This window comes from Pongo pygmaeus, chromosome 19 (assembly GCF_028885625.2).
Source record: "Pongo pygmaeus isolate AG05252 chromosome 19, NHGRI_mPonPyg2-v2.0_pri, whole genome shotgun sequence".
NCBI lineage: Eukaryota > Metazoa > Chordata > Mammalia > Primates > Hominidae > Pongo > Pongo pygmaeus.
This window is the reverse complement of record NC_072392.2, coordinates 7,025,944-7,158,527: the sequence shown is the minus strand read 5'-3', so window position 1 is coordinate 7,158,527 and position 132,584 is coordinate 7,025,944. Positions and strand designations below refer to the sequence as shown.

The 132,584-nt window shown below is 52.7% G+C and overlaps 11 protein-coding genes across 39 annotated transcripts in view; 8 read left to right on the top strand and 3 right to left on the bottom strand.

The window, feature by feature from the left end:
* YBX2 (Y-box binding protein 2) overlaps positions 1–1,537 on the top strand; it is a 6,691-nt gene extending 5,154 nt beyond the window's left edge. For all 3 annotated transcript variants that reach the window (XM_054458525.1, XM_054458524.2, XM_054458526.1), the window contains 3 exons: positions 97–274; positions 968–1,052; positions 1,158–1,537. In XM_054458525.1, the coding sequence (XP_054314500.1) occupies positions 97–274; positions 968–1,018 (229 nt within the window). In that variant the 3' untranslated portion in view covers positions 1,019–1,052; positions 1,158–1,537. The remainder of the gene's footprint in view (positions 1–96; positions 275–967; positions 1,053–1,157) is intronic.
* Positions 1,538–1,541: 4 nt separating this feature from the next.
* SLC2A4 (solute carrier family 2 member 4) lies at positions 1,542–8,097 on the bottom strand. The gene is made up of 11 exons (XM_054458523.2): positions 7,854–8,097; positions 6,461–6,577; positions 6,177–6,349; positions 5,964–6,088; positions 5,737–5,852; positions 5,448–5,610; positions 5,149–5,336; positions 4,882–4,986; positions 4,632–4,733; positions 3,888–4,091; positions 1,542–3,370 (listed from the first exon to the last, which is right to left on the bottom strand). The coding sequence occupies exons 1-11, from the start codon at positions 7,884–7,886 to the stop codon at positions 3,167–3,169; spliced, it is 1,530 nt and encodes a 509-aa protein (XP_054314498.1). The 5' UTR covers positions 7,887–8,097; the 3' UTR covers positions 1,542–3,166.
* A 19,968-nt stretch (positions 8,098–28,065) lies between these two features.
* CLDN7 (claudin 7) lies at positions 28,066–31,695 on the top strand. 2 transcript variants are annotated; one of them, XM_054458105.2, is made up of 5 exons: positions 28,066–28,119; positions 28,935–29,453; positions 30,295–30,459; positions 30,554–30,638; positions 30,744–31,695. In XM_054458105.2, exons 2-5 carry the CDS (start codon positions 29,231–29,233, stop codon positions 30,904–30,906), a joined length of 636 nt encoding a protein of 211 aa, XP_054314080.1. In that variant the 5' UTR covers positions 28,066–28,119; positions 28,935–29,230; the 3' UTR covers positions 30,907–31,695. The 2 variants fall into 2 exon arrangements, with proteins under 2 accessions (XP_054314080.1, XP_054314081.1); XM_054458106.2 differs by lacking the exon at positions 28,066–28,119 and adding an exon at positions 28,149–28,667.
* ELP5 (elongator acetyltransferase complex subunit 5) lies at positions 31,332–39,439 on the bottom strand. Its single transcript, XM_054458102.2, has 8 exons — positions 38,938–39,439; positions 38,712–38,772; positions 38,544–38,624; positions 36,719–36,939; positions 34,469–34,650; positions 32,538–32,633; positions 32,349–32,449; positions 31,332–31,701 (listed from the first exon to the last, which is right to left on the bottom strand). Exons 1-8 carry the CDS (start codon positions 39,029–39,031, stop codon positions 31,587–31,589), a joined length of 951 nt encoding a protein of 316 aa, XP_054314077.1. The 5' UTR covers positions 39,032–39,439; the 3' UTR covers positions 31,332–31,586.
* Positions 39,440–39,900: 461 nt separating this feature from the next.
* On the top strand, positions 39,901–47,922 carry CTDNEP1 (CTD nuclear envelope phosphatase 1). Of its 2 annotated transcripts, XM_054458103.1 has the most exons (8): positions 39,901–40,350; positions 44,174–44,240; positions 44,335–44,453; positions 44,655–44,726; positions 45,147–45,263; positions 45,380–45,491; positions 46,879–46,963; positions 47,269–47,922. In XM_054458103.1, the coding sequence occupies exons 1-8, from the start codon at positions 40,249–40,251 to the stop codon at positions 47,327–47,329; spliced, it is 735 nt and encodes a 244-aa protein (XP_054314078.1). In that variant the 5' UTR covers positions 39,901–40,248; the 3' UTR covers positions 47,330–47,922. The 2 variants fall into 2 exon arrangements, with proteins under 2 accessions (XP_054314078.1, XP_054314079.1); XM_054458104.1 differs by lacking the exon at positions 45,380–45,491.
* A 78-nt stretch (positions 47,923–48,000) lies between these two features.
* Positions 48,001–51,044, top strand: GABARAP (GABA type A receptor-associated protein). Its single transcript, XM_054458107.2, has 4 exons — positions 48,001–49,212; positions 49,784–49,862; positions 50,003–50,121; positions 50,544–51,044. The coding sequence occupies exons 1-4, from the start codon at positions 49,123–49,125 to the stop codon at positions 50,607–50,609; spliced, it is 354 nt and encodes a 117-aa protein (XP_054314082.1). The 5' UTR covers positions 48,001–49,122; the 3' UTR covers positions 50,610–51,044.
* A 481-nt stretch (positions 51,045–51,525) lies between these two features.
* Positions 51,526–56,406, top strand: PHF23 (PHD finger protein 23). 2 transcript variants are annotated; one of them, XM_063656941.1, is made up of 5 exons: positions 51,526–51,872; positions 53,779–53,810; positions 53,964–54,056; positions 54,673–55,510; positions 55,599–56,406. In XM_063656941.1, exons 1-5 carry the CDS (start codon positions 51,827–51,829, stop codon positions 55,811–55,813), a joined length of 1,224 nt encoding a protein of 407 aa, XP_063513011.1. In that variant the 5' UTR covers positions 51,526–51,826; the 3' UTR covers positions 55,814–56,406. The 2 variants fall into 2 exon arrangements, with proteins under 2 accessions (XP_063513011.1, XP_054314076.1); XM_054458101.2 differs by lacking the exon at positions 51,526–51,872 and adding an exon at positions 51,944–52,206.
* A 489-nt stretch (positions 56,407–56,895) lies between these two features.
* On the top strand, positions 56,896–66,120 carry DVL2 (dishevelled segment polarity protein 2). 8 transcript variants are annotated; one of them, XM_054458094.2, is made up of 15 exons: positions 56,896–57,379; positions 60,649–60,718; positions 61,016–61,161; positions 61,291–61,400; positions 61,503–61,638; positions 61,770–61,860; positions 62,004–62,073; positions 62,177–62,316; positions 62,406–62,482; positions 63,403–63,470; positions 63,664–63,792; positions 63,912–64,043; positions 64,177–64,356; positions 64,823–65,041; positions 65,149–66,120. In XM_054458094.2, exons 1-15 carry the CDS (start codon positions 57,186–57,188, stop codon positions 65,595–65,597), a joined length of 2,211 nt encoding a protein of 736 aa, XP_054314069.2. In that variant the 5' UTR covers positions 56,896–57,185; the 3' UTR covers positions 65,598–66,120. The 8 variants fall into 8 exon arrangements, with proteins under 8 accessions (XP_054314069.2, XP_054314071.2, XP_063513005.1 ...); XM_054458096.2 differs by having other exon boundaries at positions 56,902–57,379; positions 63,945–64,043; XM_063656935.1 differs by having other exon boundaries at positions 56,907–57,379; positions 61,309–61,400.
* Positions 66,121–66,195: 75 nt separating this feature from the next.
* Positions 66,196–71,606, bottom strand: ACADVL (acyl-CoA dehydrogenase very long chain). Of its 4 annotated transcripts, XM_054458098.2 has the most exons (20): positions 71,381–71,606; positions 71,230–71,305; positions 70,891–70,956; positions 70,744–70,816; positions 70,590–70,654; positions 70,362–70,496; positions 69,772–69,916; positions 69,373–69,502; positions 69,149–69,274; positions 68,586–68,784; positions 68,212–68,316; positions 67,724–67,810; positions 67,579–67,641; positions 67,385–67,486; positions 67,211–67,308; positions 67,061–67,133; positions 66,903–66,975; positions 66,747–66,819; positions 66,577–66,652; positions 66,196–66,504 (listed from the first exon to the last, which is right to left on the bottom strand). In XM_054458098.2, exons 1-20 carry the CDS (start codon positions 71,440–71,442, stop codon positions 66,364–66,366), a joined length of 1,968 nt encoding a protein of 655 aa, XP_054314073.1. In that variant the 5' UTR covers positions 71,443–71,606; the 3' UTR covers positions 66,196–66,363. The 4 variants fall into 4 exon arrangements, 3 of the variants coding, with proteins under 3 accessions (XP_054314073.1, XP_054314074.1, XP_063513010.1); XM_054458099.2 differs by lacking the exon at positions 70,891–70,956 and having other exon boundaries at positions 71,381–71,516; XR_008495076.2 differs by lacking the exons at positions 66,196–66,504; positions 67,211–67,308 and having other exon boundaries at positions 66,585–66,652; positions 71,381–71,516.
* Positions 71,607–72,143: 537 nt separating this feature from the next.
* On the top strand, positions 72,144–101,180 carry DLG4 (discs large MAGUK scaffold protein 4). Of its 11 annotated transcripts, none has more exons than XM_054458093.2 (22): positions 72,144–72,621; positions 72,813–72,911; positions 73,171–73,211; positions 83,203–83,268; positions 87,075–87,128; positions 87,269–87,319; positions 87,512–87,636; positions 87,735–87,904; positions 88,007–88,143; positions 88,288–88,432; positions 93,890–94,185; positions 94,367–94,469; positions 94,608–94,722; positions 96,441–96,617; positions 96,972–97,008; positions 97,101–97,128; positions 97,258–97,305; positions 97,388–97,489; positions 97,855–98,027; positions 98,965–99,074; positions 99,599–99,690; positions 100,257–101,180. In XM_054458093.2, the coding sequence occupies exons 1-22, from the start codon at positions 72,603–72,605 to the stop codon at positions 100,361–100,363; spliced, it is 2,295 nt and encodes a 764-aa protein (XP_054314068.1). In that variant the 5' UTR covers positions 72,144–72,602; the 3' UTR covers positions 100,364–101,180. The 11 variants fall into 11 exon arrangements, 10 of the variants coding, with proteins under 10 accessions (XP_054314068.1, XP_063513003.1, XP_063513002.1 ...); XM_063656933.1 differs by having other exon boundaries at positions 72,588–72,621; positions 87,075–87,129; positions 87,261–87,319; XM_063656932.1 differs by having other exon boundaries at positions 72,588–72,621; positions 83,203–83,367.
* A 10,255-nt stretch (positions 101,181–111,435) lies between these two features.
* On the top strand, positions 111,436–117,918 carry ASGR1 (asialoglycoprotein receptor 1). Of its 4 annotated transcripts, none has more exons than XM_063656929.1 (9): positions 111,436–111,961; positions 112,560–112,654; positions 113,822–113,938; positions 114,076–114,171; positions 114,275–114,346; positions 116,884–116,970; positions 117,055–117,206; positions 117,277–117,383; positions 117,510–117,918. In XM_063656929.1, the coding sequence occupies exons 2-9, from the start codon at positions 112,585–112,587 to the stop codon at positions 117,682–117,684; spliced, it is 876 nt and encodes a 291-aa protein (XP_063512999.1). In that variant the 5' UTR covers positions 111,436–111,961; positions 112,560–112,584; the 3' UTR covers positions 117,685–117,918. The 4 variants fall into 4 exon arrangements, with proteins under 4 accessions (XP_063512999.1, XP_054314058.2, XP_063512998.1 ...); XM_054458083.2 differs by having other exon boundaries at positions 111,437–111,961; positions 112,515–112,654; positions 117,510–117,909; XM_063656928.1 differs by lacking the exon at positions 111,436–111,961 and having other exon boundaries at positions 111,978–112,654; positions 117,510–117,909.
* Positions 117,919–132,584: the final 14,666 nt, after the last annotated feature.

Here is a 132,584-nt window from a genome sequence, read left to right as displayed (position 1 = left end):
TGGAAGCCTGGCTCCTGGAGGTGAGGTGGGGCAGCTGGGTGAGCCCTGGGGAGGGAGTGTTCCCTGGTCCCCTCAGAGCCCTGCTCCTTTCCGTAGGCCTTTCCGCCCCAGGCCACCCCAGCAGCCTACCACAGAAGGTGGGGACGGTGAGACCAAGCCCAGCCAAGGTCCCGCTGATGGTTCCCGGCCTGAGCCCCAGCGCCCACGAAACCGCCCCTACTTCCAGCGGAGACGGCAGCAGGCCCCTGGCCCCCGGCAGCCCGCAGCCCCTGAGGTGAGGACCTCAGACGTGGGATGAAAGAAAAGGCTGAGACCAGCTCCCTCCCCCACCTGCTCGTTTTCTTTTTCTTTCCTACTCTATCCTTTGGCTCTTCCCCTCCCCTGCCCTGGCCCTGCCACCACCCTCTTCCATGCAGCCTGCTGGGTCCACCCCTCGCAGGTGCCCCCTCCCACCAGGAAGCCCCCACAGAGGCAATCAAGCCCATGATTGCCCATGATGGCCGTGCCCCCCCCAACCCGTCCCCCACTTGCTACCTGGAGCCATCCTACCAGCTTGTAGATGTGAACTGAGGGGTGTGATTGAGGTTTTAATGGGAAGGGAAAAAGTGAAAGAAGGTTGAAGTTCGGGGCTCTGAAGAACAAGTCTCAGCCCTGCTCGATGGCTCATGCCTGTAATCCCAGCACTTTGGGAGGCAGAGGCAGGCTGATCACTTGGGGTCAGGAGTTCGAGACCAGCCTGACCAACATGGAGAAACCCCGTCTCTACTAGAGATACAAAAATTAGCCAGGCATGGTAGCACATGCCTGTAATCCCAGCTACTTGGGAGGCTGAGGCAGGAGAATCGCTTGAACCAGGAGGGGGAGTTTGCAGTGAGCCAAGATCATGCCACTGTACTCCATCCAACCTGGAGTGAGACTCTGTCTCAAAAACAAAAACAAGTCTCAATTGGCCACTGCTGTTCTTTAGACCTCAGCCCCTGTCAACAGTGGGGACCCCACCACCACCATCCTGGAGTGATTCCAACTCAAAGGACACCCAGAGCTGCCATCTGGTGAGTGGCTGGTGCAGTTGGGTGGGTGGCCAGGAAGGCGGGGTACTGGGTGGCGATGACAAGTTGCTGTTGTTCACAATCTGTGCATTTCCTTTTCTCTCTCAGGTACCTGCCAGTTTTTCCAACTGACCTGTACCCTACCCAGTACCCTGCTCCCCCTTTCCCATAATTCATGGCATCAAAACACCAGCTTTTCACCTTTTCCTTGAGACTCAGGAGGGCCAAAGCAACAGCTTTTTGCTTTTTCTTTTTTCTTCCCTCCCCTTATCAAGGGTTGAAGGAAGGGAGCCATCCTTACTGTTCAGAAACAGCAACTCCCTCCCGTAACTCAGGCTGAGAAGGAACCAGCCAGCTCTTACCTCCTCCTGGTTGTTTTTCTTCCCCCACCCCAAGTTTATTTTTGTTTTCCTCTGGCCCCCTACCTCTGAAGCCATTTTATGATCTGTCATGTGCCACCTGAGCCTCCAGTAAAAACAAAAACAGGCTTTCCTGTGGTCTTGGTCTCTGTCTCTTCTGTTTTGGAGAATCGCTAGTAACTCACTGTTGAAGGTGGGGAGGAGGGGATGTGGGGCTGTGGGCAGGGCCTGGCATCCTTGCTGCCATGTCTCCAGCCGTGTCCCTGGTGAAGAGTGCCCCTATCAGGGATTTCACTGCCCATCTGTGACATGGGCTGACACCTCCCTTGCAGAGTGAGTATTCTGCAGATGCCAAGAGCAGTGCCCGGCACTGGCAGCTACAATTTATTGAGCATTTACTATTAATAAAGCAATGAGTAGAAATGTGAGTAGGGGCATGAGCAATGGCATCCAGAAGATTCTGAGGCCTTGAGCTGAGGCAGGACAGAGGGAGGAAGAGGGGTGAAGAGTTATGGTCCCTGTCTCAGCCCGTCCTCAAGTGCCTCCACAATAGGATGCTTGTCTTCAGCAGTGACTTTATAGAAGTATCTATATATATACATTTAGTGCAACCGACCTTTGGTTTCTTCTCTCAATCCCCTTTTCAAACGTATATAAAAATATCCAAAGGCTCCTCCCAGCCCAGTGTTTCCAGGCAGCCTTTCAAATCCCCTCTTTACCTTAGTTGGTCAAAAGCCTGTGGGTGCAGCACCCTTCCAGGAAGGGAGAGGAAGAAAGCTAGGGCTCCTCCTTGGCAGCCTTGGGGAACAATCGGGGTAGAGCCCCAAGCCTAGATAGAGGCGGGAGCCTGCCGTCCTTCCGTCTTGCCACACATGGGCACATACTTTCCTGTTCCCTCCTGCCCTGGAAGGCTGAGCCTGCAGTGAGGGAGGTGAGTCCTTTTCCCTGCAGGGGTCAAGAGAGAACCCCCTTTGCCAGGCGCGGTGGCTCACGCCTGTAATCCCAGCACTTTGGGAGGCTGAGGCAGGCAGATCACGAGGTGAGGAGATCGAGACCATCCTGGCTAACATGGTGAAACCCCGTATCTACTAAAAATACAAAATAAATTAGCCGGGTGTGGTGGCAAGCGCCTGTAGTCCCAGCTACTCCGGAGGCTGAGGCAGGAGAATGGTATGAACCCGGGAGACAGAGCTTGCAGTGAACCGAGATCGTGCCACTGCACTCGAGCCTGGGCGACAGAGCGAGACTCTGTCTCAAAAAAAAAAAAGAACCCCCTTCGCCCAGAGTCTGTGTGGCAAGAATTCAGTGAAAGTCCCAGATTGTGGGAGGAGTCCAAGGTGGTGAGAAACTGGATTTCTTGTCTCCTGTCCTGCTCTCTGCTCTGGTTTGTCCCACTGAGAAAGTCTAGACCTGTCTTCCCTCCAATCCCCCTTCTCTAGCAGGGAAGAAGGTATTCTGGAGCTGAGTCTGGGGGGAGGTGGGGAGAAAAGGGGATGGGGGAAGGAAGAGGGAGGGGAGAGTGGCCCACCCTGATGGCCACGGCCAAGCCACAACACATAAATAATCCAAGAGAGTCACACGAGGGGAATGAGGGGGTGCTCAGACCACCCTTCCCCCAGCTTCCCAATTCTACCAGGCTGCAGGGATTCTTTTCCACCCGGAAGTAATAGGGAAGAGAGGGTTAAAGTGCTGCAGAGGAAAGGAAGGGGTCTCTGGGGCAGGTAGAGAGAGCTGGCTCTCCCACCCCTGCTTGGCCCCTCAGTCGTTCTCATCTGGCCCTAAATACTCAAGTTCTGTGCTGGGTTTCACCTCCTGCTCTAAAAGAGAGGGTGTTCGGTGGAAGGCAGCTGAGATCTGGTCAAACGTCCGGCCTCGAGTTTCAGGTACTCTTAAGAAGGTGAAGATGAAGAAGCCCAGCAGGAGGACCGCAAATAGAAGGAAGACGTAGGGCCCCATAGCCTCCTGGGACAGGTGGAGAAAGAGGTGTTGACGGAGTGAGGTGGGGAGGGAAGGGGTAGTTTCAGGCAACCAGGAGCTAAAGGCCTTCATAGGGAGCCGGGGGGACGGCAGACAGCAGCTGCCTCCTCCAGGGACAAGGGAAATGAGCAGGAATGAGAATTTACACTGAAAAGAGGATTCTCTGAACCCCAAACACTCTTAGTTTTCGCCCTCTTCACCATCCTCAGTTACTGCACTCAGAGGAGAGTCCCAGCTGTTTGTAGTATTAATGGAAAGTGTATTATTTTCTTCTCGGACTAAGGTAAGTTATGCCACTGGTGCGTTTCAGACACCTCAGTTACTATCCAATCTAGGTCAGCTCCCTTCCTTGCTTTGATTCAGTGGAGCAGGTGGTCCACCAAAGTGACCCAAAGACCCATGTTCTGTGGCTGGAGGAGTCCCTGATGGGGAAGCAGGTGGGCTAGCTGTGTGATGCCCACCTCTGGCCTACAGTGTGGGAGGCTGGGCTGGAGGGACCTACCGCAACATACTGGAAACCCATGCCAATGATGAAGTTGCTCGTCCAGTTGGAGAAACCAGCCACAGCCATGGCTGCCGGGCGGGGTCCCTGGCTGAAGAGCTCGGCCACGATGAACCAAGGAATGGGGCCAGGGCCAATCTCAAAAAATGCCACAAAGCCAAAGATGGCCACAATGGAGACGTAGCTCATGGCTGGAACTCGCTCCTAGGGGCCAGACAGGGAGGGTGGAGAATCCAGTTGAGGCCTTTCTGGATCTTCCTTTGCCCTCAACTCAGAGAAGTGAAATCTAACCCCCTCCCCAGCAGCTTGCGGGGGGCCTGCTGTCCCGGGTTAGAGCAGGCCCTTGAGCCTTTCTGAGCACCGGCATTCTGCTGGCTATCCCAAGTGGGTTCAAGGAGGAAATGTTCAGGAGGAAATGTTACGGCCTCTCAGTTCTTATGACGGTCAGCTCTCCCTGGGCTCTAAAGCTGGGTCCTTAGGAATGATTGTTCCTGAGGCTTGACAGGGGCTCTCCCTCCTGGCTCTCAGAGTTGTGCCACAGCTGCCTCCCAGTGCAGCCCAAATCCCTCAGGAGCAGACCACAGTCCCAGCAGATTCTGGAGCCAGTCACCCCCAGTCCCAGTCCAGAGCTGGCGCCAGGATTGAAAGCATGTGTGTTAAGAAGGGGCCCTGGCTGGTCACAGAGACTCTCAGGACCATTCCCATGGGCTGGGCTGCTAGCCCCTCCTAGCTTCCAGGCCTTACCAGCAGGAGCAGAGCCACAGTCATCAGGATGGCACAGCCACACATGCCCGCCAGGCCCAGGAGATGGAGCGTCCGGCGCCCCGCCCGCTCCACCAACAACACCTGTGGGGAGAGTCAGAGCTTGGCCCGAGCTTTTCAGGCACAGGAAGTAGGAGGGGCTGCGTGGGTGAGGGCAACCGAGAGCAGGACCTCCGGGACACCCAGGGATGTGAAGCCAGTGGCTCGGGCCATTCCAGAGGTGAGCAGTTACCGAGAGCAAGGTGAAGACTGTGTTGACCACACCCGCTCCTATGGTGGCATAGGCAGGCTGGCCTACCCCTGCTGTCTCGAAGATGCTGGTCGAATAATAGAAAACCTAGAGGTGGGGGAGAAGAAGAAGTGATGGCAGGAGTGTCCTTTCCTCTACTCCAGCCACAACAGGCTGGCCCTACCCTGAATGTTGGTGGAGGGGGTTTGCTCCCCACTCTCATCTACCCTCCCGGGGCTGTGCCCTGCCTGGAGGCTGCTCCACACATACAGCATTGATGCCAGAGAGCTGCTGGCTCAGCTGCAGCACGACCGCAATGATCAGGGGCTGCCGGTGGGTACGGCTGCCCAGGAGCTGGAGCAGGGACAGTGGCCGCTCACGCTCCAGCTTCCGCTTCTCATCCTTCAGCTCAGCCAGCACTCCAGAAACATCGGCCCAGCCTGTCAGGCGCTTCAGACCTGGAGAAGGGAAGGTCAGGCCTGAGGGGACCTGAGAGGAAGCCAGGTGCTAGCAAGACGAGGTGGAGGCATAGGCATGGGCCTGGGCCAGGCTGCAGCGGGAGAGCTTACTCTTTCTGGCAGGCCCCTCGAGATTCCGGATGATGTAGAGGTAGCGGGGGCTCTCGGGACAGAAGGGCAGCAGGACCAGCTGCAGGAGGGCAGGTAGCACTGTGAGGCCCAGGAGCAGTGGCCACAGGCTGGCAGTGCCCAGCAGGGACTCCAAGCCCAGCACCTGTGGGAGAAGTTTGGGAAAGAAGGCAGGTCACTCAGCCCTCCTGCCTTACCTCGGAAGCCCACCATATTCCCAGAGCCCCACTCTAACCACTGCCCAGGCACCCATGAGGCTTGCCCCGGTCACCTGGGCAATCAGAATGCCGATAACGATGGCCAGTTGGTTTAGCGTCCCCAGGGCGCCCCGCAGGTGAGTGGGAGCAATCTCTCCCACGTACATGGGCACCAGCCCTGATGTCAGCCCTGGGCGAGGGAAGAAGAGAGGGCTGACGGCAGGTGTCCGTTCCCATCTGAAAGCCCAGGCATGGTGAAAGAGAACAGGGCTCTAGGCAGGGCTGTGGTGCCCGTGGGTACCTGAGTAGGCGCCAATGAGGAATCGTCCAAGGATGAGCATTTCATAGGAGGCAGCAGCGTTGGCCAGGCCCATGAGGCTGCCCCCCAGCACCGCCAGGACATTGTTGACCAGCATGGCCCTTTTCCTGGCAGGCAGAGTGAGGCTGTGAGGGTGAGGGCACCCAGCAGTGGCTCCCTTCCTGTTTCCCCCACCCCTGCCCTCCAGCTGCGAACCTTCCAAGCCACTGAGAGATGATACCAATGAGGAAGGAGGAAATCATGCCGCCCACAGAAAAGATGGCCACGGAGAGGGCCCAGAGGGTGGTAAGGGTGCCTGGAGGGATGGAGCTGGGACCCTCAGGCCCCTGCCTCGCCAGCCACGTCTCATTGTAGCTCTGTTCAATCACCTGGGGGACAGCAGAGGACAGATTTCCTGCAGACCCCCCGCTTTCCACCATCCCTGAGACACCTGTCCTCCTCGTTTGGGTACCCCCACCCTGCCAGCTGCAGGCCCTCACCTTCTGAGGGGCATTGATGACCCCAATGTTGTACCCAAACTGCAGGGAGCCAAGCACCGCAGAGAACACAGCAAGGACCAGGGTCCAAGTCACTCGCTGCTGAGGGGGTTCCCCATCCTGGACAGGCAGACGCAAAGACACAGCATGTCACATGGAACCATGATTTTTTTCCTTCCGCTAGGGGCCCAGGCCCAGCTGGAGCCTGAAGATACTGGGCTCCATCCAACATGCTGGGTGAGGGAAACTGTGCCATATTAGGAATTGCACAAAGATCTCAATGTAAACAGGAGCTGAACTGCAACCTGGGCATAAAGGAGAAATGGATGTTTGAGTCCATAAGGCAGAGAAGTGTTTGAGAACTTGTCTCAAAATTCTTCTGTGACCTTGAGACAGGCTTGGCCTTAAGAGCTCAGATTTGTGTGACCTTGGCCAAGTCACTTCCCCGCCCCGAACCTGAGCGTCCTCTGTGAGATGGGGGTGATGTTGCCTGCCTTGCCCACCTATCTGTGAGGGTGTTGTGAAAATCAACATCACATGTTAACAGTATCCCTGCCAGTGCTGGTTTCATAAATTAACAAGTGCATTGTTATCATCAGACACTGTCCTCTTCCCTCCCCTCTGGGGGTTCTGTCAGCCAGCTCCAGGAGGCCCCCAACAGGACCAAGAAATGCTGTTCCAGAAAGGACATCCCGGTCATCTAGGGGTGGCCTTCTCTATCTATGTCGCGGCCTGCCCTCCCCCTCTAACCTCCGTGCAGGGAGGGCCGTCCAGGGGTTCTGCCTGGGAGAGCCATGCCCAGGGGAGGAGGGCAGGAAGGTGGTGTGAGGGGCGGTGGCAGTGGTGGCCGCTCGCTGGCGGCACAGACTGTCTCCAAGCGGAAACCTGAGCTGGGGGAGGGGGGGCTGACAGTCCCCTCTGCCCCTCCACCAACCATGGGGCCAAGGGAAAGTTCAGCGTCCTGGAGGGCGGCCAGGAGTGGGGGTGGGGGCCCACGGAGAGCCTCCGGTCCTCGAAACACTGCCCGCGAGCGAAGACGGACGGACAGCTCCCGGAGGGCAAGACCCGCCTGGATCTGCTTTCCCGAGTCGGATCGAGGGCAGGCTGTCTCCGATTCCGGAGTGCCGCGCCGCCTACTAGGCAAGGGGGTGAACCCTGGCTCGCAGAATCCACTTGCTGCCTGTGCCCCGAAAGGCCCTCCAGACCCACTCTGCCTTTTGGTAGGATTGGAATCTCACAGTCACGGGTTGTCCAGGCCGGGTATAAATAGCCAGCCCCCCACCTTCACCCCCTGCGCCTGCGCAGGAACCACCCCCAGCTGATCCCAGCCGCGACCCCAGCCCAAGAAAAGCGGGACCTGTGCCCCCCCGCCCCGCCCCCTCATGATGAATCCTACTTCAGAGCCTATCTGTTGGAAGCCCGACGGCATCTCGTCTTAGAAGAGCTGGACGCGCAGGGGCGGCGAAGATGAAAGAACCGATCCGGGAGTCTCTCGCCCCGGCCTGGCGCGCAGAAACTGCGGAGGCCGCGGGGGTCCCGGAGTGACGTGCAAGGGCGGGCCCGATGGGACCCACAGCCACAAGCCAAGGAGCCAGAGAGCAGTGGGGCTTCCGCGGATCTGGCGGAGAAAGACGCGAGGAGCCCCCGCCACCTCGCTCCTGCCCCCGCGGGCCACGCCCTTCACAGCACCCATTGGCCAGGAGCCCGCACACCCCAGAAGGCCACGCCCCCTCCGCCCGGGGTTTAGAGTTTGGCTGGAGTTGGTGGGGCCGGCCAGTGAGGCCACGCCCCTCCGCGTGGCTGGCGAGACACGCCTCTCGGGTTCCCGCCAGCCTCCAACTGGGAAGTTTTGAGAAAAGAGTCCCTGGAACAAAAGGCCCCGCCCACCCACGTGTTAGGACTCCGCCCACCAGCTAGGGTCCTGGGCTGCAGAAGCATCTTAAACTCTGCGGGTCTGGACAGTGGGGTCTGAGAGGAGAGGACGGGCCAGGTGTACTTGCCCCGGGGAAACTCCAGCGGCCTGAGACGGCTCGCGAGCCGGCGCGCAGGTTGGGAGAGGAGCAATGCCCCAAAGTAACCCGGGGCTGCTATTTTTAGCTCCCACGTTGGGAGCTTCCAAATGTCAGGTCCCGGGAGTCCCGGCCTGTCCCAGGCGGGGGCGGAGAGATAGGGAGATGAAGCCTTAAAGGGTCCGCGACATGCTTCCCACGCGAGTGTAGCCCTGGGGGCCAGGAAATTCCGTTCCCAGAACGGGTGTGGTGGTCGGGCTGCTTGGTCCTGTCTTTCAGTGCCTCCCCGCTCCGGGCACTGTCTATCCCGCCCTTCCCCTACACACATTCCCCAGGTTGGTTCCTGGAGCCGGTCCGAGGGACAAGTGGTCACACCGACCACACCACCAGCCCTGAGGTCTCTGAGCCTCTGAGGTCTCTGAGCATATGCTGGCCGCGTGAACGACACGCTCTCTGGAGGCTGCTCCGGGTTTGGATCCTCGGCCAAATTCTGCCAGGCAGAAAGTGCGCGACCTAGGGTCGGCGCGTGGGGAGAGAGAAGCGAAATACCCAGAGCGTGGAGAGCGTCTGGCTCAGAAAACGGGCTTCGGAAGCGCAGGGTTGTGGTGCCACCTGGAGGGCAAGCGAGGAGCCGCAGTGGATTGCACTTGGAATCTCAACCCACTATCTCTCGGCTTTCCGCCACCCTAAGGCTTCAGTGACATCTAACCCAGGCCCTTCTCTGGAGCTGCAGATCCAGGTGTTCGTTACCGCCCGGATGTGGCAGCTCTAGTGATCAGCATGTCCAAACCTGCTCCTCCTCCTAACTTCCTTATTTCAATGAATTACCCGCCCAGTCACCCCTATGGTAGAAGTCATGCTCGATTCCTCCTGTCCTGCGCCGCTCTCCCCGTTTATCCAGTTAGTGTCCAACATTGGTACTTTGACCTCCAAAACTCTCTCACATTCATCCGATATTCTCCGTGGCGGCTGCCACTTCAGTCCAGATCACCATCACCGTCACTGGTCTTCCTGCTCCTCTTATTTCCTTTATGATGAGGGCAGAGAACAATTTTCGAAGGTCCAATCTCATCTCTCAAGCAAGAAGTCACTGTCTCTGTTGCCCCAATTGTCAAGTTCAAATCCCTTTTCAGAGTGAAGAAAACCTCCTGCCTCTCTTATCCGATCTCTGGCCTTACCTATCTCTCCTGCCTCTCCTTCTATCTCCTTCGCCTCCTGTTCTGGGCAATTCCTAAGTCCTTATTGTACCCAGAACACGCTGTGCCTTTACACCCTTCTTGATCCCTTTGCTGCACTAATCCCCTGCAAAATCTGGAATGCCGGCCAGGCGTGGTGGCTCATGCCTGTAATCCCAGCACTTTAGGAGGCCAAGGCAGGTGGATCGACTGAGGTCAGGAGTTTGAAACCAGCCTGGCCAACATAGAGAAACCCCATGTCTGCTAAAGATACAAAAATTAGCCAGGCGTGGTTATGCACACCTGTAATCCCAGCTACTCGGGAGGCTGAGGCAGGAGAATGGCTTGAACCCGGGAGGTGGAGGTTGCAGTGAGATCATGCCCTTGCACTCCAGCCAGGCGACAGAGTGACTCCGTCTCAAGAAGAAAAAAAAAAATCCGGAATGCCAAAGGACTCCTCTTCATCCTTCAAAGAAAGCTTCCTCACCCAGCTCCTGCTGCACAGGTTCACTTTGCTTCCGGCTTCTGGGGACCTTGATCCCTGAGTTCCAGCACAGAAGATTGAACGAATGACACAGTTTTTAGCACACTGTCTTCACTGATCTATGTCTCATTTTTATTTTTGTTTTTGTTTGTTTTGAGACAGAGTTTCGCTCTTGTTACCCACGCTGGAGTGCAATGGCACAACCTTGGCTCACTGTAATCTCCACCTTCCAGGTTTAAGCCATTCTCCCGCCTCAGCCTCCCGAGTAGCTGAGATTATAGGCATGCGCCACCAGGCCCGGCTAATTTTGTATTTTTAGTAGAGATGGGGGATTTCACCATGTTGGTCAGGTTTGTCTCCAATTCTTGGCCTCAGGTGATCCACCTGCCTCGGCCTCCCAAAGTGCTGGGATTACTGGCGTGAGCCACCGTGCCCAGCGATTTTATTGGTTTTGAGTTGAGGCCTCTGTTGCTCAGGCTCGAGTGAGAGGCACAGTCACCGATCACTGCAGCCTAGCCTTCCTGGGCTCAAGCGGTCCTCTCACCTCAGCCTCCCAAGTAGCTAAGACTACAGGTTTGAGTCACCACACCCAAATGCTTACTTTTATTTTTAAAATTATCTATTTCCATACCTATTTCTCATTTTTCCTCCTTCAAAAGTCAATTATTCCAGGCTGGGTATGGTGGCTTACGGCTGTAATCCCACTGTAATCCTAGCAATTTGGGAGGCTGAGACAGGAGGATCACTTGCGTGAGACCCTGTCTCACAAGAAAAAAAAAGTCAATTATTCCAATGCATTAAATGTTCATTTTTTTCTTTGTGCTCTTACAAAATGTAAATCATTTTGTGTGCAAAGTTTTTTTTTCTTTTTATGAGACAGTGTCTCACTCTGTCACCCAGGCTGGAGTGCAGTGGGGCGATCTCCACTCATTGCAGCCTCTGCTTCCCAGGTTCAAGTGATTCTCCTGCCTCAGCCTCCGGAGTAGCTGGGATTACAGTCTTGCGCCACTGAGCCTGGCTAATTTTTGTATTTTAAGTAGAGACAGGGTTTCACCATGTTGGCCACGCTGGTCTTCAACACCTGACCTCAAGTGATCTGCCCACCTCAGCCTCCCAAAGTGCTAGGATTACAGGTGTGAGTCACCACGCCCGGCCCAAACATTTTAAATTTCCATAAATAGCATCTTGTTATATATTTCACTCTGATCTTATTTTCCGTAACCACGATGTTTTTAAAATCCACTCGTGGCCAGGCGCAGTGGCTCACGCCTGTAATCCCAGCACTTTGGGAGGCCAAGGCGGACGGATCACGAGGTTAGGAGATCGAGACCATCCTGGCTAACACGGTGAAACCCCGTCTCTACTAAAAATACAAAAAATTAGCCAGACGTGGTGGCGGGCGCCTGTAGTCCCAGCTACTCAGGAGGCTGAGGCAGTAGAATGGCGTGAACCCGGGAGGCGGAGCTTGCAGTGAGCCGAGATCGCGCCACTGCACTCTAGCCTGGGTGACAGAGCAAGACTCCGTCTCAAAAAAAAAACAAAAAAACAAAAAAAAATCCACTTGTGTTGTATGATGATCAAAGCTACTGCTGCACAATACTTGACAGTATGAGTTGCATCACACTTTAGCTGCTCACAATCCCGCTGCTCACAATCCCACTGAGGAGCACCGATTACACCTCCAGTTCTCAACCGCAACAAATAATATGGCATTGGTCGGGCGCGGTGGCTCATGCCTGTAATCCCAGCATTTTGGGAGGCTGAGGCTGGCAGATCACCTGAAGTCAGGGGTTCAAGACCAGCCTGGCCAACATAGTGAAACCCCATCTCTACTAAGAATACAAAAATTAGCTGGGCACAGTGGCGAGTGTCTGTAATTCCAGCTACTCGGGAGGCTGATGCAAGAGAACCACTTGAACCTGGGTGGCGGAGGTTGCGGTGAGCCGATATCATGCCACTGCACTCCAGCCTGGGTGACTGAGCGAGGGTCCATCTCAAACAAGCAAACAAAAAAAATGAGATCAGTCTGGGTGGCTCACGCCTATAATCCCAGCACTTTGGGAGGCCGAGGCTGGCAGATCACCTGAGGTCAGGGGTTTGAGACCAGCCTGGCCGACATAGTGAAACCCCATCTCTACTAAAATACAAAAATTAGCTGGGCGCAATGGTGGGTGCCTGTAATTCCAGCTACTAGGGAGGCTGAGGCAAGAGAACCACTTGAACCTGGGTGGTGGAGGTTGAGGTGAGCCGATATCATGCCACTGCACTCCAGCCTAGGTGACAGAGCGAGGGTCCATCTCAAACAAACAAACAAAATGAGAGCAGGCTGGGTGCGGTGGCTCATGCCTGTAATCCCAGCATTTTGGGAGGCCAAGGCCAGCCAAACACCTGAGGTCAGGAGTTTGAGACCAGCCTGACCAACGTGGAGAAACCCCGTCTCTACTAAAAATACAAAGTTAACCGGGCGTGGCGGTGCATGCCTGTAATCCCAGCTACTCAGGAGGCTGAGGCAGGAGAATCACTTGAACCCGGGAGGCAGAAGTTGTGGTGAGTTGAGATTGCGCTATTGCACTCCAGCCTGGGCAACAAGAGTGAAACTTCATCTCAAAAAAAAAAAAAAAGAGATATCAGTTACTTTGTCAGATTTAGGCATTGCAAATACCTTCTCCCATTCTATCATCTCTATATTAATTTTTCCCTCGTGAACTTCATGAAATAGATTTTTTTTCTTTTTTTCATATGGAGTCTGGCTCTGTCACCCAGGCTGGAGTACAGTGGTGCAATCTTGGCTCACTGCAAACTCTGCCCACCGGGTTCAAGTGATTTTCTTGCCTTAGCCTCCTGAGTAGCTGGGATTACAGGTGTGAGCTACCACACGCAGCTAATTTTTGTATTTTTAGTAGAGACGGTGTTTCACCATGTTGGTGAGGCTGGCCTGGAGCTCCTGACCTCAGGTGACCCACCCACCTCGGCCTCCCAAAGTGCTAGGATTATAGGTGTGAGCCACTACTCCTGGTCAGAATAGAAATTCTTAATTTAAGTGTAATGAAAATGACCATTTTTTCCCCTTATGGTTTGCAATTTTTGATAATTTGTATATATTCTTTCCCAACTCTGCACCACAAATGTATTCTTCTACATTTTCTTCCAGTAACTTTATAGTTTTACTTTTCACATTTAAGTCTTCTTGATTCCTCTAGAATTCATCCTTGTTTTAGGTGTCAGGGATCCAGTTTATTTTTCTCTTTAGTGAACCACTTTTATCATATATCAAATTCTAATGTATGATGTAAGGGTCTGTCTCTGAATTTGTATTCTGTTCCATTGATGTATTTGTCTGTTCTTGCACAAGTTGATTTTTATGATACTTTGTAGCAAGTTTAAATTTCCTGGAAGGGCAAGAGACTTCTTGTTACTCTTTCTTTTTTTTTTTTTTTTTGAGACAGAGTTTTGCCCTTGTTGCCCAGGCTGGATTGCAATGGCCCGATCTCGACTCACTGCAACCTCTGTCTCCTGGGTTTGAGCGATTCTCCTGCCTCAGCCTCCTGAGTAGGTGGGATTACAGGCACCCACCACCATGCCGGGCTAATTGTTTTGTATTTTTAGTAGAGACGGGGTTTCACCATGTTGGCCAGGCTGGTCTTGAACTCCTGTCCTCAAGTGATCCACCCGCCTCAGCCTCCCAAAGTGCTGGATTACAAGTGTGAGCCACCGTGCCCGGCCGTTACTCTTTCTTTTCACTGTAGACTTAATATTTGTTGTTTTTTATTGCTCTATACAAATTTGGGGATACACTTAACAAGATCCGTTTTTTAAAAAAACTTGCTTACATAAATTTAACATTTAAAGAAAAGCCTAAAACAACAGTTGGATTTTTTTTGTTTTTTGAGACGGAATTTCGATCTTGTCACCCAGGCTGGAGCGCAATGGCACGATCTCAGCTCACTGCAACCTCTGCCTCCTGGGTTCAAAATATTCTCCTGCCTTGGCCTCCCAAGTAGCTGGGATTACAGGCGTGAGACACCACTATGGGCTAATTTTTGTATTTTTAGTAGAGATGGGGGTTTCACCATGTTGGTCAGGCTGGTCTCGAACTCCTGACCTCAGGTGATCCACCTGCTTCGGCCTCCCAAAGTGCTGGAATTACCGGCATGAGCCACCACACCTAGCTGCCAGTTGGATTTTTATTGGTAACACTGAATTATAAATTATTCTAGGGACAATTGATATCATTATAATATTAAGCCATCCCGTTTGAGAGCATGGACTATTGATTTATATATTCAGGCTGTCATCTATGTATTTTATGAGAATTAAAAAACATTTTTCCACTAAAGTTTTAGGAATTCTTGGTTAATTCCTAGATGCCTTATAACTTTGTCACTGATGTAAATTGCATGTTATTTATTTATTTATTTTTGAGACATAGTCTCACCCTGTTGCCCAGGCTGGAGTGCAATGGTGAGATCTCAGCTCACTGCAACCTCCGCCTCCCGGGTTCAAGTGATTCTTCTGCCTCACTGTCCTGAGTATCTGGGACTACAGGCATGTGCCACCACACCCGGCTAATTTTTTGTATTTTTAGCAGAAATGGGCTTTCACCATGTTGGACAGGCTTGTCTCTGACTCCTGACCTCGTGATCCACCCGCCTCGGCCTCCCAAAGTGCTGGGATTACAAGCCTGAGCCATCGCGCTCGGCCATTGAATGTTATTTTTATTATTCTTTTTCTTTTTTCTTCTTCTTCTTTTTTTTTTGAGACAGAGTGCCACTCTGTTGTCCTGGCTGGAGTAGAGTGGTGCAATCATGGCTCACTGCAGCCTTGATTTCCTGGGCTCAAGAAATCCTCCCACTTCAGCCTCTCAAGTAGCTGGGACTACAGGCGCACACCACCATGCCCAGCAAATTTTTGTATTTTTTTTGTAGAGACAGGGCTTCCCTATGTTGCCCAGGCTGGCATGAAACTCTTGGGCTCAAGTGCCCACCTACCTTGGCCTCCCAGATTGCTGAGATTACAGGCGTGAGCCACTGTCCCTGGCCTTTTTTTTTCTTTTTCTTTTTTCTTTTTTTTTTTTTTACATTTTCTGATTGGTTATTTCTGGTACAGTAAAATACTAGTAGTTTCTGTTTGTTTGTTTGTTTTATAGGTTAATTTTGTACACAACAACCTTTATGAATACCCTTGCTGGTTCTACTAGTCTTTCTGCTGATTTTATTTTATTTATTTGTTTATTTTAAGACGGAGTTTCGATCGTTACCCAGGCTGGAGTGCAATGGCGCGATCTCAGCTCACTGCAACCTCCGCCTCCGGGCTTCATGCAATTCTCCTGTCTCAGCCTCCCGAGTAGCTGGGATTACAGGCATGCACCACCATTCCTGGCTAATTTTGTATTTTTAGTAGAGGCGGGGTTTCTCTATGTTGGTTAGGCTGGTCTCGAACTCCTCACCTGTTGATCCACCCACCTCGGCCTCCCAAAGTGCTGGGATTACAGCCGTGAGCTACTGCGCCCGGCAAATAATCAGTTTTATTTTTTCCTTTCCTATCTTTGCACTACTTGTTTCTTTTATTTCCTTGTAGTATTGCTCAAGACCTCTAGGATTTTGTAAAATAAGTGTGGTAACAGTGGACATCTTTGTTTTTTTCCCCAATAATAAAAGAGATGAGTCCAACATTATTCATTAAGTATAAGAATTTCCTATCTAACCTTTGTTTGCTAAAGGTTTTTATGATAAGCAGGTATTGAACCTCATCAAATGCCCTTTAAAATTCTCATTTGAGATAGCCATATGATTGTTTTTCTTTTTTTTTTTTTTTTTTTTTCTTTTGAGACGGAATTTTGCTCTTGTTGCCCAGGCTGGAGTGCAATGGCACAATCTCGGCTCACCACAACCTCCGCCTCCCAGGTTCAAGCGATTCTCCTGCCTCAGCCTTGCGAGTAGCTGGGATTACAGGTGCCCGCCACCACGCCCGGCTAATTTTGTATTTTAAGTAGAGACGGGGTTTCTCCATGTTGGTCAGGGTAGTCTCGAACTCACGACCTCAGGTGATCCACCCGCCTCAGCCTCCCAAAGTGCTGGGATTACAGTCTTGAGCCACTGCGCCCGGCCTCTATTTATTTATTTATTTATTTTTTTTTTTTGAGATGAAGTCTCGCTCTGTCACCCAGGCTGGAGTGCATTGGTGCCATCTCGACTCACTGCAACCTCCACCTCCTGGGTTCAAGTGATTCTCCTGCCTCAGCCTCCCAAGTAGCTGGAACTACTGGTGCGTGCCAACATGCCTGGCTAATTTTTTGTATTTTTAGTAGAGACGGGGTTTCACTGTGTTAGCCAGGATGGTCTTGATCTCCTGACCTCGTGATTCACCCACCTCGGCCTCCTAAAGTGCTGGGATTACAGGCAAGAGCCACCGCATCCTGCTGATTTTTTTCCTTTAGTCTATTATTGTGATAAACCACATTGATGGATTTTGTAATTTTTTTTTTTTTGGAGACAGAATCTTGCTGTGTCACCCAGGCTGGAGTGCAGTGGCATGATCTAGCCTCACTGCAACCTCTGCCTCCCAGGTTCAAGCAATTCTCCCGCCTCAGCCTCCCAAGTAGCTGGGACTACAGGTGCCTGCCACCGTGCCCGGCTAATTTTTTGTATTTTTAGTAGAGACGGGTTTTCACCGTGTTAGCCAGGATGGTCTCGATCTCCTGACCTCGTGATCCACCCGCCTCAGCCTCTCAAAGATTTTTTTGTAATTTTAGTAGAGATGGGGTTTCACCATGTTGGTCAGGCTGGTTTTGAACTCCTGGCCTCATGTGTTCTGCCCATCTCAGCTTCCCAAAGTGCTGGGATTACAGGCGTAAGCCACCGCTTCCAGCCTAGTTAAGTAATATTTTATTAAAGATTTTGTGTCTATATTCATAGATTAAATGGGCCTAAAATTCTTTTCTTATATTATTACTAACTGATTTCAGAGGCAAGATTACCCTAGCCTCATAAATGAGTTGGTCACTTTTTCATTTCTTTTCCAAATCTGTATCTCAAATATTTACTCCAGAATGAACCACAGTAGACCACTTAGCCCAGCCTCTTGTTTCCCAAGTAGGCAAAAACATTATCACTCCTATTTTAAAGATGAGGTAGTCGAAGCCCAAGAATGAAGTCCTGAAGGAAGCAGAATTAGAACCTGGAATATCATTTGCCTTAAAATAATCAGTGACCAATTACTTTATAAATAATGCTGCAAGTTTCCAAAGTTAATTTATGTATCAGTTTTCAGAACTGAGAACATTTTCCTGTAGAAACAAACAAGTTGGTTGGGTTTTCATACGAGGTTGTTTAACTCGTAATGTCATCATCCACCACCCCATACTGTAGTGTATATCCCCTAATATCACCCAATCTTCCAACCAGGCTTGACCTTTCAAATTTTTCCACTGTTACCTCTGGACTCAATGTCTGTCATCATCCTTGTAAGCCCATCCTCTTCTCTGAACCTCCCTTTCCTAGACCTTACTGAAACTTGGCGTCTGGAGGGCACACTTCCCTGGCAGCCCTCTTTACAGAGGCTTGTTCATCGGTCTTTGCATACTGCAGAGTAGAGCTGGGTGTATTGCTCCCTAGCGCTGCGTCTAGACTCTTTTTTTTTTTTTTTTGAGACGGAGTGTTGCTCTGTCGCCCAGGCTGGAGTGCAGTGGTGCGATCTCCGCTCACTGCAACCTCCGCCTCCCGGGCTCACGCCATTCTCCTGCCTCAGCCTTCTGAGTAGCTGGGACTATAGGCGCCTGCCACTACGCCCGGCTAATTTTTTTTGTATTTTAGTAGAGACGGGGTTTCACCATGTTAGCCAGGATGGTCTCGATCTCCTGACCTCGTGATCCACCCGCCTCGGCCTCTCAAAATGCTGGGAGGGATTACAGGCGTGAGCCACCGCGCCCGGCCTTTTTTTTTTTTTTCTTTTTTTAGATGGAGTCTCACTCTGTCACCCTGGCTGGAGTGCAGTGGCGCGATCTTGGCTCACTGCAACCTCCGCCTCCCGGGTTCAAACGATTCTCCTGCCTCACCTTCCTGAGTAGCTGGGATTACAGGCGTGCACGACCACGACCGCCTAATTTTTGTATTTTTAGTAGAGAAGTGGTTTCACCATGTAGGTCAGGCTGCTCTTGAACTCCTGAACTCGTGATCTGCCCCCCCTTGGCCTCCCAAAGTGCTGGGATTATAGGCGTGAGCCACCGCACCCGGCCTTAGACCCTTATTCTTTCTTCATCTTTCAAAATCCTCTGCTCTTTGAAATTAATGTCTCAAACTATATGATCTGCTGCCTCTACTTGTTGCGAGGGTCTTCAAACCTGGTTGTTCACCCACATTCACTGATAATGTTAGCACCTGGCTCATCTTCTTCCTCTTTTCACCTATTTTTTCCTAATATCATCGTTGATAACTTCATAATCCATCAGGGCAATCCATTGTGGGCTCTCCGCTCCTCAGTCTCTTCTGCAGTGATCCTCCTCTTCAGCCCATCCTCAGACCTCTACCCTAGGCTTTGTCATCTCCAAAAACAAACTCTTCCAACTTCTTTTTTTTTTTTGAAACGGAGTCTCGCTCTGTTGCCCAGGCTGGAGTGCAATGGCGCCGTCTTGGCTCACTGCAACCTCTGCCTCCCGGGTTCAAGCGATTCTCAGCCTCCTGAGTAGTGGAGATTACAGGCACCCACCACCATGCCTGGCTAATTTTTGTATTTTTGGCAGAGATGGGGTTTCACCATGTTGCCCAGGCTGTTCTCGAATTCCTGACCTCAAGCTATCTGTCGGCCTTGGCCTCCAAAAAGGCTGGGATTACAGGCATGAGCTGCCATACCTAGCAACAATTTTTTTTTTTTTTTGAGACAGAGTCTTGCTGTGTTGCCCAGGCAGGAGTGCAGTGGTGTGACCTCGGCTCATTGCAATTTCTGCTTCCTGGGTTCAAGCAGTTCTCATGACTCAACCTCCCAAGAAGCTGGGATTATGCCTGGCTATTTTTCTTTTTCTTTTTTTTTTTTTTTTGAGACTGAATCTTGCTCTGTCTCCCAAGCTGGAGTGCAGTGGCGTGATCTCGGCTCTCTGCAGGCCTCCGAGGCCTGGCCAATTTTTGTATTTTTAGTAGAGACGGGGTTTTGCCTTGTTAACCGGTCAGGCTGGTCTCAAGCCTCAAGCAATCTGCTTGGCCTCAAGTGATCTGCTTGCTTCAGCCTCCCAATGTGCTAAGATTATAGATGTGAGCCTCTGTGCCTGGCCTTCTTCCAATTTTTTGAATTCAAGCCAGGAATGTTTCATAATCACCTCTAGCCTTCTAGTTCATTTACTCACATATCCTCACTTCTTTTTTTAAATTTTATTTATTTATTTTTTGAGACAGAGTTTCACTCTGTTGCCCAGTGGCACAATCTCGGCTCATTGCAAGCTCCGCCTCCCGGGTTCACCCCATTCTCCTACCTCAGCCTCCTGAGTAGCTGGGACTACAGGAGTGTGTCACCACGCCTGGCTAATTTTTGTATTTTTAGTAGAGACGGGGTTTCACCATGTTACCCAGGATGGACCTTCCAGGCTTAAGTAATCCTCCCACCGCAGCCTCTCGAGCGAGTAGCTAGGACTACAGGTGCCAACCACCATGACTGCCTAACTTTTTGCTGTTGTATTTTTTTTGTAGAGATGAGGTTTTGCCATGTTGCCCAGGCTGGTCTCCAACTCCTGAGCTCAAGTGATCCACTTACCTCAGCCTCCCAAAGTTTTGGGATTACAGACATGAGCCACCATGTCCAGCCTCATGTATCCTCACTTCTTTCACCTCATGGGGACCTCTAAACCATTGACCCTACCAGTTTTTCACTATCCACCAACTCTTTTGTGTTTGCTCTCCCTCTTACCCAATTTATATCTATAATCTAACAGAATCACTCTCGTGAAAATATTATAAAATTCCTTCTTCCTCTTTTCAGTAACACCCAACCCTAGTTAATTTCAACTATTTTCAACTATTCATGTACTTGGATCCCTTTTTTTTTTTTTTGAAGGAGTTTCAGTCTTGTTGCCCAGGCTGGAATGCAATGGTGCGACCTCGGCTCACTGCAACCTCTGCCTCTTAGGTTCAAGCGATTCTCCTGCTTCAGCCTCCCGAGTAGCTGGGATTACAGGCACAAGCCACCACACCCGGTTAGTTTTGTATTTTTAGTACAGACAGGGTTTCTCCATGTTGGTCAGGCTGGTCTCGAATTCCTGACCTCAGGTGATCCACCCGCCCCTGTAGGGACCAGCCCCACAGGGTCAGTGGTTCTCTCCCTGTGTGCGGCGACGAGAGAGTGTAGAAATAAAGACACAAGACAAAGAGATAAAAGAAAAGACAGCTGCGCCTGGGGGACCACTACCACCAATGCGCGGAGACCGGTAGTGGCCCCGAATGTCTGGCTGTGCTGTTATTTATTGGATACAAAGCAAAAGGGGCAGGGTAAAGAGTGTGAGTCATTTCCAATGATAGGTAAGGTCACGTGGGTCACGTGTCCACTGGACAGGGAAGGGGCCCTTCCCTGCCTGGCAGCCCAGGCAGAGAGGGAGAGGAGACAGAGAGAAAGACAGCTTTCACCATTATTTCTGCATATCAGAGACTTTTAGTACTTTCACTAATTGACTACTGCTATCTAGAAGGCAGAGTCAGGCGTACAGGATGGAACACGAAGGCGGACTAGGAGCGTGACCACTGAAGCACAGCATCACAGGGAGACGGTTAGGCCTCCAGATAACTGCAGGCGAGCCTGACTGATGTCAGGCCCTCCACAAGAGGTGGAGGAGCAGAGTCTTCTCTAAACTCCCCTGGGGAAAGGGAGCCTCCCTTTCCCGGTCTGCTAAGTAGCAGGTGTTGTTCCTTGACACTTTTCGCTACCGCTAGACCACCGTCCGCTCGGCAACGGGCATCTTCCCAGATGCTGGCGTTACCGCTAGACCAAGGAGCCCTTCTGGTGGCCCTGTCTGGGCATAACAAAAGGCTCGCACTCTTGTCTTCTGGTCACACCTCACTATGTCCCCTCAGCTCCTATCTCTGTATGGCCTGGCTTTTCCTAGGTTATGATTGTAGAGCGAGGATTATTATAATATTGGAATAAAGAGTAATTACTGTAAACTAATGATTAATGATATTCATATATCTCTAAGATCTATATCTGGTATAACTATTCTTGTTTTATATTTTATTATGCTGGAACATCTCGTGTCCTCGGTCTCTTGCCTCGGCGCCTGGGTGGCTTGCCACCCACACCCCTCAGCCTCCCAAAGTGCTGGGATTACAGGCATGAACCACCACGCCTGGCCCCTACTTGGATCCTTTTATCCAACTAGTTACTTCAAGGCTATTAGAGGAAAAAAATCCATGATGATGCTCACCAGTCACGCTTTACTGGGACCCATTTTACTCCTGTCCTCCCTGGGACATTTGGCAATGTCTGGAGACATTTTTGTCACACTTAGGTGCAGGGGAGGGTGCATCTAATTGATAGAAGTCAGAGATGCTCCTAAATATCCTATAATGCATGGGACAACAAAAAATTATCTAGCCCAAAATGGCAATAGAGATAGCAGGAGAAAAAATGTCAACAGCGTCAAGGTTGAGAAATTCTGCTTTAGCCGGGCGCGGTGGCTCACGCCTGTAATCCCAGAACTTTGGGAGGCCGAGGCGGGCGGATCACCTGAAGTCGGGAGTTCGAGACCAGCCTGACCAACATGGAGAAACCCCGTCTCTACTAAAAATACAAAAAAATTAGCTGGGCATGGTGGCGCATGCCTGTAATCTCAGCTACTCGGGAGGCTGAGGCAGGAGAATCGCTTGAATGCGGGAGGCGGAGGTTGCGGTGAGCCAAGGTCGCACCATTGCACTCCAGCCTGGGCAACAAGAGCAAAACTCTGTCTAAAAAAAAAAAGAGAAATTCTGCTTTAAATTAATTACTAGAAGTCTCAAAGGGGCAATCAACACAAGGCCTTTGCCCTTGCTGTTCCTTCTGCCTATAATATAGTTCCCTTGTGGCTTACTATTATTATTTTTTGTTTGTTTGAGATGGAGTTTTGCTCTTGTCGCCCAGGCTGGAGTGCAGTGGCACGATCTTGGCACACTGCAATCTCTGCCTCCCAGTTTCAAGCAATTATCCTGTCTCAGCCTCCTGAGTAGCTGGGATTACAGGCACATACCATCAAGCTCGGCTAATTTTTAAAAATATTTTTAGTAGAGATGGGTTTTCACCATGTTAGCCAGGCTGGTTTTGAACTCCTGACCTCAGGTGACCCACCTGCCTCGGCCTCCCAAAGTGCTGGGATTACAGGCATGAGCCATTGTGCGGGGCCACTGGCATATTATTTAACAGTCATTTCCTCAAAAAGTTCTCCCTGACCTCATCCTAGAGTAGATTCGACCTCATCAGATTACACTGCTTTATTGCTTTCAAAACATGTACCATTTTCTTTATGTCTTTATTGTCTGCTGCTTCCTTCTAGAAAATAAGTTGCATGAGTTCAGTATCCTTATCTGTTTTGTTTCCTGCTGTATCTCCAGGGTCAACTATAGTGCCTGGTCCTTTTTTTTTTTTTCAGACGAAGACTCGCTCTTATCCCTCAGGCTGGAGCGCAATAGCACGATCTCGGCTCGCTGCAACCTCCGCCTCCCGGGTTCAAGCAATTCTCCTGCCTCAGCCTCCCGAGTAGCTGGGATTACAGGCACCTGCCACCACACCCAGCTAATTTTTGTATTTTAAGTAGAGATGGGGTTTCACCATGTTGGCCAGGCTGGTCTCGAAATCCTGACCTCAGGCGATCCGCCCACCTCGGCCTCCCAAAGTGCTGGAATTACAGGCGTGAGCCACTGCGCCCAGCCTTTTTTTTTTTTTTTTTTTTAATTATTATTGAGACAGCCTGTTGCCCAGGCTGGAGTGCAATGGCGCGGTCTTGGCTCACTGCAACCGCACAACCTCCGCCTCCCGGGTTCAAGGGATTCTCTTGCCTCAGTCTCCGGAGTTGCTGGGACTACAGGCGCGTGCCACCACGCCCAGCTAATTTTTTGTGTCTTTAGTAGAGACGGGGTTTCACCATGTTGGCCAGGCTGGTCTCAAACTCCTGACCTCGTGATCCCCCCGCCTCAGCCTCCCAAAGTGCTGGGATTACAGGCATGAGCCAACATGCTTGGTCTCCCCCTTTTTTTTTTTTGAGACGGAGTCTTGCTCTGTTGCCCAGGCTGAAGTACAGTGATGCGGTCTCGGCTCACTGCAACCTCTGCCTCCCAGCTTAAAGCGATTCTCCTGCTTCAGCCTCCCGAGTAGCTGGGATTACAGGCCCCTGCCACCACACCCAGCTAATTTTTTGTATTTCTAGTAGAGATGGGGTTTCACCATGTTGGCCAGGCTGGTCTCGAACTCCTGACCTCGTGATCCTCCTGCCTCTGCCTCCCAAAGCGCTGCAATTACAGGCATGAGCCACCACACCTGGCCACACCATTTTTTTTTTAAGAGACAGGATCTCCCTCTGTTGCCCAGGCTGGAGTGCAGTGGCATGATCATAGCTCACTGCAGCCTTGAACTTATGGGCTTAAGTGATCTTCTCACCTCAGCTTCCTGAGTAGCTGGGACTACAGACATAACCACTGTGCCTGGCCATGTCTGGCACATTATAGACACTTAGAAAATATTTGTTGAGGGCTGGGTACGGTGGCTCGCACCTGTAATCCTAGAATTTTGGGAGGCCAAGGTGGGTGGATCACCTGAGATCAGGAGTTCAAGACCAGTGTGGCCAACATGGTGAAACCCCGTCTCTACTAAAAATATTTTAAAAATTAGCTGGGCATGGTGGTCTGTGCCTGTAACCCCAGCTACCTGGGAAGCTGAGGCACAAGAATCGCTTGAACCTGAGAGGCAGAGGTTGTGATGAGCCAAAATCGCGCCACTGCCTTCCAGCCTGGGTGACAGAGCAAGACTCCGTCTCAAAAAAAAGAAAAAAGAAAATATTCGTTGAACGGTGAATGAAAATATTGTTTATTTGCAATTTATTCATTCATTCCTCAAATATTTATTGATGATAAAATCCAGACACATCTCTACCCTCTTGGAGCATACAGTACAGTGGGGATACTGACATTGAATAAATAAGTACATAAAGTAAATACAGTATTTTCAAACTGTGATAAGAGCTTTGAAAGCAAAGTACTGGTAGCCACGAGGGTACTATGCAGATGATCTGACTCAGTTTGGGGTGGGGTGGTCAGGCCAGGCTTTCTAAAAGAAGTGCTATTTGAGGGATAGCTGAAGGATTAGTTGGTTAGCTGGATAGAGGAAGGTGGGTGGGAGTGGATGGAGAAGAGCTTCCAGACCCAGAGAACAGACTGTACAAAGGCAATTCAGTGGGCGAACAGAGGGAAGGCCAGTGTGGCTGAGGCAGTCAGGTCAGCCGTGGTGTGGCACTTACTGGCAAGAACACGAGTGTCACTGAAAGATTTTATTTTATTTTATTTTATTTATTTTCTTTTTTCTTTTTTTTTTTTTTGAGACGGAGGTTTGCTCTGTCGCCCAGGCTGCAGTGCAGTGGCGCGATCTCGGCTCACTGCAAGCTCCACCTCCCGGGTTCACGCCATTCTCCTGCCTCAGCCTCCCAAGTAGCTGGGACTACAGGCGCCCGCCACCTCGCCCGGCTAATTTTTTTTTTTTTTTTTTTGTATTTTTAGTAGAGACGGGGTTTCACCATGGTCTTGATCTCCTGACCTCGTGATCCGCCCACCTTGGCCTCCCAAAGTGCTGGGATTACAGGTGTGAGCCACCGCGCCCGGCCGACTGAAAGATTTCAAACAGGAAATGACAAAGTTCAGAGTGGGTAAGAAGTGGTCACTCCAGAGAATAGAGTTTAAAAGGACCAGTGTGGAAGGGAGATTGGTTTGGAGGCAGTTGTTGTGTCCAGCCTTGGGCTGGTGTGGGGTGGCGGCAGTGAGTTTGGAGAGAAGCTGGATATAGTTAAGTGATGACAAACATTTTCCTTTAGAGCTAAAGGAAAGTTTTCAAGAAAATCTCAGCTGGTCTGAAGGCAGTGAATTATTTCAATTGATTGTTCACAGTCAGTTACAGACGGAACTTCTTTTTCTACTCTCGCCCCCTTCTCACTACTGCATCTGACTAGTCTTTTAACATAAAAAAAAAAGGTCGGGGGTGGTGGCTCATGCCTGTAATCCCAGCACTTTGGGAGGCCGAGGCAGGCGGATCACGATGTCAGGAGTTTGAGACCAGTCTGACCAACATGGTGAAACCCCGTCTCTACTAAAAATACAAAAATTAGCTGGGCGTGGTGGTGTGTGCCTGTAATCCCAGCTATTTAAGAGACTGAGGCAGGAGAATTGCTTGAACCCAGGAGGTGGAGGTTGCAGTGAGCTGAGATCGCACCACTGCACTCCAGCCTGGGCAATAGAGCAAGATTACGTCTCAAAATAAAATAAAATTAAAAAAAAAAAAAAGGTCGGGGCCGGGCGCCGTGGCTCACACCTGTAATCCCAGCACTTTGGGAGGCCGAAGCAGGTGGATCACCTGAGGTCGAGTTCGAGACTGACCTGACCAACATGGTGAAACCCCATCTCTACTAAATACAAAAAGTTAGCCGGGTGTGGTGGTGCATGCCTGTAATCCCAGCTACTTGGGAGGTTGAGGTAGAATTGCTTGAACCTGGGAGGCAGAGGTTGCAGTGAGCCGAGATTGTGCCACTGCTCTCCAGCCTGGGCACAGTGGCTCATGCCTGTAATCCCAGCACTTTGGAAGGCCGAGGCAGGCGGATCACAAGGTCAGGAGATTGAGACCATCCTGGCTAACACAGTGAAAACCCGTCTCTACTAAAAAAATACAAAAAAATTTAGCCAGGCGTGGTGGCGGGTGCCTGTAGTCTCTACTCAGGAGGCTGAGGCAGGAGAATGGCCTGAACCTGGGAGGCAGAGGTTGCAGTGAGCTGAGATCATGCCATTGCACTCCAGCCTGGGTGACAGAGCAAGACTCCGTCTCAAAAAAAAAAAAAAAGGAAAGTCAGTTGCGGTAGCTCACTCCTGTAATCCCAGCACTTTGGGAGGCTGAGGCAGGGAGATCACTTGAGGTCAGGAATTCGAGCCCAGACTGGCCAACATGGTGAAACTTCGTTTCTACTAAAAATACAAAAAATTAGCTGGGCGTGGTGGTGCGCGCTTGTAATCCCAGCTACTTGGGAGGGTGAGGCAGGAGAATTGCTTGAACCCAGGAGGCAGAGGTTGCAGTGAGCCGAGATCGTGCCACTGCACTCCAGCTTGGGTGACAGAACGAGACTCTGTTTCAAAAAACAAACAAAGCCAGAACAATGATGACACATGGCTGTAATTGCAGCTATTTGTTGGGGGGGTGGGGGGCATCCTTTGAGCCCAGAAGTTCAAGGCTGCAGTGAGCTATAATTGCACCACTGCACTCTAGCCTGGGCAACAGAGTGAGACCCTGCCTCTAAGAGTACATTAATCCAGAAAAGTACCATTAATCCAAAACTACAACAATAAAAATGAATAACAAAGAGTTCATGGCTGGGAGCGGTGGCTCATGCCTGTAATCCCAGCACTTTGGGAGGTCGAGGTGGGTTGGGATCACCTGAGGTCAGGAATTCGAGATCGGCCTGGCCAACATGGTGAAACCCCATCTCTACTAAAAATACAAAAATTAGCTGGGCGTGGTGGTGGGCACCTACACTCCCAGCTACTTGGGAGGCTGAGGCAGGAGAATCACTTGAATCCAGGAGGTGGAGGTTGCCGTAAGCCGAGATCATGCCATTGCACTCCAGTCTGGGCAACGAGAGCAAAAACTCTGTCTCAAAAAAAAAAAAAAAAAAAAGAGTTCATGAAAGTCTTCATTTTATACAAAAGCAGGTCAATTAGCTTAGCATAAGGGGGCCTTTAATACGTTTAGCGAATAAACGAAGGAAAGACAGAGAAATGTTTGAGAGGGCAAAACAAAGATAAAAAACGTGAGAGAGTTGAGGTAAAAAATGGAGAGAGGAAAATGAAACGAGAGAGAGCCAGAATAAGCAGGGTATGTGAGAATCTGAGAAGTATGAGGAGGTTGGAGGGTAGTAAGAAGATTGGGAGGAAACTGGGCAGGGTGGGTGGGGAAAGTGCAGTGTGCACCTAAGAAGAGGAAAGAAAGATTAATTGCTGATGCTGGGTTCCAAGGAGACTGGAGACAAGGCGCAAAGGTAAACAAAAAGACAAGGAGTGTGCTGGGTGCGGTGGCTCACGCCTGTAATCCTGCACTTTAAGAGGTGGGGGCGGGGGGATTGCTTGAGTTCAAGTGTTCAAGACCAGCCTGAGCAATATGGTGAAAACCCTTCTCTACCAAAAATACAAAAACTTTAGCTGGGCGTGGTGGTGTGCACCCGCGGTCCCAGCTACTGGGGACGCTGAGGCCGGGTGATCGCTTGAGCCCGGGAGGCGAGGCTGCAGTGAGCCGAGATTGCACCTCTGCACTCCAGCCTGGGTAACACAGACCCCCGCTCTCGAACAACAAAAAAAAGACAAGGAGTGAAATAGGAAGCTCCAAAGCAGGAAAGGCAGGAAGGGGAGATGACCAAAGATGAAGGAGGAAGGAGCAAAAGGCTGGAAGGGGTGCCGGGAGGAAGGAGGGAGCAATGCTTTGGGGAGAGACAGCAGGACTGCAGGGTGAGGGACCATGGACGACCACCTTAGAGAGCCAGATTATAGGGAGGACGCAACAGTGAGGGCTTGAGAGCGTGCACAGCAATTGGCAGTCCAAGCCCAGGCCCGGGAGAGAAAGAGAAAAGGGCGAGTGTGGGGGAGGGGTGGGAAAGGTGGAGGATAGGTCTGAAAAGACTCTAAGGGAGGGGAACGATGGGTGTGGCCAAGACTCTGACCTAGCCCTCACCCTGCTCCCCACCCTCGGCCGGCTTTCGGTCCCAGTGGTTTCTTCCTCCAGTTAGGAGCCTTGATGCCGGAGGGGATAGTGGTAGGTGGGGAGGTTGAGTGCAAAGGGTTCAGGCTGTAAGTCATGTTGGGTTGGAATGGGGGCAGAGGAAGGTGGGGCTGTTGGGGAGCCACGCTAAGCCGGGTGTCTGTAGCAGAGCCAGAGAACCGGGACAGTGAAGCGGGTGCTGAAGGGGGCGACTCTCAGGGATCGGGCCAGGGCCCCCGAAGGTGGGATCGACCAGGGTAGGAGCCAGAAAAAAAAAGGAGAGCAGCGGGTGGGGGCGAAAGCAGGGCCAGCGAGAGAGCACTTTGGATAAAACCCGGCGGGGAAAGGGCGGCGCCGAGGCTGGTCAGGGGCGCCCCGCAGCGTCCCAGGCGCACCTGTTGGGAAGAAAGGAAGGGGCTTCCCGGTGTTCGAGGGAAATCCAGTCCGGAGGGGCTGACTCGGAGCTTGGGACTCCCGGGGAGCCACCGCCTCCTCCCCAGCGGCGGTCAAAACCGGGCAAGCGAAGGGGCGTGACCCTGGTGCTCAGGTTTCTTCCTCCTCACCTGGGCAAGGAGGGGTGGGGGCCACGACTTCCGGTTCAGGTGAGTGTCCCTTCGGTGACGTCAGGTCACCCTCGGCCGCCCCTCCGGTCCCGCCTCCCCCTCCCGCGCTCCTGGGGCCCGCGGGCCGCGCCCCCGACGCCCTACATATACTCAGGTGCGCCCCACCTGTCCGCCCGCACCTGCTGGCTCACCTCCGAGCCACCTCTGCTGCGCACCGCAGCCTCGGACCTACAGCCCAGGATACTTTGGGACTTGACGGCGCCCAGAACCGCGCCCAGACGTCCCCTCCACCTTTTGTTTGGCTAGGGTCGCCGAGAGCGCCCGGAGAGAACCGCCTGGCCTTCGGGGACCGCTTTTGTCTGGAACCACCCTCCCGGCGTATCCTATTCCCTCTGCCGCGAGGCCATCGCTTCACTGGAGGGGTCGATTTGTGTGTAGTTTGGTGACAAGATTTGCATTCACCTGGCCTAAACCCTTTTTGTCTCTTTGGGTGACCGGAAAACTCCACCTCAAGTTTTCTTTTGTGGGGCTGCCCCCCAAGTGTCGTTTGTTTTACTGTAGGGTCTCCCGCCCGGCGCCCCCAGTGTTTTCTGAGGGCGGAAATGGCCAACTCGGGCCTGCAGTTGCTGGGCTTCTCCATGGCCCTGTTGGGCTGGGTGGGTCTGGTGGCCTGCACCGCCATCCCGCAGTGGCAGATGAGCTCCTATGCGGGTGACAACATCATCACGGCCCAGGCCATGTACAAGGGGCTGTGGATGGACTGCGTCACGCAGAGCACGGGGATGATGAGCTGCAAAATGTACGACTCGGTGCTCGCCCTGTCCGGTAAGGCCGCAGGACCGACGGGGCGCACGCGCCCTGGACCGAGGTGGCGGGGTGGTGCGCGTGGGAGAGCCGAGGCCCCACGGCTGGGGGTCCTGGGTTGCCAGGGAGCTGCAGGGCGAGGAAGTGGTCGGCTGGGGGCGGCGGGGCTGGGCAGGAGCGGGCCGGGGTTCCGGCGGCTGCACGTGGGCGCTCACCTCGGTCGCCCACGATCCTCTTCCGCCCCCAACCCAGCCTCGTCCCCGACTCGGAGCAGCGGTGCTTAGGCCGGGGCCGTCCCCTCCCCCATCCCCGGGCAGGCCATGGCCTCCGTCATCTCCCGCCCTTTTCTCAGACACAAACGGTCCTGGGGCGCCGGGCGCGGGGCGCGGGGCGCGCCGAGGGCCGAAGGGCGGTGCGGCTGGTCAGAGTGGGCCGCCGCCTGCGGCCTCTAATCTTATCGGCCGATTAGCCGAAGCCACAAACCCGGTGGCCTCGATAGCGGGCTCAGAGCAGGGACGCCGGCTGGCATGTGCGCCGCGCGGGGCTCGGGCCACCGTCTCGGCTTCTCTTCGCTGCCCCCTTTCACCCTTCCCCCTATTCAGGGCAGTTTCACCGAAACCCCGGCGCCCCGGGCGGATCCTTGAGCGGAGAGGGCGGGGCGGGAGCAGGAAGGCCGCGCTGTCGGGAGGGGCGGGGACCTGCCCGCTTGGCCCAGGCCTTGGACACCTGGGCGCCCCTGGCCCGCGGCAGAACACGGCGCCGGACAGACGAGGTCCAGGGGTTAGTGGGCGCGGCCGGCGGCACGAAGGCTGGAGCCGCCTGCATTTCCAGCAATGACGGCGCCCTTTCCCCTCGCCCGCAGCGGCCTTGCAGGCCACTCGAGCCCTAATGGTGGTCTCCCTGGTGCTGGGCTTCCTGGCCATGTTTGTGGCCACGATGGGCATGAAGTGCACGCGCTGTGGAGGAGACGACAAAGTGAAGAAGGCCCGTATAGCCATGGGTGGAGGCATAATTTTCATCGTGGCAGGTGAGCCCCCGGGTTCTCCCGTCTGGGAGGAGCAAGGCTGGGCAAGGCGCCCGTTTGGGGCATCACTATACTGAAACCCTCGTTCTCTCTCCAGGTCTTGCCGCCTTGGTAGCTTGCTCCTGGTATGGCCATCAGATTGTCACAGACTTTTATAACCCTTTGATCCCTACCAACATTAAGTAAGTCTGGGAACCCTGCCTCCTAAGGGGACAGGTCTGGGGTCCTGGAATAGGGAGGAGGGCAGAGGCAGGCCAGGGTTTCTAACCACCCCCTTCTCTTCACAGGTATGAGTTTGGCCCTGCCATCTTTATTGGCTGGGCAGGGTCTGCCCTAGTCATCCTGGGAGGTGCACTGCTCTCCTGTTCCTGTCCTGGGAATGAGAGCAAGGCTGGGTACCGTGCACCCCGCTCTTACCCTAAGTCCAACTCTTCCAAGGAGTATGTGTGACCTGGGATCTCCTCGCCCCAGCCTGACAGGCTATGGGAGTGTCTAGATGCCTGAAAGGGCCTGGGGCTGAGCTCAGCCTGTGGGCAGGGTGCCAGACAAAGGCCTCCTGGTCACTGTCCCTGCACTCCATGTATAGTCTTCTTGGGTTGGAGTGGGGCTGTTGATGGGAGAGACAAAAAGAGGGAGAGTGTGCTTTTTGTACAGTAATAAAAAATAAGTTTTGGGAAGCAGGCTTTTTTCCCTTCAGGGCCTCTGCTTTCCTCCCGTCCGGATCCTTGCAGGGAGCTTGGAACCTTAGTGCACCTACTTCAGTTCAGAACACTTAGCACCCCACTGACTCCACTAACAATTGACTAAAAGATGCAGGTGCTAGTATCTCGACATCCATTCCCACCCCCCTCTTATTTAAATAGCTACCAAAGTACTTCTTTTTTAATAAAAAAATAAAGATTTTTATTAGGTATGGGGGTGTTCTACTCTCTCACATTACCCCATGTCTTCATCCTACCTTCTGTCCTAATGAGACGCTGCTTCCTGGCTCACAAGGCGGGGTTCCACAGACAAGGGGAACCAAGGTGGGGCAGAGACAGGGTAAGGCTAACACAAACAACAGAAAGATGGTTCAGGGCCCAAAGTCTTCCCACGCCCCCTCCAATTACAATCTAATCAAATCTGGCCAGTCAAATATCCAGGTCGTCATCTGGGTCTTCTTGGTCCAGGTCATCATAAGCATCTGGCTCATAAAAGATGTGGCTGGTAGCCTGGTCTGGCCTAGGCCGAAGGAGAGCCTGCTGTCTGAGAAGGAAAGATTTGGTGCTGGTGAGGGTAGCTAACAGGTTGGGTCTGGATACTTTCTTCCAGGTGACTGTGACTCTCATTCAGGCAACCTGTTAGGCCTCCATGTCATCTTATTGGTCCAAGTCCCTTTCTCTGACTTCCATGTTAGAGCTGAAGCACCATTTGGTACTGGGATAGATACCCTTGTACTGCTCTCCTAATAAAACTAAGTTCCTAGCAGCTTGAGGGCAAGGATCTTGTAGTCTTGCTTCATCCACCCACATACTGGGCACAGAACTGCAGGCATGTACTAAGCCTTTGTTAACCAGCCTTTGCCACGCCCGTATAGACTTCTGTCCTGCTAGCACCACTGCCTAGGGATAGGGCCACCTCCCAAGGGTCTGGTCTGGCTCAGCCCAGGCCCAGGCCCAGGGTGCTCTGGGGACAACTGGAGCTGTGACCCAAGGGTCTAAGGGAGAGAAAAGAGACATAAAGGCCCTCTGCCATTATAGGGGGAATGGGTGGATCAAGAACTTGGACTTGTCTCTGGAGGTGGACTTCAGCCCCTATAAAGTCAGGTTAATCAATAACCTGTTGCCCCACCTCTCCACGGCCCAGATGCTGGGCTCTACTCGGGGATCCACATACCCAGGTCCCAACCTTACTTTTCAGAGCTGAACTGGAAGGGCAGGGTCAGGCTATCTCTGGCTTCTCTCTCTTTCTTGGACAGGTGAAGGTTAAAGGTCAAATGAGTTGTGGGATCCACCTGTAGGTACAAAGGATGCTGCCACTCTGCCCCATCCCTAGAATCCCTGACCCCACCCCCAACCTCTGCAGCTTTTATTCTCTCTCACCGGGGGTATATGAGGATCAGAGTAGGGCTGGGACTCTACAGAGGGCCCCTGTTGGAGATCCAGGCTGAAGTCCGGAAGGATGGAGAACCACTGAGTCTGGAGAGAAAAAAGAAAAGAGTTTTTTTCATCTTACTGAAGAAACTAGACAGACTCCAGGACCTCACATCCTCAGCCCCCAATCACCTATTTAACTGACTGCTTTCAGCTCCTGCCCTCAACGTTTTTTTTTTTTTGAGACAGGGTCTAGCTTTGTCGCCCAGGCTGGAGTACAGTGGCGTGATCTTGGCTCACTGCAACCTCCGCCTCCCAGGTTCAAGTGATTCTCCTGCCTCAGCCTCCCGAGTAGCTGGGATTACAGGCACATGCTACCACGCCCAGCTAACTGTTGTATTTTTAGTAGGGATGGGGTTTCGCTATGTTGTCCAGGCTGGTCTCAAACCACTAACCTCAGGTGATCTGCCCACTTTGGCCTCCCAAAATGCTGGGATTACAGGTGTAAGCCACTGCGCCCAGCCTCTATTTTATTTTCAAAAGTGAAAGCAAGTTGATTAAGGAAGTAAAGGAATAAAAGGATGGCTATTCCTTAGGCAGAGCCATCTTTTTTTGAGACGGAGTCTCGCTCTGTTGCCCAGGCTGGAGTGTAGTGGCATGATCTCAGCTCACCTCAACCTCCGCCTCCCAGGTTCAAGTGATTCTCCCACCTCAGCCTCCCGAATAGCTGGGACTACAGGCACCCACCACTATGCCCAGCTAATTTTTGTGTTTTTAGTAGAGACGGGGTTTCATCATGTTGGCTAGGTTGGTCTTGAACTCCTGACCTCAGGTGATCTGCCCACCTCTGCTTCCCAAAGTGCTGGGATGACAGGCGTGGGCCACTTTGCCCAGCCCCACTTACTTTTTTTTTTTTTTCTGAGATGGAGTTTCACTCTGTTGCCCAGGCTGGAGTGCAGCAGCATGATGTCAGTTCACTGCAACCTCTGCCTCCCGGGTTCAAGCGATTCTCCTGCCTCAGCCTCCGGAGTAGCTGGGACTACAGGTGTGCGCCACGATGCCTGGCTAATTTTTGTATTTTTAGTAGAGATGAGATTTCACCATGTTAGCCAGGCTGGTCTCGAACTCCTGACCTCACACAATCTGCCCACCTTGGCCCCCCAAAGTGCTGGGATTATGGGCCTGAGCCACCTCGCCTGGGCCCCACTTACACTTTATAACCTTGGTAAGTGACTTAAATTTAAATCTCCTTGGGCCGGGTGCAGTGGATCACACCTGTAATCCCAGCACTTTGGGAGACCAAGGCCAGAGGATGGCTTGGGCCTAGTTATTCAAGACCAGCCTGGGCAACAGGGTGAGATCCCACCTGTATAAAAAACTAAAAAGCTGGCTGGATGTGGTGCTACATGCCTGTGTTCCCACCTCCAGCTACACCAGAGGCTGAGGCAGGAGGATCACTTGAGCATGGGAGGTCAAAGCTGCCGTGAGTTATGATTGCACCACAGCACTCCAGCCTGGGCAACAGTGAGACCTTGTCCAAAAAAAAAAAACAAAAAAAAACCCTCCCTGGACTGGCTTTCCAGCCTGAAAAATGGTGATAATAAAACAATCTACCTTAACCATAGCTGAGAGGATTAAATGAAGTGAGTGATAGAAAACAGAGAAATACCTAAATCAGCTTTTTTTTTTAAAAAAAGGTCTCCCTGAGGGCTGGGCACAGTGGCTCAGTCTGTAATCCTAGCACTTTGGGAGGCTGAGGTGGAAGGATCACTTGAGCCCAGGAGTTTGAGACCACCCTGACCAACACAGTGAAACCCCATCTCTAAAAAAAGTTTGTTTTTAAAGTCTCCTTGAAACATCAGCATTTTCATTGTTCTTCCCATCGTGCCACCCCTTTCTCTGCCCGCCGCTTCCAGTCCTTCCCTGTTGGTTCTTCTGACCTGGTCAGTTGGGCGCTGTCGGGGCCTCCGACACAGGATGTGGGCCAAGGCATGGCCCATGGTACCGCCCAGGGTCACCTCAGTCTGAGCAAGGCTGCTGAGAGCTCCCACAGGGCCTGGTCCATGAAGCTCTTCATGTAGCAAGCCCAGCACACTCACTTTCCCCACCGGGGAGCTGTCACCTAGAGGAGGACAAGAAATGCAGGACAGTAGGGTGCATTCAGGTTGGTGGCCTGGGAGCAAACAGTGAAGAGGAGAGGAGAGAGCCTCACAATTCCATCACAGTGCTGCCAAAATCCTGACGTCCCTTGGCCAATCTCACTACCGTGCTGAGCCTCCTCCAGCCCACACCTTAATCTCCTCTATCATCCCAATGTAAAGCTGATCAAGGCACCGCTCTAACTTCTATCCTTCAGCAGCGCCTCCGCCTTCAGGATGGAATGAACGCTTCCAGCAGGTGGTGTCCACTTACTTTCCAGCCTCATCTCTTACACACGGAAGTACTTATAGTTTCTGGAACTTCCCAAGATCTCAGTCAGTGCCTTCAATTCTCTGCCTCCCTTTTTGGGAGCATTTAGAGAGTGTCAGGCACTATGCTAAACGCTTTAACACAATGTTTGAATCCTTACAAAGGTCAGCGTTTTTAGGTCAAACCATATGAAATCACTGACATTTAACAATTTTTTTTCTTTTCTTTTTTGAGACGGAGTCTTGCTCTGTCACCCAGGCTGGAGTGCAGTGGCGCAATCTTGGCTCACTGCAACCCCTGCCACGGGTTCAACAATACTGCCTCAGTCTCCTGAGTAGCTGGGACTACAGGCACATGCCACCACGCCTGGCTAATTTTTGTATCTTTAGTAGAGACGGAGTTTCAACATCTTGGCCAGGCTGGTCTTGAACTCCTGACCTCGTGATCTACCTGTCTTGGCCTCCCAAAGTGCTGGGATTACAGGCGTGAGCCACTGCGCCCGGACTGTTTTTATTTTTTTATTTTTTTGAAATGAAGTCTTTCTCTGTCACCCAGGCTGCAGTGCAGTGGCGTGATCTCAGCTCACTGCAACCTCTGCCTCCTGGGTTCAAGTGATTCTCTTGCCTCAGCCTCCTGAGTAGCTGGGATTACAGGCGTGCACCACCACACTCAGCTAATTTTTTGTAGTTTTAGTAGAGACAGGGTTTCACCATGTTGGCCAGGCTGGTCTCCAACTCCTGACCTCAGGTGATCCGCCCGCCTTGGCCTCCCCAAGTGCTGGGATTACAGGCGTGAGCCATTGCGCCCAGCCAATATTTAACAACTTTTGATCTAAGAAATGGCAATATAGTGGTTCATCCTAATGTTTCCCTTGTACCTTCCCCCGTATACAGGGGAAAGTGAAGCAATGAGAGATCAAGCACCTTAATACATAGCTGGGCGTCTGACTCCTAAGTCCATTCGAGTACCCACAGTGCACTTCAAGGCTAGTCCCAGTGCCCCTGCCTGGCCAAATTTTCCTGGCTGACCTCTTGCTCTTCAAGAGAGTGCCTTTTTTTTTGAGATGGAGTCTTGCTCTGTCCCCCAGGCTGGAGTGCAGTGGCCCCATCTCGGCTCACTGCAAGCTCCACCTCCCGGGTTCACGCCATTCTCCTGTCTCAGCCTCCCGAGTAGCTGGGACTACAGGTGCCCGCCACCAAGCCTGGCTAATTTTTTTTTGTATTTTTAGTAGAGATGGGGTTTCACCATGTTAGCCAGGATGGTCTCGATCTCCTGTCCTTGTGATCCGCCCACCTCGACCTCCCAAAGTGCTGGGATTACAGGTGTGAGCCACTGCGCCTGGCCGAGAGTGCCCTTCTGTAAGGTACCCTGTGCATGTCCTATATCATCATGGCCTTTATCAGACCATCTCGTAGCTGCCTGTTTACTTATCTCCATCTTTTATGGGACTTCGAGCTCCTGGAAGGCAAGGACCCCGCTACAGTCAGTCTGTATTTTGCCATTATCTAGACTTGTACCTGACACATTGTATGTATTTACTATTGATTTGTTAAATGAATGAATGAGTGAAACAAATGAGTAAAAAAATATCTTGGAGGAAAAAAAAGCAAATGGTAGATGGCATTAAGGAGAAGTTAAAAAAAAACAGACAAAAAGGTCAAAAAAATGAAAAAAGGTCTGACTGGAGAACCCAGATGTTTCTTCTAGGGTAGAAAGGAAAAGGGGCACACTCCTTGGCAGAGGCAGAGGTATGAGGGGAAACAATGAAGGAGGGGTCTCACCAGGACAAGAGTCCTGATGGCTCACAGCATGCAGGGCCTGGCAGAGTGTGGTGCAGGGAAGGCGAAGTAGCAGCCAGCTGAGTGAATCGAGAGCAATGGTGACAGGAGCAGGATCTGTCCTCTTGCACATGGCTCTCAAGGCTCCCAGCGGCCCCCCAGGAAAAGCCTCCTCAGTTTTTGACCAGTTGAGAGGGTCTCTGAAGAAGTCATGGTAAACCAGCCTGCAAAGGGAAAATAAGACACAATATAATATTGCCCCTTCCCCCCAGAGGATCACAAAGTTCATCCTCTGATCTTTTTGGCTCTGTTTTCTCGATTTTCATGAATATCCTAAACATTAGTGAAAGATAATTACTGAGAGATAGCATACAGTGTTTGAGAGCACAGACTTTGGTGTCTGACAGCCTGACCTCCAAGCTTGGCTTTGCTACTTGCCCAAGGTCAGCTAACTGATACATTATCTCTAAGACTCAGTTGCTTCATTGGTGAAATGAGATGCCAACCTCTAAGCATTCAGCACAGTGCTTGACACACAGTATATGCCTGATAAATGTTAGTTATCACCATTATCAAATACTTCCTGTGTGTGGCACCTAAAGTTTATCACCCAGGATGAAAAAAGAGAAAGCAGAGGACGTGAGACTTGGTCCTGCCTGTAGAACAGCTTAAAGAAAGTTAAGAATTAAGTCAAGGAGTAACAACTACAGAAAAAACAGCTCAGGAAAGGGAGACTGGCATAGGTAGCAGAACTTTTTTTTCCCAGATATCTCTTTTCTATCTTCTGGTTCTCTTGTGGAATGCCTTTTTTTTTTTTTTTTTTTGAGACAGAGTTTCACTCTTGTTGCCCAGGCTGGAGTGCAATGGCGCGATCTCCGCTCACTGCAACCTCTGCCTCCTGGGTTCAAGCGATTCTCCTGCCTCAGCCTCCTGAGTAGCTGGAATTACAGGCATGTGCCACCATGCCCAGCTAATTTTTTTGTATTTTTAGTAGAGATGGGATTTCTCCATGTTGGTCAGGCTGGTCTCGAACTCCCGACCTTAGGTGATCCACCCGCCTCAGCCTCCCAAAGTGCTGGGATTACAGGCGTGAGCCACGGCGCCCAGCCATGGAATGGCATCTTAACATACACCACTACCTCTATCACAACAATGGCTGATGCAAAATTAGAGGCTCAACAGATAAGAGGTAAACTACTATTATCATCCACTGAGTTGCCCGGACTAGGAAGTAGAAAGCATCCTACTAATGGTTCTTAATGTCTCCTGATCAGGCACGCAGCTGGGTTTAGGGACTTCCTTATCTCAATACTTTTTTCTCCCCTACATTAGTCAATAAATCCTGGAAATTCTACCCACTAAAGTTCTTTATATGTATTCTAAACTTTCCATCTCTACTGCTACTGCCTTAAACCAGGCCTCTATCACTTCCTACCATTATTCCCTAAAATTCATTAGGCCAGGAACAGGTCTGTCTCACTCACTGCCGTCTCCAGTATCTTGCACAGCACCTGGTTTATAGTTGGTGCTCGGTACATATGCACCTTAAAGAGTGAACCCGGATTAACGGATTACTGCAATACCCTTCCCACATGTTCTCCCTATCTCCAGGCTATTTCTCTCTCAACGTCTATGATCTTTGCTTTGGACTCCCCAAATACTCATCACTCCTCTTACTAATTCTTGCCTCCTGAAAGACCCATATCCAATTCTTCAATGAATATTTAAGGAACTGCTACTACATACCAGGTTCTGCGCTTGTTGTAAACAAATTTCCTTAGCAATATAGGTCTCAAATTTAATCAAATCTCTTCTAACTGGTACTTACCGATTGTTGATATCAGAGTCAAAACCTTCACGAAACTCTTCCTCGCTCACTTCACAGCCCAGGATATGCACTTGCTCCCCACTAAGGCAGAGATGAGAAGGGATTGTCAAAGAATGGGCACAGGCGCCCTATCCAGGATAGGCCGGGGAGACACTGTGGGATACTCACCACAGCGCAGATTTCTTGACAAGCGCCTTCAAGAGACTGCGCCCCTCCCACTCCACGGAATCTGCAAAGCGAGGGACGGATAAAGAGTGTGAGAGCGCTGGGATTACCGCCTTCGCGAACCCGTCGCGATCTCCACACCTAGCCTGTGACCCATGGCCCTTCCTGCCCACTTCCGTCCCCTCAGTCAGGCCCGAACCGCCCCCCACCCCGTGCCTCTGGCTCTCACCCCGAAGCAGCACCAGGCCGCCCAAGGCTAACAGCGAGTCCAACATCTCCAACTCGCGTCCGGTCCCTGCTCTGGCGCCCTCTGATGGCGTCATGACCCAGTGTCCCGCCCCCTCGGGGTGAAACGGGCGGGGCACTCGGGCAACCTCCCACCATTAAGATCTAACATAGTCTGGAATGAGAGGTGATTATGTTCAATATTCCCAGGGGGGCGCTCACGCGGAGGGCATCCCTCCCCGAGCCCTGGCGCACAGTCGTACGGACAACCACCCCGTCTACATTTTCACTGTGACCGGGGCGGGAAGAGCAGTTGGGGCAGTTGTCTGTGGGAGCGGGAGGAGGACCCACGAGCCCCCCGCGAGGGCCCTAAGCCTGGGGCCAAGTGACGTCACTCGCCCCGCCCACGCAGCTTGAGGCGGGGCCTGCTTCGCCTCAGGCCCGGCCCCGCGGCCACCTTCTGCGCGTGCGCAATACTGCAGCCTCGTTTGGAGTGCTTCTGGCTTTCCTTATATCTACCCCCATAGACCGCGCAGGAGAAACTTAGTCCCGGTGAAACGAATAGACGTCACCACCGGAAGTAGTGTCAAAGGGGAAGAGGAGGGGGAAAGACAGGAGGAGGGAGTCCTTTGGGCGGTAAAATGGCGCCTGTCAGAGTGGGAAACCCAGCTGCAGAGGCTGCAGCCCCGCTCCCCAGCGGCTAAAGGACCCCCGAGCTCGGGGAGGGGGAGGCCGCTCCGGCCCAGCACTCCGCGCCCTTCGGCTCCCCCTCCCCCTCCTTCCCTGCGCCTTCGCTCTGCAGGCCCGTTCTCCGCTGCCGCGGCCCTTTGCGCGCCGCTGCCCCCGCCCTCCCCGTTCCTGCGGGTAGCCCCCTAGCGCGCCTGCGCAGCGGGCAACTCTCCGCTTCCCCCCCTTCCCCTTCCCCTCCCCCTCCCTTTTCCCTTCCTCCCTTTTCCCTAGCCCCCTCCCCCACTGCCCCCTCCCCCAATTATCCTTCCCCTTCCCTCCTGGTCTCGGAGGACCCCATCCTAGCCCGACTTGTCTCGGCCCGCAACCTCCCCGAAGCCGTCGGTGCCACTCCCAGCCCATGTGGGCCCCCGCGGGCTGCCCACGCCTGTCCCCCAGCTCCCCGTTCCGCTGGGCTTTCCCCTCGCCAGGGGTGGCTTTCTGAGCCGCCCGCTCCGTGCCCCTCTCTGCAGCCTCTCCTGCCACTCGGGGCCCCCGTTCCCCCTCCCGGCAGCGGGGGGCTGCCCCCGGGGGGCTGGCGGAGCTGGGCCGCGGGGGCCCCGGGGCCGGCGGTGCCGGGGTCATCGGGATGATGCGGACGCAGTGTCTGCTGGGGCTGCGCACGTTCGTGGCCTTCGCCGCCAAGCTCTGGAGCTTCTTCATTTACCTTTTGCGGAGGCAGATCCGCACGGTGAGCCAGGGTGGGCGCTGGCGGTGTTGGGGACGTCTGTCCGTGGTGCTCAGGGGTTTTCGGAGTGTCGGGCCTCTGTTTGGGCCTAGGAAAGGAATCCTGGCTGGGGCTTTTCTCGCCAGAGAATTGGGCATCCTAAGCGGGGCGAGGTGGGAGACCCTTGTAATAGAACCTTGCCCTTGGGGGTTTTGATGGGGCTAGATGGGACAGGATTTGGCAACTCTTGGGGGCTAAGGTGGTGGGTGGGGCGCTCTTTAAGAAAGCTGGAGTTGTTGCTAAAGAAACCGAGAGGCGGGGAACACCTGTTTGATGACAGCCAGATCTGTGGATGTGGGCTTGTGAAAGACCCTATTTGGAACCTCGGTGTGTGTTTGGTCCCATAACAAGGGAGAGACAGACTTGTGTGTCAAGGGTGGTGGTGGGTGGGAGAGCATACGTTACAAACAAGGACTGGAACTTGGGAAAGCCCTGGGTGTGAAGGAGAAACTCCTGCGGTTCCCATTAAGAAAATTCCTCCAAAAAGGCTGTGAAAATTTATTTCATAGTGTGAGTGTAGGTATCTGGATTTATTGAAGACTAAAGCAGATGCTTTTATGATAGGCCTTTTTAATTGTGGGAGGGAGTTCAAGGTGGGTGCTGTGCCCACCATTGAAGTTTGGGTGCCCCTGTCAGAGGACAGCGCTGGGCAGTTGTAGGGCTTGAAAATGAGGACGTTTGCTTCTCCAGGAGAGCCTAGCATTCTGAGGGATAGTGTCTGGATGGACCCAAGCATCTCTGGGTCCCCTCCCCCTTAGCTTTTCTCCAAGGTCAGAGGTCCTTCAGCTAACAGCACTTTAAATGAATGTGCTCTTGTGGTCTCACCACCACTCCTCGGAAGGAGTCTGGGGAGAATTTAGTAAGCGGAGACAGGTTCTGGGTCTGTACTGTGGTCTGTACCCCTTAGCATACCTCAATACAATTTGAAAGAATAAACCCAGGTTGGGGCGACCTGGGGTCCAGGGAATTTCCAGAAAGCCCTCAGTGGTAGCGGTGGTTGATTTAACTGATTTGGGAGAATGGGTCTGGCCTTGGGTTCATTCTGTCCTTTACCAGTCTGCTTCCACTTCCTGATTTAGGGTGTGAACAGTACAGGATGGTTGTGGCTGTAGGCAGCAGCGCTATTCCTCCAAGACGAGCTAGGAGCCAAGAAAAATTTAGGGTCAGAGATGCTGGGATATGTGTGGGGCTATCTCCTGGGGTTTTCTTTTCTTTTCTGAGAGAGTCTCACTTTGTCGCCCAGGCTGGAGTGCAGTGGTGCCATCTCCGCTCAGTGCAACCTCCGCCTCCTGGGTTCAAGCGATTCTCCTGCTTCGGCCTCTTGAATAGCTGGGATTACAGGCACCCGCCACCACACCTGGCTAATTTTTGTAATTTTAGTAGAGACGGGTTTTCACCATGTTGGCCAGGATGGTCTCAAACTCCTGACCTCAAGTGATCTGCCCACCTTGGCCTCCAAAAAGTACTGGGATTGAGCCACTGCACCCGGCCTCCTGGGGTTTTCTTTATGGGTTGACTGCTGTCTTCTCTGATGTTCTCGCTCTAACACATCAGTTTTCTGGGCATAAGGAGTGGTGCTTCAGCTCATCCACAGGTTACTTCCAAAATTGCTCTCCTTTGGGCGGCACTGACACCATAGCCTTTTGTCCTCCCTTCCCTTCCAATCTGGTTTCTTTCCCCACCCCGCTTCTGGCAGATGCTTGGAGCATTCCCTACATGCCCAGCATATGCAACCCGAGATAGCAAGGCTGGACACCGGAGCTGTTTCGGACCTCATCATGGCCCATGGAGAAAAGAAGGGCAGATCTTGACTAGGGGGAGAGAGCCCTGTGGGTTTACAAGGGAGAACCTGGTTCTGGTGTGGCTTGGGGCCTAGGTAAGCACTGAAGAGGGTTTATGCCTTTGAAGAAAAGTGTGGAGGAGGGAATTGCCAGGCTTTGTATGGGGAGATGTGCGTACTAGGAAATAGGAGCCCCTAGAGAAGGCCTGGAGAAGCAGAGCTGGAAGGATGAGGTGGTGACGTCCTTGTCCCTTATTCACCTCTCACTTACGGCCCTGACTTCACTCTGGCCTCCTCCAAACCCCACCAGTCAGCCTGGCAGGGGCTTTCCAGTGTTCTTTGCCTCACCCTGGGTACCAGGATAAGGAGACTGTTCAGAGGGCTGAGGTTTTCTGAACTTGTGACTTGGCTAGAAGGGACAGAAGTGGACAGGTGGCTGGTTAAAATAGGCCTGGTGGCTTCTAGCCAGAGGAACTTAGCTGACCTGACAACCTCTGGATTCCCTCATTCTATATTCCCGTTAAGGACCCAGGGATCTCCTCCCGATTCCTACTCCATGTGCACGAGGGAGTCTGAGGCTCTTAGTTCCCAATGTGAGATGATGGTAGTTGCTACAAATAATTCTTGGGTGAAGGTTGCGTTGTGGGGGTCATTTCTTTGTTCAGTTTAGCAGGATAATATCACAGTTAAGAGGGCAGGTTCGGCCGGGGGTGGTGGCTGACGCCTGTAATCCCAGCACTTTGGGAGGCTGAGGCAGGTGGATCATGAGGTCAGGAGCTCAAGACCAGCCTGGCCAATATGGTGAAACCCCGTCTCTACTAAAAATACAAAAATTAGCTGGGCGTGGTGCGCGCGCCTGTAGTCCCAGCTGCTTAGGAGGCTGAGGCAGGAGAATTGCTTGAACCTGGGAGGTGGAGGTTGCAGTGAGCTGAGATCATGCCACTGCACTCCAGCCTGGGCAATGGAGTGAGACTCTCTTCTCAAAAAAAAAAAAAAGAAAAAGAAAAAAAAAGAGGGCACGTTCTTGGGTTGAACTGCATTGGTACAATCCTGGCTCTATCACTTCATTGATTCTACTTTTTTTTTTTTTTTTTTGAGACGGAGTCTTGCTCTGTCACCAGGCTGGAGTACAGTGGCGTGATCTTGGCTCACTGCAACCTCTGCCTCCTGGGTTCAAGCCACTCTGCTGCCTCAGCCTCCCGAGTAGCTGGGGCTACGGGCACGCACCACCAGGCCCAGCTAATTTTTGTATTTTTAGTAGAGACGGGGTTTCATCATGTTGGCCAGGATGGTCTCCATCTCTTGACCTTGTGATCCGCCTGCCTTGGCCTCCCAAAGTGCTGGGATTACAAGCGTGAGCCACTGTGCCTGGCTGATTCTACTAATATTAACTGACCACCTTTGCTACTGTGTTCTAGGCACTGGGAATACAGCCATGATCTAGACAAAATCACATTCTCATGGAGTTTTCATTTTAATTAGGGAGAGAAACAACTTAAGATAATTCCTAGCTGTGTGGCCTCAGTTTCTTTAACCTTAAAACAGGGATAACAGTAATATTAGGGTTGTTTTGAGGATTAAATGAAAAAGGCCAGCGTGGTGGCTCATTCCTGTAATCCCAGCACTTTGGGAGGCAAAGGCAGGAGGATCACAAGGTCAGGAGTTTGAGACCAGCCAGGCCAATATGATTAAACCCTGCCTCTACTAGAAATACAAAAATGAGCCAAGCGTGGTGGCGCACGCCTGTAGTTCCAGCTACTAGGGAGGCTGAGGCAGGAGAATTGCTTGAACCCAGGAGGCGGAGGTTGCAGTGAGCCGAGATCATGCCACTGCACTCCAGCCTGGGCAACAGAGCAAGACTCCATCTCAAAAAAAAGAAAAAAAAAGAAATAATCCTAAATTACATACACAGTACCTGTGGTAAATGTTCATTATGTGCTCCCTGTTACTGTTACTGGGGAAGGCTTCCTTATCAAGGGTTTCAATCCTCTTTTGTGCTATTTGTAGGTAATTCAGTACCAAACTGTTCGATATGATATCCTCCCCTTATCTCCTGTGTCCCGGAATCGGCTAGGTAAGTATGTGGTGGGAAGCCTCCTTTAGGGTGAAGTAGGGGCCAGCTCTGGGCCAGAGGTTGGTCAATATTATTCCTCCCCACTCTGGTTCAGCCCAGGTGAAGAGGAAGATCCTGGTGCTGGATCTGGATGAGACACTTATTCACTCCCACCATGATGGGGTCCTGAGGCCCACAGTCCGGCCTGGTACGCCTCCTGACTTCATCCTCAAGGTGTGTGGCGGTGGGGAGTGATGAAATGGTTCCATCTGTTCCTCTGCCCAAACCTGGACTCCCTTTCCCAGTCCCAGAGCATCTGTCTCCATCCACTGGCACCAGTGTCAGCCTGGAGGAGGGAAGCAGATGGGTGGGGCATTTTCTAGGCCTGGGTTGTGGTGGTCATGACATCCCCCAGCCCATCTTGTTTCTCTGTAGGTGGTAATAGACAAACATCCTGTCCGGTTTTTTGTACATAAGAGGCCCCATGTGGATTTCTTCCTGGAAGTGGTGAGTTTTGGAAAGCTAAAGGGAGCTCTGTAATGAAGGAATGGTTTTAGGGCTCTGGGAATTGGGAGGATTTGGAGGAAGGGGTGAGGAGAAATGGGTAAGAGCAGTTTTCTAGAGGGGCGGCTGTGGAATGGTAGGGGAGTAGCTTTCAGTACTTGGGGTTCATTTGTTGTGCTGATGTAATTCTTTTCCGCTGGCATCTTTCTCTTTTGTTCTTGCATTTCTGAATCTTAAGAGTGTAGGATGCCTAACACTGAGTTTGGAGGTTTGGGCTGGGGGTTCAGAATTTCGTGTCCTCAGAGACATTTCATGTTGACGGAAGGCCTGAAGGACTATGCTGTTGCCCTTCTGAAAGATAACTGTATGTCTAAAGGAATCATCACCTCGTATGGCATCGCCCTCTCCCCCAATCTATTTCAGGTGAGCCAGTGGTACGAGCTGGTGGTGTTTACAGCAAGCATGGAGATCTATGGCTCTGCTGTGGCAGATAAACTGGACAACAGCAGAAGCATTCTTAAGAGGAGATATTACAGACAGGTAAGCTAGAATCCCAGTCTAAGAGTGTGGCTTGGGAGGGAGGCCACCAGGGAGGGATCTGGGTTTGAGGAGAGTATCCTGGAGAGAGGCCTGCTACATGATCCCCTGCCTTCCAGCACTGCACTTTGGAGTTGGGCAGCTACATCAAGGACCTCTCTGTGGTCCACAGTGATCTCTCCAGCATTGTGATCCTGGATAACTCCCCAGGGGCTTACAGGAGCCATCCAGGTACGGGGGAAGATGTTGAGTCTGGCAGGATCAGAACATGGTTCTGAGAAGGTATTTTTGCAGGAGACCTGGGCTTTGGTCCTTGAGAGCTGGGATTCCCTAGATTATCCCTAGTTTGCTGTAAGTCGAAATGCAAGTTATTTTTGTGTTTCAAATGAGATACCATATATGTCCATTTCATAAGTCATATTTCTTGTATCATTTTTTTCGTTTTTAATATTTATTTTTGGCCGGGCACGGTGACTTATGCTTGTAATCCCAGCACTTTGGGAGGCCAAGGCAGGCAGATCACGAGGTCAGAAGTTCGAGACCAGCCTAACAAACATGGTGAAACCCCATCTCTACTAAAAATAGAAAAAACTAGCCAGGCGTGGTGGCGCACACCTGTAATCCCAGCAACTTGGGAGGCTGAGGCAGGAGAATCACTTGAACCCGGGAGGCGGAGGTTGCAGTGAGCTGAGATTGCACCATTGCACTCCAGCCTGGGTGACAGAGGGGGACGCTGTCTCAAAAAAAATAAATAAATAAAAATAAAATTTATTTTTATTTATTTTTTTGAGATAGGGTCTCACTCTGTTCCCAGGCTGGAGTGCAGTGTCATGATCATAGCTCTCTGCAGCCTCGATCTCCCAGGCTCAAGTGATCCTTCTGCCTCAGCCTCTCAGTAGTTGGGACTACAGACGTGCACCACCATGCCCAGCTAATTTATGTATTTATTTATTTATTTTTGAGACAGATTCTCGCACTGTCACCTGGGCTGGAATGCAGTGGCGTGATCTCGGCTTACTGCAACCTCTGACTTCCAGGTTCAAGCGATTCTCCTGCCTCAGCCTTCCAAGTAGCTGGGATCACAGGCGCCTGCCACCACGCACAACTAATTTTTTGTATTTTTAGTAGCGACAGAGTTTCACCACGTTGGCCAGGCTGGTCTTGAATTCCTGACCTCGTGATTCGCCCGCCTCGGCCTCCCAAAGTGCTGGGATTACAGGTGTAAGCCACTGCCCTTGGCCAATTTTTTGATTTTTAGTAGAGAATGGATCTCGTTATGTTGCCCAGGCTGGACTCAAATTCCTGAGCTCAAGTGATCCTCCCACTTCGGCCTCTCAAAGTGTTGGAATAACAGGTGTGAGCCACTGTGCCTGGCCAAGTGTGTTTCAAGTGAGGCACAATGGCAGTAAGCTTGACTAGAAGCATCAATAGGTATGAGATTTGGTGATTACAACTTAGTTTCGGAGCATACATCAGGAAAGTTTTACTTAGGTTGTTGACTTCCGGTAGTGGGAGGCATATATTTTTAATAATAATTCCTCCTTCCCTCCCAGAAGAGAAAAACACCCAGTCTCTCTTGAATTCTGTTTCTTCTCATCTGCATTTTCACCCACCCTAGACAATGCCATCCCCATCAAATCCTGGTTCAGTGACCCCAGCGACACAGCCCTTCTCAACCTGCTCCCGATGCTGGATGCCCTCAGGTAAGGGAAGTGGGCTCTGGACACTTGGATATCTCAAGAAAGGAAGAGATGGGGGATCCTCAGAGGGAATAAAAAACGTTTGTCCTGTTTTAACTCTGTTCCGTTAAGAATTTAACATTTGGACCCAGGTCTTCTGACTTCAAAGCTCACCACTTTAGCTAGCAGGCTGTGAGCAAATTGAACCTATCTAATCATGAATATGGTGATAATTTAGGCCCCACATCTCCGGTGATGCCGCCTTACGTAAGTGTTGTGAGGGTATCAACTATAAGGTACTCTACCAATGCAAGTTATTGTCACCCCAGGTTCACCGCTGACGTTCGTTCCGTGCTGAGCCGAAACCTTCACCAACATCGGCTCTGGTGACAGCTGCTCCCCCTCCACCTGAGTTGGGGTGGGGGGGAAAGGGAGGGCGAGCCCTTGGGATGCCGTCTGATGCCCTGTCCAATGTGAGGACTGCCTGGGCAGGGTCTGCCTCTCCCACCCCTCTCTGCCCTGGGAGCCCTACACTCCACTTGGAGTCTGGATGGACGCATGGGCCGGGGGCTCTGAAGCAGCCTCACTCTTAACTTGGTGTTCACACTCCATGGAAACCCCAGACTGGAACACAGGCGGAAGCCTAGGAGAGCCGAATCAGTGTTTGTGAAGAGGCAGGACTGGCCAGAGTGACAGACATACGGTGATCCAGGAGGCTCAAAGAGAAGCCAACTCAGCTTTGTTGTGATTTGATTTTTTAAAAAAACTCTTGTACAAAACTGATCTAATTCTTCACTCCTGCTCCAAGGGCTGGGCTGTGGGTGGGATACTGGGATTTTGGGCCACTGGATTTTCCCTAAATTTGTCCCCCCTTTACTCTCCCTCTATTTTTCTCTCCTTAGACTCCCTCAGACCTGTAACCAGCTTTGTGTCTTTTTTCCTTTCCTCTCTTTTAAACCATGCATTATAACTTTGAAACCAAAGCAGCCTTAGTTCCTTCTTTGGGGTTTTGGGAAATGAAGGGAGGGGACTTTGTTCACATTCACCCTGTCCCCCGCGCAGAGGCGGAAGAGACTGCTGTTGGACTCAAGGGGCAGCGGGAAAGGTGGTGTTGAGTATAGGGATACAATAATGCGGACACCAGATGCTTTGGCGGGAAGGGCCGAGTGACAGGATGGGCGCGCTGGTGGGGAGTGGAAGGATACCTTCGGAGCAGCAGACTACAGAAGCACGAAAGAAGAAACCTGGACGACCAAAGGGCGTAGAGCTGGAAAAACTTCGGGCTTCGTCCGGGGCACTGACATGGACAGGTTAAGCGGGCGCTGCCCCCAGGCGGTTGGCGCCCCGACCTCCGCTGTCCGGGAAGGCGTCGGTCCCCCTCCCAGCTGTCGCCCAGCCTCCCCGGCGCCCTCCCAAGCCGGCCCTACTTCGCGCACCCGCCACGTGACGCTCCGCCCTCTTTGAGATCACATGATCTAACTCAGAAGCCCTGCAGTGTTCCTCCGCGCTGGCGTAGTCCCTACCTCTCCAACCTCCTCTCCAGTCCCTATTGGTCTACTCATTCTTGGCACTTAAGCGTTCTGTACATCTCTCCAAACATCTGTTTTCTTTTTGACCTCTTATTTCTGAAGATCATCTCCGCCACTTGGGTACTACTTTGTTTTGGTGTCAACGGCCGCCTTCAGCGTAGCAACACGGTTCGTGAATAGCTAACCTTGTAATTGTCTCTGATGTTCTTCTACGTTGTTAACGAAAGGAACTTGGAGAACCAAGTCTCGTATGATGATTACCATCTTTTACTCCTCTTCACCCCCAGCTTCCTTGAGGGGAAGGTTGGGGAACAGGTTTAGAGCTATTTTCGATGAGCAAAAGCCAACCGTTTTTGCTACGTCGCCTGCGTAGCCCACAAATTGATTCCAAAGCGATTACGCTAATGGCGTGAGGGGCCGGTCAGTGGGTGGTGCTACGCTAGCAGCGTTAGCGCCGCTGAGGTAGTGGCGTAGCTTAGCGGGGGGGGGGCAGTCCCCGATAGTCGGGGGCGGGGTTGGTGAATAGGGAAGTGGCGCAAATTCGTGGATCGCTCCGCTGAATCCGCCCGCGCGTCGCCGCCGTCGCCGCCGCCCCCCGTCCCGGCCCCCCCGGGTTCCCTCAGCCCAGCCCGGTCCAGCCCGGTTCCCGGGAGGATGAAGTTCGTGTACAAAGAAGAGCATCCGTTCGAGAAGCGCCGCTCTGAGGGCGAGAAGATCCGAAAGAAATACCCGGACCGGGTGCCGGTGAGGACAGTAGCCAGGGCCGAGGGCGCGGGACGCTTACGCTGACGCCACAGCCTGGCCTTGGATCTGGGACAGGCAGCGTAGGGATCAGGCTGCTGGCTGTGGTGGGGTTGGGAGCGAGCCTGAAACTGCTGTCCTTGGGACCCAGGATGAAAGGAGTGGGGTAGTGGTGGATGTGGGGTTGAGAGGGATGTGGACAGGAGAGAGAAACCTTAGCATTTGCGTGAGTGGAGGCCTTAGAGAGTTTGACAGCCTGAGCTTCAAATGGTCATCCCCCCAGCTAGCTAAGGTTGCGAGATTGAATCACCAGTCGACCCAGACAAGTCATCTCCGTCTGATTAAGATAGTTGTTTATGGTGACGCCCTATTGGGGGATGGATTCTGGATATTTAAATGAGCTCCAGTCAGTGAGGTCAGGATATCTGGGACCCAGTGCTGCACCGCGTGTACAAAGACAAAGAGATGAGTCTGGGGTAGATTTAGGTACTAGGAATATTGTTTCTTGAGTTCTTGACAGGTGCAGCTTCGGGGCTGCATTCCTTCTGTCTCCTAATTTTCATCTCTTTATCAGGTGATAGTAGAAAAGGCTCCCAAAGCTCGGATAGGAGACCTGGACAAAAAGAAATACCTGGTGCCTTCTGATCTCACAGGTGGGAACCTGACCCAAGACTCAGGCTTGCTTCCTGTGGGTGGGAGTGCAGTCTCTGCGGGAGGAGGCCTCACCTAGCAGCTGTTCTTTTGAGGGCATTTTTGACCTCTGTGACTTTCTTGCACCTTGTATCTTTTGCAGTTGGTCAGTTCTACTTCTTGATCCGGAAGCGAATTCATCTCCGAGCTGAGGATGCCTTGTTTTTCTTTGTCAACAATGTCATTCCACCCACCAGTGCCACAATGGGTCAGCTCTACCAGGTATGGTGACTGGGAAGTGGTGGAGGCTTTGGAGAGGAATCTGGGAAGAGCGTGAGGGGAAGAAAGTGTTGTTACATCAGTAGTTTTGGACTAGCTTCCTGGCTTGCCTTAAAGTTTCATAATAGCCGTGGGTTGGGGGTTTGGACAGAACAGTAGGAGTAGAGAGAAGGAAAGAGAACAGTGAGCTAGAGAAACCGTCTGTTCGGGACTCTTCGCAGTCCCCCTCCCCATTCCAAAGCAGCAGAAAACAGTTTGAGGCCTTTTTGCCCAGGACTGCAGAGATTATACTGCTCGTGTGGTAGGCCTTGGAGTCAGTGAAGGAGTCGGGCAATGGTTTGTGGTTCTAGAAGAACGTGTCTGGGTCATGGTTGGTTTAAGTAACTGGAGCCCAGTTGCTGAACAGTTTTCTGCTTTCATCCCAGGAACACCATGAAGAAGACTTCTTTCTCTACATTGCCTACAGTGACGAAAGTGTCTACGGTCTGTGAAGCTGCTGCCCCTGAGCTGGAGGGGGGTCTCATTCTACAAAGAGAGAGGTGGCCCCCCTTTCTTGACCTCCTCCTCCTTCAAGCTCAAACACCACCTCCCTTATTCAGGACCGGCACTTCTTAATGTTTGAGGCTTTCTCTCCAGCCTCTCTTAGGAGGGGTAATGGTGGAGTTGGCATCTTGTAACTCTCCTTTCTCCTTTCTTCCCCTTTCTCTGCCCGCCTTTCCCATCCTGCTTTAGACTTCTTGATTGTCAGTCTCTGTCACATCCAGTGATTGTTTTGGTTTCTGTTCCCTTTCTGACTGCTCAAGGGGCTCAGAACCCCAGCAATCCCTTCCTTTCACTACCTTCTTTTTTGGGGGTAGTTGGAAGGGACTGAAATTGTGGGGGGAAGGTAGGAGGCACATCAATAAAGAGGAAACCACCAAGCTGAACTGAATTTTGCCTTGTGTTGCTCCCCTCGTCCCGCTGATTTTAAGTCTTTCCAAGGTGTCAGTGGGTTTCTGTGGTGGGGAAAGAAGAGTATTGGGTACAAGCTGGAGGAATAGAAGTATATTTTGGTTTATTCTGTTCATGTTGGGCTTTTCCCTGTCTGCAAAAAGAGGGTGCTTTTGTTGTGATGGAATGGAATACTGAGGATCATTTCTTGAAACTTTAGTTTTATGACACGCATGTGAAACTAAATGTTAAAAATGCTCATGTAAAAAAATTTTTTTTACTGTGGGTTCCTGTGGAGAAAGTTCCGATGTACCTGCTTTAGGTGAACATCCACATTTGCTAGAACATTCTAATTAAGATATTTTCATGTGTGCAAGCTAGTAAAACGGCTGTTCTCAGTTGCATGTCACTTGGCTAGACTTTTGCCGGTGTGTGGGATCCGGCAGAGTGGAATCAGGGAGGGAGAAGACTGGGAGGGGGAGCCATTATCGCCAAATACTTCAACTCCCAGCAATCATTTCTCCGGCAGGCCGGAAGTGGGGCGGTCCCCCGGGGGAGAAAGAAGCTGCAGAACGAGGCAGTATGGTGGCCGAGAGTTCTAATCCCTTCTTCCTCTTCTTTCTTGGTCCCGCCCAGCCTACATCTCCCAGGGGCCTGCGCGCGCACTTCCGCTCTCTCCTCCGACTCCTGGTCTCCCCGCCGCTCCCCGGGGGAGGGGAGCGGCTTGGTGCGCCTGCGCCAGTCTGTGGCTTTCTGGGAATCAAAGTTCCGGAGGTTCATGCGGTCCCTTTTCCGCTGTTCCCGGACGGACTACAAAACCCTTGGTGCACTGCGCCTCGGCGCCGGCGGGGGGAGGAGGGAGAGAAGAGGAGGGAGGGAGGAGAGAGGAGGAGGAGGAGGAGGGAGCAGGCGGCCGGCGGCGCGGGGGGAGGGGGCCCGGTCCGGGAGTGCGGGAGGCAGTGGTAGAGGGAGGTGGCGGCAGCGGCTAGCGGACTCGAGTCTCAACCGGGCTGAGGCGGACACTTCTGTGGAGCGAAGCAGTGGGAGCATCGAGCACTAGAGGCGGCACCGGGATCCCCGGCTCCGGGGAGGGGGGCGCCGGACCGGGAGGAGGGGAGGGGGCGATGCTGGAAGCCATGGCGGAGCCCAGTCCCGAAGGTGAGCTCTCGACCGGCGCGGAGCGCTGAGCCGGCGGGGGGCGGGCGAGGAATCAATTGGCAAACTTGGAGGTCGAGCCCCGGAGCCCAGCGGGGGAGTTTGGGGAGGGGGTCGGGAGGCTGGCACTGGAGGTGGGAGAGCGACGAGTTGAGAGACCTTGGAGAAAGAGGAGTGGGAGACTGGGCTGGGGTAGTTGGAGATCAGACGGTGTGGGGGTGCGGGGGATAGGAGCTTGAAACCCGGAGCCTCGGGGGTTAGGGCCCGAAAGGGCCACCGGCAGATTGGGGCCCTGGAACTGGAAGGTTGGGGGAATCCGGTGGCCGGAGAGTTGCTCAGGAGGGAGGACGTAGAAGAGGCTGAGTGAGGGGCCCGGTAGTTCGCCGAGGTGGGGTAGTTTGTAGCGGTGGTACTGGAGCTCCGAGTAGTTGCCGCCGGAGAATGCCCGGTGATTGTCGGAGGGGTGGGCAGATAGTTGTGGGGAGAAGAGGGGGTCTGGGTATTGTCTACGGCAGACGGACCTGTACCGGGGGGTAGTTGTGGAGAGCGCGAGCCAGGAAGCGAGGCGAGCTGGGTAGTTGTAGGGGGTGGTGGGGCGGGGTGGGGGGGGGTTAAGACCGGCGACTTGGGGGGGGGGTAGGGTTGGTCCGCGAGGGTTAAGAGCCTGGGAGTTGCTGAGGGTGAGGGGGGCATCGGCGGCAGCAGCGGTGGCTGCTGTGGAGAGAGAGAGTGGCTGGTTGGGGGGGAAGGGGCCAGAGTTGAGGGGTCCATAGCCTAGTAACTGGGTGGTGAGTACGGGGGCGGAGGGGGGGCGGCGGCCGGAGAGGGCTCGGAACAGGGCCGGGGGGCCCGGTGGGGAGCCCGAGAAGCTCGAGACGGGGAGGGGCCAAAGCCCCGGATGGGGGCGGAGGGACGGCGAAATTGTGGGGAGCGCGGTATGGGCGGGGGGGCAGGTGGGGCCGCGTCCGGGTTAGAGCTCCCGGGTCTGTCCCGGCCGTGAAGTAGCGTTGGATGCGTGTGCCTGTGTGTGTTTGGGGTGGGGGTGAGGGGCGCGCCGGGCCGCGTGCTCGAGTAGAAGGGGCCGGAGGGCGGGGAGCGGTTCGGCGTGGTCATCCTGGACCCTGGGGGCCGGCGGGCGGCGTGTGCGGTCTCGGAGGGCCCGAGGCGGTGGAGCGCGGCCGGGTAAGAACTCGGGGCTCCGGGCGCGTGTGAAGGACGGGGGCGGCGGGCGGCGGCCCGGACGCGGCCCCGGGAGCGGTACGGTGGGGTGGGGCGCTGAGGGATCCAAGTAGACTGGAGTCGAGAGAGACCGTGAGTTGGGGGGGCGGGGCGCCGGGCCTCCGGTTGGGGGAAGGGGAGCGCTATAGCGAGGCCTCAGAGGGCGCCGCGCCCAGGCTCCGCCCCTCGCGGGGCGGAAGGGGGAGCCGGGGCGGATCCAACACAGCTGGGGGCCTGCTGGCCTGGCAGAGGGACCTGGGAGAGCAGGGGGTTCACTTAGGAACAACGGGATTTAGAGGGGGAGTTTTACACAGACTGTTTCCTAGTGTCTTGACTCAGCTTTTATTGCTTTTCCAGATCCACCTCCGACTCTTAAGCCAGAGACTCAGGTGAGGTTTGCCTTACCTTTGCAGCCTAGTAGCCCTGCCTGACAACGCCCCCCGCCCCCCTTTCCTAGACGCCTGACTTAGGGACTGGGTCTCTGGGAATGCCCTTCTTAAACTGTGTGGCTTTCCATGTGATCCATATCTTCTTCCTTTCAGCCACCGGAGAAACGGCGGAGAACAATTGAGGATTTCAACAAATTCTGCAGTTTTGTTTTGGCATATGCTGGTTACATTCCCCCTAGCAAAGAGGTAGGGGCAAGAGAATTACTGACTTGAGGCTGGTGTCGTGGGACTATAGAGTGGCTGTTGTTCAAACAGAACTGTATTGCTTTATAGAAGGAGGCCTCTAGAAATTATATGTAAGACCAGGGAAGTTGGAGACTCCTAGGGCTGTGGTAGGAAAGCTGGTATGCGGGGAGTGGATGGCCGGGATAGCTAGCTTGAACAGCAGTGAAAAGGAAGGGGGATTTGGAGTCGCTGGTCGAGATTTTGGCATAGTCTTGAGGTGCTGTGAATGGAAGGTGTTTATGGATAAGTTTTAGGGAGATGAAAATGGTAACAAATGAGGCTATACAGAAAAAGAGCTAAGGACATACGGCTCTGGTCTGGGCGATACAGTGTTCCACAGGCCCTGGGCAGGGGCAGCGGTGAGGTATCAGACTTGAGGGTAGAGGTAACACGGACTGGTCAAGAGGACATGCTGATGGGAATTGGGGTGGGGAGAAGTTTTTGGAGTACAGTGGGATTTAGTGGTTGAGGTAGGACATTTTGGGGTAAATCCAGTCACTCCTTCTCAAGCTGGGTTTGTGGAGGGGCTGAGATGACACTGGGGTTCTGCTGATCCTGGTCTCTTCCCCCTTTTAAGGAAAGTGACTGGCCAGCCTCTGGCTCCAGCTCTCCATTGCGAGGAGAGAGTGCGGCCGACAGTGATGGCTGGGACTCGGCCCCCTCAGATCTTCGAACCATCCAGACTTTTGTTAAGAAAGCAAAGTCATCCAAGAGAAGGGCAGCTCAAGCAGGTCCCACCCAGCCAGGACCCCCAAGGTCCACTTTCTCTCGTCTGCAGGCCCCCGACAGTGCTACCTTGCTTGAGAAGATGAAGCTCAAGGACTCTCTCTTTGATCTGGATGGGCCCAAAGTGGCATCTCCTTTGTCCCCCACATCCCTGACACATACCTCCCGGCCCCCTGCTGCTCTTACCCCCGTGCCCCTTTCCCAGGGGGACGTCTCCCATCCTCCTCGAAAGAAGGACCGAAAGAACCGAAAGTTGGGGCCAGGAGCTGGGGCTGGCTTTGGGGTGCTTCGGAGGCCTCGGCCAACTCCTGGGGATGGGGAAAAGAGATCTCGAATCAAGAAGAGCAAGAAGCGGAAGTTAAAAAAGGCAGAACGGGGGGATAGACTCCCACCTCCTGGGCCTCCCCAGGCACCCCCCAGTGATACAGACTCTGAAGAGGAGGAGGAAGAAGAGGAAGAGGAAGAAGAGGAAGAGATGGCAACAGTGGTAGGGGGTGAAGCCCCAGCCCCTGTGCTGCCAACACCCCCCGAGGCTCTTAGGCCCCCTGCCACAGTGCACCCTGAAGGAGTCCCTCCTGCTGACAGTGAAAGCAAGGAGGTGGGCAGCACTGAAACAAGTCAAGATGGAGATGCCAGCTCCAGTGAAGGCGAGATGCGGGTCATGGACGAGGACATCATGGTAGAATCAGGTGAGAGGTTTGGGCTGGGGCGAGGGGTTTGAGGGTGTTGTGGATCCAACAGCTCAGGCAGAATACCAAACAAACCTTCTTTTCCCAGGTGATGACTCATGGGATCTGATCACATGTTACTGTCGAAAGCCCTTTGCAGGGCGGCCCATGATTGAGTGCAGCCTGTGTGGGACGTGGATCCACCTCTCCTGTGCTAAGATTAAGAAGACCAACGTCCCTGACTTCTTTTATTGCCAGAAATGCAAGGAACTGAGGCCAGAGGCCCGGCGGTTAGGGGGGCCTCCCAAATCTGGAGAGCCCTGATGGCACCAACTTTAGCCTGGAACTTCCAAATGACAACATGATTTGGGAACTGAGCCTCAGGGTCCTCAGCCTATCCCCTGGAGCTTGGATACTGTCTGCACTTCAAGGCAGGAATTCCCAAGGGAGACTTGTTTGAAAATGAGTGTCTCACTTTCCTACCCTATCCTTCCTCCCCACTCTGTGGACTTGAATTGAACCCATCACGGTTGGGGACGGGAGGCTGGCTGTGTCTCCACACATAATCTGTCTCTTGGACCTGCCACCATCTCTTTCTGGGTCAGGATTGGAATTGGGATGGAATGGGACAGTTGTCTATAAAACTCTAGTGTAAATATTAGCAATCCCCTCCCTCATCTTTTCTTCTATTTCACTCCCCATTTATTTTCTTCTACACCGGTTGTATTTTTAATTTTGGACTTCCCCTATTGGGCATGGCAGCTCAAAGGTGGAGTACTAGAGCCTGGCCAAGCGAGGAAGGAAAGCAGAAAGGTGACGATTCTCACTCACCTCTTTTGTTTTTAATAATATTGGCCGCTGTTTGTACAGACAGCCTGCGTGTTGTAAATAAAGCAGAGTGGGCTCTTTTGTGTTTATAGCCCTCACTGTCCTGCTCGGGAGGGAGGCTTTGGTGGCTGAAGACTAGCTGGAGGTGGGGCTGAAACTCACCTCTCAAAGTCCAATCTGAAGATAGCACAGCACTGGGCCTTTCCCACCCCAAGACACTCGAGTAAGCCACCTTAGAGCTTTCATTGTATTTGGCCCTCCCCACTCGAGTCTAGGAACCCCCACAATCCCCACACCTTCACTCCCTGCACGCACACTCCTGCGGGTCAGAGTTGCTTCGTGCTCCATCCTGGGTGGGGTAAAGCGGGGTGGGAGCCGATGGTCCGCTTCCTGAGGGCACAGGCCAGCTTAGCCTGGGTGCTCCGAGGACCTCGGCTGGGGTACACGTTTGGGGGCTGGGAGACCGTTGCTGAAGGCAGCGATCATGTGGCGGGGGCACTAGGCGGAGTCAGGCGGTCACGTGATTGGGAGGGGATCACGTGACGGAGGGCGGCTGAAGAGCGCGGGGTGGGCGCCTTTAAGTCACGTGACATGAGGAGAGGTGGGCGGGGACCTGGAGGACGCTCGCGGCGTCGGCCTCGGTGGCGGTGGCGCGCGGCGGCCGCTGAGACCTGGGCTTTGAGTCGCAGCCCGCGGCCCGCCCCCCGCCGCCACCCTCGCAGATCCCTGCTTTTTTCCCTTTGCTTCTCTCCCGTACTGGGTCAGTCCTGTCCGCGCTCGCGCGTCGGTTTGCGGGTGTGCGCAGGCGCGGCAGGGGCCATTAGCCCCTTGGGTGGGCGGTGGAGCCCGGGAGCGCGCGGGCGAGACCATGGCGGGCAGCAGCACTGGGGGCGGTGGGATTGGGGAGACGAAGGTGATTTACCACCTGGATGAGGAAGAGACTCCCTACCTGGTGAAGATCCCTGTCCCCGCCGAGCGCATCACCCTCGGCGATTTCAAGAGCGTCCTGCAGCGGCCCGCGGGCGCCAAGTACTTTTTCAAGTCTATGGATCAGGATTTCGGGTGAGCGCAAGGCCTATATAGGACTGACGGGGGCTTTGCTAGAGTGGATTGGGCGACGTGGAGGGGCACACATCTACTTTGGGCCACACTGGGATTTTCTGGCCTATGGTGGAGCAGATTGTACTATGCTGAGGTAGGTTGACTATCCCAGGATGGACAAGGTTATGCTTGGATAGATTGAGGCGCACGGACAGACTAGGATATCCTAAACCAGATTAGACAAGATTAGGCTCTACTGCAATAGGTGGGGGCATACTGGTTTATTTTGGAGTATTCTAGTCTGTACTGAGTAAATTGATCCATTGTCTGGTTGTTTAGTACGTTCTCAGGAGTCCTGTAACGCCTGTAATCCCAGCACTTTGGGAGGCTGAGGCGGGCGGATTACGAGGTCAGGAGATCGAGACCATCCTGGCTAACACGGTGAAACCCCATCTCTACTAACTAAAAATACAAAAAATTAGCCGGGCGTGGTGGCGCGCGCCTGTAGTCCCAGCTACTTGGGAGGCTGAAGCAGGGAGAATCTCTTGAACCTGGGAGGCGGAGGTTGCAGTGAGCCGAGATCGCACCACTGCACTCCAGCCTGGGTGACAGTGCGAGACTCTGTCTCAAAAAAAAAAAAAAAACTTGGGCCATTATGGACTTGTATTGGTTAATCCTGGTTTCTCTTGGGGCAAGACTTGGTTTCACTGGACCACTCGGTATAGGGGCAGACAAGACTGTTGGGGCCTGTGCTAGCACAGGCAGCCGTATTGGGATGTTCTAGTCTAGATTGGTGCAGACAGCTGCGTGTGGGGGCATTGTAGTCTGTGCTAGAATAGATTGGGCTATCCTAGGGTAATTTGGGACATTCAGGGCTATCTTGGACTAGATTGGCGTGTAAATAATGCAGAGAAAGCCGTTTTGTGTTTATGGTCTTTGGGGCTGAGCTCTCTGGGTCCTCAACCTCTGCTTTTTTTTTGGAGACAGAGTCTCGCTCTGTCGCCCAGGCTGGAGTGCAGTGGCGCATTCTCGGCTCACTGCAAGCTCTGCCTCCCGGGTCCACGCCATTCTCCTGCCTCAGCCTCCCAAGTAGCTGGGCCTACAGGCGCCCGCCACCACACCCGGCTAATTTTTTGTATTTTTTAGTAGAGACGGGGTTTCACCGTGTTAGCCAGGCTGGTCTCTGACTTCTGACCTCGTGATCCGCCCGCCTCAGCTTCCCAAAGTGCTGGGATTACAGGCGTGAGCCACCGCGCCCGGCCCAACCGGGCGCTTTTTTGAAGGCAGGCTGGATTAAGTTGGGATAGCATGGGTTTTAGAAGAACTGAACAAACTGGACTCTAGCTAGAAAGATGTTTGACATGGGGATGCTGATACTATCTTGGGAGTTATCTTGGCTTTAAGTCAAGGTTTTTCTAGTTGTCAGCAATGTAATCTTGGACAATTTATTTAAATTTTGTGTCTTGATCTCATCTGTGACATGGAGAAAATCACAGAATGAAATGGTTAGTGCACGTGTGTGTGTGGCACATGGGAAATTCTTGGTGAATGGTAATTGTCATTAGCATGGAGGCTGACTACTCTATAAAGTAGGTTATGGTGATACAGAATAATTTGCCTCAGAGTGGACCAAGCTGTGCTGAGATTGTGTTATGTTGGGAAGAATCCTACATTATGCTGAGACGGGTTGGTAGTGACTGGGCTGTGTTGTCTCATTGACAGCAAATGGATTATGTTGATATATATCCTGGCTCCCATGACCATATTAGGCTAACGGGTTAATTAGACAAGGTGTCCTAATTTGGGGCTAAGGTTGTGTGTGGAAAGAGAGAGAGGAACAACTAGGGCAGAGAGCCTGATGCTTTATACGTTTATTCGTTTAGTCGACAGTATTTGTTAGTGCTTAAGTGTCAGTGTGTGGTGTGTGGCTAGGACATGGTGTTGACCAGAGTAAGTGTTCATGATTTGATGTCGTGGTAAAGAAGAAGGGGCAAGTCCAGTCCACCACAGGGAACCCATTGGAGAGATGACCCCAAGGCTGGGCTTTGGGATTTGTCAGGTTGAGCAGATTGCTTCGTGCAGAATTTTGTGCCCAATGAGGCACAGGGGAATGGGAACCCCAGCTTGCCCTCTCCTTGGGAGCTTTCAGTCTAATGAGGAACTTCCATTGTTTGTTTGATCTAATGGGTGTTTTTTTTGTTTGTTTGTTTTTTGTTTTTTTTTTGAGGTGGAGTCTCACTCTGCCCAGGCTGGAGTGCAGCGGCGCAGTCTCAGCTCACTGCAACCTCCGCCTACTGGGTTCAAGCGATTCTCCTGCTTTGGCCTCCAGAGTAGTTGGGATTATAGGTGTGCACCACCATGCCTGGCTAATTTTTGTATTTTTAGTAGAGACAGGGTTTCACCATGTTGGCCAGGCTGGTCTTGAACTCCTGACCTCAGGTAATCTGCCCACTTCGGCCTCTCAAAGTGCTGGGATTACAGGTGTGAGCCATTACGCCTGGCCTCTAATGGGTGTTTTTACTCAAGAAAGGACAGTCTTCTAGAAATGAATTAGAGAAAACTAAAGGAAAGTATAAGAGTAGAGGCTTTGATAAGGACCAAAGCCTTTTTCGGAAGGTTTTTTTTTTTTTTTTTGAGCCGCCCAGGCTGGAGTACAGTGGCGCGATCTCGACTTACTGCAACCACTGTCTCCTGGGTTCAAGCGACTCTCCCATCTCAGCCTCCTGAGTAGCTGGGATTATAGACACCCACCATCATGCCCGGCTAATTTTTGTATTTTAGTAGAGATGGGGTTTCACCATATTGGCCAGGCTGGTCTTGAACTCCTGACCTCAGGTGATCCGCCCACCTCAGCCTCCCAAAGTGCTAGGATTAGAGGCGTGAGCCACCGTGCCTGACCTTTTTGGAAGGTTTGTAAGGAACAGGGGTGGGGTTGAGAGGAGGCTACCAGCCAGTCTCGTTAGATAGGTATCTTAGGCAGCTGCATCAGCGTAGGGGATTGCCTTTGAAATTGGACTAAGAGGTTTGAGTCAGACTCAAGGAAGTCTTTGGAGCAGCACTGTGCCCCTGAGGGTGCGTTAGGGAGAGGAGAAATAAGGAAAGGGGATTGAGTTTGGAGATTTCTTAGGTGTCAGAGTGCGTTCTTTCAATGTAAGAGAAGACCTGAACAGGGCAGGAGAAAGTCAACATCCTGCAGCCAGGTGAAGACTGGGGGAAAGTTTGGTGGGGGTGGGGGTGGGGGTGGGGGTGGGGATGCTCCAACTCACTGACTCTACCTCGTCTCTTGGCAGAGTGGTGAAGGAAGAAATTTCAGATGACAACGCCCGCCTCCCCTGCTTCAACGGAAGGGTGGTATCCTGGGTAAGAGGTTCTGACACCGAGGGCCAGGTCCCCTCAGCATTGCCAAGCTCCCCCAAGCCTCAGTCTGTTTCTGTAGCCTCCCCAGGCCAGGCGTTAGCAGCCCTGGCTCTTTACCTCCTGTCTGTTCGGAGAGCCGGCGAGAGGCCCTCAGCCTTCTCCTTCTGGAGTCTCTAATACTTGCTAGGTTTTTTTGCTCTTCTCCAGCTCTCTGAGACCCTTTCTCATTCTTTCACTTACTGCCACCTGTCACACTTTGATTCCCAGGTGAACCAGTGTTTATCATTTGCACCCTTCTAGCTGGTGTCCTCAGATAATCCCCAACCCGAGATGGCCCCTCCAGTCCATGAGCCTCGGGCAGAACTGGCGCCTCCAGCCCCACCTTTACCCCCTTTGCCACCCGAGAGGACCAGCGGCATTGGGGACTCAAGGCCTCCATCCTTCCAGTAAGTCCTTCAGATTCCTGACTGCGGGGGTGGGAGGTGAGGAGGGAACCCAGGCCTTTGGTAGGGGACGCCTAGGATCCGGAGCCCTGTTCTCCTGATGTGGGTTGGAAACCATCTCTGCCTGTTCAGCCCTAATGTGTCCAGCAGCCATGAGAATCTGGAGCCTGAGACAGAAACCGAGTCAGTAGTGTCACTGAGGCGGGAGCGGCCTCGCAGGAGAGACAGCAGTGAGCATGGCGGTGAGGGGCAGGCCTGGGGGCCGGGAAGGGCTGGGCCAGACCCCAGCCTTGGTGGGGTGAGCAGGGGGAAGCTTGGCTCCTGAGCTTCCTGTCCATATGCAGCTGGGGGCCACAGGACTGGTGGCCCCTCAAGGCTGGAGCGCCACCTGGCCGAATACGAGAGCTCCTCTACCCTCATGACCAGCGAGCTGGAGAGTACCAGCCTGGGGGACTCGGACGAGGAGGACACCATGAGCAGGTGTGGCTCCGCACAGCTCTCCCCAGCTCACCCAGCCCCGTCTCTCGTTCTCCAGTCCATCCTCTTGTTCTTTCTCTTGGCCCCATGACCACTTTGGCCTACGTTTGTTCTCCTTCCCAACCTCCTGGCAGGTTCAGCAGCTCCACGGAGCAGAGCAGTGCCTCCCGCCTCCTTAAGCGCCACCGGCGGCGAAGGAAGCAGCGGCCACCCCGCCTGGAGAGGGTGAGGGCTTCCTACAGGAAGGCTGGTGCTGGGAGAAGGTGGGGCATGGGCTTTGGTTTGGGCGGTGCCAGGACACCGGCAGCACCCCAGGGTTGACCCTGGGTTATTGAAGGGCACTCTAGCTCCTTCTTTTCCCACCACAGACGTCGTCCTTCAGCAGCGTCACAGATTCCACAATGTCTCTCAATATCATCACAGTCACGCTAAACATGGGTATGGGGAGAGCCTGTGGCTAGGGCGTGGGGAGGGCCTGGTCTCTAGGGTTCCGGGCGTCCTGTGGCTGGGGCTCCTGTCCTCACATGGCCTCTCTCCACAGAGAAGTACAACTTCCTGGGTATCTCCATTGTGGGCCAAAGCAATGAGCGGGGAGACGGAGGCATCTACATTGGCTCCATCATGAAGGGTGGGGCTGTGGCGGCCGACGGGCGCATTGAGCCAGGGGACATGCTTTTGCAGGTGTGCTGGGGTAGGGCCGCAGAGCTGCCCTGCATGGGGGCCCTCAGCCTCTCCCACCGTGTCTCTGACCCACTTGCCCTCGCTTCCAGGTGAATGACATGAACTTTGAGAACATGAGCAATGATGACGCCGTGCGGGTGCTGAGGGACATTGTGCATAAGCCTGGGTGAGTTGCGGAGCGGGTTGCAGGTCCTCAGTCCTCTTTTTTTTTCTCTTTCATGTTTTGTTTTGGAATTTTAATAAGTACTAAGACAGCCGGGCGTGGTGGCTCGCGCCTGTAAACCCAGCACTTTGGGAGGCCGAGATGGGTGGATCACCTGAGGTGAGGAGTTCGAGACCAGCCTGACCAATGTGGTGAAACCGTGTCTCTACTAAAAATAGGAAAATTAAGTGGGCATGGTGGCGCACGCCTGTAGTCCCAGCTAGTCAGGTGGCTGAGACAGGATAATCACTTGAACCCCGGGGGGTGGAGGTTGCAGTGAAACGAGATCACGCCACTGCACTCCAGCCTGGGCGACAGAGCAAGACTCCATCTCAACCAAAAAAAAGTGCTAAGACATAACGTTCAAAGTACGTGAAACAAATGCACGACGTAGCAAATAATACTAGAGTGAATATCCATGTCACTGCCACCTAGACCATCAAATAGGAGATAGCTGATGCCCTGGAACTTCCTTCTCAGATGTCCCTTCCTGCTCCCAAATGCCTCACCGCCCCAGGGGTAGTCACTCTCCTGACTTCTTCGGCCATCACCATAACAAAGAAAAGCTTTGCCTCACTGGATAGTTACCACCCTTGCATGTATCCTTGAACACCGCGGTTTCGTTTTACCTGTTTTTGGACTTTCTGTGAATGGAATTGTACAGCGTGTACTCTCTCGTCTCACTTGGCAGTATGTTTTTAAGAGTTTTCCATGTTGATGAGTCATCCACATTGTGGTGCTTTCCACCCTCACCTTCTCTAGCCCAGCCGTGATGTGCTTGCTTCTCCCTCTTTGTGTCTCTTAATCCATCCTTGCTTCAGACCCCCGCCCTCCTGAGGCCTCCTCTTCCCCTGCACCCTTGACTGGACTTCTCTTCCCCATAGCCCCATTGTGCTGACTGTGGCCAAGTGCTGGGATCCCTCTCCTCAGGCCTATTTCACTCTCCCCCGAAGTGAGTGACACTCAGGGAGGGGCCTGAAGTTGGGGGTGGGGGCTGGCTAGGAGACTGGGGCCGGGCCTGTGGTCATGGGGAATGGGTGGGAGGAGGGTCCAGGCAGAGGTGGAGCAGGAGGCTGAGTCAGGGAGGGACTGGGCTGGCTTTTGGGGACTGAGAATGGGTCATTTTGGTGCCATCTTTGTCCCAGATGAGCCCATCCAGCCAATTGACCCTGCTGCCTGGGTGTCCCATTCCGCGGCTCTGACTGGCACCTTCCCAGCCTATCCAGGCTCCTCCTCCATGAGCACCATTACATCTGGATCGTCTTTGCCTGATGGTGAGCCGCCAGCCCACCTCATCCCACCCTCCCAGCAGAAGGCTGTCCCGCAGTGGTCTGACCCATTGCCCTTGTGGGAGTGATCCCTGACCCTGGTTCCCCGTTGTCTCCTCTGCCAGGCTGTGAAGGCCGGGGTCTCTCCATCCATACAGATATGGCATCGGTGACCAAGGCCATGGCAGCTCCAGAGTCTGGACTGGAAGTCCGGGACCGCATGTGGCTCAAGATCACCATCCCTAATGCCTTTCTGGGTATGGCTGGGTCCTGGGCAGGTGGCTGAGAAGGGGAGGAGGAGGTGACCAAAGCCAGGAATGGCACAGGCAGAGGCGAGAGCAGGAGTTGGAAGGAGAACCTGAGGCCTTTTTCCACTGTGGGTGCTCCCAGGCTCGGATGTGGTTGACTGGCTCTACCATCACGTGGAGGGCTTTCCTGAGCGGCGGGAGGCCCGCAAGTATGCCAGCGGGCTGCTCAAAGCAGGCCTGATCCGACACACCGTCAACAAGATCACCTTCTCTGAGCAGTGCTATTACGTCTTCGGAGACCTCAGTGGTGGCTGTGAGAGCTGTAAGTCCCCCTGCCCCAACTCAGGGAGTGTGGCTTTGCCTGCCTTGTTCTGCCTCTCCAACCCTAGACCTAGCCCAGAAACCGCAGCCAGGGCCACCATGGATGGTCGAGCAGCGTGTGTCCCGCACTAGGTCCTGCACTGGCCGAGGATGGGGGCTGACGTCCACCCATGTGCGGCTGGACAAGCCATGTGCCGCCGGACAAGCCATGTGCCAGGTGCAGGACTGTGTCCACCGGGGGAAGGTGCACCTCTTACCTGAGTCCCGCAAAGACGTGGGTAGTGGCTGTGCTCCTGCTCTCATGGCAGAAGTAGGTGGGAGTTTCCTGTCAGAGACCCTTGTGAACCCGTTTTGAGCTCCATCGTGGGTGGGTCTGGGAGAACTGTTGCCAGTTCCTCTCCATTCGGTGTCTTGGGGCCCTAGCCTCTTGAAGCAGTGATTTCTCCGTCTCTTCCGTCGCTTTCCAGACCTAGTCAACCTGTCTGTCAATGACAACGATGGCTCCAGTGGGGCTTCAGACCAGGACACGCTGGCCCCTCTGCCTGGGGCCACCCCCTGGCCCCTGCTGCCCGCTTTCTCCTACCAGTACCCTGCGCCACACCCCTACAGCCCGCAGCCTCCGCCCTACCATGAGCTTTCATCTTACACCTGTGGTGGGGGCAGTGCCAGCAGCCAGCACAGTGAGGGTGAGTCATCCCCACATACCTGTGCGGCCAGCATCTGAGGGTGGGTGAGAGGGGAGCCAGGGAGGAGCCCGGGTGAGGACTCAGTTGCCCCTCCCCTCCCTCCACAGGCAGCCGGAGCAGTGGGTCGACACGGAGCGATGGGGGGGCAGGGCGCACGGGGAGGCCCGAGGAGCGGGCCCCCGAGTCCAAGTCCGGCAGTGGCAGTGAGTCCGAGCCCTCCAGCCGAGGGGGCAGCCTTCGGCGGGGTGGGGAACCAAGTGGGACTAGCGATGGGGGCCCTCCTCCATCCAGAGGCTCAACGGGGGGTGCCCCTAATCTCCGAGCCCACCCAGGGCTCCATCCCTATGGACCGCCCCCTGGCATGGCCCTCCCCTACAACCCCATGATGGTGGTTGTGATGCCCCCACCTCCACCTCCAGTCCCTCCAGCAGTGCAGCCTCCGGGGGCCCCTCCAGTCAGAGACCTGGGCTCTGTGCCCCCAGAACTGACAGCCAGCCGCCAAAGCTTCCACATGGCCATGGGCAATCCCAGCGAGTTCTTTGTGGATGTTATGTAGCCCACTGTGGGGCCAGGCTGGGCCTGGCGCTCCTGGTGTGTGACTGGGTGTCCTGGCCATCACGTGCTTGCTCTTACAGTGCCTGGGCTCAGCCTACCAGCTGCTGCCTTACAGGAGATTGTGGCCACTGTGACTCTCACCAGCAGTGCCTGGTTCCTCCCCCTTCCCTCAGGGGTACACAAGGGACCTTTGATTATTTTTAGCTTTGTTTTTTTATAAGCCTTTTTGGGGGTTAAAATAGAGTTTCTTACATTTTTGGGACTTTTTAAATAGGTGTTTCCTCTTTTATATGAAGAATTCCTGTCCGTTGGGCCCCTTCTAACCCCAGAATGTGACCTCCTCCTCCAGTTACCCACAGCCCTGCCCTGTGCAGGGTTGGGGGTGGTCAGCGGTACCCTGGGGTTAGGCATCCTAGACAGCAGCCTGAGGAAGCTGGGAGATGTGGGCCATGTAGCTGCCTTTGTTACTCTATTTATTTTAGTCACTTGTATAAAACACCAAATAAAGCAATAGAGGCAAACTCCCCACGCCTCTGGCTCCTTTCTTTGGGAGGGAGGCAGGCAGCAGAGGGAAAGAACCGTCACACAGGAGCAAAGCATGACTGGTTAGAAATTTTATTATTTGCGAGGCAGTAAGTGCTCTTGAGAGCAGGCACAGTGCTGGGAACACTAGGCCCCTTCCGGACAAACCAGGGCCCTAAGGAAACGGGCTTCGGCTTTGGCTTGAGGGAAGGCACATAACCGGGCCAGGCCCTGGACGGGAGTATTCAGAAGCCAAGTGGGTTGCTGGTGACTACACCACCCCGCTCCACCAAGGCCTTGGAGATGCTTTTGAAGTTGCGGTAGAGCTCTTGCTGCCCGGGGTCAGACTGCAGGGCGGCCATGCCCTCTCGGATCCGAGCTGCAGCCTGGGGAGAGGGAAGGAGGGGTTGGGCCTGTACCTCTAGCCCTCACCTGAGCTTGGCAGTCCCGAGTCTCACCTCGATACACCAGGTGTCACAGAGCATTTTCTCATGCTGGGCCGTGGGGTGGCCCTCACTTAGGGATCTTGAGGCCCTGGCAGGAAGCAGGAGATGAAAATAAATCTGGGCCGGCTGGGATCCAGGCCCAGGCCCCCTGCGGCTCAGGCATTCCCTGCCTGCCTCCTCACCTCGAGAGAACCACCACCATGGCATAGAGGTCGATGGCCCCGTCTGCCAGCCGCTGCAGCAGAAACTGTTCATCTGTTGGGTAGGTGGGGTGGGGGTGGGGGCGTTAGTTTCAAGGAGAGGAAAGGGAGGGGCGGAAGGGTGTAGGGCTCACTCACTGACAATCCCCTTCTTGTGTTTTATCAGCTTGGCCTCCACCACAGTGGCAAACTGCTCCAGAGCCTGTACTGCCTGAAGAGATGGGGACAGTGCGGGGCTCAGAGGGCCGTCGGCTGCAGTCCCTGATGCAGGCTCTCCCGGACCCCTGGCCACTTACCAGCTCGCCGCTCCGACTCAACTCCGGGTGGACAAGTCCACTGAGACTCAGGCCGCTGCCCAGCCCTGCCCGCCTGAGAGGAAGAGGGAGAATGACTGGTTAGTTGCCATACACCACCCTGCCCTCCCCTGGCTCTGGCCCTAAGCCTACCGCCTCAGCTGTTTGCCTGCCTCTCCTAGCAGGAGGCCAGCATTCCCAAAGGGATTCTTTAGAGCACTGCCAAGCCCAGAGAGCTCTTTTCCTTTGTCCTATGGGGGAAGAGGGTCCAGCAGTCAGGACTCGCTGTCCTCCCCACCTCTACCCCCACCCAATTCTCCTTCTTACCATACAGCCCTGCAGAGCCACAAACAGCCGAAGAATGTCATTTGTCCCCTCAAAGATCCGGAAGATGCGAAGATCTCGGAGCACACGCTCTACTCCAGGTTCCTAGCACAGGGCCACACAAATTATATGCCCATGCTGAGATGTGCCTACCCACCCCTGGCCCAGCCGAGGCTCTGCAGAAGATCATCCTGTACCTTCATGAAGCCCATACCCCCCATGATTTGGATGCATTCATCTGTCACCTTCCAGGCTGCCTCCTAGGGACAAAGAACAGATGAGACTGGTTTTGGGAGCTGAGCACCCAAGCTGGACTCCCTCCCAGCATGCCTGGGACCTCACCGAGCCAAAGATTTTGCTGATGGCGGCCTCTATCTGGAAGTCCGTGGATCCTTGGTCCATGTTAGCACTCACCATGTAAGCCATGGACTGAGGTTGCATGGTTGGGACATGGGAAGGAAAATTGCAAAGGGCTTTGTCAGACTTGGCCTCATCACCCAGATCTCCAAGATAAGGGCTGACCTAGCTTGTCAGGTCAGGCAGATACTTGTTCTGGGTCAGTTCATCAGGTGCTTCCAGGTATTTTCTTAAAAGGGGTGGATGTAAGGGATGAGGTAGAATTAACTTCTGGTACTGCTGGCAGGCACCTGAGCAGAACATCATTGCTGTCTCCCTTCCAGAAGCTGAGCTGACTATGCCTCCCCGCATCCCCTAGGGCATTGGTGTAAAGCTGGAGACCCACTGCCCCAGGTGCTGCTGGGGGTTGTAGTCTGACCCGACTGGGAAGAAAGCCCCAGGGCTCCAGGGAGAGGGGCTTGGGAGGCCCTCACCTCAGTTACATACTGCAGCATAACCATCCGTGCCAGCTTCTCCTGGATCAGCCCAAAGTTGTGAATTTTCTCCCCAAACTGGGTACGATTAGTGGCATGATCTACCTGGAAGAGGGTCCACGCATCCTGCTGTGGTTCAGTGTGGTTTTGCAGTCTCCCCAGGAGAGGGGCTGGGCTTGTGCCAGAGGGATGAGTTTTGCATACAACCAGAGTTCAGTCTACGCTGGATGGAGACCTAAGCTAGCAAGTCTGGGGCTGCTGGTAGGGGAGGAGTTTCTAGTGTAGGGAGTGCCTGCAAGTGATCAGGGACACATGGCAAGGGGGACAGTGAGACTTCTGTTCGGGTTACCCAGGGACTCGGGCAGGGTACTCACCGCCTTAGCAATGATGCCTCTCATGGTACCTGCCAGGGCCGCAGCCATGCCAAACCTTCCATTGTTGAGGATGTGCATGGCGACCTTGAAGCCACTCCCAACCTCACCCAGCACGTTCTCCGATGGCACCCGTACTCCATCAAAGAACACCTCTGCTGTGTTTGAAGCCTTGATGCCCATCTTCTTCTCAGGGGGCCCACTGTGCCAGGGCAGTGTGGGAAAGCAGAGGTGTGTTCAACAGGTTGTCACTGGGGGAAAAACTGCTCCTTCGCTCCTTATGCACCAGGGAGGAATGACAACTCCTAGACTATTAGAGGCTACAGCCACCACTTCCCCTCAGGCCCTGAGGGCTAAGGAGGCCTGGCTATGTCCTATTTTGTGTTGGACTTGGTTGCTGGAGCCAAAACTTTAGCTCAGTTTCATACATATTAGTCCCAAAGGCCACATGCAGTCCACCTGCTTTGGCCTTTGCACACATCCCCAGGGTGATTTGCAACAGCCATCTGCCCAGGAGCCCAGTCCTGCCCCTCAGTCCTAAGCTCCCCCAACCCAAATTCACTCACTGGGTAACGCCCCCGAAGCCCCTCTCCACCACAAAAGCTGTGATCTTCTCCTTCACGGCTCCTGTGGCTGGATCTGTAACTGGTGTCTTGGCAAAGACTGTGAAGATGTCTGCTAGGCCCCCATTACTGTGGAAGAATGAGGGGATATTCAGGGCATGGAGGACGGGGAGCAGTGGGGCCTGGAATTGGGCGGAGGAGAAGGGGAGAAATGGGAGGCAGATTGCCTGATCCAAAGCTTGCTTCCATTGAGGGTATAGTATTTTCCACAGGGGCTGGGCACAGCAGAGGTTCGGATGGAGGCTGCATCTGACCCGCTTGAGGGCTCAGTTAGACAGAAAGCGGCCACAGTCTCCCCTGTTGGGGAGAGAGCTCCTTACCCCAAGTTCTGATGAGCTTCAAAGTCCCCTCGGCCCACTTCCCCATCCCTCCAGCAGGCAGTTCCCCCTTAACACCTGGGAGTATCCAGTTTTCTTTTGCATGTCCCAACCAGCACACTGTGATGCCTCCCCAGAACCTTCCCCCAACCGAAATGCCCAGCCATCTGATAATCTAAGTGCCAACTGGCCTAATCTGTGCCAAGCCCAGTATGCCCCCCATCCCTGGGTCTCCTAGGGTTGCCTCACCAGATGCCAGCTTGGGGAGGTATTTTTCTTTCTGGGCCTTTGTGCCAAAGAGCAGGATGCCTTTGAAACCGATGCTCTGGTGGGCCCCCAGGGTAATGCCCACGCCAAGGTCATGCATGCCCACGATCTCCACCAAACGGGCGTACTGGAGGGGAAGCAGGAATCTGGGGCTGTCACTGGCTGCAGGGGGACCTGACCTTAACAGGAGAGTGTGGGCAACAGGGCATTTCCTGGCCTGGGCCATCCCCAGTGTGTGGAAAAGAAGTGGGGTGTGCAGAGGGCACAGCAGAGAATGCTGGTCTGTCTTAGGTCTAAGTAGTAGGGTGACTTGCTACTAGTCAGTCTATTGTTAGGCAGTCCCCAACTTAAAGATTTGTAAGGACTTGGGAACCAGGGTGAGGCCCATGGCTCAGGCCTAGGGGACTGCATGTAAATTGTGTTATGTTTGGACAGTTAACATCCATCCCACAGGCACCCAGGGCAGGTGCTTAGAAGAGACCTTAGCCCTAGTCTCTAGGTCTATGGCAAAGGAGCTGAGTCTGCCAAGCTGGGGTATGGGACACTGGGATGTGGCGATAGGGTGCCCTCACCTGGGTGTTGCAAAGGCCCACACCACCCAGCTCACTGGGCACTTGCAGACCAAAGGCCCCCAGCTCCTTGAGGCCCTGCCAAGTGGTCTCCTCCACCATCTCCAGAGCGTCATTCTTGGCAGGATTGTTCACTTCCTGGGGAAGGCACAGGATCCCACATCCAGGCTCCTTTTGAGCTTAACATCTCCAAACACCTCACCAGGGACCAAGCCCCGAGTCATTCCTTACCTCGAAGAAACGGGACACAGGCTCCACCAGCTCTTTAAGAAACTGTGTCTGCTCTTCGTTGAGCACTGCAGAGGGTGGGGGACAGGCTGGTCAGGCCAGGCTGGCAGGGGAAACCACCCTGGCCCCACCCAGCTGTGATTATCCCTTCCCTTACCGGACGGGTATGGGAACACCTGATCTGTGGTGAGCTGGCCTTTGAACATTCCCACAGCAAAGGACTTAGATTCCTGGGCAGAGAGAGGCGAATTTCAGGGCTCTGGTTGGGTCTGGCTAAGGTCCACCTGGCCTCGGGGCTACCTACCGCCTTGGCCGGTTTTTTCCTGGTCAGAGCGTCAGAGGGGTGGGAATCTGACTTGTCCAGAGCCAGCTGGGAAGAGAGACGGTTAGCAAGTCCAGGGAAGGGACTTCCGCTGTGTCAAGGGGAGCACGGGCGAGAGCCGCGCGGGGAGGCGGCGCGAAGCGGTGACCTTTCCCCTAGTTCCGCCCTAGGGCACCCTGGCTTGCCCTTTCCCCTACTTTCGGCGACAGAGCAGTGGGCAGGTACCTGGCACCAAGAGGGAGATCCCTGCCGACGGCGGGAGGCGGGCGCCGAAGCGGACCGCCACTCCCACACCCCCTTGCCAAGGCTGCCGTGACTTACCTGAGCGGCACCTCCGGCATAGGGCCGCCGGGCAGGGCCGGGCCGGGGCTGCCCCAGGAGCGCCGTGAGCCGCGAGCTGTGGGGAGTGGGAGTTCAGTCCTGGCCCGGTGCCCAGGGCCGCTGCCCACCGTCCCACTTGTCACACACAGACCTTCCGACCCCGAGCCTCAGCAGCTGCCGCCCCAAGCTCGGGGCCATCCGAGTCGCCTGCATCTCCGAGTCTCTCCGGGCGCCGCTGGCTCGAGCTCTGACCCAGCTCTGGCGTCCCGCACGCCCAAGTCCTGGCGTCCTGCACGCCCAAGTCCTGGTGCCCCTAGCCCTGACTCATCGTCCACAGTGCACCGGGCGGCTGACGGTTGTGGGCCCCGGGGCACGCTGGGAGCTGTAGTTCTCTGGAGCCCGGCCCTGCGTTCCGCTGACTTAGAGGGATCTCCAAGCGTCCCTCGTCTCCCCCAAACTCCTTAATCCCGCCCGTCCGAACTAGAGTCTAGTCCTCCGACGGGGTGATGGGATAGGATAGGACAGAAGAGGAAGGGGCGTCAGTCACTGCAGCCAGAGGGATGGAGGTGGACTGAAGGGAGGGCTTCTCCGGTGGGGTTAGAATGGAGAAGTAGGGAAAGAGAAGTGTAAGGTAGATGGCAGAGGTAGAGACATGGAAAGACACAGACTCTAGGGTTCCTGATGAAATCTATCTCGGCCAACACAAAAGGGAGGGTACAGTGGTGGGGGGCACCCAAGCTAGGGTGTGAGTACCCTAAGTATATTCTTCTGAGATGTAGACCATTTCACTAACTCTTGAAACAGCTACAGTTTCACAGTAGGAAGTCCCCCCAGATTCACTGCCCCTCCCTTAATAAAGCCTCTGAGACCTTCCTGAACACTCCCTTCTGTCTCTGCCCTCTGTTCCTTCCAGAGACCATGTGCCCAGGCAGATGGATTCCTCCCGGGCCTGAGAGGAACTGCAGGAATTCTCCTGCCTCTTACCCGTAAAACTCCAACTTCTCTAGCCCTAGGTCAGGAAGTCCCAAACAATTTCTACCCCTCTTTCTGCAATTCTCATCGGGGTGAGAGGAGGCCCAGGAGGAGAGAGAGCTGGGCTCAGCTTCTTTTTGAGCTGCTGGAGCCCTCTGTGAGGAGGCCCTCTTTGCTGGCGTCTCAGTAGAGTGTGGCTAGGTTCTGCCTGCCTATGGGAAGAGGGGGCCAGGGTGTGTGGAGCGAGATGGTGGCGGCGCTGGTGCCTTGGGACCTGGGGGAATGGGACAGCTGGTCGGTTCAGAGACGGCCTACTTTACTCACAGCTGGAATTTAGTGGGGAGAGGCAGCTCAACTCCAATCCTGGAGGATTAGGGAGATTAAAGTGAGAGAAGAGAGAGATGTCCCAGAGACCAAGAGGTGAAAAACAGGGCTCCTTGTAGAGGGGAGGCCTGGGAGCGAAGTGGGGGACTGGGGCTCGGAGATCTTTCTCCCCAAATCTTTCCATAGGAGCTGGGGTGAAGGGCACAGGCTGGGGAGATGAAGTGACAGTGTGTTCGTCTTCCTGTGTTGGCCTCTTCCCTGTCCCAATTCTCCTTGCGTCTCACTAGCTCCCAGGTCAGCCCTCTGGCTCCTGGCACCCCCACTGCTGCGGTGGGCACCCCCCCTCCTCACAGTGCTGCATAGCGACCTCTTCCAGGCCTTGCTGGGTGAGTAGCCTGTTTTCTGAGGGACCTGGGCCTCCAAGGGCCGTTACCGAACTTCGGGGGCTGTTTGGGAGCCTGGAGATCATTTGGTCCAAGCTGGAGCCCCATGCAGGGTCCTGCCTATGGTGTCCTCCATGAGTGTGGACCAGCCTTGGCTGAAAGGGCTCCTCCCTTGCCAGCCAGCCAGCAGCGATGATGACAGGGGTGATGTGCCTGGAGAGGCCTGGGGTGGGGAGGTAACTCAGTTCTGTTCCTGTGACAGACATCCTGGACTATTATGAGGCTTCCCTCTCAGAGAGTCAGGTAAGGAGGTGGGGGCGAGCGCCTAACTTCCTGAGGGGCAGGCAGGGCTGGAGGGGTGAGCCAAATATCGCTAATATTACCTGGAAACTTGGGGGCCCTGCTGACAAAACCCTGAGTCGGTGGCCCAGGGACTTGGGGCACCGAGAATGCACTCTCTGTGGTCTGTACCCACTCTCCCTTTCTTCCTTGTTTTCTTTGGCTGCCCCAGTTTCAGGCACTAAAGAGTCTAGGGCTTAACTTTTTAGGTTTCCCCCTGAGAAACCTGAGGGAGAACTAGGCCCCCAGGGATTGCCTCCTGCAGCTCCTCCCTCACACCCGACCCCCTACCGCCTGCCGAGAGGCCTCCCTCCCGTATTCAAATAACCGTGGGTGCTCCCAGCCCAACTATAGATGCTTCCTTCTCTAAGAAATGAAATCCAGCCTCATCGTCTTTGCTGTCATCGCTGGTGGCTGGCCAGGTCTCCATGTTTGCCTCAGGGCCTCTGTGCTTCTGCTTCTATCTCCTTTCCCATTATCCGGGTTCCTGCCAGCACGGGAGGAGTTAACTCTGCCAAGGCACCCCCCCCATTCTGGCTCCTAGCTCCCTCCCTCCCTCCCCCTGCTTCCTCTCTCCTCCTCTCTCCCCTTCCCTCTTCGGCTCCACGGCTCCCTCGGCCGCTGCCGTTTCCAACCCCCCCACCCCACTCCCCCGCCACGGCCCCTAGCCCCTGGCCGTTTGGCAAGAACCCCCCCTACCCCGGGGCTCCCCGAAATCCAGTTCCCCTCCCCCACCCCAGCTCATGCCCCAGCCCCCGAACTCCGGGGCTGCCAGCCCCCGGTGCCCCCGCCCCTCCTGAGAATCGGGGTGTGCTCCCCAAGCCCCCTCCCCTCCACTGGGGAGCCCCTTTTAGGGCCCCCTTCCCCTCCCTCCCACGCTCCCCTCCCCTTCCCTTCTCCAACCCCCTCCTTCCCCTCTCACCCCTCCCCCCACCCTGGCCCCCCCTGCAAAAGTGGGGTGCGGAGGGGGGAGGGGTGAGAACCCACGGAGGGGAGGAACGAAACTCCGATGAAGTCAGAGCCCCTTACCCGCCGCCGCGGCCAGGCCCCCCAACATGGACTGTCTCTGTATAGTGACAACCAAGGTAAGCATGATGGGGGGGCTATAAACTGGGGGGAGGGTGTGAGTTTGTGGGGAGGGGTTAGTAGGCCTTATCTGGGACTGGCGCCCCTGGAGTGGCAGCATCAGAAGTAAGATGTATTTGGGGGTCTTAATTTAGTTTTGGGGTTCACATCTGAGAAAATGCTGGATTTGGCCACAGGTGCCCCCTGGAGTGATCCCTTTGTACCTGTAGGGAAATGGAAAATTTAGGATATTCCATGGTTTGGGGGGCCTGGCGGGTTTGGGGGTTCATCAGCGCTGTTTGAGGGAGACTTATTTAAGGAGAAGCCTGGCTCATAAGGGAGTCCTGCTGGTCTATGTGGGAAGGTGGGCTATGTTGGGGGGTTCCTCTTTCCTCCCCAGGGAAAAGCTGGCTTCCAAGGGCCTTGTCCAGTTTTGGGGGGCTCCTGGCATGGGGTAAAGGTTATTGGTTGTGAGTGCCTGACTGGTCTGGGGGTGTCAGCTGGCAGGGAAGGGGTGGGCCTTCAGACTCTAGAACAAGCATCTCGTGGTGGCTGCATTTAGGGATGCTCTCTCAATTTGAGGGAACTGTTAATTTAGGGTTCAGTCATATAGAATGGAGGTAGTTGGAAGTTGTCAGAGGGCTGGGGCCCTGGCATGGGATCACCTGAGGGAATGGACCAGGTGAGGCAAGGATTTGGGGGTACTCCCATAGGAGGCAGAAGATTGCAGCAGCCGAGCTTGCCAGCCCCTGAGGAGGAGGATGAGAGGCTTAGGGAGAGAGGGGATTTGAGGAGGGGGACCGGGTGGGTGGTGCACAATTTGGGGGTGGCCTAAAGGCAGGTGCCCAATGTCCCCATCTCCTCCCACACTGTATCTAGCCCTGATCAAGAGAGAGGGAGAAGAGCAGATGTGGGGACTGTTCCAGATACCCCTAACGCTTGGGATCAAGGTTGGGGAGGACACCTGGATTTAAGGGTCCCTGAGGGCTTATGACCGAAGTTACTGAGGTTACTGGGGTGAAAAGGTGTAGGAGGAGGGCAGGGCTGGCAGCGATGGGGATCTGTGCAAGAGTGTCCCTCTGGTTGGAGCCTGGCAAAGGCAGGAGATCTCGGATGGAGCACAGGCGAGCTCCTGGTGGGATGCAGATACCTAGGCTCTGCTTGGAGACTCTGGGACTGGAGAGCTGGATTCCTGGTGTGTGGAGGGAGGCTTGGGCGGGTGGCAGGCAGCTGGGGGCTGGGGGGTGGGACAGGAAGTGGGGGCCGGGGGAGGCGGGGTCCGGGTGAGTCACAGGCTGGGGAGGGGGTTATATTTAGTGGGAACTGCAGCTTTTCATGGGAGGGAGCTGAGGACACACATGTTCCCTGCCACAAACTCACACATGTGTGTACACATGCATTGTGCACGTGTGAGGATGGTTGGAAGGGATTGGGGGCTGAGGACCTTTAGATCTGGAGCCCCCACCCTCTCTCCACCAGGGCGACTTGCTTGTCCTTCATTCTGTGGGTTTCGGGCTTTCTCCCAGGCTGCCTCTTCCCCACATCCCCTGTAGTTTTGGTGGATTTTTATGCCTCAATTTCTCTGGCCTGGTTTCCTCTGCTCCCGCTGTCTTCTGCCCTTAGGCCTGTCACTTGGCCTTAGGCTCCATGGCTGTGGTCCCCTGTATTCCAGGTGTAAATAGAAAGCCCGCTGGAATGTGTGGGCTCTGCTTTCAACACGTGAACACACAAATGGGAGCGAGGGTGAGGGGCTTGCCAGCACTGGCAGCTATTCTGGGTGGGTGGGTGGCCTTATTCATTACCCGCTCCAGACTCCTACTTCTTCCATGGAGCCCAGGGTTGAGCATCCCTGAAGGAAGGAGGCTTACAGAGCAGATCATGCATTTGGGGTTTACAGAGGCGTGGAGACCCAGGCTTGCCACATTCCTTGGCTGGAAAACTTGTCAGCCTCGGTATGGTGGGGACTCCAACTCCCATAAGGCCCCGAGGCACAAGATCCCTCAATGTTAGAGGGTTGCTGCCTATGGCGCTGTTGGGAGTTGTGGTTCATCTCTATCCAGGGCAGCCAGCGGAGGGTAGCCCAAGAGGAGCCTGCAGGGGGCACATGGCTCCTGCTTCCCCAAATGCTGGATGGGGTAGGGAGTGCTCAGGCTTTGCGGTCGTTGAGCTCCCCAGCTCTGCCTGAATCTTCCATCTTTCATTGCCTATATTTAGACTCCTGCCGCAGTAATTTAAGGAACATTTATTGAAAGCCTACTGCGTGCTAGGCCCTGTGTTGTGTGCAAACTCCACTCTACAGCGATCACTTTGTCTTTCTTGGTGCCTTTATCTCTGCCAGCATCTCTCGTCTCTGAGCATCTCTTTCTCCCACTCCGCCCCCGTCCCTCCCCCTTTCCCCGCGCTGCTGCCGCCGTTGCCATGGTAACCGGCGACGACTGAAGCTGCGTGGCGGACTGGAGGGCCGGGCGAGGGTGGCGGAGGGCGGAGCAGAACAAGTGGGGGTGGGGATACAGTGGGGGAAAGACTGAGGCTATTTGCCAGAGCCCCAGGAGCGAAGCGGTTAAACCCTCCGGGTGGTCCTTATTGGGCAAAGCCGAGATGCCGGGGGCGGGGCAGTGTGGCCGACGGCCTCATTCATTGGCCGGCAGGGGCGTGGCGGAGGGCCAGTGTGGGCGAGGCAGGGGGAGCGAACGGGCGGGAAGTGGACGGAGGCGTGGCCTCCCGGGCAGGTGGGCGGAGTCTGGCTTACTCTATCGAGGGAGGCAGCAACCCTCGGAAAGGGGAGGAACCTTGGGGCTGGGTTACCTGACCGAAATGAGGGCGGGGCTGACCTGGGATGGGCGTGGCGTGGCCCCCCGTGCGTAAAGGAGACAGGGTTTGAGGAGCTATTGTCCAAGTAACTTAAGGGCGCGGGGGTCTTTGGAAAGGAGAATCCGGGGGTTGGGAAGTCTGACGTCTCAATTTTCCTAAGATGGAGGTCTGTTCAGATTTCATCAGAGCACCCCTCCTACCTCAGCTCTGTGTTCCCAGGAGACGGTTGCTAGGCGACAGCAAAGTCCTTGATTGCTGCGTTGCCAGGCAACAGAGAAACGGAAAATGGAGGGAAAAGGGAAATGGGGGATGGGGAAGGGTCTTTATGGGCCATGGCGCCCACTGGTGGATAAGCAGGGCCTGCACGTTTTCTATTCTAGAAGGAATTTTGAGTCCAGCCCCTTCGGCACTGACTCCTTGGATCCTCTGGTGATCCAAGCCTTCCTACCAGATATGAAACTAGGACATTGGGGGTCATCTTGGGGGCGCATGTAACAGATGCCGATCAACGGGGTCAATCTCGCTTGGGTGAGATTCTAGGGAAGTCGTCATTTCTACCATGTATGGGCATCTTATAGAAGTCAGCCGATTTGAGGAGACCCCTCACTGGGTTTTAAGAGCTGGAAGGGTGGGCGTTCAATGGGAGAATATTTGGAAGAGAGGCTTTCAGGTTAAGTTGTTTGGGAGAAAATGGAAATCTCTGAAGAGACCTGAAGGAGGCGGTTGGGAGTGTTCTGGACGATTTGTGGGTCATTGCAAATTGCCGGCCGTATCTTTGGTGTGTATTTTTTGAGGCCTGAGTGTGGAGAAGATATATTTGGGAGCAATCTTCCGACAAAGTTGGAATTCAGAATCGTGGAGGGGATGTTGTGGGCAGCCAGAAAAGGGTGTAATCTATGAACCTCAGGGGTAAAGAAAAGGAGAGGAGGTGCCAGGTGCCGTGGCTCACACCTGTAATCCCAGCACTTTGGGAGCCCGAGGCGGGCGGATCATGTGAGGTCACGAGTTCGAGACCAGCCTGGCCAACATGGCGATACCCCGTCTCTACTAAAAATACAAAAAAATTAGCCGGGCGTAGTGGCGGGCGCCTGTAATGCCAGGTACCCGGGAGGTTGAGGTGGGAGAATCACTCGAACCCGGGAGCCGGATGTTGCAGTAAGCCGAGATCGCGCCATTGCACTCCAGCCTGAGCGACAGAGCGAGAATCTGTATCAAAAAAAAAAAAAAAGAAAAGAAAAAAGAAAGAAAAGGAAAAGGAAAATACTTTTAATTAATTAATTAATTTTTGAGACCGACTCTCACTCTGTCGCCTAGGCTAGAGTGCAGTGGCACGATCTTGGCTCACTGCAATCTCTGCTGCCCAGGTTCAAGCGATTCTCCTGCCTCAGCCTCCCTAGTAGCTAGGATTACAGGCGCCTGCCACCGCGCCCAGCTAATTTTTGTAGTTTTAGTAGAGATGGGGTTTCACCATCTTGGCCAGGCTGGTCTTGAACCCCTGACCTCATGATCCAACTGCCTCGGCCTCCCAAAGTGCTGGGATTACAGGTGTGAGCCACAGTGCCCGGCCAAAATTTTTTTTTTAGAGATGGGATCTCACTATGTTGCCCAAGCTGGTGTTGAGCACCTGGCCTCCAGCGATCTTCCCGTCTAAATTTCTTCTTATAAGAGTTTTGGAAAAAATTGATGAGATTGCTATTTAATTTGGAGGGTCTGCTTTAAAGTAGATTAAATATTTCCTGAAATTGGGTTCTGGTGTGGATTTGGAGACTGGCATATTAGGAAGTCATGAGTATCTTATTAGATTCGGGGGTTTGGACAGGGGATCCCCAACAAATTGGAGGACTTGTTATTTGGATGTTTATATTAGAGCAAGAGTAATATTTGCAGTAATTGCAAGGTCCCTGTTAGTGGACTGGCAGATAGATATGATATAGAAAGGGATGATTTAGCATATATTAATTTGGGGGGCCAACAAGGCTCTGTGGTTCCTTAAACTCTTGAAGAAACATGGGCTGCCTATCAGGTGAGGCTGGACTACAGGGGAGTACTATGCTGGGTAGAGTAGGAGATGCCTTGGAATCTGAGGAGATGCTATCCACAGCACCAATCTTGTGGGGGTTTGGTGGGAGAGGCAGTGTAGATCCCTTGGGGGTTCTTGTGAGAGAAGTGCCGTTTGCTTCCCTGGACTCTGGGAGTCCAGTAGTGACGAGATGTCCAGTGAAGTTTTGGAATGGTTTGGGGTCTCGCGATGTTGGGGTTGGGGGATTAGATGGGATGGAATAAGGGGTCCCTGAGAACTAGAGAGATAAACTGGTAAATTTAAGTCTGTCTCTATTTGTAGAGGGGTCGGAATAGAAGTATACTGTGGAAAGTGAAGTTCACAGAGAAACAGCGTGAACCAGGGAAGTTGGTGGCTAAGAGGGTCTCCCCTCACCCCTCTCTCCCAACGTGACGCTCTCCCTTACTGCGCAGGCGCCGTTCCCCCCGCCTCCGGCCGCAGCCTCCAGTTGCCGCGGCCGCCGCAGCCCCCGCCCCTCTGCCCCTCCCCCTCCCCCAACCCCGGGACCCTTGATATCCCACCCACCCCCTTCCCTCAGTCCCCCTCCCCTTCTCCATGTCGGCTCGGAACAGATTCGCCTCCATGTGTCTCTGCGTGGTACGTGCCGCGGTATGGGCTCCGGCCCCGCTCCCCTCTTCCCGGACCCCCGCAAATATCAGGGTGCAAGCTTCAAGCGCTGTCGCTCTTCCTTCTGCTTGGTGCGGGGTCTCTGGGTTGCAACTTCTCGCGGACAGGCGCCGTGGGTCGCCCCTCTTATCATTCACTTTGACTCACACCCCTATAATTTGGGGGTGCAAGGCTCGGTTCCAGGTCATTCTGTGCAACTGGGACTCCGGTGAGGAGGGGCCAAAGGGGAAGGAGCAACAGCGACTCCGTCCGTGGCCCCCGTTCCCCAGGGCTTTTACTCGTTTTAAGCCCTAATATATTGGGGGTGCAGATATGTCCCAGTAGCATCTGAGTTGTCTGGGTTAGGGCCCTGAGTCCCAGTAGGATAAAGGGTGGGGGGGTCCTCCTTTCCCGTCCTGCTTTAGTTGCCCTGTAATCCAAGACTGAGAGGTGCTGATCCCTCACCTCCCCAGCCCCCCAGTCTGCAGTTTCAGAATTACTCTCCCCCACCCCCACCCCCGCCCCTCCCGACGTTTCCCCCCGCCCCCCTACATGTACGTCGAAAATTTCCAGAGACTGAACCTAGTCCCTAACCTCTTCCAGCCACATTCTGGAAACCCTGGTACCCATTTCTTGTTTCCCATTTTCTCCATGTTGCCTCCCAATCCTGAGGAGCCTTTTCTTCAGTGCCAGACACCACCCTCCCTCCATGGGGGTGGGGCAGGGAGAGGTATTGGGGGCTCGCTGAGATAAAAGTTTACCTTCATTTCCTCCCTAGAATAAATGATGAAATGGCCCTCCTCATGTTTCCATTTTCTTTGGGTGCACGCTGACATTTCCTCCTCAGATTCAGGAATTTTCTCTCTGAGGTGGAGTGAAGATGGAGGGGCACTGGACTCAAACCCTCCCCCAGACTCCAAAACTTGGAGCTTTGGTCCTAATTTACCTTGCAGGAAATTGGAGGCCTTGTGAAGGAAGAGTGGATAGCGGAGAGCGGCTTCCACCCCTTCCCCCAGGTCTCCTCAATTCTGGGGCTTGTCCCTCAGCTTGTGCACTGCCCAGGTAGAAGACCCCCTTCTCAGGATGTGGAATGAACAGTCTCTGCTGGTTCATAGAACTCCTTTATTCAAGACAGCTCAGCCTTGGAGGAGGGCTATTTTGTGTGTTCTCCTATTTTCCTTCTCTACTTTTTGTGCCCATCGGATTGAAACCTGGAGTTCAGGATTCTCTCCAAGTCTGTGGCCCAGAGAATAGACTCAATCTTGCTGAGCCCCTGTTTTCCTTCTTTAAGACTCTTTAAATGTATCAGGGTGCTTCTTGATTCGAGTTGTCTCTGTGTTCTGGGTTTGAGAGTTTTCTTGCTGACAGGACCACTTCCCTTCTTCCATTCTCTTATCGTACCCTTACTCTACAGCCAAAGTTGTGTTATATTCTCAGCCTTGATTCATCATCCTTAACATTTTCAGAATCCTACTCAAGGATTGGCCATTGACCTTGATAAGCTTGCTCCCATTTGATCTCGCAGCTGCTGCCCTCTAAGTATTAGCGCACTCTCAGCCTCTCAGAAACTTTTGGGAGAGAAATTCTGCTCTCTCTCTCTTTTTTGTTTTGGAGACGGAGTCTCGCTCTGTCGCCAGGCTAGAGTGCAGTGGCATGATCTCGGCTCACTGCAACCTCCGCTTCCCAGGTTCAAGCAATTCTCCTGCTTCAGCCTCCCATGTAGCTGGGATTACAGCCATGCGCCACCACACCCAGCTAATTTTTGTATTTTTAGTAGAGATGGGGTTTCACCATGTTGGCCAGGCTGGTCTCTGACCTCAGGTTATGTACCCACCTCGGCATTATAGGCATCAGCCACTGCTCCTGGCCTCTCTCTCTTTTTGAGACAGGGTCTTACTCTGTCGCCCAGGCTGGAGTGCGGTGGCGTGATCATGGCTCACTGCAGCCGCCACCTCTTGGGCTCAAGCAATCCTCCCACCTCAGGCCCCTTAGTAGTTGGGACTACAGGCATGCACCACCATGCCCGGCTAATTTTTGTATTTTTTGTAGACAGGGTTTCACTGTGTTGCCCAGGCTGGTCTCCAACTCCAACTCCTGGGCTCAAGCTGTCTGCCTGCCTCAGCCTCCCAAAGTGCTGGGATTACCGTGCCTTCTCTTTTTACCCATGTGTACTGGGCGGTGCATTCTGTCTTCTTCAGTTCCTGAGGGAGCCCTGCATATGATACCTTCCCCTTCCTGAACCTGGAGCTTGGAGGGTCTGTCTCTGTGGAGGCCCGTTCCAGAGGAGAGGAGCAGGCGAGGGCAGAGGCGGACATGGAAGGACCCAGGCAGAATCGCTGTCTTCTTCTGCTGTCTCCATCTGCCCTTTTCCTCTTTCTCTGGCCCCCAGTTAATCTCATTTTACTGTTGTCCCCATTAAGCTAGCACAGGAGGCCCTTGGGATGGCAGCTGATTAACTGGGCAGGGAGTCAGGGGTCCTGTTGGCCCTTTCACCCCAAAAGACCAGAGGGAGACCAGAAATTCACTCTGAGGCTCAGCATGCTACCCTCCTCCCCAACCAGGGAGGCTGGCACCCATTCTTGCCCCTGTCCTGAGCCCTGCTGTCTCTGTTCTTCCCCTTCCTCCCCCAGCCCATGCCCTTATAGCATATCCGGATTAGCTGGCTGGGCTGTGGGCTGTTGCAGGGGCAGGGCCAGACTCCCGGGGCCCCTCTGTTGACTGCTTGGAAACCAGCAAGAGCAGTGAACTGGACAGGCTTAGCCTTGTCCTGTCTCGGGGGCTGATGCCAAGTACCTTCTGGTGGAAGGGGCTGACTTCAGTCCTTGCCTAAGGAGTGCAAGGTAAAGGAGAGCCAGTCACCTGTGGGGTAGAGGCTGCAATGAGGAGACTGAGGCCATGGAGGTGGGGTGCGGGGAGGATGCCATGCAGAGTAGGAGCAGCCAGAGAGGTAGGGGAGGGGAGGCTAGAACAAGAGTGAGTCTGAGATGGTGAGAGAAGCAAGGAAGTTGGGGACTGGATGCAGAGAATGGAGATGTGAGTGTCCGGGGCTAGAGCTCTGAGAAGCTGGAGGGACTCGAAGATGAAGGTGGCGGGGAAAGGGGTGAAGACACAGATGCCAGAGGGGCTATGCCCGCCAGAAGGCCAGTGTCCCAGGATGTGAGGAGTAGGAGCTGGGGGATGGGATTGGGACCTGGGGACTGATGAGAGGTGCTGAGGCCCTGGCGGGAGAGGGGGCTGTTGGGAGAGTGGAGAGAGGGGAGCCAATGGGCTAGAGGAGAGGGAGGGGGAGGAGCTGGTCAGGCCCCAGGGCCTTCGGCACTGCACTGGCTGGGGGAAGAGGCGGCGGCCAGGGCGGCCAGCCTGGAGCCTGAGGCACCGGGCTGGCCCCAGTGACACCTCCGTCCCCATCCCCAGAAATACCGCTACCAAGATGAAGACACGCCCCCTCTGGAGCACAGCCCGGCCCACCTCCCCAACCAGGTAAACGCCCCCGAGCTGGTGCACGTGGCGGAGAGGAACTTGTCCCACCTCGAGGCTGGCCACGGGGTCGTGGGCCACGCCCACCTCTCCCCCTTCAAGGTAGGAGACCCTGGTGACCCCCTCCCCAGTGCGGCCCTCGGAGCCTCGGAGCTGCAGCAATCCCCAAGGGCCGGTAGGGTGAGAGAGAGCCGTGGGGAGGGGGATGCTGGGACTGGGGGCGGGGGTTTGGGGCTTGGGCTCCTGGGGTCTGGGGGAGGGGGCGTTTGGGGGGCTGGAAACACCTTGGTCCCACAGAGGAGAAACAGGCCAGGCCAATGGGAGTGGATGTAGAGCCTAAAGCAAGAATGTGTGTGTGTGCGCACGTGCCTGTGCCTGTGTGCGTGTGCTGTGTGTGTGTGCCTGTGCGTGTGTGCACGCATGCGTGCCTGTGTGTGTGTGCGTGTGCTGTGTGTGTGTGCGTGTGCTGTTTGTGTGCCTGTGCGTGTGCTGTATGCGTGTGTGTTGAGGTGTGTGCATCCCCCAGGAGGCCCCCAGGCCTGGGACCTCTTCATTCCTTCACACCCCCAACCTCCATTTCCACTTTCTGTGTCCAGAGCTCTGTTCCAAACGCCTGCTGCCCTCATTTGCTCTTGTCCCTTCCCCGCCTCCTCCCCCTACATCCGCCTCTGGGCCTGGCTCGCCCTGTCCCCAAGTCTCCAGCCCTTTCCATCTGTCTGGCCTGAGACTTCACATGGTGGGGCCTTGCTGCCTCGTCCCCTGCCCCAGCCTTTGCTCCACTCCTGAGCTCTCTCCCCCCTCTGCAGCCTTTCCTCCCTGCTGGCTGGCTGGCTGGCTCTTGAAGCTGTCTCTCTCTTCCTCCCACGCATTCTCCTCTCCCTCTCCCTGATCCCCAGCTCAGGCCGCTGGGGCCTGATCAGTCCTTTCCCTCATCAGTCCTCTCCCTCCGTCAGCCAGCTCCCCTTTCCCATGTTCCCTCTTGCCTATTCATCTTCACCTTCTCTCTTTTCCTCCTCCCCTCTCTCATCCTCTTGGGTTCTCACCTCTGCCATATCTTCTTTCTGTCCCCCTCTGCCCCTTCCATCATCCCCCACCACCTGTTTCCCTTTCTCCTCTCTGCTCACAGCGTCCTCCTCTCTCCAGTCCCGGGAGGCCTGGTTTCTGGGACCTTCTATTCTCCAGTCCACTTTCCATCTTCCCCTCCCTCCGTCTCCTCTTCTGGGGACACAGGATGGGGAGGACTGGAGAGCACCAGGCAAGCTGTGAGATTGAGGGGACACTGTGGGGTCAGGGTGGGGATTCTGGGATGTTGTGGGATGCTCTGGGAAGGGGGAGGTTGCTGATATTTCACCAAGAAGATGGGGAGGAGGTCTCTGAGCCTAGGGAGTGGGCAAGCAGGTTCTGGAGTGAGAACTGGCAAGAGAGGAGGTGGGGGATAGGAAGGGTAAGAGGTCCTGGGTCAGGGACCGGATAGGGATAAGACTGTGAGATCAGGGCAGTGAATGGAGCTGACAGAGCAAGGAAAGGAAGGCCCTGGAGACAGGGATGGTACAGAGTGTTTGTGCGAATTCTGTGGATGCCAGGAGTGAGGGAACGAAGACTAGAGATGCTTTTTGCAAGGCAGGGCCATTAAATCCCTGAGCAGGGGGAAGAGGAGGTAGGGAGCCTGAGGTGTGGTAGTTAGTATAGAGCTGGTGCGGATCAGAGTTCAGGAGCAGAAGAGGGTGGAGGGAGAGAGTGTTGGAGGCCATAAGCATGGGGTAGAGGTCTCAGGACAAGGCCTCACCTGGGGAACAGGAGAAGCCCCAATTTTCAGAAGAGAGGGGAATTGACTGAGAAGTGTAAGATTGTTACTTGAGAATAATCTTGAGGGTATGAAGGTAGGGTAAGGGAGGATGGTGATAAACTCTCTGGGGAATCAGAAATTGAGATGGAGTAGCTGGGTGGGGTGGCATGTGCCTGTAGCTACTCAGGAGGCTGAGGTGGGAGGACTGCTTGAGCCCAGGAGTTCAAGGCCGCAGTGAGCTATGATCACACCACCGCGCTCCAGCCTGGGTGACACAGCGAGACCCTGTCTCGGGAAAAAAAGAAAAAAAGAAATTGGGATGGAGGATGAGGCCACGACATTGGTAAGGGATGGGGCTGGAGGGTGCGATAGAGCCAGGGAAGCGGATGGAGAATGGAGGCTGGGGTTGGAAGATGGATGTTGAAGGGTGAGACAGGGATGGAGATGGAGCGTGTGGGATGCGGGCAGAGATAGGGATGGGAAGCAAATGAATGTCGTAGTGGATGAAGGTGGGTGTGCTGGGAAGGAGGTTCCGGGATGGGGATGGGGATTGAGGATGGGCTATGGGGTGGAGGATGAACACACGTGGATGAAATTTTGGCAGTCAGTGGCTGTTGGTTGGACAACAGCATTTGCTGATATGTGAAGGGTTGGAGGGTGGTGTTAATAGATTTATGGGTGTGACATCTATGATACAGCTTGAAAATGGTCGATAGTTTGTAGGCTTGAGAAATAGCAGTAGGAGAGGGGAGGGACCCCTTTGGACGGGGAGAGCGGGAAGGAGACTGGGGAATCCTTGCGCTTGGGCGACTGCAAATACATGTTTCTTTAAGGAGGAAGTAGGTTGGGGACCCCGGAAGGAGGCTCTTGGCGGCCTCCCCCCATTGCCATAGAGACGTGGCTTCGGTTGCCCTGGCAATTGGGGAAGCCCCTAGGACCGGCCTAAAGCTGGCCCCGCCTGGGAGTCTAGAGACCAGGCGATTGACGTCAGGGACCTGGGCACGCCCCACTTTAACCCTTTCCCGAATGAAGTGGGGGGAGGGAGTAGATGAGCGGGATAGGACCCGGATGTCTTTCACCACTCCCCCTTCCTGACGTCCTTTGCACTGCGTAGGGTGAGGGGCGTAGGGGAGCGAGGAAGGCAGGTTATTCAGGATGCGCTGCGCCCACAAACCTCTTCAGCCCGGCCTCCTCTCAGCCTGGCTAACGCGGGGCGGGGCCCAGGGCACGAGAGGCGGGGCTAGCGGATCCCTTCTGCGCTCAGGAGTTTGGTCGGCCCCAGGCCACGCCCCACCCCCCTGTTGTCCTGACGACAGGGCCTCCTGGAGGTGGGTCTCCCCGGGTCTTGACTGGTCCTAGATACCGTTGCTAGGCAACACGGTCCCTAGAGGAAGGGGTGGATTGGACGGCTGGTTGGTGAGACCGAGGGAGGGGCCTGCGGCTGGGGAACCCCGGATTCCCGGGGTGCAGGGTTTAGGGCAAATGTGTGTGAAAGTGAGGGGCAAGTCTAGGGAAGGGTTATGAAAATATCTGGGTAGATATGGGGGGTTGGGGGGATGGGGCAGGAAGTGGGGACCAGGACCCGGTGGACATGATCCCTGGGGTATCCGTGTGTAGCACATAAGGCATGTAACACCCTGTGGTGTTACATCCGGTGAGAAGCTCCCTTCCCCCAAGCCTACCCCCTTCTCCCCACTCTTTGCCATCTGCTGCTCCCCTCTCCGTCTGGCTGTCTCCCTTCCCGCTTCTCCTACACCTCCTTCCACATGCAGGGGGCCCCGGGCTGGGCAGAGTTAGATCCGTGCGCGTGTGCATTTGTGCGTGTGTGTGCGCGTGCGCATGTGCACGCGTGTGCGTGTGTGTGTGATGTGGCTTGAGGCTGGGCCCTTGAGCAGCTCTCAGGGTGGCGGAGTGGGCTTGGCTAAGAGACTGAAAGGGTAGCCACGCTGATGGGACCCTCCGTTATGGGCTCCCTCTCGAGTCAAGGCTCAGGCTGCTTTTTGTCTCTTGTTTCCCCAAACAGGCCAATTCTCCCCCAGTGATTGTCAACACAGATACCCTAGAAGCCCCAGGATATGTGAGTTGTTTAGATTTTGGGGCTGGGGACATTGCAGAAGGAAGGAGGGAGCAAGGGAGGGCAGCAGATGACGGGCAGGTTGTCAGGCAGGAATGTCTGTCTCACTGCTTTTGTGTTTCTGTCCCGTGCTGGAGTTGCAGGTGAACGGGACCGAGGGGGAGATGGAATACGAGGAAATCACATTGGAAAGGGTGAGCAGGCTCCTCCATCGGCAGTCCTCTTGGCCTCCCGTCTGTACCTTTCTTTCTGCCCATGTGGTCTGGGTGGCTAGCCCCTCACCCTGTCCCTTCCTGCTCTGGCTGCTCCAAGCCATTTCCCACCCCACTTGCCTTGCCAGACTTGGGCAGTGAGGGGAGCTGACCCTCTTCCCCTCCTTCACCCAGGGTAACTCAGGTCTGGGCTTCAGCATCGCAGGTGGCACTGACAACCCACACATCGGTGACGACCCATCCATTTTCATCACCAAGATCATTCCTGGTGGGGCTGCGGCCCAGGATGGCCGCCTCAGGTGGGGAGAGGAGACAGGGGTTAGGTTGCTTGGTCCCTGGAGAGGGAGGGCCAGGGCAGCAGGAAGCTCTTGGCTCAGGCCCACCTTGCTGCTCCCAGGGTCAACGACAGCATCCTGTTTGTAAATGAAGTGGACGTGCGCGAGGTTACCCACTCAGCGGCGGTGGAGGCCCTCAAAGAGGCAGGCTCCATCGTTCGCCTCTATGTCATGCGCCGGAAGCCCCCAGCTGAGAAGGTCATGGAGATCAAGCTCATCAAGGGGCCTAAAGGTAGTAACTCATTTTGTTCCCACCCCCATCCCAACTGTCCTGTGCCCCCAAGCCTGCTTCCTGGGCACCTGGGCACCCACCTCTGGCCTCCCCTCCATCCAGGTCTTGGCTTCAGCATCGCAGGGGGCGTAGGGAACCAGCACATCCCAGGAGATAATAGCATCTATGTAACAAAGATCATCGAAGGGGGTGCTGCCCACAAGGATGGGAGGTTGCAGATTGGAGACAAGATCCTGGCGGTGAGGACCCCATCAGCCCATTTTCTAGCCCAGATCTGGGTCTCACCTACTAGCCCTGGCAGGCCCAAGTTCATCACTTCACCCCAGTGCTTCTGTCTTGGGCCATTTGTGGCTTTGTCTGAGCTTTGCTTTCCTTGACTCCAGGTCAACAGTGTGGGGCTAGAGGACGTCATGCATGAAGATGCTGTGGCAGCCCTGAAGAACACGTATGATGTTGTCTACCTAAAGGTGGCCAAGCCCAGCAATGCCTACCTGAGTGACAGCTATGCTCCCCCAGACATCACAACCTGTGAGAGCCCTTCAAACGCCAAAGCTCCCCATGACCCATCCCGTTTAACCCATGACATGCAGTCCCACGACATCCCTGTAGCTGTCCCTCTTCAGATATTCCCCGTGAAATAGCCACAAGCTCTGATCCTTGCTGTTGTTGGAGAAGAGATGGAAAATCAATTACCATAAAAGAACTAGAAAAGATCGTCAACGATCTCTTTCCTGGAAGGCACAAAGCCTGGTTGGTTTTATGGCTAATTTTGTGAAATTCTCAAGGAATAGATAATTCTTCTGCTCTTCCAGAGTACAGGAAAAGATAAAAGATTTCACATTTCATTTTATAAGGCCGGTTCAAATGGTCACAAGGATAACATAAAATAAGGAGAGTATAGACCCGTTTTGCTTCTGAATAGAGATACAAGAGTTTACAATAATATAGTAGCAAAGCAAACATGGTAGCGTATTAGGGGAATAACATAGGGTTTGTTTCAGAAAACTAAAGATGGCTCAATATTAGGAAATCTCTTAATATGATTGATATATTAAAACATTACGGGAGGCTAAGTGTGGTGGCTCATGCTTGTAATCCCAGCACTTGGGAGGCCAAAGTGGGAGGATTTGAGACCAGCCTAGGCAACATACAGAGATCCTGTCTCTACAAAAAATTAAAAAAATTAGCACGTGCCTATACTCCTTGCTACTTGGGAGGCTGAGGCTGGAGGATCGCTTGAGCTGAAGAGTTGGAAGCTGCAGTGAACCAATGATTGCGCCACTGCCCACCAGACTGGGTGACAGAGCGAGAGGAGAAAACGATGTGATTATCTCAAATAGAAGTGAAAAAGGCATTTGGTGAAATTCACCATCTCTTGGATGAAAGCTTTTAGTAAACTAGGAACAGGGAAATTTTCCTTAAGATGGTGAAGACTAGTTATCAGGAACCAGTAACAAACGTTTTATAATGATACAATTTTAGCAGTGTGTCCATTAACTTATTTTTTAATTTAATTTTAATTTTTATTTTTTTCTTGAAATGGAGTTTCGCTCTTGTTGCCCAGGCTGGAGTGCAGTGGTGCGATCTCGGCTGACTGCAACTTCTGCCTCCCAGGTTCAAGTGATTCTGCTGCCCCAGCCTCCGGAGTAGCTGGGATTACAGGTGCCCACCATCACGCCTGGCTAATTTTTGTAGTTTTAGTGGAGACAGGGTTTCACCATGTTGGCCAGGCTGGTCTCGAATGCCTGACCTCAGGTGATCTGCCCTCCTCGGCCTCCCGAAGTGCTGAGATTACAGGCGTGAGCCACCGCGCCTGGCCTCCGTTGACTTACGAAGAGGGCAGGGATGCCTCTTCCCACTGCTATTATTCTTCATTGCTTTAGAGCAGGGTTTCTCAATGTTACTCCTGACATTTTTGGACCCAATAACTATTCATTGCTGGGGGGTTGTTCTGTGCCTTGTGGGATATTAAGCAGCATTCCTGGCCTCTGTCTGTCAGATGACAATGGTACTCCTCCCCTCAGTCATAACAATAAAAAATGTTATGACAATTGCCCCAGCGAAATTATGGTGGTTGAGAATCACTGCTTTAGAGATTTCAGACGGTGTAACAAGACAAGAAGAATAGTTACATTTGGAAGGGAAAGACAAAAGTTATCTCTATTTGTAAATTATACTGCTGTGCATCTAGATCAAAATCTAAGTGAATTAACTGGAAAAATACGCGAAGTTAAGAATGTGGCTATTTGTTGGCTGGGCATGGTGGCTTATGCCTGTAATCCCAGCACTTTGGGAGGCCAAGGCGGGCGGATCACCTGAGGTCAGGAGTTTGAGAACAGCCTGGCCAACATGGAGAAACCCTGTCTCTACTAAAAATACAAAAAAAAATTAGCTGGGTGTGGTGGCGAGCGCCTGTAATACCAGCTAATCCTGAGGCTGAGACAGGAGAATTGCTTGACCCTGGGAGGCGGAGCTTGCAGTGAGCCAAGATCGCGCCACTGCACTCTAGCCGGGGCGACAGAGCAACACTCCATCTCAAAAAAAAAAAAAAAAAAAAAAAAAAAAACCCGAAACAGGCCGGGCGCGGTGGCTCATGCCTGTAATCCCAGCACTTTGGGAGGCCGAGATGGATGAATGACCTGAAGGTTGGGAGTTCGAGACCAGCCTAACCAACATGGAGAAACCCCGTCTCTACTAAAAAGACAAAATTAGCCGGGCATGGTGGTGCATGCCTGTAATCCCAGCTACTCAGGAGGCTGAGACAGGAGAATTGCTTGAACTTGGGAGGCGGAGGTTGCGGCAAGCTGAGATCGCGCCATTGCACTCCAGCTTGGGCAACAAGAGTGAAACTCTGTCTCAAAAAAAACGACAAAAAAAAAAAAGGAATGTGGCTATTTGTAAGATAAATAACAGGAATTAGTAACTTCCCAGCAATAAGAAAACATAGTGAATAAAAAGCTCCCTTTTGCCATAGAAAAAATTTCTATAAAATTATTAGAAATAGAAATTTGACAAGAAATGTAAGATTTGTATGAAGAAAATGACAAAACTTTACTGAAAGACGTAAAACAAGACTGGAAGGGGTGAGGAGTCACACCGTGTCTCTGGATGGAAAAACTTAATATGCTAAAGATCTCAACCGGCTCCAAATTAATCTACAGTCCATTCAATCCTAATCAGAATTTTAATGTTGTTTCCCTGCTGGGAACTTGGAAGGCTGATACTAAAGTTCAACTGGAAAAATTTGTGTGGAAAAGCTAAGACATTTTGGAAAAGAATAATGAGGTGTGGCAGCCCCTAAAAAATATGAACTAATACTGTAAAACCATATTAAAATCACATGGTACTATTCCTAAATATCATAACCTATCAAAAGGAACCTGGGCTCCTTGGAAGAAGGGTCAATTTAAAATCTTTTTTTTTTCTTTTTTTTGACACGGAGTCTCGCTCTGTCGCCCAGGCTGGAGTGCAGTGGCACGGTCTTGGCTCACTGCAAGCTCCGCCTCCCGGGTTCATGCCATTCTCCTGCCTCAGCCTCCCGAGTAGCTAGGACTACAGGCGCCCACCACCATGCCTGGCGAATTTTTTTGTATATTTTAGTAGAGATGGGGTTTCATCGTGTTAGCCAGGATGGTCTCGATCTCCTGACCTCATGATCCCCCAACCTCGGCCTCCCAAAGTGCTGGGGTTACAGGCCTGAGCCACCATGCCCAGCCAATTTAAAATCTTTGGCAATAAATGTATAAGATGAGCTTCTAACTTCTTTCATACTAGAGAGCAAGGAAAGTATCCAAGACTAATAGGGTTTCAGCAAAGACACAGGATCCAAACTGAAGGGGCTTCTACTGGCCAGTGAAAACTCATTAAATACATTAAAATCTTTAAGTTCATAATAATACTTAAAAAATATTTTGGCTGGGTGCGGTGGCTCACGCCTGTAATCTCAGCACTTTGGGAGGTCGAGGCAGGCGGATCACCTGAGGTCAGGAGTTCGAGACCAGCCCGCCCAACATGGCGAAACCCTGTCTCTACTAAAAATACAAAAAATTAGCTGGGCGTGGTGGTGGGTGCCTGTAATCCCAGCTGCTCGGGAGGTTGAGGTGGGAGAATCCCTTGAACCTGGGAGGCAGAGGTTGCAGTGAGCCAAGATCGCACCACTGCACTCCAGCCTGGGCAACAAGAGTGAAACTCCATCCAAAAAAAAAAAAAAAAAAAAAATTGGAGGATGCTAGGCAATCTCATTCATTCTGAAATTGGTGAATAAAGGGAGAGAGGCATGCATTTATCCTCCCTTTCATGTGCAAACTACCTCAGAGAGTAACCAATAGGTTGACATAGGGCTGTTTTTTTGTTTTTGTTTTTGCTTTTTTTTTTGTTGGAGGCAGGTCTTGCTTTGTCACCCAGCAGGCTGGAGTGCAGTGGTGTGATCTTGGCTCACTGCAACTTCCACCTCCTGGGCTCAAGCGATCCTCCCACCTCAGCCTCCCGAGTAGCTGGGATTACAGGCGAGTGCCATCATGCTCAGCTAACTTTTTTTTTTTTTTTTTTTTTGAGATGGAGTCTCACTCTGTCACCCAGGCTGGAGTGCAGTGGCATGATCTTGGCTCACTGCAACCTCTGCTGCCCGGGTTCCAGCAATTCTCCTGCCTCAGCCTCCCGAGTACCTGAGATTATAGACGTGAGCCAGCACGCCCAGCCTATTTTTGTATTTTTAGTAGAGACGGGATTTCACCATGTTAGCCAGGCTGGTCTCAAAGTCTTAACCTCAAGTGATCTGCCTGCCTTGGCCTCCACAGTGCTGGGATTACAGGCGTGAGCCATCGTGCCTGGCCGAGATTTTTCTTTTTTACAGAAGAATTCCCACTAGTAAATGACAATCACCACCATTTTGCAGTCCTTGATACATATCAGAACCAGGCGGTGATCGTCAATGTGGCTAAAACTTACCTGAAAGGCTGATGGGGCGCTAGATAATGGATGGACTGGGCTGATGACCCTGAACCTACCATTAATCTTACCTGACAGAAAGACAACCAGGCATTATTGCATCCTGTGGCGATGCTGTAGGAAGAACGTAGCACTACCTATGAAGTATACAGGAGTTACTAAAAAAAACTCTGAATTGAACTTGAAACTGATCAAGCCTCCAGAATGAACTGCCAGTTTACAGGAGATACAGGGACAGAGGTATAGGCTAAACAAACCACGGGAGGGTAAGCAGTAATTTCCCTGTTAGAATTTCCCTCATAGGCTGGTCAAGGTGGCTCATGCCTGTAATCCCAGCACTTTGGGAGGCATAAGCGGGTAGATCATTTGAGGTCAGAAGTTCCAGACCAGCCTGGACAACATGGTGAAACACTGTCTCTACTAAAAATACAAAAATTAGCTGGGCATGGTGGCACGCGCCTGTAATCCCAGCTACTTGGGAGGCTGAGGCATGAGAATCACTTGAACCTAGGAGGCAGAGGCTGCAGTGAGCCGAGATCACGGCACTGCACTCCAGCCTGAGACTCCTTCTCAAAACAAAAAAACAAAAAAACAAAAAAAAAGAATTTCCCTCATAGAATGTGGGAAATTCTTTTTGACAAATGACCTAGTTTTTTCAACGAATGGATGGCAAAGAGGGGGGAAGAAAGAGGGAGAAGAATTTTATGGATTAAGAGATTTGAGTGACACAGGAACCAAAAGAAAATCCCCGAAGCGTAATATTAATGTTCCCTTTGACTTCCCCATCCCTGGCATACTGAGAACATATAACGTTCAAATCCTTTATCCCCTAGGACAACCAGCCTCTGATGTCACCTATAAATTCCTGACCCCTGATGTCACTGTGATCTGATATCCCCTTACCACCCCACCCTGGCATCTCTGGCAGAATATCTTCCCTTCCACCTAGCTTTGGCTCTCCTGGCACCCCAGGGAGAAGGTTGGGTGGCGGGTGCTGTTTCCCTCCAGGCACGTTCATCTCTGCCCTGTCTTCCTCAGCTTATTCCCAGCACCTGGACAATGAGATCAGTCACAGCAGCTACCTGGGCACTGACTACCCCACAGCCATGACCCCCACTTCCCCTCGGCGCTACTCTCCAGTGGCCAAGGACCTGCTCGGGGAGGAAGACATTCCCCGAGAACCGAGGCGAATTGTGATCCACCGGGGCTCCACGGGCCTGGGCTTCAACATCGTGGGTGGCGAGGATGGTGAAGGCATCTTCATCTCCTTTATCCTGGCCGGGGGCCCTGCAGACCTCAGTGGGGAGCTGCGGAAGGGGGACCAGATCCTGTCGGTGAGGGAAGGCCTGCCCCTACCTGCACCACCCCCTCCCCACAGGGCAGAGCGCAGAGCTCCTGGGGAGGGGCCTGGGTGGGCTGCAGCTGAGTCCTCTTGCAGGACCACTCCCTGCTCCACCTGGACCCAGAAGTGGTGCCTCCTGTCTCTGGTGACACAGCCTGTTGTCCTCTCTCTAGGTCAACGGTGTGGACCTCCGAAATGCCAGCCACGAGCAGGCTGCCATTGCCCTGAAGAATGCGGGTCAGACGGTCACGATCATCGCTCAGTATAAACCAGAAGGTACCAGGCCGGAAGTTCCTTGTCTTGTGAGCTAAAGTGGCCCTTAGAACTCTTCCTCAGCTGATGGCTTCAGTAGGGGAGGACAGGGGTGGCAGTAGGATGGGGACAGAGCTCAGGAACCTCCCTGTCCTTCCTCAGAGTACAGCCGATTCGAGGCCAAGATCCACGACCTTCGGGAACAGCTCATGAACAGCAGCCTGGGCTCAGGGACTGCGTCCCTGCGGAGCAACCCCAAAAGGGGTTTCTACATCAGGTCAGAGGCTTCCCGGGCCGGGCTCCTCAGCCCCTCTGCGTTCCTGCGCACTCTGTGCCTGACCCGGGCCTCACCTGCTCCTCCTCTCCACCCTGCCTGCTCTAGCTCCCCACCGCAGGCCTGAGGCGCAGCCGGGGTTCACGGGCTTGGCTGCACAGGTTAACATTTGAAATACTCCCTGTCGATGGGAAAATGGCCTCTGCTCCAAGTATCCCAATTGCCTTCTAGGCCCTGGTCATCCCAGCACTTCCCTGGGACTCCCAGGCCACCCCACAATTTGGCATCTCGAAGGTTAATGCTTGGTGAAGCAGGGTCCTCTAGGGAATTTGGAGTGTTGCCCCAGCCTTCACGTCCCTGTGGGCAGTCCCGGAGAGGTGGGCCGCAGCTCTGTGGTGCCTGCCCCCGTCTCTCCAGCGGCATTTTGCTCCCCTCTTAGGGCTCGTCTCCACTGACTCTTTTTGTGGCTTCGGTTTCTGCCAAAACACACCTCTCTCCCGCCCCCGGGGGTCACCCCTCCACTTCTGTCCCTCTCTGGCCCCGTGGCTTGCACGGCCTCGTCTGCCGCTGCGCTCTGCAGATGTCTCTCGGAGGTGCTGGCCCTGGCTGACCTCTTTCCAGAGGTCAAGACCTGCACTTCTGGCCATCTGCTTTCTGGCCATCTCCACTGGGATGTCCCCCAGGCGTCCCACACTCAACATGTCCCACGCTGAGCTCATCATCCTGCTGTGGACCTGGGTTCCATCTTGCTGTGCCAGCAGTTTCCCTCTTGTTGAATGGCATCACCGGCCACCCAGACGCTGGCTCCCACCTGAGCCCTTACTCTGCCCTTCCTCCCTGCTCGGGTCCGCTTGGTCCCCAAGGTTGTTCTGACTCGCAGTGACCACAGAAGTTGTGTGGTGGCTCCCAGGGGGAATGTCATCTGGTTGTCACACTCCCAGGGGGCCCGGGGTCTCCTCCCTCCTCTCCAGGCCCATTGCTTTCCTCTGCATCTTCATTCCTTCTCTGGTTCTGACCCCAGGGGTTGTGACTTACTGATAGAAATTTGATACTGGTAAGGGTAACCATTATTTGGAAACACGGGACATTTTCTTTTTCTTATGAATTTGGGCAGATTCAAGGTTACCCCTGTGACTTTATGACGTGCATGTGTACCGCACACTGCTTTCTTTTTGTTTTTCTTTTTTTTTCCTTTTTTGAGATGGTGTCTCGCTCCGTTGCCCAGGCTGGAGTGCAGTGGCGTGATCTCCGCTGCACTGCAAGCTCCGCCTCCTGGGTTCACGCCATTCTCCTGCCTCAGCCTCCTGAGAAGCTGGGACTACAGGCATCCGCCACCACGCCCTTCTAATGTTTTGTATTTTTAACAGAGACGGGGTTTCACCATGGTCTCAATCTCCTGACCTTGTGATCCGCCCACCTCGGCCTCCCAAAGTCAGCTGGGATTCCAGGCGTGAGCCACCACACCCGGTCCAAACTGCTTTCTTGAGAGGGTCAAGTTCAAGCCCTCCCTCTGGAAACTGTGCTCAGTGTGGACTGAGTGATGGCTAATAGTTGTTATGAGTTATAGTCAGCGTTTGGTCCCCACACAGTTTTGGGTTCCTCGGCATCCATAGCTCCCATGGGAGTGCCATCTGCAGACCTCTGGGCCGGGTCTCAGGGTGACTGGGCATCCTTCCTGGAGTCCTCAGCCGGGCTCTGACCGATAGCCACTTGCCCTCCAGGGCCCTGTTTGATTACGACAAGACCAAGGACTGCGGCTTCCTGAGCCAGGCCCTGAGCTTCCGCTTTGGGGACGTGCTGCATGTCATCGATGCTAGTGATGAGGAGTGGTGGCAGGCACGGCGGGTCCACTCTGACAGTGAGACCGACGACATTGGGTTCATCCCCAGCAAACGGCGGTGAGGCTCCCGGGCTCTGTAGCCTTCCTGCCACAGGCACTGAAGTTCCCAAGGTCCCCCGGGGCGGGCAGCCAACAGGGGATGAGCTTGCCCTCTGAACTCCTAGGGGTTTGTCTGTTGGGCTCTCCTGGGGTCCGTGGCTCCTATGAGCCTTTGGGAAGGACAACTCCTTATTGAGGAGCACAGCGTCCAGGGCTGCAGGAGAAGGGGTGTCAGCTGGCCCGGAGCGTGGAGAAGGGGTTGTCGGCTGGCCCGGAGTGTGAGAAGGGGTTGTCGGCTGGCTCGGAGTGTGGGGGCGGCAGGGTTCCTCACTGGGCATTCCCCTACCCGCGTATCCCTCCATGTATCCCACAGGGTTGAGCGACGAGAGTGGTCAAGGTTAAAGGCCAAGGTAGGTGGAGGAGAGTGTGAGGCTGGGTGGAAGTGTGAGGGCTCATGGAGCTGAGCTCGTAACTAACCCCGTGGCCTGCTTTTTCTTCCTAGGACTGGGGCTCCAGCTCTGGATCACAGGGTAGGTAGGGTCAGTTCGGGAAGATGTGGGTGAGAGGAGCACTGAGTTGCTTTTGATATCCTCGAGGGGGAGACAGGGCTCCAGGTCCCCTGTTTCAGAGCCCCTTGCAGATGCCCCACCTCCCACCAGGTCGAGAAGACTCGGTTCTGAGCTACGAGACAGTGACGCAGATGGAAGGTGAGCCCTGGCCCCTGCCTTGGCCCCAGCACTTGCTGCTCCCCCAACCCTGCACTCGGCCTAAGCCAGGCTCTCTCTGCAGTGCACTATGCTCGCCCCATCATCATCCTTGGGCCCACCAAGGACCGCGCCAACGATGATCTTCTCTCCGAGTTCCCCGACAAGTTTGGATCCTGTGTTCCCCGTGAGTGCTGGGACCTTGGATGGAGGAGAAGGTGGAAGTAGGGGTAGGGCGGGGGAGGCCCATCCCTGGGGCCATAGGCAGAGCCTCCTGGGGGATCGGTGTGTAGGAAGATACAGAGTTTCTCCGAGAAGGGGTGCTTCTCAGCCACCCCCTCATTCCACAGTACCCATGCCCAGGCGAGAGACTTAGAGGCCCTGGAGGGTGCTAGGGGAAGTGGTTCTGGCCCTCTGCAGTCTTGGTCTCCCTGGCAGCTCCCTTTCACCCGAGGACCAGCTGGGCACTATGGGGATTTGATTGAAGTAGGCGGGATTTAAGCTAGAGGAATGGTGGTTAGATCTTTGGGGGGTGGGGTGACTTCCTGGCAGATACGACACGGCCCAAGCGGGAGTATGAGATAGATGGCCGGGATTACCACTTTGTGTCGTCCCGGGAGAAAATGGAGAAGGACATTCAGGCGCACAAGTTCATTGAGGCCGGCCAGTACAACAGCCACCTCTATGGGACCAGCGTCCAGTCCGTGCGAGAGGTGGCAGAGCAGGTAGGACCTGGCGGGCACCCGGTCCTCTTCCTTCTCCCCTCTCCCCACCCCACTGCCTCCCTCCAGCTCTCTCTAACTCTCTCTCTCTCTGTCTCTTTCCCTGCTGGGTCTCGACTCCGCTCCTCCACCTCCTTCTCCTCTTGGGCAACTCTGTCTGACCGCCTGCTCTCTGCCCCTGCTGTCTCTCCCGCCTCCCTCGCTTCCTGACCCCAAATTCCCCACCACCATCTGGCCTCTTTCTCTCCCCACTCCCTTCTCCTTGCCCCATTTCTCCTCTCTTCCCATGGCCTTGTCTTTGGTGGCTTGGCCTTCCCCACTGGGTCCCTCCCTTTTTCCTGACTCCCCTCTGGCCGTCTCCCCTGCCTCACCCTTTCCTGGGCCTGGCTCCCCTCTCCCACTCCTCTGCTAACTCCTTTCCTTTTCCCACTGCTCCTCACCCTGCCCTCCCTCCCTCCGTGGTTCCTTTCTCCATCTGCCTCACTCCCTCCCATCTGTCTCCTTGTTCCTTCCATCTGTCTGTCCTCTGTCCGTCCTCCCCTCCCTCCTCCCTCTATCCTACTTCCTTTCTCCTTTTTCTCGGCTTTCCTTCCCGCCTGTGTCACCTCTGCCTTGCACACCCCGCCCCACTCGCTGCTGCCCCGGCTCTGCCACCGTCTCTTGGGTCCCTGCCTGCCTGGTGCTCCTCCCTTCCTCCATTCTGTCCTGTCCGTACCCTCTTCCATGCTCTCCATCTTCCCTTTCCTTTCTCTCTGTCTTTTACTCTGTCCATACCCCCTTCCCGCCTGACTCTCTGCCCCCGTGTTTCTTGACATCCATGTCACTCCCCTTCGGCCAACTTCCCATTCCTCACCTCTCCCCGTCCCGTGTCCCTCCGGCACTGCTGTCTGTCCTTTTTCGCCACCCGCTGGCCCCCTCCGCCCACCCTGCCTGCCCCCAGGGGAAGCACTGCATCCTCGATGTCTCGGCCAATGCCGTGCGGCGGCTGCAGGCGGCCCACCTGCACCCCATCGCCATCTTCATCCGCCCCCGCTCCCTGGAGAATGTGCTGTGAGTATGGTCCTGGGGGCCTCCCCTCTGCTCCCCCAACACCTGTGGCCCTGGGCCTCACAAGGCCTCTGCGGTCAACTCTCCCTTCAGAACCCTGGACAGCGGTTTCAGCAGCCCCTGAGGGGGATCCCTGGAACCCAGAGGATGTGGGGGAATCGGGCCTTTCCCCTCCTCTCCTGCCTTGGGCTAGACAGGACTACATCTCCCAGCAGCCCCTGGGGCATACCAGCTGGGGCGAGTCAGGGCCTCTAGGGCTGCGGGGAATTGGAGTCTGAATCCCATCTCTGGGGCTGAAGGCTGGAAGGATGAAGCTCCGTAGATGTCCCTGGAGTAGCCACACCTGGCTGGGGCGGTTGCGGGTGTGGTCTCATCTGTGGCCCCAGAGGATATTGGGAATTGTATTTTTTTTTTTTTTTTTGCTATGTGCTCCAAATAGAAGAATACTTAACATTCCTGGATAGAGGAGATACAAGGCAGGGTCAGGTGGGTCCAGTCTCAGGCCTGCTCTCCCTCCCTCTTCACAGAGAGATTAACAAGCGGATCACAGAGGAGCAAGCCCGCAAAGCCTTCGACAGAGCCACCAAGCTGGAGCAGGAGTTCACAGAGTGCTTCTCAGGTGAGGCCACAGCAAGGCTGTTGCCAGCATGTAGGATGCCTTTGCTCGGATTAGAAAGAGCTCCTCCGCCACCCCCAGTGGATGGCTTAGAAAGAGGTGCCCCTGTGGGCGCAGCACGGTGGCTCACGCCTGTAATCCCAGCACGTTGGGAGGCCAAGGTGGGTGGATCACCTGAGGTTAGGAATTCAAGACCAGCCTGGCTAACATGATGAAGCCCCGTTTCTAGTAAAAATACAAAAATTAGCAGGGCATAGTGGCGGGCACCTGTAATCCCAGCTACTCGGTAGGCCGAGGCAGGAGAATCGCTTGAATCTGGGAGGCAGAGGTTGCAGTGAGCCGAGATCGCACCACTGCACTCCAGCCTGGTGCTAAGAGCGAAACTCAATCTCAAAAAAAAAAAAAAAAAAAAAAAAAAAAGAAGTGCCCCTGTGGGCGGGTGCAGCCCCATGACTCATGGCTTGGAGAATTGGAAAGAGCTGCCCCTTCCTCTGGGCTGGTGCAACCCCCTTGGCCAGGTGTCCTCTGGCCCTTCCTTGGCCTCACTCCCTGCTCCACCCCACTCCCAGCCATCGTGGAGGGTGACAGCTTTGAGGAGATCTACCACAAGGTGAAGCGTGTCATCGAGGACCTCTCAGGCCCCTACATCTGGGTTCCAGCCCGAGAGAGACTCTGATTCCTGCCCTGGCTTGGCCTGGACTCGCCCTGCCTCCATCACCTGGGCCCTTGGTCTGGACTGAATTGCCCAAGTCCTTGGCTCCCCCCGACCTCCCTCCCACCCCTTCTTATTTATTTCCTTTCTAACTGGATCCAGCCTATTGGAGGGGGGACACTCCTCTGCATGTATCCCTGCACCCCAGAACTGGGCTCCTGAATGCCAGGAACCTGGGGTCTGGGGGGGAGCTGGGCTCCTTGTTCCGAGCCCTTGCTCCTTAGGATCCCCGCCCCCACCCGCCCCCAATGCACACACAGACCCACCGGGGGCCACCTGCCCTCCCCCATTCTCTCCCACACACATTCCAGAAGTCAGGGCCCCCTCGAGGAGCACCCGCTGCAGGGATGCAGGGCCACAGGCCTCCGCTCTCTCCTAAGGCAGGGTCTGGGGTCACCCCTGCCCTCATCGTAATTCCCCATGTCCCTTGATTTCTCATTTATTTTTTCCACTTTTTTTCTTCTCAAAGGTGGTTTTTTGGGGGGAGAAGCAGGGGACTCCGCAGCGGGCCCCTGCCTTCCACATGCCCCCACCTTTTTTCTTTGCCGGTTTGCATGAGTGGAAGGTCTAAATGTGGCTTTTTTTTTTTTTTTCCTGGGAATTTTTTTGGGGAAAAGGGAGGGATGGGTCTAGGGAGTGGGAAATGCGGGAGGGAGGGTGGGGGGCAGGGGTCGGGGGTTGGGTGTCCGGGAGCCAGGGAAGACTGGAAATGCTGCCGCCTTCTGCAATTTATTTATTTTTTTCTTTTGAGAGAGTGAAAGGAAGAGACAGATACTTGAAACTCGGTGTGTGGCCTGGTTATTTGGGACCTGGGTGTGGAGGGAGATGGGCACAGCAGAGTCAGATCCTTCTTCACTCCAAGCCAGATAGGTTAGTGGCCTGGAAAATGGGCCATGGAGGTAACTGGCAAATCAGGTACCCAAGCTGGTGAAGACTGGGCCTGGGAAGGTCTGGAGCTCTGTCCAAAGTCATGACAGGCCAGAAAGGGGAGGCTGGAACTTGTCTGGGGCCCTGCAGACTTAGTCCAGCTCTGATCCCCGCCAGGCTATCTCAGTCCTGTTGGGAAGCACAACAGTCCCTAAAGGAAAATAGAGAGGAAACTTCCTTCATTCATGTTCATGGAGTTGTGGACAGAGCTAGGACCTGGAAATGATTTTTTTTTTGAGACAGTCTTACTCTGTCGCCCAGGCTGGAGTGCAGTGGCTCGATCACAGCTCACTGCGATCTCTGCCACCCTGGTTCAAGTGATTCTCCTGCCTCAGCCTCCTGAGTAGCTGGGATTACAGATTACTGCCACCGCGCCCGGCTAATTTTGTATTTTTAGTAGAGATGGGGTTTCACCATGTTGGTCAGGCTGGTCTTGAACTCCTGACCTCGTGATCCACCCGCCTCAGCCTCCCAAAGTGCTGGGATTACAGGCGTGAGCCACCGCGCCTGGCCTGGAAATGATCTTTACAGAGTTTTGCTGATAAGAAATGCTGTGTGAATATACGCTAGGTTTCTTTATGCGCCCCCCACCCTTTTTTTTTTTTTTTTTTTGAGACAGAGTTTTGCTCTTTCACTCAGGCTGGAGTGCTGTGGTGCGATCTTGGCTCACTGCAACCTCTGCCTGCTGGGTTCAAACAGTTCTCCTGCCTCAGCCTCTCGAGTAGCTGGGTGGCGCCTGCCACCACGCCTGGCTAATTTTTGTATTTTTAGTAGAGATGGAGTTTTGCTATGTTGGCCAGGCTGGTCTCGAACTCTTGACCTCAGGTGATCCGCCCAGCTTGGGCTCCCACAGTGTTAAGATTACAGGCATGAGCCACCGCGCCCATTAAGATTACAGGCATGAGCCACCGCGCTCAGCCTTTATGTCCTATCTCTATGGGAAAGATCTGAGGCAGCTTTGTAAATAATGAGGGTAGGAAAATAAGAATCTAAATGCCAAAGATGAAAACTGGAGAAATGTATACGAGCTATGAGGGTAAATGTAATCTCTGAGCTTCCTGATAGCATGGCAAAAAAGGAAATTGTCAGTTACCTACTTCTTTATTATAAGGGAGAAATAATTTTAGTTCTTTTAGGGAGTCATATTTTCCTGGACCTAAGTCCTAACTGAAGCTCCTCAGATCCTGCTATATAGAATGGTGACTCTCAGCCTTCTGCCTTCTTCATGTGTTTGGCACAGATGAACCTTTAGGGGCACCTGCTGGGGTACTATTCCTTTCTCTGATTCTCAGGTGCTCCAGTGGGTAAGGCTGAGGCAGAGGGCCCTAAGAGTTATGGTGGTTAAATCCCAAACAGTGCAAAAGGGCATTTTTTGTACCCACTCCTGACTAAAGTTGAGAGTTTCATGCAAAAGACCAACCCAGGGGTAGCGACTTTGTGGATGGCATGGCCGTCCAAGCCTAAAGTAGTCCAAGAATAGAGGCAGAGATGGCTGAAGAGGTGTCACTTCAACCAGTAGCCACGTATTGCCCTGCAGGATTTTCTATGCAGGACTGAGTCCATCAGGATCCTGGGGATGGGGACCAGGGGTCTGCATTTCTGGAAAGCTCCCAGGTGATTTTGATGTCTCACTGGGTGGAGAAGCACTGCTTCAGAGGATGTTTTTCTTTCCTTTTTTTTCTTTTTTTGAGATGGAGTTTCACTTTTGTTGCCCAAGCTGGAGTGCAATGGCGCGATCTCGACTCACTGCAACCTCCAACTCCCGGGTTCAAGTGATTCTTCTGCCTCAGCCTCCCAAGTAGCTGGGATTACAGATGCGCACCATAAGACACAGCTATTTTTAAATATTTTTAGTAGAAACGGGGTTTCACCATGTTAGCCAAACTGGTCTCGAACTCTTGACCTCAGGTGATCCGCCCGCCTGGGCCTCCCAAAGTGCTGGGATTACAGGCGTGCTGGGATTACAGGCGCCCGGCCCTGGATGTTTTTCAAATAATCCTTCTCTTAGCTTGGTTCTGTGTAATAGCAGATGGCTTGAGGCTGTGATAACGTTCTCTACTTGAGCTGAAGGGAGAAATCCAGGAGCTGAGGAAGGTGTGTGCAGGTAATGCGTCTGCGTGTGAAACTAGAAGGGGCAGAATCACATACTTGACCTGGATGGGATAGAATCACATCATTTTGCATGTATTATTATTATTATTATTAGAGACAGAGTTTCGCTCTTGTTGCCCAGGCTGGAGTACAGTGGCGCGATCTCGGCTCACTGCAACCTCTGCCTTCCGGATTCAAGCGATTCTCCTGCCTCAGCCTCCCGAGTAGCTGGGATTACAGGCGCATGCCACCATGCCTGGCTAATTTTTTGTATTTAGTAGAGACGGGGATTTCACCATATTGGTCAGGCTGGTCTCGAACTCCTCACCTCGGGTGATCCACCCCCCTCAGCCTCCCAAAGTGCTAGGATTACAGGCATGAGCCACCGCGCCTGGCCTGCATGCATTATTTTGTAAATTATAATCAATACACGTACCTGACAACAATTCAAATAAATATAGAAATACATACTGTTTTAAAAAAGTTTCCTTCCTGTTTCCCTCCATGCATTATTCCTCAGGGGAAGCACGGTTGCAGCTGGGGCTGTATTCTTCCAAGGCCATGGAGAATTCTTCTCTGGCCGCTTGAGGAGGCAATGTAATTAATGCACTGGAGCCCTGGGCTCCCAAACAACGTAGGTTCAAATCCTGGCTCCTCTTCTCCCCACACTTTTTATTTCTTTCAGTAAATACTTCCTTGGATGTTCCTTGGAACCAGGCAGTGCTCTAGATGCTGGGAAGGCAACATCCCTGTCCTTAGGGAACTTTGGGTGCATCCAGTGGAGATGACAGACTATAGGGAGTAAGTGAACACAGAGTGTTTAGACAATGATGGGTGCTACTATGAAAGACAGTGACGGCCCTTGCTGGTTTAGACCGGGCGGTCAGGGAGGCCCCTTGCAGCATCATTTGGGTTGAGGCCTGAAGGACAACAAAGACTGGGGTGGTGAGAGTGTGCCAAGTAGAGAGACGAACAGTCTGGAAGGAATAAATTTGAAAGGTTGGAGGACAGAAGGAGGCCACTGGAGTGGAGTAGGGTGGGGGACAGAGAGAAATAGGAGGTGTGTCAGAGAAGTCAGAGAGGCGTGGCACACAGGACTTTCCATGGATTTTTTCAGAGTGGTGTAGAAGCTGCTGGAGGGCTGTGGAGGGAATGCTGCTGGAGGGCTGTGGAGGGAATGCTGCTGGAGGGCTGTGGAGGGAACTGTGAGCTGGTTACTCTGGGTGTGAAGGGGAATACACAGCAGCGGGCAATGGAGAGCCAGCTAGGCTGTTGCTGGCGTTAGGATGAGGGACGATGGTGGAGTCACTGTCACTCTGGGGGAGAGCTTAACCTCTCTAAGCCTCAGTATACCTAGCTGTAAAATGGAAATAACTACCTACCTTGCTGGATACTTGTGAGGAATAAACGGGAAAGTACATGTAAAGCCCTCAGCACAGTGCCTGACGCATGGTAGAAAATTGTAGCAATTACTGTCATTGGCCTCTTGGTCTATTTTCAGATATGCATAAGCCCAAAAGTTAAAGCTTGGAGTCATTTGGAGTTTTAACAAGTTTTACCTTCAAAAAGTAGGAAAGAGGCAGGCCTGGCATGGTGGCTCACGCCTGTAATCCCAGCACTTTGGGAGGCTGAGGTGGGCAGATCACGAGGTCAGGAGTTCAAGACCAGCCTGGCCAACAAGGTGAAACCCTGTCTCTACTAAAAAAAAAAAAAGCTGGGGGTGGTGGCGGGTGCCTGTAATCCCAGCTACCCGGGAGGCTGAGGCAGGAGAATCCCTTCAACCCGGGAGGCGGAGTTTGTAGTGAGCCGAGATTGCGCCACTGCGCTCCAGCTTGGGCAACAGGGCAAGACTCTGTCTCAAAAAAAAAGTAGGAAAGAGGTATAGAGAGGGTCCTGGGTCAGAGAATCCTGGCTGTCCCAAGGTTGAAAAGGTGGGTGTGCCTGAGGTGGACAGAGTGGCATTGAGGAGGAGAGAGCTGGCGGGAGAGAGACCCTACTGGAGACAGGGAGCTTGGGCCCCCATTCCTGCAGGCCGGCTTCTTGTCAACTGCAGAAATGGGATATTGAAGCCCTTGGGGTGGGTTGTGTCAGCTCAGATTTAAACTGGTGTGCAGAGGCCCGTCTGCTCCTTTCAGCACTGGTGGTCGCCCTCTTCCCTTGCCCTGGCGCACAGCCCTCCAGCCCAAAAGGTTGGAGGACAGCCTTCCTTTTCGTCAACCTCCCCTGCTTCATCTCAACCCAATTCCTGCTCAGCCTCTTCTAGATATGGGACCATAGGCCGCCCTCTTTGGGAAGTTCGTGAAGAGCCTCTGCTTTGCCCCTCCTGCCTGTTTGTTCAGGTGCCTCTTCTTCAGATCTGAGGGTGTTAGACTCCCTGCAGGCCTGGGAGGAGGTCTAGCCCCAGCCCTTGGGTGCACAGGCCCATCCCAAACATGAGGCTGGAAAGTGCTCTGAGAGGGTTGGCAAGGACTGAGGGAGCTCAGAATCCTTCTCCATAGCAGGGGAAGGGACTGTCTCAACTCAGATAACCCCCAGGCCTCCAGCTCTGTCCCAGCGAAGTTGCTAACCACCCTCTGGGGTGTGGGGACAGACATCCTCTGCCATCCTGATCCCAATCTTCCCCCTTTTCTCCTCCTCCCACAGTGGAAGAAGCCTTGGAGGTCTAATGCAACTCATGGCTGTGTTGCTAGTGAGAATAATGAAAATAAAATCAGCTAGCACGTGCTGAGCGCCTGGTGTGTGCCGGCACTGCGCTAGGTGCTTTTCACTCATTATCCCATTTAACATTGATGAGCACTCTGAGCCGGGCACGAATCCATTTTCCAGATGAGGGTAAGGTGGAGCAGGTCTGGCTGATGGAGGGCCTCAGGCTGGTTCTGCAGCATGAGCATCTATCTTCCTGGAGCTTCCGGCCTTCAGCAAGCTTCTTGCTCAGCAGCCACAAGCCCTCTTGCTTCCAGCCCCTTCTCCTCTGTTCACCAGTGGCTCAGGCCTCCCCCAATCTGAAAATACTCCAGTCTTCCTGACTTACCCTTATGGGAAGTTCATTCCATTCTCTCTCCCCAGCAAAAAAAAAATATATATATATATATTATATATATATATATATATATATTTTTTTTTTTTGAGATGGAGGCTCACTCTGTCACCCAGGCTGGAGTGCAGTGGTGCGATCTCAGCTCACTGCAAGCTCCGCCTCCTGGGTTCAAGCAATTCTCCTGCCTCAACCTCCAGAGTAGCTGGGACTACAGGCGCACGCTGCCACGCCCGGCTAATTGTTTTGTATTTTAGTAGAGACATGGTTTCACCGTGTTGCCCAGGCTGGTCTCCAACTCCTGAGCTCAGGCAATTTGCCCGCCTCAGCCTCCTAAAGTGCTAGGATTACAGGCGTGAGCCACCACGCGCGGCCTCCCTAGCAATATTTAACTTGGTGCTTATGGTCCCCAGAGCTGGCCCTGAAGCTTGGATGACTCGCAGGCCTGGGTACTTCCTTCTGCTTCTCCCACTGGCAGGGACTGTCCTGGGCTGCTTTCTGTCCACCATGCCCTCTCACGGAGCAGGGTCGCCACAGGGCACTTTGCCACACCTGGACCTTGCCCACAACTCTGCTTTCAGAGGCTCCTGCTCATAAGTCTCTTCAGACTCCAGACCCATCTGCAGTAGCCTCTGGACCCTGGGCAAGTGTGGCATGGTCCCCCACCTCCCTGGTCCCCTCCTGACTGCACATTCAGTAGCTACAGGTCCACTTCATTCCTCTGCTAAAGTTCTGCTCATCTGGCCCTCCCTGTCTGGCCTCCAGCCTCACAGTTTCTCACTGAGACCAACGCAGCAGCCTCCTGACGTCATCTCCCTGCCTCTGGGCAAACCATCTCTGAGCCATCACCCACTCCAAGGCCAGGCTGTTTTAAACTCACAGATCTGACCTCACCACTGCCCTGACTGCAACTCTTTATGGGTCTTCCTTTGTTATCAGCAATACAAAATTAATACAGGAGACTTTCTCCACAAGGAAAATCCAAGGTCCATATCCTTTAAAATTCTTCAATATTTGAAAACGTTATTAATTTTTATTAAAGAAAATATTTATTTATTTATTTATTTATTTATTTATTTATTTATTTATTTATTTTGAGACGGAGTCTCGCTCTGTCGCCAGGCTGGAGTGCAGTGGCAGGATCTTGGCTCACTGCAACCTCCGCCTCCCAGGTTCAAGCTATTCTCCTGCCTCCGCCTCCTGAGTAGCTGGGACTACAGGCGCATAGAGAAAGGGCCTTGGTCTGTCACCCAGGCTGGAGTGCAGTGGCATGATGTCGGTTCACTGCAACCTCCACCTCCCAGGTTCAAGCGATCCTCTCACCTCAGCCTTGTGAGTAGCTGGGACCACAGGCATGCGCCACCACACCTGGTTAATTTTGTATTTTTGGTAGAGACAGGGTTTTTCCATGTTATCCAGGCTTGTCTCGAGCTCTTGAGCTCAAGCCGTCTGCCCGCCTCGGCCTCACAAAGTGCTGGGATTAGAGGTGTGAGCCACCGTGCCTGGCCAAAAAATTTCTTTTCTTTTTTTTTCTTTTTTTTTTTGAGATGGGAGTCTCGCTCTGTTGCCCAGGCTGGAGTGCAGTGGCGCGATCTTGGCTCACTGCAAGCTCTGCCTCCCGGGTTCACGCCATTCTCCTGCCTCAGCCTCCCGAGTAGCTGGGACTACAGGCGCCCGCCACCACGCCTGGCTAATTTTTTTTTTTTTTTTTTGTATTTTTAGTAGACACGGGGTTTCACCGCCTTAGCCTGGATGGTCTGGATATCCTGACCTCGTGATCCGCCCGCCTTGGCCTCCCAAAGTGCTGGGATAACAGGCGTGAGCCACCGTGCCCAGTCAAAAAATATATTTTCAAGAAAGGCATTCAAATTTATTAGCATACACAGGGATAAACCACAGAGTGATTACCCTAACCAAGGTATATAATCTCTTTTTTTTTTTTTTTTTTTCCTAGACGGAGTATTGCTCTGTCGCCCAGGCTGGAGTGCAGTGGCTCGATCTCAGCTCACTGCAACCTCTGCCTCCTGGGCTCAAGCAATTCTCTGCCTCAGCCTCCTGAGTATCTGGGATTACAGGCACCCGCCACCATGCCTGGCTAATTTATTTTGTATTTTTAGTAGAGACGGGCTTTCCCTATCTTGGCCAGGCTGGTCTTAAACTCCTGACCTCCTGATCCACCTGCCTCGGCCTCCCAAAGTGCTGGGATTACAGGCATAAGCCACCGCGCCTGGCCTATAACCTTTAATTTAATTTAATTTAATTAATTTATTTACTTATTTTGAGACAGGGTCTCACTCTATCACCCAGGCTGGAGTGCAATGGCACCATCATAGCTCACTGTGGCCTCAACTCCTGGGCTCAAGTGATCCTCCCACCTCAGCCTCCCAAGTAGCTGAGACTACAGGCACAATGGGGTCTTGTTATGTTGCCCAGGACACGTGTCTCAAACTCCTGGCCTCAAGCAGTCCTCCTGCCTTGACCTCCCAAAGTGTTGGGATGACAGATGTGAGCCACCAGATCTGGCCTAACATGTTCTTAAAGGAATAAATGTAAAGGGTGAATGAATTCTCAGAGGGCAGCAACCTACCACTATTGTGGCATAGTTTTGTTTTTAGCTACTTTTTGGTTTTCAGTATTATCTCTGCTATTTTGCAGAGGGCTTGGAAGTTAGTGGCCTGGTACATGGTATCATTTGTTTGCCTTCCATCTCTGACTTCCATTCAAAAGTTACTTGCTTTGCCAAGGGTGGTGGCACGAACCTGTAATCCTAGCTACTCAGGAGGCTGGGGAGGGAGGATTACTTGAGGCCAGGAATTTGAGACCAGTCTGGGCAACACAGTGAGACCCCCATCTCTAAAAAAAATAATAATAATAAATGTTATTGGCTTTGGAGGGTGTTTTTCAGCACTGATCCAAGCACTGCTCCCTAATCAATGAGTTTGGGGAATGTGGTTATAGAGTAGAAATCAGATTTGAAAGCCTCTTACTCCAGTATAATGTGCAAACAGAAAAATGCACATATCATAACTGCATACCTTTCTGCAGCTTTGCAAGCTGAACACCAGCACGGTGTAACCAGCATCCACACCTGGGAGCTGAAGTTCTCCGTCATCCCCGATGTGCCTCTTGGGCTCTTGGCTAGTCACTATGTCTGCGAGGGTGACCACTATCCTTTTTTTTTTTTTGAGATGGAGTGTCCCTCTGTTGCCCGGGCTGGAGTGCAGTGGCACGATCTCGGCTCACTGCAACCTCTGTCTCCCAGGTTCAAGCATTTCTCCTGCCTCAGCCTCCCATGTAGCTGGGACCACAGGTGCCTGCCACCATGCCTGGCTAATTTTTGTATTTTTAGTAGAGATGGGATTTCACTATGTTGGCCAGGCTAATCTCGAACTCCTGACCTCAGGTAATCCACCCGGCTCGGTCTCCCAAAGTGCTGGGATTACGGGCATGAGCCGCCGTGCCCAGTCGGGTGACCACTATTCCGACCGAAATAATGTAGGTTCATTTGCCTGAATAAGCCACATTGTAAGTGATTATATTAGAGAATGTTTAATTAACAGCCCAACAGTCAAGAAAATCACTGGCCATTGTCCCAGCACATGTAAATGACATGGTGGTTGTCAGGACACAGACAAAAGAGGGCACTCACAGAGCTGTCACATTTTATGCAAGAGATGTGTTCCTGAATATCTCACATCATTGAAATCTCTCAAAATTCAAGCCTTGTTTTCTCACTGAAATAACTGTAAAATGGGATTTGGATGACTTCACATTTGGGCCTAAAGTGAGACTTATTATTATTATTATTATTATTATTTTTTTGAGACGAAGTCTTGCTCTTGTCCCCCAGGCTGGAGTGCAATGGCGCGATCTCAGCTCACTGCAACCTCCGCCTCCCGGGTTCAAATGATTCTCCTGCCTCAGCCTCCCGAGTAGCTGGGATTACAAGTGCCTGCCACCACGTCCGGCTAATTTTTATATTTTTGGTAGAGATGAGGTTTCACCATGTTGGCCAGGCTGGTCTTGAACTCCTGACCTCAGGTGATCCGCCCACCTCGGCCTCCCACAGTGCTGAGATTACAGGCATGAGCCACTGTAGCCAGCTGAGACTTATTATTATTATTATTATTATTTTTTTTTTTTTTGAGATGGAGTCTTGCTCTGTCACCAGGCTGGAGTACAGTGGCATGATCTCAGCTCATTGCAACCTCCGCCTCCTGGGTTCAAGCGATTCTCCTGCCTCAGCCTCCTGAGTAGCTGGGATTACAGGCATGCACCACCATGCCCTGCTAATTTTTGTATTTTTAGTAGAGATGGGGCTTCATCATGTTGGCCAGGCTGGCCTTGAACTCCAGACCTCAGGTGATCCGCCCGCCTCGGCCTCCCACAGTTCTGGGATTACAGGCGTGAGCCACTGCGCCCAGCCAAGACTTATCTTTAATATTGCCTGATTTCCAAGTGAGCACAATTCAGATTCACATGGCTCTCTCTGAAGCCCCGTGGGGCCGTGAGGGACCATGGTTTAGCATCTCTGGGACACTGGAGCCCAGCTGTGTCAACCGGATGGGATCCTGGCTCTGTGTGATGGGTGTGGTTCTGGGGCCCGAACGCAGTGCCTGGAGTCAGGCTGCTCAGGTTCTAGTCTACCCTTTGCTGCTTCCTTGCAGCATGACCCTGGGCAAGCTCTTACCTTGCAGGGCCTTAGCTTTCTCATCTGTGAAATGGGATGTGCTCTGAGGCTAATGAGAGAAGTTCATGAACGCAGTCACCTGAGGCACACAGTAGCAGTGAGTGGAGGTTTGCTGGCACCAGTCCCAGCGGAGGCTCTCCTGCCTCTCCTGGAACCAAACCCGCCCTCATGCTGCATGGAGGACTTTACTCCCCAGGAGAGGGAAGCAAGTCAGGCCAGAGCTGGGGAGCCTGGGGCTCAGCCCCACAGGAAACTGGGGCCTGCGGCTCAGGTGCCAGGGTCACAGGTCTGGATTGGGCAAGAGCAGAGAACCGGTCCCTCTGATCCTGCTCAGGGGTATTTGGAGACACCAACAGTTCTGGGGAATTTAGAGGCAGGAAGCGAAACGGGGAGGGAGGGGGGATATGGCAAATCCCACCCCAGCCCCTCCTGGCCTGGCACCCCTCCCAAACGGTGCACGGAAGAGTGAGGTGACTGGCATGTGTGGGGGCAACGTGATTCTCCTCCTGGGGAGGAGAGCAGAGGCAACCCATCCCCCACTCCCACCCCCACACTCCCCTAAGTTCCAATCCATTTCCACCTCTGTTTACTGTCCAAAGTCCCGGGCACTGGAGATGCCACGTTTGGCGTGCTTGGACACATAGACACGCAGACACAGAGACACCGGGGCCCAGGGCCCTCCTATGGACCCTGCCCGCTCCCCTCCCATCGTCCACGGCTGTCCACCCACCCCCATTCTCCAAGCTTCAGCCCCCCTCCTTAGTCCGGCATCTGCACAACACTGAAGAACCTGGGAGTCAGACCCTGAGACCCCGAGCAAGTAAAATGGGAAGAGAGGTGGCGGGAGGCTGGCTGGGGGTGCAGGGGTGTGGAGGGAACCCAGGGTGTGTTGGGGGGTGCTGGGTGGGAAACATCAGAGGATGGATTCTGGATGTCAGGCCTCGGAGGGGATGGAGGAAAGAAGAAAGGTCTCGGCCGGGCATGGTGGCCCACGCCTGTAATTTCAGCACGTTGGGAGGCTGGGGTGGGTGGATTGCCTGAGCTCAGGAGTTTGAGAGAAGCCTGGGCAACACGGTGAAACCCCGTTTCTGCTAAAATACAAAAAATTAGCCGGGTGTGGTGGCGTGCACCTGTCGTCCCAGCTACTCGAGAGGCTGAGGCAGGAGAACCGCTTGAACCCGGGAGGCAGAGGTTGCAGTAAGCTGAGATCACGCCACTGCAGTCCCGCCTGGGGACACAGCGAGACTCCGTCTCAAAAAAAAAAAAAAAAAAAAGAAAAGAAAGAAAAGAAAAGAAAGAAAGAAGAAGGGTCTCCATGATGGAGCTGTCAGTCAGATAGGAGTAAAGAGATGGACCCCTCATTCCTGCTCTAGTCCTGGTGAGCTCCCACCTCAGCCCCAGCCTCAGGCTTGACTCAGTCCCAGGTCCAGCGCCAGCCCTATCATGACCAAGGAGTATCAAGACCTTCAGCATCTGGACAATGAGGAGAGTGACCACCATCAGCTCAGAAAAGGTGAGGGCCACCTTGCCCTGCCTCTGCAAGGCGAGAATTTGGCGGTTCTCCACCCCCCAGCCACAGCTTCTACTCTTGCCCGTGAGCCTGGCTCTCTCTCTGGGTCTGTCTCCCTCCCCCAACACTGGGAAAGGTGTCGGAGCTGCCTCTCTCAGGAGAGGGGCAGGGTGTGGGGTTGGAGTCCCTTTATTGATGACAGGTGCCCAAAGCTTTCCTGTGCCTCCTGGCCCTCGGGGGTGGACCCAGGGGGTGTGGGAACAGCTGGAAGCTGGAGAGATGAGGTCACTGTCGGCTTCCTATGACGAAGTCAGGCCCCCTCTTCCTTTCCCCTTCCAACACCACCCAGGGACCCCGGTCGTGCGTGCGTGTGCGTGTGTGTGTCAGTGATCAGTTTGGTGCAGGGGGGAAAGGTTTCTGCGAAGGGTCTGAGGAGTCTGTGAGGGGGGATGAGGGGTCTCTGACCTGAGGGAGAACGAGACTCTCTTGCTTCAAAAACAAATTCCCCTTCACCCATTTCTTTGTCCTCCGAGCACGGAATTGTTTAGGCTGAGCAAGGATGAAGTTCGTGGGGGATGGGGTGCAGCGCACTTTGACGCAAGGAGGGTCGGCAGCGGAGGAGACCTGGCAGGGAGGGCCCCCTCAACCCTCCAGCTCTCAGGGGACAGGGCTAACGTGTCTCTTCCCCCTACTGGGTGGAAGACTTGAGGGCCTGAAGGGTAGCTATTGCACCTTCTCTCCCTGCACGCAGCCAAAGACGAGTGGAATTCATGGACAGAGAAAGAAACCTTCCTCCTTTCCCCACTTTCAGGGGAAGCAGCGACTCCCAGGCGCGGGCCACTCAATTGCGTTTCAAGGCGCGTGAGGAGGGGGTGGACTGAGGTTCCTGGATTGGCTGCAGTGACGCAGTCATGCCATTAGGTGTCAGCAAAAGCTCAGGGCCTCGGTGGGATGGGGCGGCCCAGCGCTTAGCCCCCTTCCCCAGCCCTCTTTTCTCCCCGATCTCCAGTTGCCTTTGGCCCTGCAGGGTCGCCCACCGCCCGCATTTCTTCATGTACATGGTTCCTCCTAGACTACTAGGGCCGCCTTAACTTGCTCCCGTTTTAGGACCCTGGAGCTGCGCCAGGCCCCGCTCTGTCCCCGCGCTCCTGACACCCCCTCCTCTTGCAGGGCCACCTCCTTCTCAGCCCCTCCTGCAGCGTCTCTGCTCCGGACCTCGCCTCCTCCTGCTCTCCCTGGGCCTCAGCCTCCTGCTGCTGGTGGTTGTCTGTGTGATCGGATCCCAAAGTGGGTGCTCCAGGGGTGGGCAGGGAAGGGGCGACATTGGGGGGTGTTGACGGGGGACCGTGGCGAGGGAGTGGTGGGTGCGGTGGTGGTGGACACAGCGCTCCCATTTTCTTCTCTCTGCACCCTCTCCTGGCCAGACTCCCAGCTGCAGAAGGAGCTGCGGGGCCTGAGAGAGACGTTCAGCAACTTCACAGCGAGCACCGAGGCCCAGGTCAAGGGCTTGAGCACCCAGGGTGAGGGCGCTGGGGCGGGGCTGGGGCTGGGGCTGGGGCTGGGGCTGGGGCTGGGGCTGGGGCTGGGGGGCTGTCGGGAACGCTGAGCCAGTCTCTCCCGCAGGAGGCAATGTGGGAAGAAAGATGAAGTCTCTGGAGTCCCAGCTGGAGAAACAGCAGAAGGACCTGAGTGAAGGTCAGAGGGGGTGTGTGTGTGTGTGTGCGCGCGCGTGTTTGTGTGAGAGAGAGAGTGTGGGAGTGTGTGTGGATGTGTGTGAGAATGAGAGGGAGTGTGTGTGTGTGTGTGTGTGTGAGAAAGAGAGTGTGAGTGTGTGTGGATGTGAGAATGAGAGGGAGTGTGTGTGTGTTTGTGTGAGAAACAGAGAGAGTGTGAGTGTGTGTGTGGATGTGTGTGAGAATGAGAGGGAGTGTGTGTGTGTTTGTGTGAGAAACAGAGAGAGTGTGAGAGTGTGTGTGGATGTGTGTGAGAATGAGAGGGAGTGTGTGTGTGTGAGTCTGTGTGAGAATGAGAGGGAATGTGTTTTGAGTGTGTGTATGAGAGCGTGTGTGTGGATGTGAGAATGAGAGGGAGTGTGTGTGTGTGTCTGTGAGTGTGAGAATTAGATGGAGTGTGTGAGTCTGTGTGTGAGAATGAGATGTGTGTGTGTGAGTCTGTGTGAGTGGGAGAATGAGATGGTGTGTAAAAGAGACTGTGTGTGGGAATGAGGGAGTGTGTGTGAGTGTGAGAATGAGATGGAGTGTGTGTGTGACTGTGTGTGTGTGTGGGAATGAGAGGGAGTGTGTGTGTGTGAGAATGAGGTGTGTGTGAGTCTGAGTGTAAGAATGAGATGGGGTGTGTCTTGTGAGTGTGTGTGAGAGAGTCTGTGAGAATGAGATGGGGTGTGTGTGTTTGAGTGTGAGAATGAGATGGGGGTGTGTGTGTGAGAGAGTCTATGAGTGTGAGAATGAGAGGGAGTGTGTGTGTGTGTCTGAGAATGAGAAGTGTGGATGGGTGTGTGAGCGTGAGAGTCTGTGTGTGTATGTGTGTGAGAATGAGGGAGTGTGGGTGTGTGCAAGTGTGAGTCTGTGTTTATGTGTGTGAGAATGTGTGTGTCAGTGTATGTGTGTGAGAAAGTGTGTATGTGTGTTAGTGTGTGTTGCATGTGTGAGGGAATGAGAGGGAGTGTGTGTGTCTGTGAGTGTGAGAATGAGATGGAGTGTGTGTGTGAGGCTGTGTGTGTGTGAGAATGAGAGGGAGTGTGTGTGTGTGAGAATGAGATGGGGGTGTGAGTCTGAGTGAGAATGAGAGGGAGTGTGTGTGTGTGTGAGTCTGTGTGTTTATGTGTGTGAAAATGAGGGAGTGGAGGGTGTGTGCGAGTGTGAGTCTGTGTGTTTATGTGTGTGAGAATGTGTGTGTCAGTGTATGTGTGTGAGAACGTGTGTATGTGTTAGTGTTGCGTGTGTGTGAGAATGTGTGTAAGTATATGTGTAAGTGCATGTGAGTATATGTGTGTGAATGTGCATGTGTGTGTATGTGCGTGTTGTGTGAATGTGCATTGTGTGTGCATGTGTGAAAATGTGTGTTGTGGGTGAGGGTGTGTTGTGTGTGTTGTGTGTAGTGGGTGAGGGTGTGTCGTATGTGTGGGTGTGCATTGTGTGAATGTATGTGGGTGAGGGTGTGTGTGCCTGTGTGAGGGTGTGTTGTGGTTTTTGTGTGTGTTTGGGTGAGGGTGTGTTGTGTGTGTTGTGTATGTGTGTGTGAGTGTGGGCGAAGGTGTGTTGTGTGTGTCGTGACTGTAGATTAGGGTGTGTTCCGTGTGTGTGTGTGAGGGTGTATGTTGTGGGTGTTTTGTGTGTGAGTGGGTGTGTAAGGGTGTGTTGTGTGTATGTGGGTTAAGGTGTGTTGTGCATGTGAGGGTGTATTGTGTGTTGTGTGTATGTGGGTTAAGGTGTGTTGTGTGTGAGTGTATTTGTGTGAGGTGTATTGTGTGTGGGAGGGTGTGTTTTTTGTGTGTTGTGTGTGTATGTGGGTTAGGGTGTGTTGTGTGTTTGTGTGTTTTGTGTGTTGTCTGTGTATGTGGGTTACGGTGTGTTGTGTGTGTGAGGGCGTGTTGTGTATGATGTGTTGTGTGTGTTGTGTGAGTGTGTATGTGAGTTAGGGTGTGTTGTGTGGGTGTGTTATGTGTGTTGTGGATGTCTGTGGGTTAGGGTGTGTTATGTGTCTGTGTGTTGTGTGTTGTAGGTGTTTTGTGTGTCTGCGTTTGTGTCTGTGGGTTAGGGTGTGTTGTATGTGTTGTGTTTTGTGTGTTGTCTGCGTTTGTGTCTGTGGGTTGGGGTGTGTTGTATGTGTTGTGTTTTGTGTGTTGTCCGTGTGTGTGTATGTGGGTTAGGGTGTGTTTGTGTGTGTGAGGGTGTGTTGTGTGTATGTTGTGTTTTGTATATGTGGGTTAGGGTGTGTTGTGTCTGTGTGTGTGTGTGTTTTGTATATTGTGTGTGTTAAGATGTGTTGTGTGTCTGTGTGAGTGTGTGTGTGTCTGTGTGAGTGTGTGTGTAAGGGTGTGTTGCGTGTGTAGGAGTGTGTGTGTGTGTATGGGGTTCTCTCAGGCCAACTCCGCTGCTGTTTGGGGCAATGCGATGGGTGTTCGGGTTCCAGCAAGAGGATGTGGGGCTGACCTCGTTTCCCTCCCCGTGGTGCCGCATCTCCTCCCGCTCCCCTCCGCCCCATCTCCCCAGATCACTCCAGCCTGCTGCTCCACGTGAAGCAGTTCGTGTCTGACCTGCGGAGCCTGAGGTGTCAGATGGCGGCGCTCCAGGGCAATGGTAAGGAGGCCAGCCCGGCCCGCTCTCTGCCTCCCACCTTCTCTGGGCAGCGCTTAGCCCCTGCGCCCCGTTTCTCCCGCTCAGGCTCAGAAAGGGCCTGCTGCCCGGTCAACTGGGTGGAGCACGAGCGCAGCTGCTACTGGTTCTCTCGCTCCGGGAAGGCCTGGGCCGACGCCGACAACTACTGCCGGCTGGAGGACGCGCACCTGGTGGTGGTCACGTCCTGGGAGGAGCAGGTGAGGACCCGGAGGGTCTGGGAGGCTGGCTGGCCTCGGAGAGATCACCACCCGCCTCTTCTCTCCTCAGAAATTTGTCCAGCACCACACAGGCCCTGTGAACACCTGGATGGGCCTCCACGACCAAAACGGGCCCTGGAAGTGGGTGGATGGGACGGACTACGAGACGGGCTTCAAGTGAGTGCGCGCCCTCCCTCGGCCTGGGTCCGGCCGCCTTCGCGCCTGGGGCCCTGGGCTGAGGGGTCTGGAGCGACCCGCCTGCGGATCCGACCTCCTGGGGCCCACAGCTGGCTTTGTCCCCAGGAACTGGAGGCCGGAGCAGCCGGACGACTGGTACGGCCACGGTCTCGGAGGAGGCGAGGACTGTGCCCACTTCACGGACGACGGCCGCTGGAACGACGACGTCTGCCAGAGGCCCTACCGCTGGGTCTGCGAGACAGAGCTGGACAAGGCCAGCCAGGAGCCACCTCTCCTTTAATTTATTTCTTCAATGCCTCGACCTGCCGCAGGGGTCCCGGTTTGGGAATCCACCCATCTGGGGGCCTCTTCTGCTTTCTCGGGGATTTTCATCTAGGATTTTAAGGGAAGGGGAAGGATAGGGTGATGTTTGGAAGGTGAGGAGCTTGAAACCTGTGGCGCTTTCTGCAGTTTGCAGGTTATCATTGTCAACTTTTTTTTTTTTTTTTTAAGAGTAAAAAGAAATATACCTAAACCTTCTGTGAGTTGTCTGGTTATTGGGGATTCGGAAGCAGGAGTGGGCTGGTTGGCATTACGAAGCCTTGGTGGGCGCTGTGGCATCATGAGAACTGTGTGGGCTTTGTGCCAGAATGGCCAGACTGTTATTTACAGATATGTGAGTTTGGGCAAATTATTGTTCTCTGTGTCCCAGCTGTAAACATGCCATCTTACTGGAGGCCATCCTACTTGGAGCAATACCCCCAGGAGGAGAACCACCCGAATTTTTTTTTTTTTTTGTAAGATGGAGTGTTGCTTTGTTGCCCAGGCTGGAATGCAATGGCGCGATCTCAGCTCACTGCAACCTCTGCCCCCTGGGTTCAAGCGATTCTCCTGCCTCAGCCTTCCGAGTACCTGAGATCACAGGAGTGCACCACTATGCCCGGCTAATTTTTGTATTTTTAGTAGAGACTGGGTTTCACCATGTTGGCCAGGCTGGCCTCGAACTCCTGACCTCAAGTGATCTGCCCCCCCCTTGGCTTCCCAAAGTGCTGGGATTACAGGCGTGAGCCACTGCGCCCAGCAGAACCACCCGAATTTGTTGAGTGCTTCAACAACTTCGAATGAAACTCACTGGTGTCCTTTGCATTCATTACAGCAAACAGAAGCAGCGTTCATAGACAGGTAGCAGATACAACAAACACACAACCAAGAATCACCAAACATACTAGGAAAACCAGTACTGCGGAACAGAAGCAACAAAGCGGATAGAATCAACAACCAAGGATGGGAGTTAGGACTAACCGATTCAGACACGGAACTGTGAACGAAAATTGCCAAAGTATTCACCCATTAACAAGACCTCAAGTGATTCCTAAAAGGAGCAATGCTCTGACCACACAGTAAAATAAAGTTAGAAATGAACGTGAAAGTACAGCCAAGAAGAGATCTATCAACATATAATTTTCTCACCATCTTTTTTTGTATTACTTCATAAGTAATTCTGAGTTTAAGAGAAAATCGAAATGAAAAAATCAAGCGATTTAGAAATGAACTACAAGAGTACTACATTTGCTGAAACCGTGGGATGCTCAAAGTAGTTCTCGGGAGAAAATGTAAGTAGAGATAAGCACTTCTATTATTTATTTATTTATTTTTATTTATTTATTTTTGAGATGGAGTTTTGCTCTTTTTGCCCAGGCTGAAGTTCAATGGCGTGACCTCGTCTCACTGCAACGTCCGCCTTCCAAGTTCAAGGGATTCTCTTGCCTCAGCCTCCCGAGTAGCTGGAATTACAGCACCCGCCACCACGCCTGACTAATTTTTTATATTTTTAATAGAGATGGGGTTTCACCATTTTGGGCAGGCTGGTCTCGAAGATAAACACTTTTACTAAAAAACAAGAAAGGCTGACTTGAAATATGCTGTTTCAACTCAAGAAACTTGAAACAGAATAATAAGATAAATCCCCTAAAGTAGAAGAAAAGAACTTATAAAACTATAAGCAGAAATAATGAACTAGAAAATAAAAATATAGATATGATCAAAAAAAGTAAAATTTGATGCTTAAAAAAGGCAAATAAGGCCGGGCGTGGTGGCTCTCACTTGTAATCCCAGCACTTTGGGAGGCCGAGATGGGCGGATTTCCTGAGGTCAGGAGTTCATGACCAGTCTGACCAACATGGAAACTCCGTCTCTACTAAAAATACAAAAAAATTAGCCAGGTGTGGTGGCGGGCACCTGTAATCCCAGCTATTCAGGAGGCTGAGGCGGGAGAATTGCTTGAACTAGGGAGGTGGAGGTTGCAGTGAGCCGAGATTGCGCCACTGCACTCCAGCTGGGGCAACAGAGCAAGACTCTGTCTCAAAAAAAAAAAAAAAAAGGCAAATAAAATAAATATGAAGGAGAAAAAAGGGAGACACAGACATAACTTTAGAAAGGAGAAAGATTACATAAGTAGAGACATAGGGGATATAATTACATAACACTTCCCGATTTAAAACAGTAAAGCAAATACAGTGTTTTTCCTGCCATTATTGTAATTTTTAGGCAAATCTCTTAGAAGCCGGGTTATAACTTTCAAACTTATAAGCAGGAAAAACGAAGAAAAAAATTAAACTAAAGGAAGAGAATAAAGGAGAAAAAAACCCAGAAGAGGTAGATAAGAAAAAACACAAAAGGTTGGTTATGAATCCACATATGTTGCTGATTTTATTAAATGCAATATACCAAGTTATCTTGTTAAAAGACAAAAAAACTTTCCAGATAGAATAAAAAATAAAATCCAACTATATGCCCAAGAGCCACATCTGAAACAGGCTGGAAGCAAAATGATGAAAGACACATTGGTCAAATTCCAACCAAATGACTATCATATGAAGTACACTTTATTTTATTTTATTTTTATTATTTTTATTTTATATATATATTTTTTGAGATGGAGTCTCACTCTGTTGCCCAGGCTGCAGTGCAGTGGCACGATCTCGGCTCACTGCAACCTCTGCCTCCCGGGTTCAAGCAATTCTCTGCCTCAGCCTGCTGAGTAGCTGGGATTACAGATGCCCGCCACCATACCTGGCTAATTTTTGTATTTTTAGTAGAGATGGAGTTTCACCATCTTGGGCAGGCTGGTCTTGAACTCCTGATCTCATGATCTACCCGCCTTGGCTTCCCTAAGTGCTGGGATTACAGGCGTGAGCCACCACACCCAGCCATGAAGTATACTTTATAACAAAAAGTATTATTAGAGATAAAGAGGATCACTTCCTAACGATAAAAGGTTCAATTCAACAGGAAGATACACCAGTACTAAATATGCATGCACTGAATAACATAGCCACAAAATATGTGAAACAAAAATTTTAGAGGTATAAGAAAACAGACAAGTTTACATTCATAATAGATTATAAAATATCTCAGTAATTGATAGATCAAGCAGACAAAACAATAAGGATACAGATGTTTTGAATCCCAGATTGAACTATTATGATCTAATGGACACATTTAGTACACTGTACTCACCAAATACGAAATACCCCCCTTTTTTTTTTTGAGATAAAGGTCTTGCTATGTGGCCCAGGCAGGTCTCAAACTCCTGGGCTAAAGTGATTCTCCTGCTTTAGCCTCCCAAGCAGCTGGAATTACAGCCATAAGCCCCCATACCCAGTGGAATGCCTGTTCTTTTCAAGTATACTGAGACATTCTCAAAAAATTGAGCAAATACCGGGCCATTAATCAAGCTTTAACAATTTCCAAATGGAGGCTTTTCATTATAATGACCAGGAATGTAAAATTCTTCTTCTTCTTTTTTTTTTTTAATCGAGACAGAGTCTTGCTCTGCTGCCCAGGCTGGAGTCCAGTGGTGTGATCTCAGCTCACTGCAACTTGTCTCCCAGGTTCAAGCGATTCTTGTGCCTCAGACTTCTGAGTAGCTGGGATTACAGGTGCACACCATCATGCCCAGCTAATTATGATGATGATGATGATAATAATTATTATTATTATTTGAGACAGAGTCTTACACTGTCACCCGGGCTGATGTGCAGTGGTGCAATCTTGCCTCACTGCACCTCTGCCTCTCAAGTTCAAGCGATTCTCCTGCCTCAGCCTCCCGAGCAACTAGGATTACAGGCGCCCACCACCAAGCATGGTTAATTTTTTGTATTTTTAGTAGAGACAGGGTTTCACTATGTTGGCCAGGCTGGTCTATTGCGGGATCTGGCCAGCAGCCTGCAATGCAACGAGGCTTTTTCTTTGTTCCCAGGCAGATCGGCAGGTCGAGAAATAAAATACACACCCAAGACAGTGAAAGCTGGGTCCAGAGGGGTCACCGCCTTTTGGTCCTGTGATGCCGCCAATGCACTGGATATACCAGCATTTATTATGAAGTTTAGTGAGGGTGGGAATAGGTTAGTGAGGGATTTAGGGTCGTTTGATTATGAGGTGAGATGGTCACATGGGGATGAAGTAATTCTTCAACATAACATCGGTATGCAGAAGTACAGTATATAGAGATAAGAATATACAATATAGTGTGTGCGTCAGCAATTTCTAACAGAGCCTTAAAACAGAAACACAGTCTATCCTTAACCTATGATTAGCAAGATATTAATCAGCAGTAACAGTTGCAGCAAAAGCTGGTTACAAACAATCCGTGGAAACAGGATGTGAAGCTAGACAACCGGTTAGACCAAAAACTCTCAGACGGGAGTATGCTTTAACCCTAAAGAGGCCTAGAAGAGCTGTGGCAAGATAAGGGCATTTATAACCCTACCTTATCCACATGAACAGGTGCCCCTCATGCGTCCGTTTATAGGCTCTCCACAAGGGTGGCATTCCACTCCCAGAGCTATGAACATCTGCTTTTCTGGGATAGGAATCTGGGAGATATGAAACCTCCCTGACTGCATGTCCATTTATAGGCTCTCTGCAGGGGGAAGCACATCACGCGCTGTTGGCTCATTCTGGAAGCCCAGCCTGGCATTGTCTTTACACAATTCTGCATGCAATTTTGTATTTGCAGTAATCAGGAGCATTTCATCTTTATTCCATAGCAATAGTTTCAGGGGGTCTCCCTACACTGTCTTGAACTTCTGACCTTGTGATCCACCCGCCTCGGTCCCCCAAAGTGCTGGGAATGCAGGCATGAGCCACCCATGCTCAGCCAATTTTTGTGTTTTCAATACAGATGGGGTTTTGCCATGTTGGCCAATCTGGTCTCGAACTCCTGGCCTCAAGTGATCCACCCGCTTGGATCCGCCCTCAAGTGTTGGGATCACAGGCTTGAGCCACCATGCCCGGCCTAAAATTCTTTTATCAGATATTAGCCTATCAAATCCAATGCAGCATTAAAAAAGATAACATGGCCAGGTGCGGTGGCTCATGCCTGTAATCCCAGCACTTTGAGAGGCTGAGGTGGGAAGATAATGAGGTCAGGAGATTGAGACCATCCTGGCTAACATGGTGAAAACCCATCTCTACTAAAAATACGAAAAATTAGCCAGGCGTGGTGGCAGGCACCTGTAGTCCCAGCTACTTGGGAGGCTGAGGCAGGAGAATGGCATGAACCTGGGAGGCAGAGCTTGCAGTGAGCTGAGATCACACCACTGCACTCCAGCTGGGGCGATAGAGCCAGACTCATCTTAAAAACAAAAACAAAAACAAAAAATAAAAAAGATAACATGTTCAAGTAGTATATATGCCAAGAATTCAAAGATGGTTTAACATAAGAAAAATCTGTTAATATAATAGATTTAGAGAGTACAGAAAAATAGATTAAAAGTGTACAAAAGAAAACAATTACACAATGCAGAAAAAACACTCAGCGAAAGTTCAGCTCTGATTTATGATGAAATCTTTCTGGACTCTGGCTGTTTCTACCTTGTTGCTCCATTGTTTCAATCTGTGGCTTCCATCACATGTTCCAAGATGTCTGCCCCTCCTGTCCTGACACATTCCGGACAAGAGAAAGGGTAAGAGGGAAGGAGAATGGCGTATTCTCTTTCTGTCTATGCAGACACTTCCACCACTTCACTTTATATCTCTTTGATCAGAATTAGTCCCAGGGCCACAGATAGCTGCAAATGGGGCTGAGAAATGAACTTTATTCCATGAGGCCACATTCTAGCTAAAAACACAGGATTCTATTATTGTAGAGAAGGAGTCAGTAAACTTTGGCCCTCACCTGCTTCTGTAAATAAAGCTTTCTTTCTCTACTCTTTTTTTTTTTTTTTGAGATGGAGTCTCTCTCTGTTGCCCAGGCTGAAGGGCAATGGCACAATCTCAGCTCACTGTAACATCTACCTCTCAGGTTCAAGCAGTTCTCATGCCTCAGCCTCCCGAGTAGCTGGGATTACAGACGTGCACCACTATGCCCAGCTAATTTTTTGTATTTTTTCTTTTTTTTTTTTTCAGTAGAGACGGGGTTTCACCATGTTGGCCAGACTAGTCTCAAACTCCTAGCCTCAGGTGATCTGCCCATCTCAGCCTCCCGAAGTGTTGGGATTACAGGTGTGAGCCACCACACCTGGCCAGTTTTTCGTTTTGTTTTGTTTTATTTTTTTGCGACAAGGTCTGGCTCTGTCATCCAGGCCGGAGTGCAGTGGCATGATCTTGACTCACTGCAGCCTCTGGATCTTGACTCACTGCAGCTTCTGCCTTCCAGGCTCAAGTGATCCTCTTGCCTCAGCCTCCCAAGTAGCTGGGATTACAGGTGCAAGCCACCATACCCTGCTAATTTTTGTATTTTTCGTAGAGACAGGGTTTCACCATGTTGTTGCTCAGGCTGGTCTTGAACTCCTGTGCTCAAGTGATCTACCCACCTTCGCCTCCAAAGTGCTGGGTTACAAGCATGAGCCACCGATCCCAGCCTGTAAATAAAGTTTTATTGGAACACAGCCATGCCTGTTTGTTTACATGTCATTTATGACTGCTTTTGTGCAGCAACAGCAGAATCGAGTGGTTATGATAAAGACTGTATGACCTGGTAAGCCTAAAATATTTGCTATCTGGCCCTTTATAGGAGATGTTTCTGGACCCCTGGTGTAGCAAGAAGGGGATAATTGATATTAGGGGTAATTAGAAGCCTCTGTTATAGTGCTATTATTGCTGTTCAGCATCATTCTGGGCATGCTAGCCAAACTGCACAAGACAGAAAAAGACATTAAAAGTTGTAAGAATTGGAAAGGAAGAGCTAAAACAATATGCTCATCTATACAGAAAATCAACACCATCAACAAACAAACAAACGATTCGACCTAATAAGAGGCTTTGGCAGGTGTATTAGTCTGCTATCACCACAATAACACATGAAGAACATACAAGAAGAAACCTAAGTTCTTTCAAATTAACATATACATTCAACGCAATAAAAATAACATTTCAATTGATTTTCTTTTTGAGATGGATTCTCCCTCTGTCACCCAGGCAGGAGTACAATGGTGTAATCTCAGCTCACTGCAACCTCTGCCTCCCGAGTTCAAGTGATTCTCCTGCCTCAGCCTCTCAAGTAGCTGGGAGTACAGGCGCCCGCCACCACGTCCAGCTAATTTTTGTATTTTTAGTAGAGATGGGGTTTCACCATGTTGGCCAGACTGGTCTTGAACTCCTGACCTCAGGTGATCCATCTGCCTCAAACTCCTAAAGTGCTGGGATTACAGGAGTGAGCCACTGCGCCTGGCCTCAGTTGGATTTTTAAAAGCAATGCAACAACTTTAAAAAAAATATATGTGGCAAGATAAAAGTCAATATGGGAAAAAAAAAGGAGAAATTGGAGAAAGTGGAAACTAGCCTTATTGGACATTAAAATATACGACAAAGCTATAGTAATAAAAATAGCACAGTAATGATACAAGAATAGACAGATAAACCAATGTTATAGAACAAAGAGCTCAGAGACAGAACTGTGCCTACATGGGAACTTAATATACAACAAAGATAACATCTCAAATTGGTAGAAGAAAGACATTATTGGGAAAACTGGCTCTCTCTATGAAGATAAGTAAAACTGGATTCATACCTAACATCACAGGCAAAGGTGGATGTTGGGTAGATTGAAGACCTAAACATATAACATAAAATCAGAACTAGTAGGAAAAAAGAAAGAAAGAAAAATCTATACTACTAGGAGTATAGACGGGCTTTTTCCTCTTTTTTTTTTTTTTTTTTTTTTTTTTGAGACAGAGTCTTGCTCTGTCAGGCTGGAGAGTAGTGGCATGGTCTCGGCTCACTGCAACCTCTGCCTCCCAGGTCCAAGCGATTCCCCTTCTTAGCCTCCTGAGTAGCTGGGAATACAGGCGTGTGCCACCACGCCCAGCTAATTTTTTGTATTTTAGTAGAAACGGGGTTTCACCATGTTGGCCAGGCTGGTCTCCATCTCCTGACCTCATGATCCACCCACCTTGGCCTCCCAAAGTGCTGGGATTACAGGTGTGAGCCATTGTGCCCAGCTGAAGAGCTTGTTAAGTAAGGCCTCCAAAGCACATTCCAAAAAGCCAAAAAAAATTTGTGAAATTGCATGAAAATTATAAATTTCAGTTCGGCAGCAATGTATCAGGTAGGCTCCCAGCAAGCAACAGATGGCACACCCAAAAATGGGTAAGTGCAAGATTTCATAATATAGGGACTATCTGCAAAGGTGTGAATAGGCTTAGGGAAGCCACGAGAAATGGAGCAAGAACCTAGGCATCCCAGAGTGGGGTGCTTTTACCACCTCCAGGACCTCAGGGAGAGGGCCTCCCAACAGGAGCTGTAATACTCAGTTGCAGGGGGCAGCTAGCCCACAGCCACTCTGCAGGGAGGAGCCGGGGAGTTAATATCCTTACTTCCCTCTCTTCCTGGAAGAGGGCTGGAAGCCAGATGGTAAGGGAGCAATTTGATGCAGTCATACAGCTCAGCCTCCCAGGCCACAGAACAACATGGAGAAGGATAGAGAGTGGATCTGGAAGGACAAATGGAAGACATTCAATACAGAAGGAGCCCGAGACGAAGAAATACACAGGAAACCTGTTGGAAAAGTGGCACCAGGTATAAACAAGCAGCTCACAGATGAGGAAGCCTGGGGTTCTAATGTGCATATGAAGACATGCTTACAATCACTAGTGACTAACTAGAGAAATCAAACATGAGTTAGCCATCTGTTTACACCCATCCAATTGACAAACATTAGGAGGAAGTCAATTGCTGCCAAGGTTGTGGGAGAAGCTGCTGATGGGAGAATAAATTGGAATAGCCATTCTTCAAGATATTTACTGGAATTAAGAATACATATTATCAGGACGGGCACGGTGGCTCATACCTGTAATCCCAGCACTTTGGGAGGCCGAGGCAGGTGAATCACGAGGTCAGGAGTTCAAGACCAGCCTGACCCAACATGATGAAATCCCATCTCTATTACAAATACCAAAATAAGCCGGGCATGGTGGCACGTGCCTGTAATCCCAGCTACTCAGGAGGCTGAGGCAGTAGAATCGCTTGAACTCGTGAGGTGGAGGTTGCAGTGAGCCGAGATTGAGCCATTGCACTCCAGCCTGGGCAACAGAGGGAGACTTTGTCTAAAAAAAAAAAAAAAAAAATGCATATTATCGGCCGGGCATGGTGGCTCATGCCTGTAATCCCAGCACTTTGGGAGGCCAAGGCGGGTGGATCACTTCAGGTCAAGAGTTCAAGACCAGCCTGGTCAACACAGTGAAACCCTGTCTCTACTAAAAATACAACAACAACAACAAAAATTAGCTGGACTTGGTGGCGGGCGCCAGTAATCCTTGCCACTTGGGAGGCTGAGACAGGAGAATCGCTTGAACCCAGGAAGCAGAGGTTGCAGTCAGCCAAGATTGCGCCATTGCACTCCAGTCTGGGTGACAAGAGTGAAACTCCGTCTCAAAAAAAAAAAAAAAAAGTTGACCCCTGAAGATCCTACTTCCAAATACATACACCAGAGAGATTCTCTGACAGGTCCATTATGGGACACTGTGAAGATGTTCACTGCAGTGCTGTTTGGGTAGCAAGGAGCTGGAGGCAACCTGGGTGCCTACTGAGAGCAGAATGCGGTAAACATGTCTGATGGGCTACTATCCAGCATTTAGGACTCGCCTGTAATCCCAGCACTTTGGGAGGCCAAGACAGGCGGATCACCTGAGGCTGGGAGTTCGAGACCAGCCTGACCAACATGGGGAAACCCCATCTCTACTAAAAATACAAAAAATCAGCTGGGCATGGTGGCAGGAGCCTGTAGTCCCAGCTATTTGGAAGCCTGAGGCAGAGCACTCCAGGCTGGGTGACAGAGTGTGTGAGACTCCGTCTCAAAAACAAAAACAAAAACAAAAACAAAACAACAGTGACTAGATATACACAGAACAACATGAATAGACCTAATATCAGCATTAAATGAGAAGTAGAAAACAGAATGCAGTCTAGAACATGACAACGTTGATTAAAGTCAAAAGCCTATGCACACAACTCCACTTCGTAATTTTCCAGGATCCAGCTATTTTCAAGGACATACATCAAACCTATTCAAATGGATTTTTTTTTTTTTTTTTTGAGACAGAGTTTTACTCTTGTCGCCCAGGCTGGAGTGCAATGGCGTGATCTCGGCTCACTGCAACCTCTGCCTCCTGGGTTCAAGTGATTCTCCTGCCTCAGCCTTCTGAGTAGCTGGGTTTACAGGTGCCTGCCACTACGCCTGGCTAATTTTGTATTTTTAGTAGGGATGGGGTTTCGCCATGTTGTCCAGGTGGTCTCCAACTTCTGACCTCAGGTGATCCTCCCCACTTGGCCTCCTAATGTGCTGAGATTACAGGAATGAGTCACTGTGCCCGGCCTCAAATGGGTTCTTAAGGAAGGGAGGGGAATTCGAGGGTACAACGAGGATGAAGAGGAAACATGAAAATAAGGAAGGGCCTTGAACATATGGATGCCGAGAGCGTGCCTGGAACTGAGGATGGGAGCAAGTCACACCTCACCTCTGTCCAGCAGGAGCAACGCATAGGTGCATCTCAACCCCCACACCTGACATCACCCTTAATGGAGAGAGATGATAAACATTTCCACTAAACATAGGATCAAGAGAAGGAACTCATTGTCACAGTAGTTCTGAAGGTCGATCCTGAGAAGAAAATCAGAATAAAAAGATTAGGAAGGAGGAGGTCAGTTTTTGTACATTTGCAGACACTATGTACTTACTATTGTGATGCAGTAGGGACGCCACAGCACCGCCTGCGCGATGTTGTTGTCAGAGAACCTTGAACTGAATCTGATTAGCACTAACTACCAGCTTATTGGAAATGCAGTGGGAGGGGAACATCCACACAGGCATGCATGCCGTCAGATCCAGAAGGCGGAAGATTTTTACAGCCAACTTACGCTTTCTTCAACAACAAAAAAAAATGGTAAGAAACAAAAAAAAGAGGGGCCAGGTGCAGTGGCTCACACCTGTAATCCCAGTACTTTGGGAGGCTGAAGCAGGGAGATCACTTGAGCTCAGGAGTTCGAGACCAGCCTGGGCAACAACCCTGTCTCTGCAAGAAATACAAAAATTAGTTGGGCGTGGTGGCGTGTGCTTGTAGTCCCAGCTACTCTGGAGGCTGAGGTGGGAGGATCACCTGAACCAAGAAATGTCAAGGCTGCAGTGAGCCGTGATTGCACCACTGCACTCCAGCCTGGGCAACAGAGTGAGACCCTGTCTCAAAAAAAAAAAAAAAGCAATAGGCTTAGATGAAATATTTGCAATATTTATAACAATTAATTAATATCCAGACTGTAAAGAACCCCTACACAATGACAAGAAAACAACAACAACAACCCTTTGGAGAAATGAGCAAAGAATATTATAGTAAACATTCATCATTTGTATTTTAGAGAGCCCTTTATAATGTGCATACTTCAGGGGGCGCCAGTAGCCACAGAACCATATTCTTCATCTCTCCCCCACCCCCCAGTGTAGCAGGAGCGGGGTGGCATGTGCCATGGGTATCACCCACCTGGCAATCTCTCCCAGAACATTGAGTCTTGAGTGTATGATACAAATTTGTAGAAATAGTTGGGAGGTCATGTGTAAGATTTTTTTTTTTTTTTTGAGATGGAGTTCCACTCTGTCGCCCAGGCTGGAGCGCAGTGGCTCAATCTCGGCTCACTGCAACCTCCACCTCCCAGGTTCAAGCAATTCTCCTGCCTCAGCCTCCCAAGTAGCTGGGATTACAGGCGCCCCCCCCCACCACGCCCAGCTAATTTTTTGTATTTTTAGTAGAGACATGGTTTCACCATGTTGGCCAGGCTGGTCTTGAACTCCTGACCTCAGGTGATCCGGCTGCCTTGGCCTCCCAAAGTTCTGGAATTACAGGCGCAAACCACTGGGCCTGGCCCGAATCTTCTTCTTTATTGCTTCAAGTTAACTGTGCTTGGGGGATAAAGGGAGGAGTCTGAATTTGTGGTGAAGCAGATAGGGGGACACCGCAGTACTGTGAAGGAGTTACAAGCTTCTTAGAGGTATTAGAGAGAGGTTCCACACCTAAGGCTGAAGAATGCAGGGTTACAGCAGGACCCGTGTGTGTGTGTGTGTGTGTGTGTGTGTGCGTGTGTGTGTGTGTGTGTGTGGTGTGTGTGTCTACTCCAGGCCAGACTGGTCCCAGCTCTGCTCAACAGCTATGTAAAGTGAGTGTGATATTTCTTGGCAATGGGGAAACCAACTGGTTCAAGTGATTCTCCTATAAAACTCAATTGCCTCACTATGAGCCAGAATCCCATAGGAGGTCTGCTTTAGTTTGGGTGTCTCCCAAAAGCAGAGCCTGAGAGAAGGACTTGAGGGAGATAGTTTTCTTGGGAGCTGATTCCAGAAAGCAGGAGTGAAAAAGAGGAGGGAGTGAGATGGGGAAGGAGGAAAGCCCAATAGGGGTGCATTGTCAAGGCTGCTGCACATTTTGGGTGATGGGGCTCACCAGCATCTCCAAGCATACAGAATGGTTGATCTGAAGGAGGGGTGGCTGAAGGATTTACCCACCAGCTTCCATTCCCCATGGGCATGAACTCCCCAGCAGGTCTGAGCTGTACTCCTGTCGGCTGAGCAAGCTCCTGTTGGTGCTAGAGAAAGCCCTGGGGCAGAAAGTGTGGCTCATGCTTGAGGAGGGGTATTTTCAGCACAAGGACCTGGTTGAGTTCTGATGGAACTGTCTACTTCTGTTGTGGCTGAAATCAGCGGGTCAAGGGGGTGCAACATGGGACACCGGAGGTGCCTACTGTAAGACCCCACACCCAATCTCCAGTAAGAATCTGGGAATGCACAATAGCAACCAAACCATAAAACACCCAAGAATGAACTGAAGAAGTGTGCGAGATGTGGATGAGAACAACCATAAAACTCTAATGGGCCGGGTGCGGTGGCTCACGCCTGTAATCCTAGCACATTGGGAGGCCGAGGCGGGTGGATCACGAGGTCAGGAGATCGAGACCATCCTGGCTAAAACGGTGAAACTCCATCTCTACTAAAAATATTTTTAAAAATAGCCGGGCATGGTGGCAGGCGCCTGTAGTCCCAGCTACTCGGGAGGTTGAGGCAGGAGAATGGCGTGAACCAGGGAGGCGGAGCTTGCAGTGAGCCGAGATCACGCCACTGCACTCCAGCCTGGGCGACAGAGCGAGACTCCATCTCAAAAAACAAACAAACAAACAAACAAAAAACTCTAATGAAGGCCATAGAAATACTTCATACAGTCAACTTATTCTTGACTACGACGTCTCTATATTGCTATGATGTCAAGTTTCCCTAGATTGAGCTATAAATTTAAGGTTATGCAAATGAAAATTCTTGGGCAATGTCTTTTTGCAATTGGACAAAATGAGCCTAAATTCATCTAGAAGACTAAACACGTGAGAGTAGCCAGCAGAAAAAATTTAAAAGAACAATAATAAGGGGACTTGTCCTATCAGATGTTAAAATATATCATAGGTTGAAGGGGGCCTACCCCTCCACACCTGTGAGTATTTCTCGCAAGGTGGAGAAGAGAGACTGAGAAAAGAAATAAGACACAGAGACAAAGTATAGAGGAAGAAAAGTGGGTCCAGGGGACTGGCGCTCAGCAAGTGAAGACCTGCACCTGCGCTGGTCTCTGAGTTCCCTCAGTATTTATTGATCACTATCTCGTATTTATCTCTACTATCTCGGTGAGGGGAATGCGGTGTGACTATAGGGTGATAGTGGGGAGAGGGTCAGTAGGAAAACACATGAACAAAAGACTCTGTGTCATAAATAAGTTTAAGGAAAGGTGCTGTGCCTGGATGTGCACGTAGGCTACATTTATATTTAACTTTACATAAACATCTCAGAGCAGTAAAGAGTAACAGAGCAGTACTGCCACCATGATGTCTCGCCTCCAGCCATAAGGCGGTTTTCTCCTATCTCAGAATAGAATGTATGCTCGGTTTTACACCGAGTCATTCCATTCCCAGGGACGTGCAGGAGACAGATGCTTTCCTCTTATCTCAACCGCATAGAGGCCTTCCTCTTTCACTAATCCTCCTCAGCACAGACCCTTTACGGGTGTCGGGCTGGGGGATGTAAGGTCTTTCCTTTCCCACGAGGCCATATCTCAGGCTGTCTCCATGGGGGGAAACCTGGACGATACTCCTTCCACAGTGCATTGTGTCTCTGGTTAATCAAGAATGGAGAATGGCAATGACTTTCACAAAGCATACTGCCTGCATACACATTTTTAACAAAGTGCATCCTGCACAGCCCTAAATCCCTTAAACCTTGAGTGAATACAGCACATGTTTTTGTGAGCACCGGGTTGGGACAAGAGTTACAGATTAACAGCATCTCAAAGCGGAACAATTTTTCTTAATACAGATCAAAACGGAGTTTTTCTTATGTCTTCCTTTTTCTACATAGACACAGTAACAATCTGATCTCTCTTTCTTTTGCCCACAATAGATCTACATAATTAAAACACACTTGGCACTGCCATAGGGATGGGCAGAGGAGTCAGTGACATGGAATAGACTCCAGAAACGGATCCAGGGAATTAGTTGAGGGTGTCTTGGCTGTAAGTGACAGAAATTCAGTGAGAACCAGCTTAACTAATAAAGAAGGGAAGAAGTTATATGAAAAGACACATGGCCTGGGTGCAGTGGCTCATGCCTGTAATCCCAGCACTTTGGGAGGCCGAGGTGGGTGGATCACCTGAGGTCGGGAGTTCAAGACCAGCCTCACCA

What these genes read in the sequence shown, in the direction of transcription:
- SLC2A4 (XM_054458523.2), bottom strand. Translation starts at nt 7,886, where the DNA reads ATGCCGTCGGGCTTCCAACAGATAGGCTCTGAA. An exon ending in CAGTCTTCACCTTGCTCTCG is followed by an intron (nt 4,734 to 4,881) that starts GTAACTGCTCAC and finishes CTCTCCCCACAG; the next exon opens with GTGTTGTTGGTGGAGCGGGC. An exon ending in TGGGTTTCCAGTATGTTGCG is followed by an intron (nt 3,371 to 3,887) that starts GTAGGTCCCTCC and finishes CACCTGTCCCAG; the next exon opens with GAGGCTATGGGGCCCTACGT.
- CLDN7 (XM_054458105.2), top strand. Translation starts at nt 29,231, where the DNA reads ATGGCCAACTCGGGCCTGCAGTTGCTGGGCTTCTCCATGGCCCTGTTG. An exon ending in CTCGGTGCTCGCCCTGTCCG is followed by an intron (nt 29,454 to 30,294) that starts GTAAGGCCGCAG and finishes CCTCGCCCGCAG; the next exon opens with CGGCCTTGCAGGCCACTCGA. An exon ending in CATAATTTTCATCGTGGCAG is followed by an intron (nt 30,460 to 30,553) that starts GTGAGCCCCCGG and finishes TTCTCTCTCCAG; the next exon opens with GTCTTGCCGCCTTGGTAGCT.
- ELP5 (XM_054458102.2), bottom strand. Translation starts at nt 39,031, where the DNA reads ATGACGCCATCAGAGGGCGCCAGAGCAGGGACCGGACGCGAGTTGGAG. An exon ending in CGGCCTGGTGCTGCTTCGGG is followed by an intron (nt 38,773 to 38,937) that starts GTGAGAGCCAGA and finishes CTCGCTTTGCAG; the next exon opens with ATTCCGTGGAGTGGGAGGGG. An exon ending in CTGATCCTCATATACCCCCG is followed by an intron (nt 32,450 to 32,537) that starts GTGAGAGAGAAT and finishes TTGTACCTACAG; the next exon opens with GTGGATCCCACAACTCATTT.
- CTDNEP1 (XM_054458103.1), top strand. Translation starts at nt 40,249, where the DNA reads ATGATGCGGACGCAGTGTCTGCTGGGGCTGCGCACGTTCGTGGCCTTC. An exon ending in CTCCTGACTTCATCCTCAAG is followed by an intron (nt 44,454 to 44,654) that starts GTGTGTGGCGGT and finishes GTTTCTCTGTAG; the next exon opens with GTGGTAATAGACAAACATCC. An exon ending in AGAGGAGATATTACAGACAG is followed by an intron (nt 45,264 to 45,379) that starts GTAAGCTAGAAT and finishes CCTGCCTTCCAG; the next exon opens with CACTGCACTTTGGAGTTGGG.
- GABARAP (XM_054458107.2), top strand. Translation starts at nt 49,123, where the DNA reads ATGAAGTTCGTGTACAAAGAAGAGCATCCGTTCGAGAAGCGCCGCTCT. An exon ending in AATACCCGGACCGGGTGCCG is followed by an intron (nt 49,213 to 49,783) that starts GTGAGGACAGTA and finishes TCTCTTTATCAG; the next exon opens with GTGATAGTAGAAAAGGCTCC. An exon ending in GGTGCCTTCTGATCTCACAG is followed by an intron (nt 49,863 to 50,002) that starts GTGGGAACCTGA and finishes TATCTTTTGCAG; the next exon opens with TTGGTCAGTTCTACTTCTTG.
- PHF23 (XM_063656941.1), top strand. Translation starts at nt 51,827, where the DNA reads ATGCGGTCCCTTTTCCGCTGTTCCCGGACGGACTACAAAACCCTTG. An exon ending in GACGGACTACAAAACCCTTG is followed by an intron (nt 51,873 to 53,778) that starts GTGCACTGCGCC and finishes TTGCTTTTCCAG; the next exon opens with ATCCACCTCCGACTCTTAAG. An exon ending in ACATTCCCCCTAGCAAAGAG is followed by an intron (nt 54,057 to 54,672) that starts GTAGGGGCAAGA and finishes CCCCCTTTTAAG; the next exon opens with GAAAGTGACTGGCCAGCCTC.
- DVL2 (XM_054458094.2), top strand. Translation starts at nt 57,186, where the DNA reads ATGGCGGGCAGCAGCACTGGGGGCGGTGGGATTGGGGAGACGAAGGTG. An exon ending in TCTATGGATCAGGATTTCGG is followed by an intron (nt 57,380 to 60,648) that starts GTGAGCGCAAGG and finishes GTCTCTTGGCAG; the next exon opens with AGTGGTGAAGGAAGAAATTT. An exon ending in GGCCACCCCGCCTGGAGAGG is followed by an intron (nt 61,861 to 62,003) that starts GTGAGGGCTTCC and finishes TTCCCACCACAG; the next exon opens with ACGTCGTCCTTCAGCAGCGT.
- ACADVL (XM_054458098.2), bottom strand. Translation starts at nt 71,442, where the DNA reads ATGCAGGCGACTCGGATGGCCCCGAGCTTGGGGCGGCAGCTGCTGAGG. An exon ending in CTGTGTCCCGTTTCTTCGAG is followed by an intron (nt 70,497 to 70,589) that starts GTAAGGAATGAC and finishes TGCCTTCCCCAG; the next exon opens with GAAGTGAACAATCCTGCCAA. An exon ending in GCAGGCAAACAGCTGAGGCG is followed by an intron (nt 67,134 to 67,210) that starts GTAGGCTTAGGG and finishes TCTTCCTCTCAG; the next exon opens with GCGGGCAGGGCTGGGCAGCG.
- DLG4 (XM_063656931.1), top strand. An exon ending in TCCCCCAGACATCACAACCT is followed by an intron (nt 88,433 to 93,889) that starts GTGAGAGCCCTT and finishes TGTCTTCCTCAG; the next exon opens with CTTATTCCCAGCACCTGGAC. An exon ending in GTTCACAGAGTGCTTCTCAG is followed by an intron (nt 99,691 to 100,256) that starts GTGAGGCCACAG and finishes CCCCACTCCCAG; the next exon opens with CCATCGTGGAGGGTGACAGC.
- ASGR1 (XM_054458082.2), top strand. Translation starts at nt 113,211, where the DNA reads ATGAAGTTCGTGGGGGATGGGGTGCAGCGCACTTTGACGCAAGGAGGG. An exon ending in CTGTGTGATCGGATCCCAAA is followed by an intron (nt 113,939 to 114,075) that starts GTGGGTGCTCCA and finishes TCTCCTGGCCAG; the next exon opens with ACTCCCAGCTGCAGAAGGAG. An exon ending in GACTACGAGACGGGCTTCAA is followed by an intron (nt 117,384 to 117,509) that starts GTGAGTGCGCGC and finishes CTTTGTCCCCAG; the next exon opens with GAACTGGAGGCCGGAGCAGC.